Source organism: Eleutherodactylus coqui, chromosome 13 (assembly GCF_035609145.1).
Source record: "Eleutherodactylus coqui strain aEleCoq1 chromosome 13, aEleCoq1.hap1, whole genome shotgun sequence".
Taxonomy (NCBI): domain Eukaryota; kingdom Metazoa; phylum Chordata; class Amphibia; order Anura; family Eleutherodactylidae; genus Eleutherodactylus; species Eleutherodactylus coqui.
Window position 1 is genome coordinate 48,643,121 of NC_089849.1, and position 144,179 is coordinate 48,787,299.

At 43.9% G+C, this 144,179-nt stretch overlaps 2 protein-coding genes across 2 annotated transcripts; both read right to left on the reverse strand.

The window, feature by feature from the left end:
• Positions 1 to 6,870: 6,870 nt before the first annotated feature.
• On the reverse strand, positions 6,871 to 41,627 carry LOC136588297 (protein-glutamine gamma-glutamyltransferase E-like). Its single transcript, XM_066587402.1, has 13 exons — positions 41,380 to 41,627; positions 37,592 to 37,765; positions 37,179 to 37,421; positions 36,141 to 36,259; positions 27,661 to 27,789; positions 25,559 to 25,736; positions 23,876 to 24,005; positions 20,701 to 20,804; positions 19,723 to 19,965; positions 16,736 to 17,101; positions 11,605 to 11,762; positions 7,848 to 7,981; positions 6,871 to 7,642 (listed from the first exon to the last, which is right to left on the reverse strand). The coding sequence occupies exons 1-13, from the start codon at positions 41,384 to 41,386 to the stop codon at positions 7,342 to 7,344; spliced, it is 2,286 nt and encodes a 761-aa protein (XP_066443499.1). The 5' UTR covers positions 41,387 to 41,627; the 3' UTR covers positions 6,871 to 7,341.
• A 3,848-nt stretch (positions 41,628 to 45,475) lies between these two features.
• LOC136588298 (protein-glutamine gamma-glutamyltransferase E-like) lies at positions 45,476 to 70,334 on the reverse strand. The gene is made up of 13 exons (XM_066587404.1): positions 70,219 to 70,334; positions 63,993 to 64,133; positions 63,364 to 63,606; positions 62,151 to 62,269; positions 61,772 to 61,900; positions 58,892 to 59,069; positions 56,230 to 56,365; positions 55,246 to 55,349; positions 54,476 to 54,718; positions 52,512 to 53,048; positions 51,069 to 51,226; positions 50,230 to 50,363; positions 45,476 to 49,005 (listed from the first exon to the last, which is right to left on the reverse strand). Exons 1-13 carry the CDS (start codon positions 70,223 to 70,225, stop codon positions 48,858 to 48,860), a joined length of 2,277 nt encoding a protein of 758 aa, XP_066443501.1. The 5' UTR covers positions 70,226 to 70,334; the 3' UTR covers positions 45,476 to 48,857.
• Between the last annotated feature and the right edge of the window lie 73,845 nt (positions 70,335 to 144,179).

Sequence of the window (144,179 nt, forward strand, 5' to 3'; positions counted from 1 at the left end):
CCTTGTCCGCCCATTGCCTCGGACATCTCGTGAGCAGTGCATGATGGGAGGACAGGAGCAGAAGAATTGCTTTGTGTTGCTCATGTGCAGTTCAGAGTACTGGAAGGTCCTGCCGTCTGCTTCAACTGGCTTTCCCTGACACTCTCAGTGGGAGGGAGGTTGGTGCTGGTAACTTGTAGGACCTGTAAGCTGTGGGCGGAGCTTCAGTGCTGGCTAGTAACGATTTTAAAATTCACTCCAATTTTTGCTGTGACCTGCTGCTCAACTGTCACCTTGTGAAGGGTTCTACCAGGATGACATCTCTGTGTGTTACTACTGGTGTATATGGTGTGACTAGGCCCTTAGGCCAAGTATTGCTCTTCCAGCCAATGGACATTCCACCCAAGGTGTTGGTGTTTAGATTGGACCTTTACCTGACCATAGACCCAGGTGAGTGGACCTTTACTCCATGTAGTTGAGTACCCGTCTCATAGAGTAACACCATTATGTCTTCCTGCAGCAGCGACTAAAGGGAGCTCTCCAAGTGTCCACTTGGAATATTGAAATACCGTCAAATAAGAAAACACGCGAACAGTGATAAAAGTTGGTCCCTGAAAGCTGATCTCAGGGGTAGCAGCTGTTGTATGCACAAATCTATATAGACGTCTGCATCACAAGTAAAACTTATGTAAATGATATTCAGTTTTCCATTGCTTGTAGATCAGACACTGCTTCCATCATCGGATCCATTACATAAGTGAATGTGTCTTTCTTCACACCTTGTTTACAATGATTTCACACATCTTAGTCATCAATAATATGTGACATAATTTCCCATTGATAATGATATAGCTGAACTTCTAATAGCAGGATATTAAAAAATTCCAGGACTGCTACTATTTTGAATAATGAATTTTGCTGTTCCAATTATGACTGATGATAACTAATTACTAGACAAGTATCACATCTCTCTATAGCGAATAGCTAATTCCTAACATACCTAAGATAATCATTATGTTAGCTTACACTGGGGCTCATGCCCTTGTGTGGATGATGTGACATACAATATCTTATATAATGTTTGATACTATTACAGCACACATTCAGGAGACGATATTGGTAAATTGTAGTCGACACATTAGGAGCTTTAAAGACTGTGCATGTAGATAGAAGAGGCCAGACCGCCCTGGCACGGTGCATGGGAGTCCTCCTTGACGGAGATAGGAGGGAGGAGAGTGGAAGGGGCTAAAAGATGTGAGGCTGTGGAATTGAAGTTGGCTCATTCCAGTTTAGCTGGTTTCTCACCATGTGGCCAGCACAGGAGGAACATCCCTGCCTACCCTATCGGTGGTTCTGCTTGTTAGCGCCTGTGCCTTCTTGCCTGCTGTTTGGACTTGGTAGACAAGTTGATACTAGGTTGCATGGGTAGGGGGGTGATTGGGGCTGTTCTGACGTAGGTATTTGGGGTGTTTTGTTCTTGTCATGGCAACTGTGGAGGCAGTCCTTGAAGTTGGTGGTTAAATTCAGTAGGGTGACACATCATAGGCATGCATTCCTCTAAATCAATTGGAGGTGGTTTGTATTCCCTGACTGGATGCTGGGGCTCCTTTGGGTGTTAGTCCTTTGGGGTCTTTCGCTGTGGTAATCTATGGCATGTGCAGGAGGTCTCTTCATTGCCTCTGAGACGGATTACGGCTGGAGGCAAGCTACTTTGCATTAAATATCGCCAGTTTGTAGTCTTCCCCTGTTGTCCAGTTTCTCATTCAGTGTTGTACATATTATCGGTATAGATGGAAGTGTGATTTGTGGTAGTTGGGTTAAGTGGACAGAATGGCGTCAGTTATGGTTATATGTTTTATTTGTGGTAAATTGTTCATTTTTTTCTGTAATACATGGCTGCTGTGGCCATTAAATTCATTTTGGGACTCTTTTAGTCTTTTTACAAAGGGGAGTAAGGGATGAGGGGTGGTGTGATGAGAAAAATCCTAAAGAGTGGTGGTTGGTGTTTGGTGGTTTTACTCCAGTCATGAGCCAACAGGTGGTTGTTGACAGGCTGCAGCTCATCTTTTTATCTCTATTCATGCCTACTTACTTGATGGTGGCCCTTAAGTACCAGTTACCAAATAAGAGAGTACACATACCCCAGCAATGCAGGAAAGGGCAGGCAGTTATGATGTTAGTGCTTTGCAGCTACAACTAATCATTAGAGAGCACTGATTCATGGCGTGTGGTTTCGACACTCTTTTGGCAACCACCACCACTCTTAGTTCCTCCCAGCAGCTGTTGATTTTCCAAGTTACCTATACATATTTACCCCAATTGGCTCCGTTTTATAATAGTTAATTTTCAGCCTGGAATTTTCTTTTAGGCCCAATGCACACTAGCGTATCTTTGCTGCGGAATCCGCGGTGGGCGACTGCCCATCGGTTCCACAGTAATGTCCGTATAGGATGCAATTCAAAAATGATCGTTTCATGCACACAAGCTGACATCAACTGTGATTTCCACTTGCGGAGGAAAAATCGCAGCATGCTCTATTTCTGACTGTTTTCCGCATGGATGGCTTCCGTTGACGTCAATGGAAGCTGTCCGACCTGCAGCCTATCCGGAATGACAATTCCGGAAAAGTTGTGCATTCCATGTCATTGCCTAGCGACGGCGCGAGGAAATCTGTCCTGTGCATGTGTGCCGGCGTGATGGCCGGCACAGCCACAATACAGAAGAAAGAAGACACAGACAGGTATGCAGGATCGCTGGCTGTGGACATGGGTGGATTTTGTGCAGGATTCCCCATGCGGGATCCGTGCGTGCCCGTGTGCATTCGGCCTTACTGATGATGCTTTATGTTGCATAGTGAGTAAGTCTAGCCGAAGTGCTGATACCTGTGCATTCCCTGTATGATTAATACATCAACCTTATATATGTAATGATAAGTATCTAGTCCTTCATTAGTCATAACCAGTATAGTGATAGTACTGGCACCTCAGGCTTGGCACAATCAGTGTCGTAACTGATCTCTTCAGTATAACGAAGGTAATATAATACCTGCAACAATAGATTCCAGCAGATCATATATGCATTACCTTACTTTAATACATTATAATATAATGCAGTAGCTCAGTTATTTTAGTGTTGTCAGTAATAGAGATTGCAGGGGTTGCACTCACTACCTGCCCCTATACCTGGGAACCTCAAGTGCAGAGGCTCAGTGATATAAGAAAATCGTTGCACAATCATATACAATAGTTATGATAAATGAAGCTGAACCTATATGGCTTGGCATCATCATATATAACACTGGGTGACGTAATTAGTGGTGATGAGCCTGTAAGAAGCATTCGATATAAAGTCTGGGAGTTTCAAGCAAAAGTCTCCATTGGATTTCATTACTATACAGTATATATATTCCACATCTCCTTTGTTGTCCCTCCACAGTGACTCATCCCATATGAGTGGCTGTACCTGGTATTGCAATTCAGCCACATTGACCTTAAGAGGTTGTCCTGGGTTAGGAACGCGTGGCTGCTTTCTTCCAAACACAACAGTGTGTGTTATCACATCTCAGCTCCATATAAGTAAATGGGAGCAGAGCTGCAATGCCACAACAACCCACGGACAAAGGTGACACTGTGTTTGGAAAAAAGCAGCCATGTTTTTCAAATACTGGACAACCCCTTTAAATGGAATGAATTACAATGCCAGGAACTAAGTCTAGTACAAATGAGCCGCTGTGCCTATATAGACAACCAGGTGATATACCCGCACGTTGCGCGGCGATTTTATTAATAGCATTCGTAGAATATACAAAGCGGGCCACAAAAATGAGTCCAGCACCACACTCTTATGCAGGCTGTCCAAAAGAAAATCTGTGCTGCCCATAGCAACGAATCATAGCGCAGCTTTCATTTTACCCCAGGTGTGTAAGAAATGAAAGCTGAGCTGTGATTGGTTGATATTGGCAACAAAAATTACAGGGAAAGTCAGTGAGTTTTCAGTTTTTAATTCTGCTAGTATTTGTCGCCTGGTGCTGGAGAACGCTCATGCAAAATTTCACTAATATCGGACCAGAACTGTGGATTTGTGTTTTATATATAAGACTGTACTGAAGCCGATCAGGATGCAGGACGATTTCCAGATGAGGATGTCTGTGTTCTGGAATGAGTGATTGATGGATCCATATTGATTGTTCAAGGCTCTCCAAGACTGAGTGTGGGATGTGTTGTCTAATTTGGACAAACTGCCCACTGTCCTCCTCAGTGCGGTATGACTGACCCCCTATCCACCTCTCACCAGCAGTGAAGAGGAGACTAAATGGAGTGCTGGTCACACAAGCGCACCAGTGCTCCATTCACTTTTAATTAGGCTGTGGAAATACCTGAGTGGCACTGTCTCATGTATTTGGTTTAGCTCCACTGACATGAATGACGCGCTGACTGCGCATGCTTGGCCAGTGCTCCCTTCATGCTGACATCACTTTGGGGCAAGAAGCAACCCCTGCAGTGATAGGCAGAATGGGATATGGGAGTGCTGTTCTGAGACCCCTACCGATCAGCAAGTTGTTCCCTATTCTGTGAATAGGGGCTAACAGTGTGATGCTCTGGGCAATGTTTTGCTGGGTAGCCTTCATGTCTCTGGCATAACTATAGGGGATGCGATTGCACCCGGGCTCAGAAGCCTTAAGGGGGTCAATAAGGCCTCTCTTCTCCATATAGGGAGCCCAGTACTATGAATAAAGCATTATAGTTGGGGCCCTCTTACAGGTTTTGCATTCAAGTTACGCCTCTGCGTTAAGGGGTTTAAGAGTAGTTGGGGGGGCCCCAAAATAAACTTTTGCACCCGGGCTTATGAGCCGTTAGCTATGCCCCTGCTTCATGTGGATGTTACGTTGACACCTACCTCCTACAGAGCCTAAACATGGTACAGACTTAGTACATCTCCTCATAGTAACAGTACTCCCTAAAGCCAGTGGTCTGTCCCCTGAGATGTTACCCTCTGCCACACTACTACCATTCAGGAATGATTTGAGGAACTTCAATGAATGCCATTCGCACAGAATCCAACTAGAAATAGAGCATGCTGCAATTTTTCCCCCGCGAGTGGAAAATCGCGATTGATTTCCACTCGTGGGCAGAAAAAAACGCTTTTCCATAGCATGCTATGGCAGGTATTTGCTACGGAATCCGGAGTCAGATATCTTGGACATCAGGACAGGATATCAGGACACCTTCAGTAGTCTTGTGGAGTCCATGTGCTTTACTTGGCTGCCTTAATCAACTACATAGTGAAGAAAGTTGATGTAGGCAGCAGTTGCGGTGCAAATACAAAACGGTTTTTATTCCCCCCAAAATGTGACGTTTCGACTCAATGAGTCTTTGTCAAAAAAAAAATATGTTAATCAACTACATAGACACTGAATGGAGAATGTATGACCAACACTTCATTCTGATTTTTGCTCTCTGTGGTCATGCTCTGGTAAGGAACTGGGGGCTTGAGACCCCTATTCTAGTGATTGGTGGGGGTCCCAGCTGTGGACCTGTGAATGGTTGTTAAATGTCCATTGTGGGACATCCGCTTAACTACGGAGAAGTAGTGGCTGTTATAAAGTCTAGTACATGAAACATATAAAAGATCTCTCATCAAACCAAGAGACTATAAGGTTAGGGCTACATGGAGACTTTACATTGCACAGCCAAAGATCACAGCTTCATGCTCGCTAAGTTGCAAGTAATAAAAGTGAATGTGGTCGCAGTGACCCTCAAGTTACTACAAACACAACACGACATTGGCAGAAATGTAAGCCTGCATTATTTCTGTACAACCACATTCACTTTTATTGCTTGCAATGTAGCCAACACGATACATCAGCCATCAAAATCCGTGTAGCCCTAGCCTTACTCAAACAGACCTCATCCATATAAATATGTGACTTTTAACATTTAAATATTTAGTAGAGATGAGCGAACGTGCTCGTTTAGAGCAATTACTCAAACGAGTATCGCTTTTTTCGAGTAACTGCTTAATGGGGCGAAAAGATTCGGGGGGCACTGGGGGTGAGCGGGGGGTTGCGAGGGGGAGCAGGGGGAAGAGAGAGAGCTCCCCCTGTTTCCCCCTAATGCCCCCGGTACGGAAGTGTCATTTCCGGGTGCCATGAACGCGAGGATGGTCACACACACCCTTTTGGATCTGGTAAGCCCTATATTTCTTTATTATATATATAGCCTGTATAGTGGACTATAGGCTATGTGTGCTTAAAAGAGGCTATTTCAGTTAGCCGAAACGCGTTGCACTTTTGCCTTTTATACAGTGGGTCACCGCTTTGGGGTCCACATTGTTACTTTCTTTCTTAAAATAAAAAGGGAACATCCTTCATCCATTGGTTGGACGCGGACTCCATAGGATTTGTATACAAGGTCTTCTTGGACATCCAGATGGGAGAGAGCAGTCTCGGTGTTCACTTCCCTCCCTTCTGCCAGGTGAGTTTAACTCCTTCCTTCCACATATCTTTAATGAGCGCTGTAAATCACACCCTCATCAACCCCTGTGTATAGTGGTGCTAACAGCATGCACCCATTAATCTCATTGGCCAGGTAGGTGCACGAACAGCAGACCCCGGCCAATTAACTATTGATGACCTGTCCTAAGGATAGTATTTTGTGCCTGGAAACCCCCTTTAAAAGGTCTGACATTGACTTGCAGGAATGCTGCCTTCAAATAGGTGGCGCTACAGAGGCATTGTTCCATCTTCCTATTTGCATATATTTCCCAGAGCAGCATGCATGACCTTATAAGTCTCCTCACACCTTCTAGGTGCTCTCCCTAAGGAGACCAAATTTCAGTTTGGATCAGACAAAAAAAGGGCACAATCTATATAAAATCTAGCACAAAATGAGCAAAGATTCATACCTTTTTATTTAGCCTGTTAAGAGTAATTTTTCCATAACTTTATGTAAACACTGGAACATCAATATCCATAAGGCATAAAATTAGCGGCGCTCAGTGCGTTACTTAAGGGGTTTTGTCACGCAAAAATGAGGCTTCGTTCATATTAAGTTTGTGAACTACATTTGACGTATGCATAGGGCCCCATTTGCCTGCCATATACCAATAGAGTGCTCTTTTGACATACGCCAGGCTGATATGCATCAGCGGCATACCTTTATATTCACTATATAGAGTAGTGTAGTGAACTATATGATGCAATACAGGGGAAGACGAAATTAATAAATATACTGCGCAATACATGTGTTTTTTTTTACACTCATGATCGGCACAGACTAACAAGCGAAGTGGGTCTCGGCATAAAATATGAATTCAGCCGTACACTGTTAAATCTGTTCAGTGTTACTGATAGCTGGTTTATTCTTATTCCATATAGTCCTCATCTTCATCCTCGTCATATGCATCCCCATCTTCTTCCTCTTCACCCTCCTCATATACATCTCCATCTTCATAAGCTTCATGCACCTCTGATACTTCAACCTCCGCATTGGTTTCACGCTCCTTGTCGATTTTACCACCTTGTTGCACTTTTACTTTGTGAAATCCTTTAATAGTTGTAAAGTGTTTGGAAGTAAAATGCACTGTGAGCTGTTTGCTTCCACTTTGGTAGGGCGTAATCATCACCATCATTCTGCCCGATTGTCTGGGCTTCAACTTTCGTGCTCTGTAATAATCAATAAATGGTTAATATTTGTTTCGGCATGGCACTTGGTTCGAGAGGCAACAAACAAGGGACATTTAGACGTGTCATCCAGTTCTTACAGTCAAATTGAGGAACCTAGATGGTGATTTTTCCTTCTCTGGGATCAAGGCACCTACAATTTCAGGTATTATAAAAAAAAATAACATTATTTCCTTTAATGACTTACTTTCGCCTTATCTTTTTATCGACCAATCCACTACCATCAATGACTAAGACTCCATCATTCAGCTCGGTAGATAAGGGATTTGTATATCTAATCTCCACCTCCAAAGATTTTTTTACATATGCAGTGTCGTGAATCTGTAAAAAAAAAAATGTTCTAGTAAATGTAATTAATTTCAAAACTTCAGCTAAGGGTCTTTATCAGCTTTGTAGTTTGGTTATCGATGAATTATGCTAGTGTTACCTTATTCTAGATGCATTGGCAACACGCTGTTTCAATGGAACCATGTGACAAACAACTCAAAATCAGTGGGTTTGGATGGAACACGCGCCAATCAATAGAAAATATGCTTAGAAAAAATGGCTTTTTCTAAAAATGGTCACAAAGTTTTGCATCGAAAGCTTTGAAGTTACAGGGTGATCGCAGTGATCGTTTGAGTTGACCATGACCCACCAGTGATTTCATGAAGAAATAGTTGCTGAGAGGTTTTTACTGTTTGTTTTTTTTTCATTCAGAGGTTGAATGATCGTTTTGTGTTACAACTACATAGTATATGCAGCTCTTGCTGTAGTTTAAATGTAGTTCTTCTGAGCCAAAGCCATCAAAAGCTGTATCTCAAGTTGCATTGAAAACTGCATGTTTGTTTCCAGTTCAAAGTTATGAAATCACACATGATTTAGTTGTGGATTTTAGTTTGAACTGAGAACACATTGAGGCCTTAGTCACACGGGCGTTTTTTCATGCGATTTGCGCATCGCATGACGGATGCGCATGCGCAAATCGCGTGACCGGCGCCGAAAAATCGGCCCAAAAATCGCCCGAAAATCTGCTCCTAGCTGCGTTTCATTAGAAACGGGCCGGAGCTGTCCAGCGCATTGCATTCAATGGAGACGGCAATACAGCGGCTCCATTGAATGCAAGCGCTGCGGGCGAGTGTGGGGTGAATTGTCGGGAAGGGGTTAAATATATAACCCCTTTCCTGCAATGCATCCTGAAAAGTGAAAAAATAAAAAAATGTATGTACTTACCTGCTCCCGGCAGCTGGAGATCCCGGCGGCCGGCCTGCAGTGGGTGTGAAGGGGGTGTGACTCAGGCTTGCCCCTGATTGGCTCAGCGCTGAGCCAATCAGAAGCAAGTCTCAGTCACACCCATTCATGAATTCATGAATGGGTGTGACTGAGATCAGCCTCTGATTGGCTCAGGCTGAGCCAATCAGGGGCAAGCCTGAGTCACACCCCCTTCACACCCACTGCAGGACCGCTGCGGGGATCTCAGGCTGCCGGGAGCAGGTGAGTACATCCTTTTTTTTTATTTTTTCACTTTTCAGGATGCATTGCAGGAAAGGGGTTATATATTTAACCCCTTCCCGACAATTAACCCCGCGCACGCCGGCAGCCCATTGCTTTCAATGGAGCGGCTGTATTGTAGCTCCATTGAATTCAATGGGCAAACATCGTTCTTCTCTGCCACAGCTGTGGCAGAGAAGAATGATTTATCTCCTATATGTTCTCATTGGGGTCGGCGCTGCTGCCGCCGGCCCCATTGAGCGCATATAGAGAAGAGAACAGGAATCGCAGATCGCAGATAGGTGCGATCTGCGATTTCTGTTCTCTAATTTATCGGACGAGCGCATAAAAAGCGCTCATGTGTCCGATACCATTGCAAAGCAATGGTTTTAAAAAAATCGCCGGACGCATGCGCATGCGCAAATCGCGGCAATAAACGCCCGTGTGACTGAGCCCTAAGGTTTGAAAATCGTAGAAAGACTAGAACCTTCTGTGGATTTCATCTACTGTGAGCCAATGGGGTTTGTTAAAACCTTATTAATTAATATTGCACTGTACTTTGTCCCAAAATTTCCAAGAATTTTACAGCCGAAATCCTGCAACAAATATGCAATGTGTGATCTTACAGTGGCCGGGGGGTCCTCCAGGGTAGCCACACAATCACCAGTCCTGAAGCACCTGGCTATGTGCTTCCGCGGAGACATAGAAGGTGTCATATATGAAAAAGACCCCTTTTTTCCCCTTCCTTCACAGACTTAAGCTATCTGCCTGGCAAACAGCTTGCTGCTGATTGGCTGCTTGTCATTGTATCCCTGACTGGTAGAGAGGGAAGGGTGAGATTCAAGAGTGAAAAAATAAGCAGGGTGAGGCAGGATGTGTGGGGAGGTTTGGAGAGAAAGTGAGGGAGTTAAGACAGGAAGTGAAGGAGGAGTTAGAGGGAGTAGTAAGGGGGTTGTCTGAGGAAGAGGACATGAAAGAAGGTGTACAGTAGTGCTGCAGAGGAGTAACATTCTCCAGAATGAAAGGCAAAGACTTTCACCCTTCTAAAACAAGCGCAGTGTGGAGGAGAAAAGACTTGGAACAATCTACATAGCAGTGAGTTGCACGAGGCCCTGTTAAAGCCAGGGAAAGTAAAAGTGGCCCATCTCTAAATAACTCCATCATCTGTCTAGTAATCCATTGGGAATTGACCCTCGGATAACTAGGACTGTGGGAATTCTATTCTGGGCAACTGGAAAATACAAAGAAAGAGAGAGAGAGCGTTGAAGATAAATCTGTACTGTGCTATCCTGATAATTGCAGCAATGTTATTTTAGTGTGAAGCTAAACCTCTGCATTACTGTGGACTGCACGATTGTGTTCAACCATTACAAATAGCTAAAGTAAACTGTGTACCTTCGGTTTGCCAACAAAGGTACTAGGACTCATGTCAAATTACTTCAAATACTAACAACTGGAGTCCGCTAACAAAAGGTACTGGCGTCACGTTACAAACCACCGTTGATAATTGCTACTCGTAGTAAACTCTTTGCCTCTGCACGCAACCGAGATAGGCCCTTTATCCATTGCAGTGAGAGATCGCAGAGCCACCCGTGACATCCACCTGTGGTCATCCCCACCTTGGCTTGCCTCCGCTCGGCTGCCACAATTTCACTCGTACAGTGCTTTCAAGCGGGCAGAATTATTCTATAGGACGCAGAGTAGTTATAGAATTTGTCAAATAGTGCGGATTTTGGTCGTTTTTAACTGCAGAATGCACCCTGTTGAATGTTTTGTGGACTTTTTTTCATTTTTTTCCGCAGATTTTATTAGTGGAATTACATCTTCTGTAAGGAATCTGCAACAACAATTTCTGAAGATGTCCCTAATTCCACAGCAGAAAGTTTTTTTGCAGCTGGATATACTGTTGCAGTTTTGAAGTAAAGACACAGATTTTACCAGATGCGGAATTCAAACCCCATAGTGATAACATAGCAATGCATAAATGTCCGTATGGACTAATTCCACCTTGTGTGAAAGCAGCTTTAAAGGAGTTTTCCCACAATAGCAAGTTATTCCATATCAGCAGGATAGGGTACTACTTGCTGGTCATGGGATCCAAACACTGGAATCCCACCGATCCTGAGAATAGGGGTCTGAAGCCTTCAGTAATGAATATAGTAGTGGTCGCATTTGTGTGCACTGCTGCTCCACTCATATCAATGGGAGTACTAGAGATATTTCAGCAATTCAATCCGGTGCTCCCACTGAAATAACTGAAGCTGTTCCATGCATTTTTGATTGCCACTGCTGTGTTTATTACTGAACTCCCCAGATCCCTGTTCTCGGGATTGGTTAGGGTCCCAGCAGTCCTGTAGATATGGGATAATTTTGTTTTCTGGGGAAAACCCTTATTTGAATGACAGGACCCTAAATAAGGTTCCCATCATAATAAGTTTTCTATTATGTACACGGTTCTGGATAGGTTTTTTTACCTGTATGTCCAGATGGGGCCTCTCAATAATGATAACTTTACGAACAAGCATTTTCTTTTTGTTTTTCAATTCACAAAGTGCAACAACTTCCATAAGATTATGGCTTGACAATTTATGTTCATAGTCTGAAGCAGGTATACTTAAAGAATGCGTCTTCTCTGGAATAAATAAGAAAGTAATGGTTATATGTGTGCTAGAGCCTGATGAATTTGGACTTCAAAGGTACAAGAGCTAGAAAGGTTTACAGATACATAGATCCTCCCAAAAAATTTTAACATGGCTGCAATACCACTGCTAACCATAAGGTGGTAATGTAACATAGTATGTTAGGCTGAATGAAGACAATGTCCATCTAGTTCAGCCTGTTTCAACAACCCCCTTCCCTCCTCTTGTTGGGGCAGAACAAATGCACGTCAGGGAAGCGCTATAGATGTAGGCTAGGAGTTAAACAGAAATAGATGTGGCACTCTCCTGGGAGTGCTATATTAAAGAAAAAGAAAATATTGAGATTAACTCACCCGGTGTTTGGTGAGTGCCCCTGATTAGAGGCCCCACCAACACCTCCACTTCCTCGTTGGCATATAAATCCCCTGGTCCGTCCGTATGGCTGCTGGGCTTCTGTGTCCTGCTGGATTGCAGGACCCACTAGTAAAATCCGTAAGATGAAAAGAAAAGTTGCCCGCGCTCTCGGGACCCGAACCCCCGGATCAGGCTGCAAACATCACTCGCTTCAATGTTTTATTAATGCAATTTCTGCATACTCAGTGCTGTTTTAGTGCAACGCGTTTCGTCGTAACATACGACTTTATCAAGCACAGACAGCATAAAATTACATATTATCGCTTAAAACAACTCACATTTAAGTAGTGGTCATCCTATACGTCCCGGTGTGTTGAGAAGGATCAGTCTCGGCGTCCCCACTGAGCGGAGCGCAGCGGGAGGGGCGGGCCGTCCGCCCGGCGTCTCCATGCGTGATGACGTCATGACGTCAGACGTCCTCGGGGTGGAGCTATGTCCTCCATTCCCTATTCGTTACATAGCCTGTCGATCATAGCGCATGTATCTTGGTAGCACTGGCTATGCATTAGCGCTAGGCGCCGTACCTGGCTCCTCCTCATGTGACGTTGATATATGAGTCACATGCGGGGCTCCTATGTTTACGCCGTCTCCTAGGTGACTACAAGAGACCTGATGTCACCTAGTTTAACAGAGTATCCTGGTTATATGTGCTCTACTTATTGTACAATTGTTGCGCTATTATGGACATGCTGATCCAAACAGTTATTTCATACGGTGTTTGATAGATTGCTATTATACATATTATGGTCCTTAGTGGGCTGTAACCCTTTGCAAACACATAGCGGGTTGTTTTTAACCCTTTCTCTGCCAATAAGGGATATATAACTATAGACAAAGGTGAAAGTGTATATCTTTCTTTGGGTGTTAGATTTAAATTAGTATGTTAAGATTGGAACCGGAATATGGATGCCACCACTTAGTACAGTATATATGTGTATATAAAATACATATTCATAAAATACATATAGCATGCGTTAAAACTTACACTTTTATATATGGGTATATCTGTAATACTATTTCTTATTGTGTTTTTATACTAACAGTCTATGTTACTCACATCTCGTTTTATATAGTGGAATAATAGTAGAATAATAATTCCGGTTCCAATCTTAACATACTAATTTAAATCTAACACCCAAAGAAAGATATACACTTTCACCTTTGTCTATAATTATATATCCCTTATTGGCAGAGAAAGGGTTAAAAACAACCCGCTATGTGTTTGCAAAGGGTTACAGCCCACTAAGGACCATAATATGTATAATAGCAATCTATCAAACACCGTATGAAATAACTGTTTGGATCAGCATGTCCATAATAGCGCAACAATTGTACAATAAGTAGAGCACATATAACCAGGATACTCTGTTAAACTAGGTGACATCAGGTCTCTTGTAGTCACCTAGGAGACGGCGTAAACATAGGAGCCCCGCATGTGACTCATATATCAACGTCACATGAGGAGGAGCCAGGTACGGCGCCTAGCGCTAATGCATAGCCAGTGCTACCAAGATACATGCGCTATGATCGACAGGCTATGTAACGAATAGGGAATGGAGGACATAGCTCCACCCCGAGGACGTCTGACGTCATGACGTCATCACGCATGGAGACGCCGGGCGGACGGCCCGCCCCTCCCGCTGCGCTCCGCTCAGTGGGGACGCCGAGACTGATCCTTCTCAACACACCGGGACGTATAGGATGACCACTACTTAAATGTGAGTTGTTTTAAGCGATAATATGTAATTTTATGCTGTCTGTGCTTGATAAAGTCGTATGTTACGACGAAACGCGTTGCACTAAAACAGCACTGAGTATGCAGAAATTGCATTAATAAAACATTGAAGCGAGTGATGTTTGCAGCCTGATCCGGGGGTTCGGGTCCCGAGAGCGCGGGCAACTTTTCTTTTCATCTTACTTGTTGGTGCAGAGGGAGGCAAAAAAAAAAATCAAACCAATTTAGCTCATTTGGAGGAAAAAAATCGTTCCTGACTCCTGACTTCCAGTTTGAACTGAACTTTATGAACTTTATGAAGGATGTAGATCCTTCAAGTTCAAACTGAACTTTAGGAACCCTTTAATTAGCATTTTATTGATGTTATTATCCATATATGCAGCATAAATAACACTACTGTCAGACCACATTAGCACAAGCGTAAGCATATTTGCACGTGTTTTTGCAGTGGGCTTTTGTACAATAAATACCCTTTGCATATTTGCAACAAAATATTTGACTGTACTTTTTCTGCACACAAGTCGTGTACAATTGCGCGCACAAGAAAATCAAAACAAGCACCGATGCTCTCAGCCCCTGAAATGGCCATTTAGTTTAATGATTTCAGGATTTGCTCTTTCCCTGCATAAAAATTAGCATGCTATTTTTTTTTTTTTGCATGACAGAATTGCGCATGCCAGATACACGCATGTGAACGATTCCATTGAAATCAATGAGTTCTATTTTATGCAATTTTTTTGCACAAGTGTGCGTGCAAATACGTACGTTTGAATCCGGCCTCAATACTCCATAATGCCACCGTTTCTAATTTTTTAAATTGGTTTAAAAGTATTCAAAAAATTTTTTTTTTAAACCGAGAAAAAGAATGAATCATTTATTTATACACCCTTTAGGCCCAACACTTTGTTTAGCAGGGGAAAAAAATGACATTTAATAACTGCGCCGTCAATGCAAGATGTAAGTGCAGTCTAAGACTGGTAAGTCTTGTTTCAGAAGAGCACATTGAAATAGTTCCTTAATATGAATGCATGGTATGGATCTGTTCCAGGTGACATTACAACCGTATGTCATCATTATTTGCCTCTTTCTTCCTAATTTTTTCTACTACTGATCCGTATTTGCTCAAGAGAAAAGAGTACAAATACAGAAGTCAAAATACGTCATGCTGCGTTTTTAAAAAAACAGCCATGAAATATATAGCCATGAGTATAGGCCTATAGATTTACATTAGCTCCATATTACATTCTCCAAAACAGGGACCAAACAATGGACCTAACATACCCCCGCCTGACATCAGCATAAGAAGTAGAATTGACTGGATCCCACTGGATCTCATTGGCTGCAGTGACAGGTTTACGGGACGCCACAGGCTGACTGCAGCCCACAAATAATACATCACCAGGGAGACTCGGAGCAGCTGACGAGGGATGAGATGGGAGCGTGAGCATAAGTTCTAGGAGCTTTTTTATTAAGTCTTACACATGGGTAACCTGGTTTTATAAAGAAGCTGTATTTCGAACAATCCCTTTAAATCTTTTAAAGTCAAGAATTTAACTATTTTTTTTACTGGTTGCTGAGGACCCAGAACTGGAAGGAAGGGTGGCGCTAGCTTTGTGGAATAGTTGGTGTTTGGAGGACCTGAGTTTGAGATGCTCCCAGCAGTCGTATAGTAGCATCTGAAAGATTGGAATTCTAGAGCAACGAAGAATCAGTGCATTGCCTAAAGGGTCCTCCCGCCAGAATTATTGATCTGGACCAGTATTTACCTCCCATTGCCTCCATTTCCTCAGCGCCTCAGTACTGGAAGCCTGTCTTGAAGTCTGGAGTAAGGTGACAAGTGTTAAGCTATACACTCCATGAAAGCAGGAGATATCTTGCAAAAGACTTTCATTGTTTGTTATTAATAAATCCGGTTTAAGTTGCAAGCATGATCCATGAGAGTCTGATGAGTTTTTTTTTACAGAACCTTATGGTCTAACCCATGTGATAGGGCACAATTCCTAGCGAGAGCCCCTGGCGTTGCCCAATACCAAGGACAAATAGGAAATGGCCCCGACCATAAGAAAAGCAGTGGCTGCAACCGATACAGGTACAGGAAGGGAAAGTGAGACCCAATAGCAACAACCCACTGGTAGTCCCTCCACCTATTCACTATAAAGGATCAGGTCATTAGGGCCAACCTCTGCATTCACTATAGCTCAAGTTAAAAGCCTCAGATAAAAAGTCATTTTATACAGGTATATTAGTACTAAACAACTTAACCACTAGGAGAGTCACTGGAAAACCAGGAAAATAAAAGTACGGCTTAATCATTACAATAGGGTACTGAACCACTAGATTACCAGGACAGAAAGTAGAGCAACTAGGCACTAGCTATGAACAATTAATAGTGGTTCACCAGAGACTCTGTACTAAACTACTGAGTCAGACTTGCATATGGAAGGGAGTGGTGGGGGTAAGGGTTGATGGGAAAAAGTTTGCCACGCTATGGCTAAGTTCAGACGGGGTGGATTTGCTGCAAATTTTCTGTCTGGAAGACCTGCAGCATTTACAGTAGCAGCAAAGTGGATGAAATTTTTACAACTTTGTCCACACGCTGTGAAAAAAAATCCACAAAAAATGCATGTGGAAATTGACCTGCAGTGTGGATTTTGGATGAGCGGATGAATTGTACACCAAAATGGTGCAAATTTTTACATACTTTGCATTGTGGATTTGCAGAAGAATGTCCACTGTGAAATGTCCATAGTAAATTCCTTCCCGTATGAACATATCCCAATATGGCTAAAACCAAGTAGGAATAGGATAATGGATTACCTTTTTTGGGTGGCACAGTAATCGTGGCACTATCAGAATATACTTCAGAGCGCGGTCTGCCCGTGTATTCAATGGTAGAGGAGCTGAGCTTTACTTTAACTATTTCACTTTTCTTAGTGATATTCTGTAAATGCAGTGTCAGATGTATGTCAGTTCCAAACTCCGTGGATGAATTTAGTTCAAAGCTTCCTTTAATGTCAAATTCTTCCTTCTCCTCATTTAGGTCGTCAAATGAGGCTCCTCCGGTTCTCTTCTTGCGACGCTTCTTTCCAATTCCTCGCTTTTCAAGGCTCTCCTTGTTCATGATACCCATTTCTATTAGTTTTTTCCGGGCTTTCAAGTAAATGGATCTTTCTTTTTCAGATTCTGGAAGACAAAGCGTTAAAGTATAATTACAATACAGTGAATGGCCACTTAATAAGAGGCACCGGCCTTTTCATGATTACAACTTCCCTACATGGAAACTCGACATGTGACATCGGAGTAGAGCATAAAATCACGTGACAAGTTTTCTATGGATCAGTTTCTAATGAATCCACATTAGAATCGGAAAATTGAGCAATCTCAGGGACTCTAAACTAGGCATCGTCATTAGAGATGAGCGAGCGTACTCGCTAAGGGCAAATACTCGAGCGAGTATTGCCTTTTGCGAGTACCTGCCCGCTCGTCTCAAAAGATTCGGGTGCCGGCGGGGGTGAGCGGTGAGTTGCAGGAGTGAGCGGGCGGGAGAGAGAGAGATCCCCCCCGTTCCTCCCCGCTCTTCCCCGCCACTCCCCGCCAGCACCCGAATCTTTTGAGATGAGCGGGCAGGTACTCGCAAAAGGCAATACTCGCTCGAGTATTTGCCCTTAGCGAGTACGCTCGCTCATCTCTAATTGTCATCAGTTCTAGAATAACTGGGATTGGTATTTGATACATTGCCAACATTGTGGGGGTTTCTTAAGCAATAATGTGGAGCGTATAAGTATAATAATGTGATTGAGGAAACAACTAATCAATGAAAGTGGTTAGAGGAGGAGGTCAAGAATCGTTCAGATGAACAGGTGATACAGAGTCAAGCTCATGGCAAATGAATGCAACAATCCTGCTCCAAATAACATATCCGAACACACAACACATCATTCCTTAGCCCAGATGGGCTATAACAGCCAATGACCAGTTCTAGCGCCATTGTTGTCTAAGGCCTTGTTCACACGCGCAATATTGGCGCTTGAAAAGATTGCAGCTATACTGCACTAAAAATCGTTATTTTAATTAGCTTTGAAATTGCCCGTTCACATGATTGTAGGTGTGTAGTGTGTGTTATCTAGCTCCCATTCGAGCTGAACGAGGCCTAAGAGAAACAGAAAGACAAGACTCCAGTGGGCAAAAAAGTGCAAACATTAGACCACTGAGCAAAGGAAAAGCATCGCCTGGTCAGATGAATCCAGATTTCTGTTGTACCACGTAATGGGAGGGTCATAATTTAACACAAGCAGCATGAATCGATGAGCCCATTCTGTCACTTAATTGGGACTATACTGCTATTTTCTACAAAGTGTCTGGTTTGGAGCAATATTGGTTAAAAAAAAATAACAATTGGCACCTTTGCCACCAAAAAAAGTCCATGTTAAAAGATGGCATGGTGTAAGGGTGTGGCTAGGGGCTTGACTTGTCACAAAATATGTCTTTCCCTCCATTATTCCAGTGGCTCCAGTAGTAGCAGTGTGTCCTTTCAGTGGTCCCAGTAGTAACACTGCCACTTCGGTGACTCCAATAGTAATAGTGCCTCTTCACAGTGGCCTCAATGGTAATAGTGCCTCTTCTCAGTGGCCCCAATAGTAATAGTGCCTCTTCACAGTGGCCCCAATGGTAATAGTGCCTCTTCTCAGTGGCCCCAATAGTAATAGTGCCTCTTCTCGATGGCCCCAATAGTAATAGTTCCCCCTGTAGTGGTCCAAGAAGTATCAGAGCCCCCTTAATAGTCCCAATACTATTTGTGCCTCGTTTAGTGTCCCAGTGATATTAGTGCTCCCTCTTACCACTCCTGAACCTTCGGCTGGGTAGCAACTCTGTCATCCAGTGCTATAATTCACTCTGAAGTTCCCATTCAGATGTCGCTTCAGTGCTCTGAGAACGTCCTCTCCCCGGGTCTTTGTTCCATAACATATTGTACAGCGCAGATAGGAAAGAGTGAGCATCTTCTCTGAGCATTGCATCTGCATCTCAACCAGATCTTCAGAGTGAGTTACAGTGCTGGATAAGAGGGTTGCTGCCCTGCCGGAGGTGCTCACACCAGATAACAATTTTTTACTGGCCAGTAAAACATAAATACCGTCACCGGCCTCTAGGGTAAAGTACCAGCCTGATGGCAACCCTAGACACATTGGACTATTTCCAGTAATATAGCATAATTTTTGAATTTACTATAGCATTTGTATAATGGGGTATTCCTATATAATAATGCCACTCTTGTCCATGGGTTGTATCTGGTATTGCAGCTCAGCTCCCTTTCATTTCAATGGACTATGCTGCAATACCAGACACGACCCCATGGACAAGGGTGTCGCTGTGTTTGGAAAAATACAGTCATGTGTTTTTAAACCCTGGGCAACCTTTTAAAGGGACCTTTTACACAGGCAGAATATTTCTGCAACACTCAGCCTTTGACTGTGACTGATCTTTTAAGATTCTAGCAGTGCTCCTAACTGCTAGTGTTTCATCAATGAGCTTTGTAAGACACCCAACGATGCAGGGGAAAGTTGTGGAAAGGCCCTAATGTTAAACATTTGCATTCAAGCCCACAAGCCTTTAGCTACACCTCTGGATCTCAGGTAGAAACACTTTAAAAACTATTATGTTTTTTAGGGTCTCTATTGTCTAATATAACATTTTGTTTAAAGATCACAAATAAAAGTAATAACTATGCAATGATAGAGGGCAAATACTTTTTAGTAGTACTGCATATAGCATCAATAATACAAATTATAGTTGTAAATAGGACATACTTTCTGGATACTTATAGGTGTCCGTTATATCTATCCGTTCATCACTCCCCACAGCTTTGGTGCTGATATTTGACCCCACAGATTCGCTGTCGGTGTATACTTTCTCCTTCAGATCCTTGTCATAGTGAACCCATGTAACGCGGTCTGCATTAACTTCTGAGTAAATGAACGGGCCATCGTAATCAAGATCAATGTCTCCTTCTTTAATGGCGTGGACGGAGGCGGGACCACAGCAGTGAATGTCTATGGAAAACAAATCAAAGAATTAGCCCTTAACCTGAAGGGGTTGTCCATCTTAATATATGCTATTAGGGAGTCAGAGTGGAGAACGTTACAAAGAGGGTCTCTCGCTCTGGAGGACCTGTCCTGTCCTGCATTACACAGGCCGTCTAGTAATATGAATGAATACTGTGTAATGCTTAATTTCCCCTGTGGGAGCGCTGCAAAGAAATGGAACACTTACCAGCAGATTACATCTGCTCACTATGGGCTCAGCAATGGAATGCTTAGTGCAAAGCTCTTTTTTGCGAAGGGTCGCTTTGAACAAGTAGGGATTGCCGACAGCAGACAACTACAACTCACTGACCAAAAAATAATGCACCAAGAAGGAGTTGTTGGAATTGAATGAGACTTCCTGCTTCTCTCATTCCAATGATGTGCCCTCCCTCAAAGTCTGTAAACTGAGCAAAATGTCTTCGAGTGTGTGGTAGAGGCATGTCTACTGGTCAATGATTTCTCAACAGGAGGAACATTACACAAAAATAGCCTCTAAGAGCCTTTTTATAGGGCAACGGGAAAAGAACTTTTATGGCCTCTGGTAGCGAGACCCAGTTTCTAATCGGACCACAACTGTACTTTATATATCTGCCTGAGACATAACTACATGCCAAGTTTTGTAGCAATCTGACATTTCTATCTGGGTGCATTATTTTTCTTTCAATGAGTGTTGTTTTAGAAACATGTGATCTCATCCTGTACCTCCACTTAGTTCTTGTGGTGTTGCATCCAGCACTTGCCATCCTCCATAATGTGGACCCAATTCACTTCTGGTGAACCAACTCTCATTCCAAACATGGAAATTCCTGCAGATTACAAGATTTACTAAATACTTATTATTTTGTTAAAATATTCCTAGAAAGAAAACTTAAAAGTTGTAGTAGTAGGGTCATCCATTATTATCATGGGTAGGAAGAATTCATGGTGTAAAAATTAACTTATTACCTAGTATACTATATCTGCTTTGGACTCTGTCTATCCCAATTTCTCGAGCAGTATTAGCGAACTTCCAACAACTTAACTTTAGGTTAATTTGGGCTAATAAACACCTTAGGATTAAGAGTACTATTACGCATTATCATGAAAGAAAGGGGGGGTTCTCTCTGTCCCTAATTTAAAAAAATACTATTCTGCGGCAAGAACGGCTCAAAGGAAAGAGACCCTGAGAGATACTAAGGCCCCGCTATGGGTGGACATAAAGGAGTCCAGAATACCCCCTAATACATTGCCAAACCTGATGTGGTCAGATAGCCCCATGGTCCCTAATTTATATGACACCAGACGGCTTACTTATTACTCAATGCAAATTTGGAAAAACGTCCTCTTCAGATATAATCTATCTCCAAAACCCTCATGGGGGCTTTCTATTATTTCAAACGTAAAATTCTCACCGAGTCGGGATCTGGTCCATTTCCAATGGTGGAAGAATAATGAGGTGGCAGATCTAGCTTATTTTGTAGTGGGATCCCATCTTTTAACATTAGCTCAATTTCAGGCCAAATTGAATCCCCCTGCAGCAGAAAACTATCTGGTCAATCGGGTGTTTCATTTTCTGCACTCGTTGAGATTGCCCCAAGTAATGCCCAACCTGACAATGTTTGAAAGACTTTGCAGATGCGATCTCATGAAAAAAGGAACTGTCTCTGCTCTATGATATGCAAAAGAAGCAAAATGACCTAACGTTAAAAGTTGAATACATTTTATGGTTTTAGTTCAAAAGTCTGATTCAAATTAGCAAAATGTATAATTTTTGATAAACTGTGAGGTAATCTATGACAAAGTTTTAACTCTAAGTAGAAAAAATGTTATCTTTATTTGCTTTTATCTTTCTTTTGCTTTGTATGCACCCTGTGTGAGGAAAATTGCTGCATAAATGGCATTCACTTTCGTTTTTGCTATCTCAATAAAAACTTTTTGAAACTAAAAGCTGTAGTAGTAAGCTCCAAACCCCGGACAAAGAATTAAATGAGAAATTTCTGTCTATCTGCAGCCACCACTAGGGGGTACTTAGGAGATAATTGCATACTGATTTGTTATTGAGTACAGTGTGTAAATTGTATCCAGTAATCTTCTAAACAATTCTAATGGGAGCTGCCAGAAGACAGACTAGGCGATACATTGCTGATCATTGCGGGTCTCACCCCTGAGACCACTGCTGATCTCGAGAACAGGGGTCTTGTATCCCCAACTTCCTCACTACGGGCTTATTGCTTCTCCCGCAGTGAGGAGGAGACTGAATGGAGCACCTGTCAAGCAAGTGCACTGATGCTCCATTTACTTTTGATGGGACTGTTGAGATGCTCAAGTGGCAAGCTCTTTGGTATTTTTTTTAGTCACACTGAAATGAATGGAACACAGAAGACGCGTGCTCAGCTAGCACTCCATTCATTCTGATGCCACTGCACTGGGAGATGCTACCCTGAAGTGACAGGCAGAGGGAGACATAAGAGTCCATTCTCAAGATCAGTGAGGGTGTCAACGATGAGACCTTCCCACCGATAAACAAGTTATCCCCTTTAAGCTATGAACATATTATAAGCAAATTTATGGCCTGACTGTGGGTCTACTGACCTGAACTCAGAGCATCATATGCATCCATGATGCTTTGAGTTTGCTTCAATAGACTGGCTGTCGGGTTAGGACACTCATCAGTTTTAGGGGAGCAAAAATGCCCCTATAATTTGCTTATCTGAAAATGGCCTAAGAGCCATTTAGCAGCATTGGCTTAATCTACTTTTATGTACTAACATACACTAAATAGCTACTTTATTAGATACACCCATCTAGTAACACGTGGAACCTCCTTCGGCCTCCAGGTGTTGAAATTGTTCTGCAGGTATAATGGCCCATGTATACAAGAAGCTTCTTGTAGTTGCCACAAATTATATGAAGGTATTAACATGTTCTGAACAGCTAACAGCAAGAGGTCATCTATTCATGCTGCTTGCACCAAATTCTGACCCTTCCATCACCATGGGACAACATCTGACCAGGCAATGTTTTTCCACTGCTCTGTGGCCCCATTTTTGCACTCTTCTGCCAACTGGAGTTTTGTCTTTCTGCCTCTTGCTGTTAAAGCCCATATGTACTAAAGAACAACATATTCCGTTAGTTGGAGCACCAGCGTTGCATTTGACTGCAATTTGCTTGATTGTGCATAGACTTTTTGGCAGAACGATTCTGGACATCCTCTACTTAGCCTCTTTCGATGGCGAATTGTTTACATTCACAGGATCCCCTATCGCTGGATTTTTTTCCTTGATCGCACCCTTTTTGGTAAACTGTTGGTACCACTGTACGAGAAAACCTCACAAGGTTGGCAGTGTATGAAATCCTGGCCCTGACTAGTCTAGTACCAAAGACCAGGCCTCATTTAAAGTAGCTCAGATCTCTTGATTTTCCTGTTCTAATGTGAATGCACGCTGAAACTGATCCACAGAAAACTTGTCACTTTATGTTATGCTGCACTCCAGGGTCACGTGTCTAATTTCCATACAGGGAAGCTCCAATCATGAAAGGGCAGGTGTGTCTAATTTATTATAATTTACTATATAATAAAATTAGTACAGTCACATGATTTGTTATACTGTTTGAGATAATTAGCAAGTGTTATTGTGGTCACAAATTCTAGTGCCCTGTCCACATGGTATGGCATCAGCTGTCAGCATCACCTTAAGTCCGCTTTAATGTGAACTTATTAGGGGCGTACTCTTGCACCCATATTATGGAGGAATGTTCTGGCACAACTATGGATCTACTAACCTGAACTCACAACATCATAGATCCTGTCCGTAATACAGGTGCAATAATATGCCTGTAGCGGCCTTATACTATGTACACACACAACACCAACAGACATAGAGAATATTTTGCATACCACAATGTGTCTTTACTCATCGATTTTCCTTTTTTACTGTATATGCTTTCGATAATCAGATTCGAATCCTTGTCATGAGCCGAAACATAATTTGTGATTACTCTGGTTGGTATTCCCAAGCAACGGAGAGCTAGAAATGCATAAAAGAGGGCAAATATCAAACTTTTGAAAATGAGCATAGAAAAGTATATATTTTACATTAATAGAGACAGTCACACTTTCCAGCATTCCCCAGCTTGTAATACCATGTCATATTTATTGTAGGCCCAACATTTAATATCTTTGTAGTTGTTTCAAGCACAGTTTTTCTGACGTAAAGATCCAAATCCCCTACATTGTCATAGAGTTAAAGGGAACCTGTCATGTACCATATACTATGATATAATGCTGTTAGGAGACGTGATGTGAGCACATGGCACAAAAATCTGACTCTTTTCAGACTGCCGTGCATGGTCTCCCATATACTTTTATAGGAGTGTTTTATTAGGGGTATAAAGCTAAAAATCAAATTTTTTTAATTGTTTACTTTTAAACATAGTATATTTATGCAAAAAAGTACTTAGGTTCCTCATTTTGTTTTGGACAATTATATGTATATGTATATATGTATAGTCTCAGATTACAGGACGCATACGCTGGCGGTTTTGGTTGGCATTGGTGGTGGATCATTTTTTTTTTTATGTATAAATTTTTATTTTATGCTATAAATATTTTTACCTATTTTTGTAACTTTTTTTTTAATACCATTTATGACCCCCCTGATGTCATATGAGACCTCTGCAGGTCAATGACGTTGTCTTTATTTTTTAATTTCACACTTTTTCCCTTTAGATGGAGCATCCATAGGAGCCCCAATTACAGGGGAAAACATCCCCCTGTAGTGACACTAGTCACGAGCAGAGCTGATCAGGGTCTGCTAGAACCCTGCAACTCTGCTGTGGCACAGTTTAATAGCAGGAGTAATACTTCCACTTTCTCTCTTTAGTACATAGCACTCATTGAGCGCTATGTAGCTTGGAAAGGAGAAAAAAGAAGCAGTTAAAAACCATTTCTACCTCCTCCTTTGGCTCTTTGGCTGTGTCTGACAGCTGAGGACCTGATCTGCTTGATTGTAGGAGTAGAAGCTTTAATCTTGCACCATGCTTCTGCTATTAGCTGGGATTAAAGCCCAGGAACAAGTGCAGTAAATTTATTGTGGTTGGTCCTTAAGGGGTTGAGGGAGTATTTCAGGCTTCCACAAGCTGATTTACAAGTTGATCGGAGGGGATCTGCTGCTCAGGATCCCCACTGATCAGCTGATCTTCTAAACCACTGTCAGTGTGGTGGGCCAGACATAGTTATCAGTGGTCAGGGCAGTAAGTGTAATAGATGGCATCACCCCCATTTAAATCAATGGGAGGGCTGCTCTTGATTATACATTTCTATATACAGTTCTAACTGCAGTGTAATAGGAGGCAGCGCTGCCATTGATTTCCGTTTTCCTCCCCTGACCACTGATGACAAGGTTTAGCCCACTTCTTTTTTTCAGTGAGGACTTGACAGAAGGTGAGAAGGTCAATGACTCTTACTTTTTTATGTAATTCCCTTTTTTAAAGGTTGGAAAACCACTTTAATTGAATAACCTAGATAGCAATTGTACCCTTAATATCTATGACATTCTACAGTGGATATACTGTGATTTACCAGTGCACAGGACTCCAGCGAAGACCCAGCATTGTCCATATTTGACAGGTTTATAACCTGCTTTACGCCACATGTGGAGGATGTCTACACTTCCATTCCAGTCCTGAGGATCAACCCCACCGGTAAATTTGCTTGACCAGTTTCCCTCCACGACGCCTTCATCATCAAAGCTGTTGATCTGTAACAGAATAAGGTGGAGGAATGTCTTACTGATGTCTTTAGTTTGTATTGTTTCATTTATAGTTTTTACGTTGCCCTTCCTGTACATATGTATACAGCATATGACAAGGCTGCTTGTGGACCGGAGCAAAAAAAGACTTAAAGACAATGTAACTTAACATTGACAAGTTTTCCTCCTCCTGACCATTTCAGCACTACTGATGTTTGGGATCTCCACTTGTTCTCTATGTATGCAACAATATGGTGACATTTTAAGATGAAACTTCACATGATCACAGAGGTCAATTGCTCCTCCCATGGGTGACATTGTAAGGAGGTGGAGGAAGCATTCCCAGCCCCCTCCACACTGGAACTGAACGGTTGCCACCAGCTTGAAGCCCTCCTCCTCGCCAGTGATGGGGCTGGGGGCAAGAGAAGACCAGCCATTTGTCAGTACCAAATAAAGGAGGTTCCCCCTCTCTCTGTGAAATATTGGTGATGCAGCTAATGAGTCACGACACAAAAGATGGGCCCCAAAGTATAGGGAATAGGGAAGCTAAGCCCTGCACTATAATCTAGATGCTTAGTTATAGCAAATATGTTACTCTGCTGGAGTTTAAATAATTTTTTTTTAAAAACCTGGTTCATGTCCTAATATGCTCCTTAGCGGTAAGCATATTAGCGCATGCGCCTTTGTATTTTTGCCCTAAGGGTTCCCACACACTTACGTTTCTTTAACGCTGCGTTAACGCTGCATTTTTTTTATGGCAAATGTCAATGGAACTTTCTAATGTTAAAACGCAAGTGTGTGGGAGCCCTAAAAGGGTTAGGTCACACGCAAATCACTTTGACATTGGGTCTTACTGCAAATCGGCATGCTCACATGGTTTTGTGGGCAAAACTGCTTTTATCTGAAAAACTGCACATGATAAAACGGCACGTTGCTGCACTTTTCGGCAATGTTATGGCTGTTACGTGTTATCTAACCTTTTACAAGCTATGCCATGAATGCCATCTCTGGATTCCTCACCTATCAAGAATGGGGGGGGGGGGGGCACCAATTCCCTCCACGCCATGTTCTCCATATTCTTTAGTGGAGATTGAGCCGCACACAAATGCAGCCACCTTTCCATTGATGTGTATGGAGGATGCAATGGCTGGGAGTTTGCAAACCGGGATCAAGTAATATTTACAAGTAGCTATATAGTAGGCCCCCAGAATGAATTTTTCTGGTGGTCCCTAGGAACCACTGTCTGACACTGAAGATAAGTATTCCATTTACTACCAAGGACTTTCAATACTTGCTTCCATGAAGTGTGAGCCGCATGGTTAAACAGAATCAGGTTAGGCTTAGCACAACAAAAGTCATTGAAAAACATTTGCTACATCCTTATACATGGCCGATCATTCATTTGAATTTCCAACATGTGATACTACTTTTCATACAAGGAGACGGTCCTGCTACAATCAATTGCTGTCTTTAGCGAAGGCACTGTCTTCTAATGACAACCCCTTTAACCCTTTCCAATCCACTGTCTGACCTCTTCATACATTCTGATTGAAGCCTGTGCAGCTCCAATGTCGAAAGACGTCCAGCAGGGTATTCTTACTGTATATTACTGGTCACTCTCTTATCAGGGGCCTCTCAGGCATCTAACATACTGGCCAGCTTTAGCCAGCAGATGGCACCATTGTATAATGGCAGAAAGAGAAAGCCCCCTAGGAAACCCTGATTCCAAAATTGGATTGTAAAGGGTTAATGTAGTAAGACAGGCTATGTTTGTCAGTGTACAATAGCAGAGATGAATTGAGCATAATCCCTGCTAATATTACAATTTCTTAAATTGCTAATTCTGTGCCGCTACATTTGTTTATGGGTGAATACTTTCTATAATGGTCATAATTCAGTGTATTCATTACAATTATTGCATTCTTCTACTTACCATTGCACTAAGCACTCTGCCCACGTAGCCAGGATCATATCTCTTTGAGCAGTCCAGTACCTTATCTTCCTGGTAGTTTAAACTTCTATTCAACATCTGGAAACAAATGTCCAGAATGCCTTCTTCAAACTGGAAAAAAGAACAATTTAATAATTTATCATTTTCTTCACTTCAGCACAGGTAAATGACAAATGTAGCAATACGCGGCCTGCGAGCCGCATGCGGCTCAGCAGAGGTTTCCTTGCAGCTTGCAGACTGTGACATAGTAACATAGTTCGTAAGGCTGAATGAAGACAATGTCCATCTGGTCCAGCCTGTCTAGCCTCCTGTTTTGTTGATCCAGAGGAAGGCAAAAAAACCCAAGAGCAGAAGCCAATTAGCCCTTTTTCGGGAAAAAATTCCTTCCTGACTCCCTTATGGCAATCAGACTGATCTGGATCAACCCCTAATAGTTCCTACCTGCCTGTATACCCTGATTAACAAATAACCTAAGATTTATAGCCTATAATATCCTTCCGCTCCAGAAAGACATCAAGTCCCCTTTTAAACTCCTCTAAGGATTTTGCCATCACTACGTCCTCAGGCAGAGAGTTCCACAGTCTAACTGCTCTAACAGTAAAGAACCCCTTTGTATGTTGGTGATGAAACCTGCTTTCCTCTAAACGTAGCGGATGTCCTCTTGTTACCGTTGCAGTCCTGGGTATAAACAGATCCTGGGAGAGATCCTTGTATTGTCCCCTCATGTACTTATACATAGTTATTTGGTCGCCTCTTAACCTTCTTTTTTCTAGAGTAAATAGTCCCAATTTGGATAGCCTCTCTGGGTATTCCAGTCCCGTCATTCCATGTATTAGTTTAGTTGCCCTTCTTTGAACCCCCTCCAATACCGTAACATCTTTCCTGAGCACCGGTGACCAGAACTGTACGCAGTATTCCATGTGAGGCCTGACAAGTGCCTTATATAATGGAAGGATAATGTTCTCGTCCTTCGCCCCTATACCTCTTTTAATGCATCCCAAAACTTTATTTGCCTTTGCAGCAGCTGACTGGCATTGGTTACTCCAGTTTAGTCTACAATCCACTAGTATCCCCAGGTCTTTTTCCATTTCACTTTTCCCTAGCGGTACCCCATTAAGTGAATATTGGTAACATCCATTCTTGCTGCCCATGTGCATAACCTTACATTTATCAACATTGAACTTCATTTGCCATTTTTCTGCCCAAGCCCCCAGCTTATCCAGGTCCGTTTGTAGCCGCACATTGTCCTCCGTTGCATTAATTATATTGTATAATTTTGTGTCATCTGCAAATATTGATATTTTACTATGCAGTCCCTCTATCAGGTCGTTGATAAATATATTGAACAGAATGGGGCCCAATACTGAACCCTGTGGCACCCCACTAGTGACTGTGGCCCAATCAGAGTATGAACCATTTATTACCACCCTCTGCTTTCTATCATTGAGCCCATTTTTAACCCAATTACACACGTTTTCACCCAATCTGAGCTGCCTCATTTTGTATATTAGCCTATTATGTGGCACGGTGTCAAACGCTTTAGAGAAGTCCAGATATACGAGATCAATAGACTCTCCCAGGTCCAGTTTAGAGCTTACTTCATCGTAGAAACCGATCAGATTTGTCTGACATGAACGACCCTTCTTGAATCCATGCTGGTAAGGAGTTATTCCCTTGTTCTCCTTGAGGTGCTAATCGATGGCGTCTCTCAGAATCCCCTCAAAAATTTTTCCCGTTACTGAGGTGAGACTTACCGGCCTGTAGTTACCAGGCTCACTTTTGGTCCCCTTTTTATAAATTGGAACCACGTTGGCAATGCGCCAATTCAATAGTACAACACCGGTCTTGATAGTGTCTAGAAATATTAGGTATAGCAGCCTAGCTATCTCATCACTTAGTTCCCTTAGTATCCTTGGGTGTATTCCATCTGGGCCTGGCGATTTATCGATCTTAATCTTCTTTAACCTGTTCCGCACTTCCTCCTGCATTAGGTATGACATATTTTGCGAGGGGTTTATTTTATTCCCCTGTATCTCGTGTGGCATTTCCTTTTCATTTGTGAATACGCTTGAAAATAAACTATTTAATAGATTTGCCTTCCCTCCATCATCTTCAACGATTCCTCCTGCATTATTTGTTAAAGGGCCAGTGCTCTCCCTGCAAATCCTTTTGCTGTTAATATAGTTGAAAAATAGTTTTGGGTTGTTTTTGCTCTCTTTGGCGATCAGTCTTTCCGCCTCCTCCTTAGCAATTTTGATAGTATCTTTGCATATTTTGTTTTTTTCCCTGTACGATTTTAGCGCTTCTTCACTGCCTTCTTGCTTTAGTAGTTTGAACGCTTTCTTTTTTTCGTTTATTGCCCCTCTTACCGTCTTGTTGAGCCACATTGGTTTCCTTTTAGTTGAGATTCTTTTATTTTTAAAGGGAATAAACTGCTCACATGAGGTCATTAGGATCCTTTTGAACTTTTCCCATTTGTCCTCCGTACTGGCATTTTTGAGGATGTTGTCCCATTTAATTTTACCGATAGTAGATCTAAGCTGATCAAATTTTGCTTTACTAAAGTTGTTTGTTTGTCGCTCCTTGATAAGGCTTCTTATTGAATGACAGCTGAAAGTTGATTATATTGTGGTCACTGTTCCCCAAGTGCCCCTCAACCTGTACCCCCTTTATTCGGTCCGGTTTGTTAGTTAGTACTAAGTCCAGAATGGCCCTCCCTCTCGTTGGTTCCTGCACCAGTTGGTTCAGATAATTATCTTTAATTACTCTCAAGAACTTATCACCCTTGTGAGATTTGCAGGTCTCATTTTCCCATGTTATATCTGGATAATTAAAGTCTCCCATTATAATTACTTTGTTGCGCTTTGACACCTCTTCTATCTGCCTTAATAGTAAGTTTTCAGTTTCTTCTGTTGCTTTTGGTGCTCTATAGATCCCTATCAGGATTTTGTTATTTTTTCTTCCCTGTATTTCTACCCACAGAGATTCCACCTGTTCTTCTCCTACCCCTATGTCCTCCCGTAGTCTCGGATTTAAGTTCGATTTGACGTACAGACATACCCCTCCCACTTTCTGGTTCCTTCGATCTCTTCTGAAGAGATTGTACCCCTGTAAATTTGCCGCCCAATCACACTTATCATCAAGCCATGTTTCCGTTATTCCAACTATATCATAACTCTCATCAGTCATTCTTGCTTCAAGCTCACCCACTTTACCAATCAGACTTCGTGCATTTGTGGTCATACAATTGATATAGTTATTTTTGTTTTTTAAATTTGTTTTGTTGCTATTCGTACTATTGGCTGACCTCACATTTCTAACTGTACTACCCCCCCCCCCCCCCCTGCTCGACCCCCATTCCCATTTCTTTGACCCAGGTCGCTAGCTACACTGGCTACCCCACTATTTATCATTTTGCCCTCCCCCCCCAGTCCCTAGTTTAAACACTCCTCCAGCCTTCTAGCCATCTTCTCCCCCAGCACAGCTGCACCCTCCCCATTAAGATGCAGCCCGTCCCTACGGTAGAGCCTGTAGCCGACAGCAAAGTCAGCCCAGTTCTCCAGGAACGCAAATCCGTCCTTCTTACACCAACTCCGGAGCCACTTGTTTACCTCCCTAAGATCCTGCTGCCTTTCTAGTGTGGCTTTAGGTGCAGGTAGTATTTCCGAGAAAACTACCCTGGTGGTCCGCGCCCTAAGCTTGGACCCTAGGTCCCTGAAATCATTTTTGAGGGCCCTCCATTGACCTTTAATTTGTTCATTGGTGCCAACGTGCACTATGACCGCTGGATCCTCACCAGCCCCTCCCAGTAATCTGTCAATCCGATCCGCAATGTGTCGAACTCGAACGCCAGGAAGACAACACACCGTTCGACGATCCCGGTCTTTATGGCAGATTGCCCTATCTGTCCCCCTAATAATTGAGTCCCCTGTCTAGCCTGCCCTACGCTCCCCGTCTCACTGGAGCAGTCATCCCCCTGGCGTTCAGAGGGCGTGTCGTGCTGCAGCGGTGTAATGGCATCCCCCTCATCTGCCAATCTTGCAAACTTGTTGGGTTGTGCCAGTTCAGGACTAGCCTCCCTGGTTCTCTTCCCTCTATCCCTCCTTCTTTCTGTCACCCAGCTTCTTGCCTGCTCCCCCTGCTCTTCCGTACTACCATTCGCCCCCACCTCTACCCCAGTGAGTGCCTGCTCAGTGAACACCAAACTCCTTTCCATGATGTCAATGGCTCTCAGTGTTGCTAGTTGCCCATTTAGATCCAGGATTTGGGCTTTTAAATGTGCGACGTGCATGCATCTTGCGCAACAGTATGCACCCTTGATCGGCTGATCAAGGACCGTATACATTGCACAAGTAGCACACTGGATGACATTGCCAGGCATGGAGCTCATCCTAATGGGGATCTACAATTTACTTGTGGAAGTAGTGAAGATCGACTTGTTCACACTCCGCTCACACGCTGTCGCCTCTGTGCAACCGCTCACACACTGATGCTCACGCCCAACTGCTCACATGCTGCCCCCTCTGCGCAACCGCTCACACACTGACGCTCATGCGCAACCGCTCACACGCTGCCCCCTCTGCGCAACTGTTTACACGCTGCCCCCTCTGCGCAACCGCTCACACGCTGCCCCCTCTGCGCAACCGCTCACACGCGGCCCCCTCTGCGCAACCGCTCACACGCTGCCCCCTCTACAACCGCTCACTCGCTGCCCCCTCTGCGCAACCGCTCACTCGCTGCCCCCTCTGCGCAACCGCTCACTCCCTGCCCCCTCTGCACAACCGCTCACACACTGCCCCCTCTGCGCAACCGCTCACCCGCTGATGCCTGCACGCAACCGCTCACCCGCTGATGCCTGCACGCAACTGCTCACACGCTGACGCTTGCCCTCAGCTCAATCGCTCACACACTGACTCTTGCAAGCAATGGCTCACACACTGACTCTTGCAAGCAACCGTTCACACACTGACTTTTGCAAGCAATCGCTCACACACTGACTCTTGCAAGCAACCGCTCACACACTGACTCTTGCAAGCAACCGCTCACACACTGACTCTTGCAAGCAACTGCTCACACACTGACTCTTGCAAGCAACTGCTCACACACTGACTCTTGCAAGCAACTGCTCACACACTGACTCTTGCAAGCAACCGCTCACACAACAAAAAAATTTTTTTCCCCCTCCTCACAAACACTTAGACCCACAGACACACACACTTACAGTAGGTACACAGAAAATACAACTAGGACACACTAGATACACAGAACGCACACACCAGATTCACACACACACACACAGAAGATACTTATCAGCTCCTGTTGCAACTCCTCCACAGTGACGTCACCTGTTCCCCCGGCGGCCGCTCACTCTGGCCTACTGCTGCTGCTCCGGGACCTGTTCTGCTTCTGTACTCCTCCTGCCGGCTCTTCCTCTGACTCCTGTCACCTCCGGGCGCCGGTATCGGCTCCTCCGCTGGTCCGATGTCCCCTTCTGCCCCTCAGACCCCCGTTCGTGCCTCTGCCTCGGTGCGCTGCTCCTGGCGTCTGACCTGCTCCCGAGTGCTGATCTCTTTGGCTGTCTTTGCTGCTTTTTGACCCCTTCCAGTAGCTGAAGACGGATAATAGTCATGTTGTGGTCCACAGCACAGTCATGTGACGATAGTGGCTCCACTACCTATGCCCTAAACTTTACCAGCTACTAGCATGACAAAACTGTGCAATCAGTCCTTTCCTAAAGGACATTCAGTGAATGACAATCATGTCATCCACAGCTGGTCATCATAAAAGGGGTTGTCCCGCGAAACAAAGTGGGGGTAAGCACTTCTGTATGGCCATATTAATGCACTTTGTAATATACATTGTGCATTAATTATGAGCCATACAGAAGTTATCAGAAGTTATTCACTTACCTGTTCCGTTGCTAGCGTCCTCGTCTCCATGGTGCCGTCTAATTTTCAGCGTCTAATCGCCGGATTAGACGCGTTTGCGCATTCCGGTCTTCTTCTTTTCTGAATGGGGCCGCTCGTGCCGGAGAGCGGCTCCTGGTAGCTCCGCCCCGTCACGTGCCGATTCCAGCCAATCAGGAGGCTGGAATCGGCAATGGACCGCACAGAAGCCCTGCGGTCCACCGAGGGAGAAGATCCCGGCGGCCATCTTCACCAGGTAAGTAAGAAGTCACCGGAGCGCGGGGATTCAGGTAAGCACTGTCCGGTTTTCTTTTTTAACCCCTGCATCGGGTTTGTCTCGCGCCGAACGGGGGGGCTGTTGAAAAAAAAACAAAACCCGTTTCGGCGTGGGACAACCCCTTTAAGTTTAGAGAAGGCCCCAGGAGAAGCGCTGTGCAGAATCATATAGTAAGTTGATCTTTATAGTATAGATACTAACTACACTATATTATAAAGCTACTTATGCTTACTATATAGAAACTATAGTAACTATACTAAAAGTTTATAGTATATTTACAATAGTATATGTATAGTAAGTATACGTAGTTTACTACAGCTACTTACTTCAATACCACATTGAGAGAAGCCATGGCAGCAGCAGTACACAGAATCTTCATATATAAGTATAAAGATTCTGGGCACCGTCGCTCCTGTGGCACATTACACACTGAGGAATTTCTGAAACATGGCCACTCAGAGATTTTCTGCAGTGACAGGAAGAAGGCAGCAAATTGTCTGTCATTTATAAGTTCATGTGCATTTTTCACACAGAGAAGTGCAGGCTATGCGTGCCATTGTTTATTACATTTACTCCAGGACATAAGTAGGAAAAAGAGATTAAATAAAACCTGAAATACATTTGGAGCAAGAAAACTACTATTACTGAGGGCTGTATGACAGTGTCAGGGAATGTGGGGAAATGTTGATCATCACACCAATCCCCATGCTCTAGCATGCTGCATCTTGTAGTACAACTGTTTTGTTATGCTCTGTTTTGCTCTCCATCCATATCACCTGCTCCCACCCACCTGCCCATAGTACAATTAGGCTCCGTTTTTAGTCCAACTCATTTCCCACGACCTTGTGATTTGATTTACAAATAGCATTGCATTGTAATCAACTACACTGTGCTTATCTGTTCGACCCCACCAATTTATTCCCTACTAGTAAATGAGAAAGAGATAGCATTGTGTAATATTGAGTGGTTGTGGCTACACAACATCTGAAGGAGGAGATTGAAAGCGGAACTGAGCTTGTGCTTGTTCATAAAAGTTAATTAGTGCTGCAAACACCCCTCAGCCAGAAACTTGGATATAGAAGAGCCTGCATATCACATATGATATGATCCTTTTTAAATGCATGAAAAGGAAAATTCAATGCAAGAACACATAAGTGTTTCCTTTCTTTCTGCAGGGAGCTAATAGATTTGTGTATTCATTTTCCATGCTTAAATGTTTCCACATCCTTTAAATGCATGCATTTTGGTTGACAATCATTTTTTCACTAGGGTTTGTGGAAAACTTTTGCACCGTTTGTCTTCTGCTGCTTCTAAATATCACTATATATGAACAATGCAGTCTGAGGGTAGACACCCACTAGCGATATTTTTCCCTGCAATGCAAGAGCAATGATTATGAAACCAATGATTTTCAATGGTTTCATACTCCTTTGCAATTTTTCAGTAGAGCTTCGCATCGCAGAGAAAAAATCCTCGCCTCCTAAAAGAGCTGTGCTGAATGGCTGAGCGCTTAGCCAATTACAGGCAGCGCTTAGCCATTCATTGATAAAAAGCCTGCCTGTAAGCGGCTTTTTTGCGCTGCAAGGCGAGTATTTTCACTTGCTCTCGCAGCGCAAGGAAAAAAAAATACTAGTGGGTGTGCACCCTAAGTCTCAGCAGGAGATCTGTCAATGAAGCTCCACTAAGTAGCTTATTTTTCAACCAGTATCTCCTCTCTTTTGCACTTTTTATCAGCTAATTTATGCCAACAGCAAAGATGAATTTTGTTGTGGTCATGAATTGGCTGATAAGAGCATTGAAGAGAAGACAGATAAGGGCTGAAATCCAGTAAAGTTATTGTTCATTTTTTGCATCTATGCTCCAACTCTTAGGTGCATCCAAATGTTTGCATAGGAGTTCACCAACAATAAGCGGATTACTTTGTGTCCCCTACTAGGACCTCCAATGATCAGCTGAAACCTGTGAGCAAATGTGATAGCAAATATTTAAATTCCATGCCGTACCACCACATTGGAAATGAAGCACTTCACAACCTCCATTAAAATCAATGGGCTGTCTTTGTAAGACTCATATGTATTTGAAATCAAATTTTCTAGACCCTGTTAATCTACAATCTATATGATGTGGTACATACAAATAGCGATCAATAGAGAACATTTTATGAGTTGACACAATGGCAGCCATTCTACAGTGGGAAAGTTGTTCTCATCATGATATAAAACAATTAGAAACATAAACTAATTTTTATAACCATTAAAAAAAGGTTAAATTCCACTTACTTGCCCATAATTCCATGCTGATGGTCTAATGAAATCTGTGAGACCATAAAAAATGATTCCGTTGTCATTTAAAACATATTCAAACCTTTCCTTTTCCTGTTCCAAATACACAACGTCATCTGAAAAGAAAGATTGTACATGAATATATTTTACTTGATCGATACCCTTAAGCCTCCTATTGCCTGGGGGACTCTGAATTAAAGCCGTTGTCTCATCAGCGACAACCCTATTTACAATTTGGTTCCAGGGTGGTAAGTTGCTGCCCCTGGTACCCCTGGCAAATAGCTGATTTGCTGCAGAAAGCCAGCGGCATGAAATATAGAGTTACATGGCACTGTTTGGTATTATATGATGAAAATCCGTTCTTGTAATACAAGGACAGCTGAAGTCCATCAAAACAGCAGCCGCTCATACACAACTCTATGGTGTTCATATACCCTAACATGACATATGGATAGGGATTGTATTTATGAGACAATGTTACTTAAAGAGGTTGTCTTGCTTCTAGGTGATTTGCCATACATTGCACAGTGGCTTTGATTGGTGTGGCAGGTTGAGTATTATTCACTTTATAAGAACTCAGCCTGTAGTACCAAGCCTGGCCACTATGTAATGTACAGAGCTGTCTGTTTCCTGCAGCAAAACACCTAGAAGCGGAACAACTACTTTAAAGAGGTTGCCAGCTTTGGACCTTCTCTCTTTATTACAGGTGTTCCTTTACAATAATCTGATGACAGGGAGGCTTACAATGATCAGCTTAATCTGAAGAAGTGTTTCTATCCCCTTAATGACACAGCCCAACAGACATTTTGTAATGGGATCAGCATCTGATCCCACTCCACACAAACCACATACCTGTAAAACACACATGTTCCCTACTGAGCGATTTCTGGCTCAGTGCCCTGTCAGGGGCCATGTGTACACGGTCTGACAGTACCTCGTTTCAACTATTATTCTAGCAATTATTGGTCCATGTAAAGGTCATTTTAGATTGTAATATATAATAAGAAATCAGATTAAAATACATTGCAAACTTACCTTTTGCCCAAGGATTAAACAATAGTATGATTTCATTTAATTTGAAGTAATTCTTCTTATTCTTAGAGAAGACGTATAGACTCATTTTGTAATGACCGATTGGTGCACTTGAAGGAGTCTTTATAGTGATCTTCACTTCAGTGGATGAACTGGAGTCTTTCACAGCAGTCCAGACATTGCCATTTTTAGATCCAGAGAGTTGGAAGACAGCAAGTGTGTTGTCCGATTCCGCGGGGGCCGGGCCTATCAAAAAGTAGACAGAACTACTAATTTGGAAATAAGAGCAACATATTCAGGTTTTAGGAAATACTTGAAATATCAGTCATCTGGGGTATTACGTAAGACTGATAAAGAAAAAATGGCTGAACATGGAGGCAACATCTCAAAAGATAAAACATAACATGCATTGTAACCTGTGCTGGCAATGAATTCCATCTTCTCTCCATTCTGGATGGGTCTATTGAAGTGAAGCTTGATTTTAAATTCTTGCCCTCTTCTGAGGATGAGCTTGTTGCTGTTGAAGTAGTTGGTTCTGTGCGCCTTCATGTTTGACGCCTTTTCCATACTGAAATTCTTCAGCTTTAGGGCTAGAAAGAAAAAGCGCATGGGAATCCAGCATTAAGTACATGTAATCATAATACATCATAATTCATGGGCAACAGACTTGTTTATTCAGGTAGTTCATCTGGAAAACCGGATGTATAATGTATATTTTTTGTTAAAATGGGACCTGTCAAGGGGTGGGCTATATTACGAAGGATTTATACAGTCAGTTCTTGAAGTTTATATGTTGGAAGCAAATGGTATTAAACTTTTTTCTTTGGAAGCAAGAAACATGGTGTCGCAATACAATGATCTGGTGTAACATCTGCTTCCTTACTGTTGTGTTATCATTATTATTTACATGTGACTAACGACATCTCCTTTTCGATCTAGGGACAGTTCACGTTGCCCCCCATTTCCGTATGTTAGCATTGGGTGCTTTTAGGCAGGGTTTTCTCTTATTAGTTGGTCAGGGTGGGATTTTCCTTTCCCATTGTTTAGTTTCATTATTGTGAGCTTTGTTCTTTGAGCTTTTACAAAGTATATATATCTGGAGAACTATTATGTCTGGTCTGGACGAGCTGTTTGGTGTCCAGCTCAGACGTAACACACAGTCGAGCATAATTTTCTGCGCAAATTTGATAGGGGTCAAATTGTGATGGCTATATGACTGGGTTAGAGCATCCTCAAGAGCACAGGTCTTCTGGGGAGTTCAGTCATTAATAAAGACTAAGAGGCTATTTATTAATCAACCCATAAGTTGATAACTCCAGTCCTCAAGTACCCTCAGCTGGTCATGATATGAGGATATCCTATAGAGAGTACACCTTTGGCACTTTCTGTGGCACTAATTGGATCACCTATGTAAGGAAAACCTGACCTGTTGGGGGGACTTGAGAACTAGAGTTGAGAAACACTAAAATAGATCCTACAGGCAAGATATTGGCTCAAAGGTCAACTCTACATGGGGTTGTCTTCTGTAGGACCTTTGGTGCTCATTACTGTGTCTTAACCAGGGACCACTGGAGAACCCCTGGTACATTATGTGTTCATTAGGTGTTATTTTCTTGAAATACTTCTGTTCACGCTTTATATTTTCCACATACACATATGATTGTAGCCAAGAATTTGACTGAACCCAAGGGACTTGATTCTGAATGTCTGTGCTGATATATATGTGTTGTGCAGCATACTTAAAATATTTTCCTTTCTGAACAGGCTACATGTAAAGATTTTTTTCTGATGACTTGCATATGTAGATGATGTGTTCTTAAGCAACCCCGCACAGTGGACCAGTATTCCACTTCTTTTGTGACAGCCAGAGGTTCCTGCATTTCATTGATAATGATGATGATGATGATGATGATGATGAAGACCTCCACCTCCACCTTCATCTTCTGAATGACTATTGTTCTTGTGTGAAAGTACAGGAGCGATAGTCTGTGGGATGGCTGCAGAAGCTTTGGCAACCTATAATCATCCAACTTAACCCTTTCCAATCCAATTTGTATCCTGGTTTTCCTAGGGGGCTTACTCTTTTTCTGCCATTATAAAATGGCGCTATCTGCTGGCTAAAGCCAGTACTGCATGAGGTTACACGTTGGATAGGCTCCAACAGCAGAGAGGCTGGCAATATACAGTAAGAGAGCCCCGACGGACGTCTTCCAACATCGGAGCTGTACAGCCTTAAATCATAATGTCTTTAGACATCAGACAGTGGATTGGAAAGAGTTAAAAGTAACGTAAGACAACGATTGCATTCTTGCCTGAACTTATCCTGCTTATTTGCTTTAGTGAATTATTTGTTTGTGGATTATTCAATGTTTCAGACTTTCCTTTACTTAGATGTTACAATAAATCTTGCAGAACAAAGAAGGATTGCATGATGAACTTTATTTAACTCTTTCATGATTGGGGCTGTTTTGGGACCTGGCACGTCAATGGAATCAGTCGGGATTTTGGGGGGATTGTTCACAAACATATGTCAGGGCTTCTTGGCTTTTCTATTTCTTGGGCTTCTCATTTTTCCCTTTTGTGCTGCACTCATAGAGCTTTTTTATTGTTCCACATTTGATCTGATATCTTTTCATTTTGTACGTCGTATTTAGAGAAAAATATTCATATTCTGTTCCAAGGTAGTTGGTTTATTTAATTATATTACCAACTATAATGAATCCTCTATACTTTGTATAACAATGCCAAATATATAAACATAGTGTTATGTAGGATGTTGTTATAGCACTGAGCCCAAAATACCCCGTTTTTTAGTTTTAGATGTATATATCTACCTTAAATATATCACAGAAATGGAAATATAAAAAACCTCAATATTAGGAGGTTGTGTGAGTGGCTGCCTTATCGGTGTCCTCCGCAGGTGTAATTGGCTCCCTCATATGGCAGTTTGGCTGCCTGCATGCTGAGGTGGTGCAGATATCTGCCCTCCTATACCTGTAAGTATATGGCCATTTTCAATGATTGTCTGTTTTTATATTTCCCTTTCTGTGATACATTTATATTAGTGTAGGGACTCACAAAAAGCAAGGACCCTTGAAGATTGGCTTGTGAGCTCAAGTATTTTGGGCAAAATCCATCTAATAACTCACATTTATTATGTATTATTCACATGCAGTGCGGCTTCTGGACACCAGGGAGCCTGGGGGGGCCAGTACCAATGTGATTCACTTTTTGAGGTGCAGGGCAGCCCACCAAACTAATATGACATCGCTAATAGCTTGCTAGCCTGCATGTTGCTACATGTATCAGAAGGTCTGGCACCCTGTATCTACTACTCTGTGTGGGAGTATACACTAAGCAGCCACCTCGCTCTATATTAGGAGGTTGTGTGAGTGGCTGTCTCATCGGTGTACTCCACAGGTGTAATTGGCTCCCTCATTTGGCAATTTGGCTTTTGGCATGCTAAGGTGGCTTAGATACCTTCTGTATCAGTAAGTATATGGCCGCATATTTTCAGGGATTATTTATTTATCTACCTTATTGACATGCATCATTTATACATGGGTGATAATCATCTAGGTTAGGAAAATTAGCCGGGATAGAATGGGTACATATTAGTGGGCAGAGATCATTTTTACATGTTTAGAGTAAAGGCCCTTTTACACAGCCTGATTATCTGGCACAGACATTCCTCTGATCGTTTGTTCGCCTACCCAACAATTGGGCTATCTAAAATTGTGAACAATCAGCTGATGAACGAATTTGTTGGCTGTGACAAAGAATGTGACAAAGAATGTCTCATTACACAAGATAACTCGGTGCAGTGAGTTATCAAAGTCAGGTTAAATGTTGTTAACCCCTGTAAAGGGCGTGTATCAAGAAACACAAGCTATCCCCTAACTACAGGATAGTTGTAGTTCCCACACAGCTAGAGAAGCAGAGATAGACACCATCAGCCTAGACTATAAAGCTGGCACACAGTAGCACATTATAAAGGTTGTAGTTCATGAGCTAGTTTTTTAACACTATGATCAGAAATTGTATACACCCTTTCATCAAGACAGGAGTAATGCCCATTGACACAATGCTTGTCCTTATAACATATAATCATAATTTCATGCCCAGATTTTGTAAGTATAGATTAAATATAAAGTAATTAACATGCAACCTAAGCACAGGCATAGAAAATGCTCCATTTACTCACCTGCCATGATGATGTGTTCTCAGGAGAAGACTATTGATGGTATACAAGTGTCTTCGATCTTCGTATCATCAGAATGCAGATATACCACTATTGATACACAGCTGAAGAGTAAGTCAATGACGAATTCTGGGAGGAGATCCTAACCTGTACTGACTTCCTGAAAACTCGGTCCGCGTAAATGATTTGTATGGAAATGTGTTTTTCTGCACTGATGATTTTGTGGATTACGAATTACCTGTTCAGCAGGTCTGCGGGTTTGAGAGGTACAGTCATAAAGGGAAGAACCTTAAAGTGACATCTGAATCATACGGAGGAATCTAAAAGGGAGGATCTTTAATGCAGAGGAATACATTAACAACATTGTGTGTTTTCTTCTTATGTTTGTTTTGCAGTTTATGGAGATGTAATTTAGTATTTGTCATATGACAACCCAGTCTAGCAATACAAAACTTTGTGATCTTTGTGTGCTACAGTCCAGACCTTCTAAAACTTTTTCTACTAGGGCCTCACCAGATAGACCAAGGTGATGTCTGTGTCTTACCATCCGTAGGGCACAAACACATTCCAGCAGCACTCAATATATTTGCCAATGTTGCAGGGGTGAAGATATTCAAGCTCATGCAAAGCCACTTCCCCTGGATGTCCACCAAATTGTAAGGATACGTAGCAGCATCAAAGGTGTAAAATAAATGTACTTCTTTATTGCTCCATGTTAAAGGCAGAACAGGCAATGTTTCGACATCTAGTCTTTGTCAAGTCTGGCTTCACAAAGACTAGATGTCGAAATGTTGCCTGTTCTGTTTTTAACATGGAGCAATAAAGAACATTTATTTTACACCTTTGATGCTGCTACGTATCTTTACCATCCGTAGTGCAAGACCATGCTAAAATTAAAAACATGTCTCAATTTACTTTTTACCAGTTTATAGTCATTTCTGTCAAACCTGCCTCCGTGGCTGCATCTCTCCAATGACTACCGGGCACCTCACACTTTGAGAGACATGGCTTATAGTCCCTATTGGGACATGTAGCTAAGGCAGAGATGCTTCTAGGATGACACATGACAATGGAAGACGGAGCATAAAAGATTTTCAGTAGATAGAGCAAAGAGGTCCCAATAGTACTTACCAAATTTGGGCCATCCTTTATGGTGCTTGTTTTTCCTCCCCCATGCTTTTTCCATAACTGTTCTGCCAATCCTCCTTCTTTGCTTGCTAGAATTGAATTGCCCATAGCGACTTGTAGGTTATCACCACCCAATAGCAAGAAGGGTGAAACCAACCTCAGTTGGGCCTTCTATCTTTCTATAGAAACTATATGGACTCTTCTGGTATATACACTCTTACACTTATACCAGAATTATAGCTAAGACAGTCCTCAACAAAGGATTACAACAATCAGTATATAAAAAGTATATACAATTCTAAACATATATCACATGTAGCATGAAAATGGGAAGATTGAACAATACCTCTGCAGCACCATCTATTGGAAGGCAGCATTTCTTCAAGTCAGTGTCAGACTTTTTAAGCAAGTCTTTTAACAATTACTGGGAATTGTAAGCCAAAGGCAGAATATCATACGCAGGCAGCGGTTTCAGGGTGATTGACCCTCATCAGTGTGCAGCAGGTTTCTGGCTTGGCTAGTTAGAGGCCTATAGATGTAGGACTGGAAGGGTATAATTTTTCTTTAACGAGAGAACACCTAGAAGGTGTGTGAGGAGACTTATAAGACAGACCATCCATGCTCCTGAATGCAAATGGTAAGATGGAACAATACCTCTGTAGTGCCACCTATAGCATCCAGCATGGAATGCAATCAAACTTCATAACCAAGGAGATGATTTAACATAGCAACTCAATTAACACTAGAAGGCAAAAGTTATGCAGCCAGTAGGTCAGTGCACTGATGGTATAACGGGACTTTGTCTTATTCCAGCTTGTAATTTGTGTAGAAATGTACTAATTTCAGAAATGCTTGGAGGTTCATGGTGGCGCTTTTAGTATCTTCTGTGAAGACTCTTGAGCTCACCAAGCAGAAGGCTAGGCATTAGTATTCATTCTTGTCAGATATCATTGTCCCAAAAACAATCTTTGCAAAATTACTGGGTTGTAATTCAAGTAAAACCCCTGTAATACACTGCATCCTGGGGGGCAGAGATTTTGCCTATGTGTGAATGGCAACATCAAGTCACTTTGTGATGTCAGTCTGATAGCAAAAATGGTGCACATTTACTCACTGCGCTTCATAAATTCCGCCATAACCTTCTAATACTGAACCATTGGTACCATTTTGGAATATGTACAGCTTTTTGATCGCTTTTTATTGCACTTTTTCTTGGAGACAGGAAGACCAAAAAAGTGCATTTCTGGCATTCTTTATCTGTTTTTCGGATGACGTTCACCGTCCGGGGTAAATAATGCGTTACTTTGATAGATCGGACTTTCACAGATGCAGCAATACCAAATATGTATTGTTTTTTTACTTAGATTCTTTTATTATAAATATGGCAAAAGTTTTTTTTTTTGCTTTTATTACTTTTTTTTCTAATAATTGGTAAAACTTTATTGTTCTTACATTTACTTTTTTTTTTGTTTAATCCCCAGAGGGGACAGCAACCTACAGGAATGGCTTGATAGGCATTCTGGTACGACATCCCTGGGGCCTTCCAGAATCTCATGGCGGGGGGCTGTACGGGACCCACGAACATTGTTTGGGGGATTTAAATGCTGCTGTCAGAATTGTCAGCGGCATTAAAAGGGTTAGCAGTTCTGATCAGCCGCGCAGCTGATCTAAGCTGTTGCTGCCGAGGGTTGGCTCTAAGAAACAACTGGCAGCTGTGATGTATGGAGGGAGATCACTGTGCGAACTCTCTTCATAAAGAGACCACTAATACAGACCATCAAAAGGTGTATCAGCAGTCGTTAAGGGGTTAATGGGTATTTCAAGCACAGACTAATATTTTAAAATCTAATGTACATCATCACAATTTTCTAATAGGTTCCCTGTACCTGGTCTAGCTATGTTCTTAGTTTTCTATCTATATCACGTGACCCTCCGCCTGAGAAATTTCTCCACTTCCTCTGATATCTTGTCTACTTTTGCTACATCCTCGTCCGCCCATTGCCTCGGACATCTTGTGAGCAGTGCATGATGGGAGGACAGGAGCAGAAGAATTGCTTTGTATTGCTCATGTGCAGTTCAGAGTACTGGAAGGTCCTGTCCGTCTGCTTCAGCTGGCTTTCCCTGACACTCTCAGTGGGAGGGAGGTTGGTGCTGGTAACTTGTAGGACCTGTAAGCTGTGGGCGGAGTTTCAGTGCTGGCTAGTAAACCAGCTCTATGCATTCTGGAAGCTGTAGGTAACAGTCTGTTGTTGTGCTACTGTAGAAGTGATGCAAGTAAACACAGCAACAGATAAGCAGCTTCATGGGGCAAAGAAGAGATAAATGGTACAGATTGCTGCTGCTTAGCTGTACCTTCTAGGTTTCAGCATTTCATTTTGTGTCCAGAAAGCACCTTCAATTTACACTCATTTCTGGGATAAATTGTAGTAAATCTGTTGGGCTGTGGTATACCCTACCCCCTTCTGCTAAGTTCCACCTACTTTTTAAAAACTGGTAAGGGCTTCAATAAACTTTTTCCAGCAGAAAACAGGCACAAAGCCATTGGTATTTTTTTGTGTTGAGTGAACCAAACCAGTAGAACCCTGTTTCGGGTGGAACTTTGCTAAAAGTTTGGTTCAGCATGAAACTGGGTTCTACTGGTTCGATTCACTCAATGGCAGTCCTCAACACAGGTGTACAACAGAGTGTTATACAAGGCTTCTATGGCTCTTAAACAATCTTATACACTGGCTTTAGGTGTTTGGTGAACTTCTGCTTTATTTCGAGCTATTTTAGACCAAGTGAAACTTTTTGGGAAAATTCAGCCTACTAACCGAACCGACATTTTCAAAAGTTTGCTGACAGTAAAAAATTTCCCCTGATGTTCTCAGTAATTTTTCCCCAATGCTGGATTTTCACTTTAATTAACCAATTATTTTATATGTCCATTACTATAGGTTTGGTTCTGACATTAGAGGATAAAGAAAAACAATCAACCATATTCCTTCTTTATTTCCAGTTTCATTTAGGAAACACATTTATTTATAGTCAAGCAGAACAAGCAATAGGCAGTTACATTCATGATAATAAATATATAAATAATATTGTTTTCACAGACTATGTATCATTGTGTCTTTATAGTTATTTACCAAAATATAGAATGTTAATGTGGCCATTGCCTTGCTTATAAATAGGGTAAAATGATTTTTTTATGTGTTATGCAAAAAGTATTATATTAAAACCAAATCCACATTTAGTAATAATACTTTTAGAAGAATGGCATACACAATTCCCCTTTCTTCACTGCTGACATATAATTGCAAGCCTACAGAGGCTTGAAATAATCTTCTATGCATGAATGCAACAGGCAAAATTATTATCATTAGTTTATCACAATTTCAAGAAAATTTACATTAAAGGGGTTGCCTCACATCATATAGGGAAAGTCACTCATCAGATCCTCTATGAGACAGACTGGAGATTCAGTAACAAACAAAAGCTCTCTGCCATGCAATACTACATGTAAACATTATTGGTAACACACCGCAGTCTAAGAAAGTCAGAAAAATATGGTATATACTATGAAAATAGAGCCCATGAGTGTTATCTATAGTATCGTTCAAGCTTGGTACAGAATGCAAGTGTCTGCATCCCATCTGGTTTGATATGAAAGCGAAGAAAATTTTTTTCTGGAACATGGGCACGGATCTATGAGACTAAGTTGAAACGGCATAAGCAACCTTAATTTTCACAAAAGAAATCTGCTGACATCGAAAAAATGGTATTTGATGAGATGGTGTCAGTATTTGGGTGGTATTCAGTAGGATAGCATCATTTGTGGCTGCTAACACCTTTCAGTTGGCGGAAGACGTATGAACAATGCTATAAATTACACTCATGACCTCTATTTTTATATTATTATCCCATTTTCTCTGACGGTGTTAGACAAATGTACCAGAGTGTTACCAATATTTTTTACATGGCCCTTGTGCATTTCGCTACAGAAGAGACACATAGTCAACAGAAATTTCCGCTAGCAAGATCAGCTGTGTGCCGTGGATGCCTGGATGGGGGCTCTGGGATGATAAGCTGTTCACTTCTGGCGCTTGAGATGAGCAAACTTTTCTAAAGTTCAGTTCAGTTCTGCCAGTTTGCCAAATTTAGGCAAAATCAGGTTTGGTCCGAATTAGTTCGAACTGAACTGGAACCTCCCTAAAACTGGTGTATAACACTGCCTAAGAGCTTTAAAGCCCAATTTAACACTCTTAAGTCACCTATCATTGTATCTAAGTTCTTTTGAGCTCTTTAAGGCAAAGTTAATGAAGGAAGAGACGAAAAAAGAAGAAATCAAGAAGGATAAAAAGAAGAAGGAAACAGAAGAAGAAAGAAAAATAATTATTATTTTAGCTGGTTTGGTAGACATGAACCACCAGAGGTTCAGGTTTATGCCAAACCAAACTTTCAGGAATGTTCAACCTGAAACAGGGTTCTACTGTTTCAGTTAGCTCAACACTACCCCCAGCACTGCATACTGTAAAGGCTTGTCCCCAGAATTTTCCTCTTCAGGTACCTGTAATACTTTTTTGTCACTCATCCAATATGCTTATTTTTCCAATAGGAAATGGGTAAAAATCTACTTTCTTAAACTTCTGGAAGAGTCTCTCACTATTTTGGATTTTAAGATGCCTAATCTCTCATGCTGTCAAGGAACTATTGGGTCACTTTCATACATATTAGATCACTGACTGACATTATTGTAATGTGTATGGACAGTTTTACTGGTAGTTGAATCCAGTTGCAAACCCTGCAACCAGTATCTACTCAGATACCGGAATGTCTTTGCTGTCAGGTTGCCAATCTAATAGAGCGAAAACACACATACAGATCTAGCAGACTTTAACATGACTGTTGCTAACTCTGTTTATAGCATTGTATTTAGTGCACTGTAGCTAAAGCGGTTGTGCTGGGTGACTAGCCATTTGCCCTGAGTCCCATTTCCAGCACTCCTGGCATACAGTTCATTTTGCTGGAGGACGCCACAGCCATTGCAGGGGAAATGTATAATAGTATTACAGGACTGCCATTCACATGAATAGCCACCCTGTAATTACAAGAACAACACACAGTCTGCCTAGGAAGAAGCAGTTCTTGCGGCCTAAAAGAAGGCTTCCAAGTTGGGGACCATGTTCTTTGACACTTATATGCCATAATAAGGCATGTGAACTGGAATGCCATTTGGTCACAACCCCTTTAAATTATCACAATGTGTTAAATGTCAACTTAACATTTGCTATACTATATCTGTACAACAAAACAGAAAATACATTGCAGTAAAAGAAAAAGATACAAATAATAGAAACAGTTCTGTCATTTAGTAATTTCCCAAAAGTACTTCCAATAGCAATGAATATCAAAAATTGATCTGATAATGCCCAATTCCTACCCACAGAGTCTATACTTCAGATTGGCGCAGCATGTGAGCATCACATGATCATTTGACTGCACACTCTGGGGTGAGCTCAGTCGTCCATCATTGCTACCACTCTGTATACCCAGGCATGAAATTAGGGATAGTCACATGATAAGTAATAAGTATGTGATACTTGATTGCTACTATATGAAACAATCACTCAATGCTACATATTTTGCTTATTTTAATACTTTGTATTACGAGTTATTCAGACATACAAGAAGGTAAATTTGTAGCTAATCCGTTGTTTTAGTGATTAGTTACTTTATTACCTTTATGCACTGTAACTGTCACTTTAAGTGTCTTTTTAGAATAAGTTGCTGTGTGTATACAAAAGGAATAACACTATTTCTGGCCATTATATGACTTGTATCCTGCATTTTTTACCAGTTTTCCCCTCTGTGGACTGTATAATTCTCAGTTTTCCCTGAACTGATCGGTGGAGACTAGCTGCTATGATGTCTACCATACACAGGACACATAGGGAAAAGGAGATCCGGCTCCCCTATCCCTCTATAGCACATTCTCAGGCATAGCAGCAGCATGGGGGACATTATACAGCAGTGTAGATATGAATCCAACACTGGACTGAGATGAAACACCTAATAGCACCTGCAGCAGCATCTTTGTATCTTTCTCTGTTCCCCTTCCCCTCTCCATAGACTCCTATGTAATAACATATATTACAAAGTTTCTTACTACAGCGTGTTCTATGGATTTACGATAAAAGAATGAAACAAAGTTACTGTTTAATTATAATGGGCATTAACTTACCAGTACTGGGTAACTACAAAGGTATTTTATTATAAAATGTTTCTTTTCCTTTAATAGAGAGCTCTAAAATTGTACATGTTTAAATACACAAATACTATGGGTAATATAATTGTCAGGTATTGACTGCAGGTTACCAGGATTCCACATTCAGCAGATGGTATTCCTTAACTGAAAAATATTGGCACTTAAAATTCACTATAAGTTGCCTTGTGCCCGTCCGGTAGGGTGTTAGCTCTACCTTGAACCTTATCTTCTCCATTGGTTTCAAGAAGGGCACTCTGTGAATGACAAATAAAAGCTTATCATTGAGTACCATGGCCCTATTGACAATAAATGACATCTCTAATGGCGCACATACAGTACAGGGTGCCCTAGAGCAAATGTAAAAATAAGGGGCTTTTCAGGTGCTGCTTGTCACCACCACATTCATAACTATCATCAAGAGATCCTACAATTTCCATTGTGTTTGCTAACATTGTAGCACTTGTAGAGAACACATCCCAGTGCTGGTACTGACCACCCATTAAAATGGAGACAAGACCAACCTTGGAATAAACCTCCACTTTTAAGGGGTCAGTCCAGCAACCCTAATCCCTTGGCAAACAACTTATATTAAAATGTGCTGCTAGCGAAATATAGCATTCTCTGATGCCTGTTCAAATGAATTATGTAATATGCAGCCAGGCTGAGTCTGCCGGAGCTAGTAGATGGATTCCAAGCTTGGGACGCTCTTTTATGAAGTTCACATGCCCTATGAAGTTATCTTCATGATACAACCCCCTTAATATGGTACATTTTTATTCTATGAGAATTTAAACCCTAAATAGCTGCACTAAGAAGAAGAATTTTCATGTAAGCCCTTGTAATGGTTCTTTGTGTTACAGTATGCTGAATTTACCATATTAAATAAGGAGGGGAATTAGGTCTTACACACTGAGTGTTACCACAGGGGCGTTACTATAGGGGATGCAGGGGATGCGGTTGCACCTGGGCCCAAGAGCCTTAGGTGGCCCATAAATCCTCTCCTCTCCATATAGGGAGCCCAGTACTATGAATAAAGCATTATAGTTGGGAGCCCTGTTACAGAGTTTGCATTGGAGGCAAGAAGCTTAAAGGTACACCTCTGGTCACCAATGAGGATTCCTTGACTTCAATTTCTATTACAATGTTTTAATGTTCAAATGTGGTAATTGATGCACTTATAAGAAATAATATGATCTCTATACATGAGTGTAGTACTGCGCCTTTGCCTTGGGTGTCAAACAACCTGTTCTACCAGTATGGTAAATATTTCACAAGCCACCCTCGTAAAAGGATGACTGGACAGAATTCCGAGTAATGCACAATGGATAATTATGATTCTGTATTATTAATAATATTGTATGATTATCAGTTCTCCTCCATTGCAGCTAGAACGGGATTTGTCTGCAGTACAAGGGTGCTAGTAACCCCCAGTCATTGAAGTCATGTTCACATGTGGGTAACTGAATAGTTATACTTACACTGATGTGAGCTGCCTGTCAATAAGACCACTGCCTTCCACCACCAGGACACAGTCATTGATGGTCATGTTAAGTGGGTTTCTAAATCTAATCTCCATACTCATTGTCTTGTGCAGCAGAGCTCTACCAAGAGGCTGAAAAAAGAATCACAAGGAAAAGCATTAAACACCTAAAGTAATCTCCATCTAAACAAATACATGATTCTGATGCCTGTAGCTGGCTTTTTGCCAGACTTTAGCTGTTAGTAATTGTAATTCAAAGCAGAGGCGGCAAACACTACTATATAATTAACACAAGTGTATTTAGCCTATGAGACTATGCTTAAAAGAAAGGTGTCAATAGAAAATGACCTAGTGCTTAAATTAAGTTTCTGTGTTACAGATTTTTTTTTGGTGATTTTTCTTTTCATTTCCCATGTTACTATGTGTGTATATATTTTTAAATCCTGAAATCTTGCAGTTTTCACACTGCCCACTAGGCTTGATAATAGACTGACACTTCCTGTTCTGTAGAGAAAACTTTCAGCAGTCATCACTCATCACAGGAAGGTTAACAATGAAAAATATAACACAGGATCCACCATTCACATTAGGTGATAATCATAGCTCCCCTTCCCCCATTCTCTGCATAGTGACCTTAGCACAGATCAGAGAGCATGCCCATAACACTCTCCTATAGAAGTCAATGAACATTCCAGTTTACATGTTTTACTATCTGCTTTTGCATAGTAAAACAGATAGGTGATACATTTCCGGGTCCAAACAACTTCATATCCTATTAAAGGGCCTGTTTACTGGCTTAAAGTCCTATATGGGAGTCTTAATAGTCTTTCATGTTACCTTGATAATAATAGGTGGATTCTCCAAAACAATATCCTTTGTAACCACAACTTTGTCACCAAAAGGTAATTCACAAAGAGCCACGACCTGTATCATATTCCCTTCCTTGATGAACTTATGGTAGTGTGAGAAGGGAATCTGCAGGGAGATGTGTGCCTCTGGAAAATAAAATACATGTCATTACAATCACGCGTGAAAAAGAGGAAGCTGAATATATATATATATATATATATATATATATATATTTACCTACAATTTATTATCCTCAGATCTTGCTCCTTGGAGCTTTTTGCTCAGTTCCATTAGGGAAGAGCTGTGATCTGTGACTAAAATTTATCTACATGCACCAAAGTTGCAACTTTTGGACGTCAGAATCTGGTGACCAGGGCATGGTAAATAAGTCCCAAGCCACGCATGTACTGCACCATTAGCACTTGTGGCTTTTAATACACCTGTGGAAAGTGAGCCTACCATGAAAGACTGGTGCTGGCCTCCGGGTTATTTTATAGCAGTCTGTGGCTTGAAAATAAGACTTTATAAACTATGTATAGTAACCTATAGTTGTTGGGCTGGACATCTAGGAGGAAGAAGGTAAGACTGCTCATACTGTCACCAGGTTAAAGTAGAATTTTGGTAGTGACACTGAATCTTCACTTTCAGGCTCACTCAGACGAGTGTATTTAACCTGCGTATTTACTGCAGATTTTTTGCACCAGACTATGATAATGGTGCACCAAAATAGGATATGCTGCGTTTTTATTCCCAAATGACTCCATGTGATTCAATGGGCTTTAGATCTCATATTTCTACAATAAAACTGTATAATTGGGGTGGAGGTGACAGATGTACCCAAAAAGACAATTGTCAATATCTAGGTTATGGTACCTCTAATGGCCCATTTAAACACAACGATTATCGCTCAAAGTTCGCTCAAAAAAACATCTTTTGAGCAATAATCGTTGTGTCTAAACGCATGGCCATCGTGCACTTTTCATGCACTATTCGTTCATTGCTAACTTTAGCAAGCTAAAAGTCAGTGATGACTCTTATCAGCGTCACGCGCTGAGTTTTCAGCGGGATACCTGCTAATACTATTCTTTCAGCTGATATCCCGCTCGGAGCTCTCATCGATAGCTCTAAGAAGAAAGCAGCTGTCAGTGCTCCTGCTGTTCTCAGAGCTATCAGCTCAGTGGGATAGCAGCTGATAGCTGCAAGAACAAAGCAGCTGTATACAGATGACAGCGCTCCCACTGTCTTCTGCATACAGCAGCCATCTTCATTTACATGCCAATGAACTCTTAAGTACCTATTTAGCTACTTAAGAGCTTAGGCAAAGTTATTGCTCAAAACTGTCACTCAATCTGACATTTAAGCGATTTTTGAGCGATCATCTATTCGTGTAAATGGGCTCTAATACATGACCAATACTATATTTTTACATACCTTGGCTTGGACTGATAATGAGAGACTTCTGATCTGTGAAGATGTCATTTATCCTTCTTCCAGTATACAAGACAGAGGAAGCACTGAGATTCACTTTAACTGGTCTGTGATAAACAGTCCGATTTTGGAGTGTTAAAACGAGGTCGATGTCTTCTCCAACTGTAACAGAATTGAGGAGTTGAAACTTCCCAACGATGTCTGGCCCATTGTATGATGGTGCTGCATTACGTGCAGGAGCTGGTGAACTTGGCGATGGGCGGAAAGAATTTTCTGTTGGTGGTGCACGGCGTGAACGGGCAAGGTTTCCTGTGGAAGTTGCTGGTGATAGTGAATTTACAGGTTCATTTATCACCGCTGGTCTCCCGTTTACAGAGGTTAGTAAATTTGGTGTGGATGATGACAACCGTCCAAGTGGAGCATTATTCCTTCGTCTGTTGTCCGTGTTGTTGCGATTGGCGGTGACATTTTCTGGTGTACGTCTATAAAATGTTATATTTCTGGAGGCCTTCTCAAATACGTCTCTTTCTTCAGGAGATCCTGTTTTTATGAAATTGCAAAATACATTTGGAGTTATGATGTTTACAAATTATAGGGTTTGTCTCACCAAGATAGATTTTTTATGTGGTTTATTAATTGCCTATGGGTCCAGTTTTAGAAATCCCCAGTAATATAAACTGTAGTCAGCCAAAGAATTACACGCCAACTATTCAAATTAATGGCTATCCCTATAATATATGAATGATTTGGTTGTGCCAGAGCAAAAAATGGTCTTTTGTCATTGGCTCTCTACTCTGGCGAATAGGAGTCCTTTTAATAATGGAACAATTAAATAACATCTGTCCCCAAATTAAAAAAAGAAATAATAACTTGTAATATATATATTTTCAAATAATTGGCAATAATGACCACCATGCAATGCCTATAAGGTATATTACCACTGAAAATGGCATATGAATCTGCATGATTGTCAAATGTAATTAGACATAATAGTATAGATTTACATTATATTTAAAACAACCTTCCAGTCTCGGACAAATCAATATGGCCACACTACTTGTCTGACTACCTGATGCACACCGGTAATGCATCGGTAGTCTAAGACTTTAGACACTGCTTTGATTGGTCAGCAATACTCACCTGCTGGCCAATCACAGCCACATCCAATGTCTTAAACTACCAATGCACTCCAATGCACTCCCAATGCACAATGTGCATCAGTTAGTCAGAAGCAGTACGGCCATCTTGTTTCTCCAGAGTCAGAGGGTCACTTTAAGGACTGTAGAAAGATTGTTGCTCATTATTAAGGCCGCTCTATGAAAAAGTTTGTGGTTGTTGTCATAATTTTCACTGGTAACTAAAGTAAAAACTTTACACTATACCAACATGATGCAACCATTTGGTATCACTATGTATAGAGAAATATTATTTATTTTGAGATGAACATTGATTAAAGGGGTTATCCAAAAATCTAAATTTATCCTCTATCCACAGGATTACCGCTGAGACCTATACTGATCCTCAGAATTAGAGTCCCATCTTTCTGTTACTGCAGGGTCCCCTCTTCCTGTTCTCCTCTTCCTATTACTGCAACGTCACTTCACCCCCTCCTCTGAATGGAGCTCTGACCGAGCATGTGCAGCCACTGCTCCATTCATTTCCATGGGTTCCAAGCGCTTGTACTTGGCTATCTCCGACACTCCCATAGAAAATGAATAGAGCAGCACCGTGCATGCGCAATCATCAATCCATTCAATCTCCTCCTCACAGTAAACATACAATGAGGAGAAAGGGGACCTGGAACCCCTGTTCTTGGGATCAGTGGGAGTCTCAGCGGTGAGATCCCCATCAATCATAAAGCCATCCCCATAGCCTGTGAATAAGGGATAACTTTAGATTTTGGGATAACCACTGTAAACTAACCTCCTAAAAGTACTACAATTTTAAACATATATTTTGTTACTTACCTTCCGCATATTTGTAGTTGTGTGTTACATCCACACGGTCATCGTTGCCCACAGCCTTGGTGCTAATGTTTTGGCCAACATACTTGCTATCACTGTGGGCTTTCTCCTTGCTGCCATCTTTATGTACAATCCAGGTAACACGATCTGCATTCACTTCAGCAAACACAAAGGGAGTGTCATATCCAATGTGCAAGTCTCCTTCTTTGACTGCGATCACCGAGGTGGGTCCACAGCGGTAAACACCTGAAAGAAATTTGTTCAGTCATTTAATATTGACACATTTCTTGAATGGTTGTACATTTTTGTCAACATTGATATACTTTCTCATGATAAAAAATGGGAACATTCATCTTTAAAGTCTCAAGTAAGACTCGTCTGACATTAGCGTCAAAGTTCCTGATAATAACGGAGCCACCACAGCAATGCCAGAAATGGATCCCAAAGAATCCTATTGATCCATTGACTTATTATGCGGTCATTAAGGTTTCCATCTAGATTCAAGTACTTTTGATGGCAAGTATAGCACTGTAGGTGGCACTATTTTTGCTGTCCAAAATCCTGAAACTGGAGAAGCTGTTGGGATGAATGTAACAGAAGCAATGCCAAAAAGCCTAAGAATATGATTACATTGCTAGAGAGCTATAATGTTGCAGATAGAGACTGTATTGGAGCCCGATTGTCTCATAATGTTATTTTTAGAGAATAGGATAGATACTCTAATTTACAAAAAATTAACAATTCTTTATGATGTGTAGTATATGGATTCTTACCTTGACTTTGTTCTTGAGGAGTTGAATCAAGTACCTGCCACCCACTATAGAAAAGACCAAGGTCCCTCCTAATAAACCAGGATTCATTCCAGACGTGGAAATTCCTGCATTATGAATATAATATATTAAATAATGGATATTGCACTCAGATGAATTGTTATAGATAGAACTCTACTACAAAGACAAGACTATAGAGGCGTTTTAGAGTTAAAAGCTGAAACATGACACAGTTGTCAAATACTTTGCCTACAGTGACGACTAGTAGTGACAAGTAGGTACTGCACTGTATTATGTTAGGAACACTGCACTGTATTATGTTAGGTACTGTAATGTTAAATACTCTTGTATAAAAAAGACAAAAGTTTTATAGAGGTTAGACCTTTGTTGGCTAACCAGAAAATGTATATATGCTTTCAATGCTACTTAATGCCCCATCATCAGATTCATTTACAACTGAGGAAACATACACACAGGAATACAATGCCAGCAGAAATACCATATACTGCAATACTGAATTATTCCAGCATATAGTATAAGTGATCAAATGATCATAAGTTCAAGTCTCCTGAAGGAACCAAAAAATGGTAAAAATAAGCAAAAAATACATTTTTCTTCAATATGGCACCCAATGAAATATAGCATTATTTTTCTTTCTACCATATTCTGCATGATTTTTAGAAAAATATGCTTCATGTTCCTCTATATTGAAATGGAGACCTATCGATATACTACTTGGTCACATAAAGAAGATTCCATGTGTGTGATATAACATATCGTAATATGTTATGTAATAAATAATGGAGTTGTAATATGCTCTTGTGCATGAGGACTAACAGTAGGGATAAAAACAACTTAAAGTCAATACAAAGTATAGAGACTTTAGAGAATGCAATACTAATAGTGAGGTGACAATGATATAACACAATTTTGGTATGGAGATGATATGCAATCAAGTTACTCATTAAACTACAGTTGGAAACATACCAGATACTATCATTGGAAACCTCTAGAAATTTTCCTTCTGGGTCATAGTGCATATCAATAACCATGTTTCCATCCGTATTATGGGCAGAGTTAAAATTTGTGATGATTCTGGTTGGAATGCCAAGGCACCTGAGAACTAGAAGTAAAACAAGACATTATATAACATATAATATATAACATATTACCAAAAGCTTTATGCCAGAATACTACCATACAAAAGCCACACATTTTGCAGCTTTTCTTCTATCTGTGGCAGTTCTGGCACTTTTTAAAAAAAGTGGGTAGAGCTTGTTGGGAAAGGGTGTGGATGCTCCTCCCACATATTTATGTGTAATTTACACCAGAAACTGGCATAAATTATCCCAGAAATGAAGGCCTGGTCGGGACCTGATGTACATTTCTGTGAAAGCATACAGAGCTGCTGGGATGCGGTGAATACAAGAAGGGCCCTGTAACTCAGTTGGCATAAGTCTGTCTGGTGATTGATTTATTTTCGGGAGATTTGTAACATCATTTTTATTACATTGTGCATCATCTTTGCCACTATTTCCTGTCTGCATCTGGGAAATGTCAGGGTCGCTCCAGGATGTGGGGTTGCCCTGATCAGAGTGTTTACTCCACTTACAGGTAGGGTTTTCTGTATTTGAGAGGTTAGGGTCAGTTTCCCTTTGTTCCCCATATGTATGTTTCCTTATTTGCCATTCTTTGTCATCCCCATTTGCACTACTAAAATTGTATGCATTTTGTCTGTCTGAGTTTGTCATATTTGTATTCGCCTGCATACTAGAACCGATTATTATGTCCGGCTAGGTCGCTGTGGTTACGTCTTGCACGAACGTAACAATCCATTGAAAAGTGCATTGAGAATACATAATGTTTTATTGAAGGTCATCCTACACATTAGATGTACATCAGTTGAACCCACTGTCATATATAGGGACTTCTCAACCCTCCTCAACCGCAGATTCGATGGAAAGAAGGATTGGTCGGATTAATTTCACTTGCCCGATCCTTTTGTTCCCCACTGATAGAGGTGTCTGGCTGCAGCTTTCTTCTCTCTCTGCATTCTGTCCAGCAAAGTATGAATATGTATAGGGGTGTTGAGTGACACAGCTGTCAGCCAAGAAAGCTTTTGGCAGACAACTATCTAATGTGTATGTGCAGCCTAAGAATGATTAAACCAGATTTCGGCCCTTAGGCTTTTAATAAAATTACTTTTATCTTATCATCAAAATAAAATAAGTAATTAATGCTAATCAGAGCAGGCCATCTATAGGGAGTGGAGCACTCTTGTAGACATGGAAAGCCTCATCTCTCTCGACTGGATTGGTATGTACATTATGAACTAAATAAACTAAAATGACTCAGAGGCCTAACATAAATCGTGTCTTAATATAGTAAGAATAAGCCTATTGTTTGCCAGGTTATGACTGCTACACTGCACCATTTATAGCTATGGCCCTGCTTGTATTTCACAGCCCTGATTTATAATGCTATTTCTTTTACCTTGCTGTTGCATAATGAAAAATAACTTTTAAAGTAAATCCCTACACTGTAAATACTAGTTGTGGTTAATCTCTTACCCTTCCCATCTGCCTACCCAGAAAAATCTTACTAGAGTCTGTAAAAAGTACTGCTGAGTAGTTTGCACAACTAAGGGGCTTAGGCTGGGCTTTCGTTGCTGATACCTGGGATCATCTGATTTGTATGGTGGCCTCCCGGCACTCCACCAACTACAGATATTGGAGGAGATAAGAATCAGGGAGTTGGATATCAGCTGCCCAATCCTTTTCTTCTTGGGAAGATAAGCTACACTGGCAGTAGCTTTCACCCTTCAAGAACTCAGAACACATGCACACTCTGCCGAACGTGCATATGTATTGAGGTGTGGGGCAAGATAGCTGTTGATCGAACAAATGTTCTGCCGGCAATTATCTAATCTGTATGTATAATTCAAAATGTGGGTGCCTTGAATACTATAGAATGAAAAATAAATATTAGCAAGGTATATACAAGGGTATTATTTAAGGGGTTCTCCAGGACTTTTACTACTGATGACCTATCCTCGGATACAGTCATTAATAGTTGATTGGTAGGGATCCACCTCTTGGGATCCCTGCCGATCAGCTGATCTCTAGGCCCACTGTCAATGTGGACAGAGCGGGAAGCAGATAGCACTGTCCACATTGCAGTGGCCCAGTTAAGTACTACAGACACAGCTCCTATTGAATTCACTGGGGGCTGTACCCGTAGTACCAAATTGGGCTGCTGTAATATGGACAGCACTATCTGCTTCTAGTGCTGTCTGTACTGTCAGCAGTGCCGAGAATCAGCTAATAGGTGGGAATCCTGAGTGGCGGACCTCCAGCAGTCAACTATTGATCATCAGTAGCAAAGATCCTGGAATACCCCTTTAAATTTTAAGATAACTTTAGATAATAAGACTTTTTGTAAGCTAGTCCTACTAATTGTTTCTGGCATGACAGTAGTTGAAAAGTGGCACACATGATGAAAGAGAAAAGAGGGGATTCAATAACTGGTTACCAACAGTTTTTCTGTTGCATATCTCAATAGCCTGGCTGATGCCAAAGATTGGAGGACTATTGTTTAGAAACCTTAGATTTTCCATGTTTCATCAAATCTATTATATAAAATAACTCACCTGTGCACATGACAGCTGCAAAAACCCAGCACTGACCATACTTCACTGGCTTGAAGTTCTCATTGAACCATTTCCAAAGAATCTCAACACTTCCGTTCCAACTGTTTGGATCAACGCCATCTGAAAAATCTTTTTCCCACTTTCCTTCAAGTACACCGAAGTCATCATTACTGTTTATCTGGTAGAACAGAACTATTTAGTGCAGTAATATTTTAATTCAATTGCTGCAAAATTAAATAAATGCATAGACGAATTTCGGCACATGCTATATTCTACTACACGGCCTTTAAATATATTGGATATCATCAGCTGAGGAACTGGCATGTTGAATTAGGTTAAATTAGAAATATTTAGCCACAAAATCTGCACTGCCAACGTATGGATTTTGGTATAGAATTAAAAATAGCAAAATCCTGCTGGCAATTCCACATCAAAATCCACAGTTTGCGGTGTGGATTTTAGTGCAGAATTCAGGGTCGGCATTAGAGATGAGCGAACGTGCTCGGCCACGCCCCTTTTCCGCCCGAATACCGCAATTTTCGAGTACTTCCGTACTCAGGCGAAAAAATTCGGGGGGCGCCGTGGCGGCGAGGGGGGTAGCAGCGGGGAGTGGGGGGGAGAGGGAGAGAGAGAGGGCTCCCCCCTGTTCCCTGCTGCTACCCCCGCGCCGCCACGCCTTTCCCCGCCCCCCCGGCACCCCCCGAATCTTTTCACCCGAGTACTGAAGTACTCGAAAATGGCGGTGCTCGATTGAGTAATTACTCGAAACGAGTACGTTCGCTCATCTCTAGTCGGCATACTCCGCTAGGTTGTTGTGGAATATTCCGTCCCGTGTGAACTGTCCCTTATACTTCAGGTGGTGCTCAGCATATAAAAGTCCACAATTAATCCATATAAAGAAATAAAGCATGGTACTCACCTAAATCATATTCTCTGTGCTTTATTTGCAGGAGGCAGACATAGATGGATTAGGACATAATAACTGGCTTTTTATGCCTGCCTTCTGCAAATAAAGTGCAATGCCTTTGAGTTGGGTGAGTGCCATTATTCTTTTTTCATGTGGATTTAGGTATCTGGATTAAGGCTAATGTAATAGATGGTGTCCCATATGTATTGTTATATGGTCTATAGAAATTTGGAAACAAATGAAGCTCTGAATGGCACGCTGTTATTGCAGAATAAGAGGGGAACTAGCCAATTGATATTAATTGAACAGTTGAGGTAGCTGTGTAGATTTCTCATTTAAACATACAGATATTTTGCTACATTTGGAAAACAATTCCAATAATACCCATAATAGTAAAGTATCAAAAGTAATTGAAGCCCATAGCAAAAATCAAAAGCAAAATGTATTTACATATGTTAATACTTAGTGGTGCCTCTTTTGGCCCTGATGATATCAGATACTCTCCGTTGAATACTTTCTACTAATGTCTGTTATACTTCAGCTGGTATTTCCCTACATTCACCCTGCAACCATTTGGCGAGTTCTCTAAAAGAAGATGGAAGCTGTTCATATTTCCTGGCCAGACATTTCAGTTTGTTCCAAAGATGTTGAGAAGGGTTCAGGTCGGGACTCTGTGCAGCCGGTCCAATCATTGAACATCCATATCCTCAACCTATGTAAAACAGCATTGGATTTGTGACAAGGAGCATTGTCTTGCCAAGTATTGCTGACTGTTCCCAGAGTATTACCACATTGTTGACAGCACATTATTGCCTAGAACATCATGGCACACCTTTGTGTTCATGGTACTTGTTACCACAACCAACGGAGTGAGACCATGCCACGTAAAACATCCCCAGACCATCATGGAACCTCCATTGTATTTAACTGTTGGCACAACACACTCAGGCAAAAGGCGCTCCCCAGGCTCCTCCACACCCAGGTAAGTCAATCTAATTTGAAGATGGAGTAGCATAATTCATCACTCCATAGAATGTTCTTCCATTGCTCAACTGTCCAATTACAATGTTCCTTGCATCACTGTAGACAGACTGATGCATCTTCTTTGAGAGAACTCACCAGACATTTGCAGGACGAATGGAGGGAAGTACCAGCTGAAGTGTATCAGATGTTAATAAAAAGTATGCCAATATCATTATGACCAAAAGAGGCACAACTAAATATTATTATATGTAAATAAATGCTACTTTTGATTCTTGCTCAGGTGTTCAATAACTTTTGATACAATAGTGTAAATCATTATCTACATGCCTACAGCTCTGTGTTGCATCTTAAGAAGATTTCTTATTCATACTTATTGACATAAATATGCAGAATTCTTCATTATGGTTCTGCAGCTGCTCTATGGGCCCTTAAAGGGGTTGTCCCGCGGCAGCAAGTGGGTCTATACACTTCTGTATGGCCATATTAATGCACTTTGTAATGTACATTGTGCATTAATTATGAGCCATACAGAAGTTATAAGAAGTTTTTCACTTACCTGCTCCGTTGCTAGCGTCCTCGTTTCCATGGAGCCCGCCTAATTTTCGGCGTCTAATGGCCAAATTAGACGCGCTTGCGCAGTCCGGGTCTTCTTCTTTTCTCAATGGGGCCGCTCGTGCAGGATGCTGGCTCCGTGTAGCTCCGCCCCATCACGTGCCGATTCCAGCCAATCAGGAGGCTGGAATCGGCAATGGACCGCACAGAAGCCCTGCGGTCCACCAAGGGAGAAGATCCCGGCGGCCATCTTCAGCAGGTAAGTAAGAAGTCACCGGAGCACGGGGATTCAGGTAAGCGCTGTCCGGTGTTCTTTTTTAACCCCTGCATCGGGGTTGTCTCGCGCCGAACGGGGGGGGGGGGGGGGACCCGTTTCGGCGTGGGACAACCCCTTTAAGTCAATCATTACTCAAGTACACGTTCTGATCTTCACTTACCATTGCACTGATAACTCTTCCCACATAGATAGGACTGTGTCTCTGGGAGCAGTCTGCTGCTGGATCTTTTTGATAATTAAGACTTCTGTCCAGGATGGTCAAGCAAATGTTAAGAATGTTGTTTTCAAACTGGAAAATGGAAGATGCAAAAATATTACAAATCATGTGAATCACGGTACACACGTTCATTTAGGGCTATTGCCCCCAAAAGCCAATATCTACAAGTAATTGATATTCCTTGCATCTAAAGAGAACACTAGTGCTAGAAAATAGTGATATTCTTTACTTTTAGCCTGTATTGATGTATTTGTAGCTTTATTGGTACATTTTGTACCAGTATCTAGGACCTATACGTATGTATCAAATTAGTTTTGGTTACCTGACCATAGTTCCAACCGATGCCAGAAATTTGCTTGTCATTTCCCATGAATATGATACCATGATCATTTAGAATATATTCTTTTCTTTCTTCTTCATTGGCCAAGTACACTTCATCATCTGCCAAGAAAATGAACAGATTTAAAAATCCTGTATGTACTATGGCCTAAAACTGAGACCACCATAACTTTTCATCATAGATAAGTAGTATAGTCTTATGAAACCCAGGTTGCATGAGTCAAGTATGTAAAGTGGTTTACAACGATCTGCAATCATTGTCTGTAGTTTACAATGATCAAAAGTCTCCTTAACATTTTTGCTATGTGGGTCTGGTATTCATGGTAACACCCCTGTCCTCTACTACATTTCAGGATTCAGGATACTTAAGCAGAAAATTCCTGCTAAGAATGCCTCATAACAATTTTTTGCACACCGGCATGAATGGTCAAGAGTAGAGATGAGCGAGTATTCTCGCTAAGGCTAACTACTCGAGTGAGTAGTGCCTTAGCCGAGTATCCTCACGCTCGTCTTCAAAGATTCGGGGGGCGGGGAGCGTCGGGGGAGAGCAGGGAGGAACGGAGGGGAGATCTCTCTCTCCGTCTCTCCCCCCGCTCCCCCCTGCTCACCGACGCAACTCACCTGTTACCCGCGCCGGCCCCCGAACCTTTACAGACGAGCTGGAGGATACTCGGCTAAGGCACTACTCGCTCGAGTAGTTAGCCTTAGCGAGTATACTCGCTCATCTGTAGTCAAGAGTCAACAGTACTAGAATGTAGCAACAAGAAGGTGTGGTATTTACGGTGCCATGTCGTAATACTGCAAATATAAGACCTGTTATTGAATATAACTATGTTGACAGAAACATGTGCACCCAAAGGGTAAAAGTCTTATGATCCAGGTAGAAGTGAGAGTGATGGCTCCATGAATTGGGTAAGTCAATGGGAGAGTGCACACACAGGTCATTTTTCTCCGCCATGGGATCTTCAGAGAGGAACATCGCTGGAACCAGGGAGCAGGTGAGTATAAGACATACATCACCCAGCTCTGTCACCTCCCCTAACAGCACCGTAATGTAGTTTATGGTGCTATGGGGACTTGACAGGCTTCCTTTAACATAATTCAACAGAGAAACAGCATAGAACATTATGGCATTTGCTCACTGAGTTACCATATACTGTATACAGACTATTGCAGTGTATTGGTATGAACAGTACCTAGACACCATGGGTTAAAGAGCAGAATAAATCTTCCAAGTGAGTATGTGGAGGTTTGTCCCCTCACGGATATCTGGACGCTGAGGTCGTATCTCCCAATGATGGCATTTGCTGGGCTAGACATGATTATACGCAAAGAATTCCCAGGACTGGACTCCAGGACTGCACTCCACATCCCACTGGTCCATGAGCTGGACAGCGCAAATTCTACACTTGTGTTCTGATATTCCGAGTTCTTAGGACCTTCATGAAACCAAAACAGACAGAAAAATGATTAGTAGTTTAGAAGCATAATGCAGAATCTAGAAGCATAGAGCACAATGAGGAAATACAACACAAGTGAATGGAGGTGGAATGGCGGGAATCATTTTGGCCGCCCACCTCCTTTCATAGTGAACAGGATTTGCTCAAACATTGATCGGCTCCTGTTTACCCAGTCCAATAGTTTTTTGGTTTTTAGTTCTGCTAAAAACCAAGCGACTCTGACAAGAGAACAATTTCTAGTTCGGTGCCCTGTTGGTGGCTGCAAGTAAATTAGACAATTGTTCAAATTCGCTGTTTCCAGCTAGAATTCTGGTGATAATTCTCTCATATAAAGTCATTATGATGAGATAGTAGGCGGTGATTACCTGTTTGCACAGTAAACACTATGCTTTGCCAGTCTGCAAGCGGTTTATTAAACTCCAGTGTTATTCTGCAAGATTGGCCCCTTCGCAGTATCAGCTCGGAGCTGTTATACATATCAGTATGATGCGCTCTTTTATTGGACTCTGCATGAAATAAAAAAAAAATACGTCATTACAAGTGAATCAATTCATCATAAGGATAATCAACAATACCTTTAGGCAGCTCCATTACACCTTGTGGAAAAAATCTTTGTGTAAATGTATCACCTACATTTTTGACATTTTTAGACACAAAAGAATCTCTTTATATATGAGCGAGCGTCTAAAACAGCTCGTATTTCTCTACCTGAATTTACGGAACAAAGTGACTGTATTTTAAAAGTATCAGTGAATGTCGCAAGTGACTCTTCTATAATACTATGAGCCTGGGGGAAAAGTGGGGCAGGTGGGGCATGTGCCCCGGGATGCAGTCAAGACTAAGAAGGAGGAAAGGTATCAGCCTAGCCCTACAGTTTACCTGGGACAGAGCTGGTTCTGCAGGAAAAGGACATTACAGTTTTAGACAAACTGTTTCTAATTCAAGTGACTGTAGCTCCAGTTCTATCAGTGCCATGATTTTGGTATCTTTTTAAAGTCAAGGTTCAAAATTGGCTTTGAAATGACATGAAAGTATGTTTATAGCACTTATAGAATCGGAGCTGCAGCTGTTTGAAGTTGGGTCAGGAATATTTAATTTACAACTTTCATATCTGGTGCAGAGCGGTGGGGAACTCTCTGTACCTGGAAGTGAGCACTAAAGTTTCTGAGGGGGGGGGGGGGGGAGGGATAAATTTGCAAGATTGATTCTTCATCTCGGTTGACAGAAAGCCCAGCTATACCTCTGATGTATATGTTCCCTATCTCTTTATACCATATTATTTTATTTTCCACCCAAACAAAAGCCACCTAATTTCAGGTAATGCTATAGCAGACATCTTGTTCTTCTGAAGCCTTTCATTTGTGCAGGAGGATGACAGGTAGCTTTGAACTCTCTTGTGATGTGAGGAATGCCGCTGTGCTGTCAGTGCATCTTCTTAACTTGCTTACTAAACGTTAATGCATATAATGACATGAATGAACCCTTCCTGACGATCACCCTGTGCTTATAGTGCTGTATCATTATTTAGGCTTTAAATCGCTTTGTAATGCATGTGCGTGCCCGGTACATGTCTCCGCATAACTTATTACCATGACAGATCCCACTGACGTCACCGCAATGACATCCAGTCAACCAAAGTGGCTGAGCGAGTCAGAGAGAAAAGGCATGCAGTATGACAACACTCAAAGCAAAGGAAAGCGTTGTCACTGAGTGTACACTGTATTCACTAGTGAGATTCACAAACATCGTATTCTGACCACATATACTTTTCCCAATATGTTAATTTATGAATTATACCAGATGTCAGAGTTCATATACAGATGGGTTTTTTGCCATGGTAGTTTCCTTTTTTTTAAAGAGGAAGTTCTACTTTGTTAACCCCTTTTTTTAAGAAAGGTGATCCAAAAACACGTGCCGATAGGCTTAATTCTGTAAAGGAACTCGGAAGCAAGTGTTCCATTCCATTGTAGTGCCACCAGAGGGCAAATGAAGTATTGCATGTTACCCACTGGAGCTGTCTCTAAAATGCACTTGTATGTAAGGTGTACCTGGAGCCCGCCTTTAGGATACACTCAAATGTACCTGATTTGCTGGTGCAGATCTACAGCAGATTTCACCCCTTTCAATTTGGAATCAATTGAAAGGCTGAAATAAGCTGCAGTTCAGCACCAAGAGCCACAATAAAATCTGCATTAAATCAGCAACGTGGGTATTTGTGCAGCAAAATCAGTGTGCGCTAAACACAGAGAATAGAACCCATTGATTTCATTGGGTTCGCTCTCATGAGCACCTGCTGAAAAAAGTAGGACCTGCTCTATCTTTCTGCATTTTGCGCAGCAAAAGCCCCCATAAAAGTCTATGGTGCGCGAGTACACAAGGCATGCATGAAAAACTACGCAAAACTGCAAAAAAAATCCCCATCTGGTGAAAAAGAACATCATTAGGCTAAATAGGCTTTTAATCTCATGGTAGGGGTGTAAACTGGACCGACATGCGCAAAAAGTACAGTACTATGTGCAGACACGTGTGCAAATCTACCTCATCAAACCTCATCCATGCTGCAAATATGTTGCACTGAGACCAGCATATTTGCACTTCTGGTCATGTGAAGCCGTCCTAAATTATATGCCCAAATGCTGCTGTAGTTCCACTGTGTGTGAACTTACTCTTAAGAGAACCCTATATTGATGATTATTTGCATTGTACTGCCATAGTTTCATTTTTGGTCTCTCCCCCTGTAGTAAGATGGTATTGCATGTGTGAATGTTACTGTCTTGCATGTGTGTGTTGGACCTTTGGTCACATGAATGCAGCCATGCAGATCCTCAAGCCAGTGAAATTTGCTCCTCATGGTAGGAGGGGCTTACGTCAGAAAAGGGGTCTGTTTCTGGTAGAAAAGGGGGTTCCGGCATATGCTCGTGTGCTGCAACCCTCCCTTCCCTGATTAACGTGCATGTGTTTTATTTTAATTTTTTATAGCCCTTTATTCGAGGCAGAGATGGGGGAGTCTGGGCCGTCAACTCATTGTTATGAAATTTAGAAGACCAGTAAGTGAAAATTAGAAACAAGGGAATTTTCAATGGCATACAGTAGAATTTGATGAGAATTCACATAGCCATTTCATAGAATTTGTATATGGTTTATGTTGTTCCTGTGGGAACAAAAGTTACTATGGACCTGAACCTCCCAAAAATTGTCAGAAGATTGATGGGTGTCATTCATATAGTCATCTGTTTCTATACACATGTCCTCTTCTGTAGTAGATGATGAATGTGATGGATGGAGGAGGCCTACAGTAATGCCATTGGGGTCAGCAGTCAATGGATTTAGTGTACTTTGCATTTAACTCATTTTTTAATAAACTTGTTTTATAGAGGAAATTCCAGAAAACTAGATCAAACCATATACGACATATGTCAGGGATGAATGTGGCGTTTTATGTAATGTAGTTGTCCCCTTTCTTCACCTAATAAAATGACCGCCACATACTGTAGATTCTTTTTGCATAATTGCAGGATCTCCGTGTTGCCACCCAACATTTTTTAATCTCGTAGCCTATAATTATTCGTTTATATATTCCAACCAGATGATTTTAAGAGTCTTTTTTATGATTGTAATAATCCACAATTAGAGCATATGTGGTGACATATCTATTCGACACTATAGTGACACCCTTAGTTTTAATTTGTTCCCGAATTCTGAAGTCTTCATATTATGACTGCTCTTATATATATGAATACTATGCCGTAAACAGGCATATAAAAATCTTGGAAGGCATTTGCCCGAAATATTACAAATAATTTCCAGTAAATACGATTTCTTGTCAACATATCTATCAAGGAGTTATCCAGGCGGCCAAAATACTAGCTGGCATCACCACTTCCGGTCAAGTCCCAACACCAGGTCTTCCTCCACTTTCCAATTGTCATTGTCATCCTTGTCTGGGGCTGGTGGTGTAGATCATTTCAATAACTAAAAGTACCTTTAGCACAGATCAATGACTGCCTATTTAGGTGAGCTAAAAACCAAGACTTAGATAAGTGAGGGATTTCTCAATCAGTGCCTTGTCAGTCGCCATGTGTACATGGGATGACTATCAGCCAAATTTGGTATTTCCAACTATTATTTGGACAATAGTAACACAGTGTAAAAATACCTTAAACTAGCCACCTTTGCTGTCTAGAGAAGGGGGCTAGCTTAGTACCTGTAGTTTATTTGAGTTCCATATGTTTCACTACTCCCATAAACAACAATGGAGATAACCACATGCATGCATGGTCATCTCTCTACATAATCTAGGCCTTGAATGCCACAGAGGAGTCAGGTATTCTGCCAATATATGGGTATCCCAGAGATGGCCAAACAATAAACTACATACCCATCCCTGTTCCCCCACTATAAGTCATTTCTGTTCTCTCTGACATAGAATATGCATGTGAGCAGCCACCAGACACAAACAAGCACGTGTTTTACAGTATGCAAGTGGCACCCGGGCCAAAAATTGTGCACTCTTGCTCTAGACCATTGTACATTATATCAATATGACCTTCAAATATGTAGTCGTTTGGAGGATCAATGATAAAAATGAAATTTACAGATTTCCAAGAACTTCTTGATCAAATCCAGGGAGAATGCTACTAATGACCTATCCTCAGGATAGGTCATCAATAGTTGATTGGCTGGGGTCGGTCACTCACGATACCAACCGATCAGCTGAGTGGACACATGCTATCAGCCTGGCAAATACACAGAGGTTGGAGCAGAAGCAGCAGGCACAGCTCTCATTGAAATCAACAAGCGCCGACCAATACACAGAGGTTGGCGCAGAGACTTCTGCTGCTTCTGCTCCAACCTCTGTGTATTTGAAGCGCTGACAGCATGTGCCTGCTCAGCTGATCGATTGGGGTCCCCAGCCGATCAACTGTTGATAACCTATCCTGAGGACACGTCATCAATAGCATTCTCCCCTTTAACTTAACTAACTTAACATCACTAAACTAGTAACTACCAACAAAAAACTAACACAGGAACAGAATATTGCAACTTTCTCATCATCTGCACTAATTTTAGGAAGTGTTGCATTCAGCACCTTGATAATCCATCTGACTCTGTTAACTCTCTAATTGACTAATTTTATGGTTGTCTATATAACCTTTGTGTAGTACACTTAAAGACTGGGGCAACTCCTTTTCTTGAAATATAAGGCAGCTCCTTCTCATAGTTCCTTCATCTCTTCATCTTCTAGTGACTATCCTGTAGATGTCAACATTCTAAATGGGTTTTTTTTGTTACGGAGACCATTAAGAAGCCAATAACCTATTCATGTACTTAGCGGAAAAAAAGATACCTAGAAGAAACCTCCTAAACATGGAGGTCGAATATACTGTATAGAAACTCCAAGCAGATATTGCTCTTGTGGGAAATCCATAACCCAAGTGCCTACAGCTAATCCTCAGTGTGTTTCATTTATCATAAAAAAAGATTGTTAGAATATGTATAATGTGCAGAGAAAAGGAAATTAAAAGATGAATACCACTATAACTGTTAGTGGAAACTTATGTTTGGCTGACTACTATAATAGTGTCTCTCTAATGCTGGACTAAGTTAGTTGACCCCATAATCTGGACAAAACTATTTTTTTTTCAATTTGGCACTAAATGGCCTCCTACTTCTTAAAATAAATTCCATTCAAATTCAACCCCATTCCCACTACATAGAATAGTGGTTGTACTCCCCATTTGCACTAATTGTCACATGCATGTCCATATAGAAGCATGAATGCATTTTGTTCATGCTGTGCTATGAACATGAATATGTAACTAGACATGTTCCTCCCATTTGTAGTCATTGCTCCCATGACACTAGTTTTTGAGAACTAAATCTTAACCACTTCAGGACCACCCGCTGTAAATATACATCCAGCCATTTTGCAAAACTTCCATTGACTTCCATTCTTCTACTGTCGACTGTTCCCCCAACAAGCAGTTATCCCAACACCCAGACTCCAATCTTACTAACAACCTCCTATGTGAAATTTTGCTCTGCTCATTGAGACCCAAACCATTCCTGGTCATGAAAGGGTTCAAATAAAATATATTTTGGAATCAGATGACTTGCAGTGTTCAGATAAACCAAAGGCAAGTGTAAAGATTGGGCCTTAGCTTACCATATAATTACTTAAACCCATATATACATTTTTTTGAAGGATCCCAATGATTAAGAAGTAGACACACAAAATCCAAATCAGAACATTAATAACTATTGCACATCATATCTATCATCATAGGGAACAGCACAAAATAAAAATGAAAAACAATCAAGTAAACTAGTTGCATCTCCTCGGGATTTCTTATAAAATACCAAGTATTGTGTTTCATTGAAGTTGAGTTTATCAGTCCAGACATCTTATCGTAGTAGACTATTTCCTTTTAGATAGGTAGGAGGAAGCACATGGATGAAGCCCATACAACTTTGCGCTAGAACATTGCCATTGAACCTTTTATGTATCTCAATAGGATGTTGTATATTATATCAGTTTTGTATTTGAAGTTCAAAATGCACAGAAATGCTTATAAAAATCCATTAACCTACCATCCATGGTGACTTGATGTTGTGCCTGTGCGTTGTGAAGTCCAGGCTGCGCTCCAACAAACTAGCAGATAGATGTGAATCAACCATTATTTGTATCTTCCTCTCTAGCCTCTCTATTAAAATTCCTCTGACTGAGTGTTTTATGAGACTGTTAATGGGACATGCCTTAATGCTTAGACGGAAGGCTCTCTTCCTGGTTTGACGATCACATGATAACTTGAAGTGCCCAGAGGAGATTACTCTGCCATCTTCCTGGCATGTCTCCTACTATTTGCTAATGAAAATACTCTGGCACGTTCCTCAACAAATACTTAACCAGTGACACAAAACCCGTGTTTCAGTCTGAACTGTTCCTTAGCATAAATCATATTTTTACAAGGTTTTGGACAGGGTTCAGAGTAATCCTCCAAACATGTCTGTCCTAGTTTTTGCCCGTGTCCCAACTGATTTTTACAGCTCGTGACATGTTGTTCTAGCTATGTATCTTTACATTACATGAACATTATACTGGGTGGTGACCAAAAAAAGCATTAAAATCTTATTGCTTAAGTTTATCTAGTAGCACGGAAGATTTGCTGTCATACATCACAGCAATTTGTAGAATTTATTGCTAGATTTCTAATTAATTCTGCTTAATATTTTATTTAGATTCCACCCACAGAATATTCTAGAGCATAATTAATTACTTAATTAGCCAGTAATTAATAAAATTAAATAAATAAATAACATTTATACAATTCATTTTAAAAGGTCTCCTCTGGTGATTTTTTTTCATTCATCTCCCCAGTATATATAAGTCGGCTAGTTTCACTTTATTTGTTTCTATCTGAAACTCCTAGCCTTTTTCTCCTCAGATGGTCATGTGATGTCAGTTTTGACCAGCACAGATCTACTTGGGTTTATGTGTTCAGTTTCTAGTCAGTTTCTTAGTCCGTGTGATTCTATTACATGAAGTGTACCACATAAACTGTCTAGAGGGGGGCACATACTCCTATCACAGTTACTGATGATGATCACACAGCTCCTGTCATACAGTTATAATGAAGGCGATCATAGCTCGTCTTCCTGACATTATACCTATGGTTGGTAGCTTATTTAGGTGAATGTAGGATGTATTGGCAGTGTTTTCCTTGCAACATAGATGGTACTGTCTCTAACTGCCCATATAATGCTTTTCTGATGCATCATGGGATTGATGTAAAACTGAAAGCAAAAATCTCACCATCAAGATGGTGCCTTATAGGTATCTGACTGGAGGCTGCACTGCATGGAAGTAACTGCAATTTATAGAGGATAACGCCAGATTGCGACATGCAATCAGGTGAGATGGGCAGGGATGGAAAAATGCGTTTTTGCCAGAGCGACCCTTTAAATATTGAAAGTCAGCTAGTTTTACTGCCACATCCCACTTGACCTGATCAAGCAACTGACCAACAGAAACAGAGAAAGAGTACAGGGCAGGCTGGGTCATGTGTGGAACACAAGAGGTTATAGAGAGGCTAGACATTGCCAACCCACCAAACTAAGCAATATGGGGGAAAAGGGCCTTGGTAAGAGAACCAAGAACCCAATGGTCACTCTGGCTGAGCTCCAAAGATCCTGTGTGCAGATGGGATAAACTTACAGAAGCCTCCACCAATTTGGGCATTTTCAAAGCCCACCTGGAGTTTGCAAAAAAGAATCAAAGGGACTCTCAGACTGTGAGAAACAAAATTCTCTGGTCGGATGAAACCCAAATTACATTTTTTGGCCTCAGTTCTAAGCGTTATGTCTAGAGGAAACCAGGCACTGCTTGCTCATCACCTGCCCGATACCATCCCTACAGTGAAGCATGGTGGTGCAGCATCATACTGTTGGGGGGGGGGGGGGGGGGTCAGCAGCTGGGACAGGGAGACTGGTCAGGATTGATGGAAAGTAGAATTGAGCAAGGTACATAGATATTCTTAATGAAAATGTGATCCAATAACTATGATTAAAATGTAGTTTTTTCCTGAAACACGTGGTCCCTGTTCGCACATGTGAGCATTTTTACCTTTCTATAGATATTATTCTAATACAGATTAATTTTTTTATGAGAAGAGCTGGAACTATATACATCGTTTTTTATACATATTATGATCAACTTTGGATATTTTATTCAATATTTTGATTTGATATATATAAGTCACATACCACAAGGGCCCAGCAGTAGACTAGGTTAAAGGTCTTCTGCAGCAAGATATAGGTAATATAGTAATCAGCATTGTACGTTGGAGGGTTTCAAGTTTTTATTTTTATTTGATTTAATTATTCCTTAAAGCCTTGTTACAAGGGGCATGTTTATTTACAATGCATTTAAAAAGTTTTCAGACCCTTTTCTTTGTTTTTTTTTGCATTTTATTATGTTGTGGCCTTGTGCAAATAAAATAATCAAGTTTTTCCTCATCATTTTGCACTAAGGCCATAGTCACACGGGCGTTTTTTCGCGCGATTTGCGGATCGCATGACGGATGCGCATCCGCAAATCGCGTGGCCGGGGCCCAAAAATCGCCCGAAAATCTGCTCCTAGCCGCGTTTCATTAGAAACGGGCCGGAGCTGTCCAGCACATTGCATTCAATGGAGCCGGCAATACAGCCGGCTCCATTGAAAGCAATGCGCTGCGGGCGAGCCCGGAATGAATTGTCGGGAAGGGCTTAAATATATAAGCCCTTCCCTGCAATTCATCCAGAAATGTGTAAAAAAAATATATATATATATACTCACCTTGTCCCGGCAGACGGAGTTCAGCGCGGCCGGCCTGCAGTGGGTGTGAAGGGGGTGTGAGTCAGACCTGCCCCATTCATGAATGGGTGTGAGTGAGACCTGCCTCTGATTGGCTTAGCGCTGAGCCAATCAGGGGCTGTTCTCTAATTTATCGGACGAGTGCATAAAAAGCGCTCATGTGTCTGATACCATTGCAAAGCAATGGTTTTAAAAAAATCACCGGACACATGCGCAAATCGCGCAAAAAAACGCCCGTCTGACTGAGGCCTAAAAGTGAAAACGGAATGCTAGAAAGCCTTGTAAATTTGTTAAAATTGAAAATCTAACATTTTACATTGCCATAAGTATTCAGACCCTTTGGTATGACACCTGAAATTTAGCTCTGGGGGCCTCCCCCTTCTCGTGATCATCTTAAAATGGCCTAAAGACCTTCCGAATGCATTGTAGATATTTGAGATATGTCATCTATGAGTGCTCAATAAATTATACACCTCGTGCTCACTCTCTACCCCAGGGTAATTTTGGTGTCAGAAGTGCAGTATTTACTTACCTTACTGTCATAGAATTCTGAGGTTATAAGAATTTGCTGACACTCAACTTCCGTATTAGAGATGAGCAAACATACTCGCTAAGGGCAAGTACTCGAGCGAGCACTGTCCTTAGCGAGTATCTCCCTGCTCGGAAGAAAAGATTCGGATGCCGGCGGGGGAGAGCGGTGAGTTGCGGGAGTGAGCGGGGGGGGGAGAGAGGGAGAGAGAGATCTCCCCTCTGTCTGCCCCCCCCCTCCCCCCCACAGGCACCCGAATCTTTTCTTCCGAACGGGCAGGTACTTGCTAAGGGCAATACTCGCTCAAGCAATTGCCCTTAGCGAGTAAGTATGCTCGCTCATCTCTATTCCCTATCATTGTAAGAAAATAGGCGAGCTACCCGTTTTTACTGTTCTTTCATTACAGGGCACTGTACAGAGCCTGGTATAAAGATGACACCTCCTATAACACAAATTGCCAGAGAAAGCTCTGAGCAGACACTGAACAAGCAGGGAATAATGGGTGATTTCAGCTTTAAAGCCTGCAGGATTGTATGTCCCTGTATGAAACCACTGCCCGGTGATCAGTTGTGTATGTTTGGAGTAGTATACAAGGAGCAATGTATGGTATGCTGGGACACTACTTAGTACTAACCCTCACTCACCCTATTTCTTGGTAGTTGTATGCCTGTCTGAATGTGTCATATAGTATACACTTAGTATTTTTATATTGGTCATTGTTAAAAATAATGTGTCAGTCACTGAGGTGTAAAACAAGATAGCTATTTTCAGTGTGAATATGGTAGTCATTAGCTAATATGATACTTCGTGTCTGCTGCTTGCTTGCTACAACTGAGGTCAATGCAAAATGATAATTAAATTCCCAGAACTTATTATACCATTTTCTTGTGGGCCAGTAAAAATGCCTATTTCAGAGGACATTAGAAAATGAGTTTAACCCTTTTTCTTTCCTTTAACTGTTTCTTTAACCATTAACTTTCGCATTAAATAAAGTTTAGCAATTAACTTATATATGTGTTTTTCAAGTGGAAAGTTCCACCATTTTTTTCTCTTTTTAGTTCTCCAAACACTTTAAATTATGTTTAAAATGTATTCTATCAGTTATAGAAAACAATTTTGTTAAACTTGACTTAGTTTTCTTTTTCCCACCGGGGGGCATTTAACTTTTACATTGTTTTCTTTCATCATAATGGATTGGAATTCCAATGTATTACTACTAGAGATGAGTGAGTGTACTCGCTAAGGCAAACTACTCGAGCGAGTATCGTCCTTTTCGAGTACCTATCTGCTTGCCCGCAAAGATTCGGGTGCCAGCGGGGGTGAGCTCTGTGTTGCAGGAGTGAGCCGGAGGGAGCAGGGGGGGGGGTGTGAGAGAGAGATCTCCCCCCCCCCATTCCCCGCCTCCCCCCGCCCCCTGCCGGCACTGAATCTTTGCGGGCAAGCAGGCAGGTACTCGAAAAGGACGATACTCGCTCGAGTATCTGTCTTTAACGAGTACGCTCGCTCATCTCTGATTACTACCTGTTTGTTAGGTCCAGGGTTGTCTCTTAAAACTGTCACTAGGGCTATTTACTAGGGTTATTGACAATGTCATCTCAAGTTCTCTCCAATTCTGCTTGTTGCCACAGGGTTGCGGCTGTCAATCACACCTGCCGCAGTGTGGGTATGACCATTGCTTTTCCACAATTACCTAACCAAAATTGTGGTTAAAAAATATTCAAGTAAAACAGTTTTAGTACATGTTAACCTGGCAATTTAAAAATGTGATTTTGGGGGGACCTCAACCACCCTTGAGCAATTGAGATCCTGAGTCATTATCCTAATGGAGAGTTGACCACACATATGCAGTTATTTGCCATTAAAATAAGTGAGTGGAGGGGGACTACTACTAAACCTTAGTCACTTTCAATAATCATTATGTAAGCCCATACTTACTGTATATATTAATGAATTGCATATAAGGCTAGGAGCTAAAGGTGTTTATATACCTCCAATAACTGTCGGACAACGTTCATTTGGCTGACAGCTATTTCCCTTATGGGGTCAGTGGAGTGGACAACTAGACAGCTCTCGCAGTGGCTTATCTCCATGGGTGACAAAAGGATTGGGCATTGAAATTTACTGCAGGAGAGTACATGAAGAAAACTCTGAACTATGATAAAATTTAGAATAGGAATGCTTTGATGTGTTAATTCATACCACCACATGTCCGATTTGGTGTCAAGAGTTCTCAAAGTTTGTTCACCGACTACCAGCCAAGCATGCATGTTTTTAGTGGGGAGTGATTCGCTGCTGGCAGAGGAAGTCTCCTCCTCTGGGTGGTCTTCTGCCTCAGACTGTTGCTCCGCAGTGGGGGCATTCCCCCCTACTTTTCCTCCAGCCACGGAGTTGGTAGGAACGGGTGAAGCCAGTAAGAACACAGGGGAATTTATTGTAGTCTTAAAGGAAACATGGTAAGGAAATGGATTAAGCTGCTAACAAATCCAAAACACACACATACAAAAAGTGGGCCCACCCACATGACAATTATAATATTTTCTTAGGATATATAGATATAGGTGCAATTTAAATAACTATTAAAAACAATATATAACATCCAGAAAATTATTATAAATAGTCCAAGTGTAAAGGCAAACACTGGTGTGCTGAATGTCCTTTACCGCTTAACTTATGATATAAGGGCAAGCGGTTTGGTCCATAGCCAGAAAACAGAGTGCCTGAAGGGACATGAATACTGTGTACAACTGATAAGAACAGGAAAACAACAGTGTGTTGAAATACATGGCACTATACATGACTAACTCGTAAGTAAATGAATTCAGTAATTAATCAAACTAGTATAGTTTATTCAGAATACGTACAGACAAGACCAAGATAGATAATGACATTTAAAAATCTAACACATGCGATGCAGTAACCTGCAGGGCTCCACTAAAGAAAGAAAAAGTGGACCCATAAGATGCCCTCCATATATATACTGAATCAACAAACTAAACCCATACAACACGCTTACGCCCGCATTTTTGCCCGCTCTGGCGTGTTTTTAAGTGCACAAATACACTGCACACTTGCGCATGCAAAAAAGAACGTACACAGGTTTATTGAAATGGTGTGCAAATACTCACTGCGTATTGGGGTCCGCCCATTCACTTCAATGGCTTATTGCAGTGTGTAATACGCCCCAACAAGGTCATTATTTTTTCACGTGATTGTACATTGTGCGAAAAAATACGCTCATGTGAAGAAATCTATTGAAATCAATGGGTTCTATTCACTGCGTATTATGCATGCAAGACACCTGAGTCATTGAAGACTGTTACAAAGGGAAGTACAATCCGAATATGATGGGCGACTTTTCTGGTTCTTAGAGGGAAAGTAATGTTTCTTACAGGAGGAAGTCAAGATGCAAGCGTCATTTTCCACCAAAAACAGCCGAATAGTAATATTATGGCACGTCCAAACTGTTACCATCGTAAACAAGGGAAATGGTTTGTAACTTGAAAGTGAGACGTGCCGCTAGTATTCAATGTTACCAGTGGAATCAGCAGGTTTTAATTTTACAAAAACATATCAATTACTTTCTGTCGGGAAAATTTTTTAAAAATTTATTGCAGTGTTACCGTTCAGAATTGTTCAAATTCCTGCACTCCCATAGGAACTTGAACGATAGTCATCCTGTGAAAATGCATGCAGTGATTGAACAAAAGCTTTTCAGTCGTTCAGTTTCTACATGCAGAACACTGAACAAGAGGCCGCTCATTTTTAACAACAGTCGTTCACTTTTGAGCGACTGTTTAAAGTGAATGGTGGGGGGGGAGAACGCTCCCCGACCTGCTGGGCCTCTATGCCAACAGCGCTTTCAGCATGCTAGTGATACTCGCTCCTGTGTAACAACACAGGAGCGGGAATCACTGGGATGCACTGTCAGGCATCATTTGCCCAACAGCTCGTCCCGTCTAAATGGGGCATAAGTCTTGCGAGGCTTCAGCAAACCTAAGTATCTGTAAGCTATATGTTGTCAGTTTGACTACTGCAAGTGAAATAACTTTTGTTTGCTGCAAACATATAAGCATGTCTTTCTTATTTTGCGGTTGGCCCATCTAAAGTAAGCCGTACCATGACTGATGAATCCCAGCTACACTTACCAAACCCAATCTTGGTTCTCACAAACCAGTTTGGATGATGCTTCTAAATTCACCTTGTGTGGGGTAGAGTGTTAAGGCAGCAGTATGCAGCCCTAAGCTCTCGACCTGAAGATTGCAAGTGCAATCCCCGCTGGTTCACGTTGTCGGGTTGTTGCATCCTTCCGAGGTTGGTAAAATGAATACCCAGCTTGCTGAGGGGGTAATAAATAAATAAATTACCTGAAAACACTGCAGAATAAGTTGGCGCTATACAAATAACAAGCACCCCCCCCCCCCTTTTCAACAGTCTCTTAAGTGCTGGACAATTTTTTGTTTCATCTTGGTAGGCTCCGTGCTCTGGAGCTGTTTCTTCTAGGGGCAGAAGCTGGACACGATCACCTTTCTCCAGTGGTCTGTAACCACCCACCCGATATCATCAAGGAATGCTTCAGGTAGAAGTTTCTTCTCAGGCTGAACAGTTCTAAGCAAGGCCACGGTCAATTCAGTCAAGAGTCCAAGGTCATTAGTTACCACTAGAGATGAGCGAACGCGTTCGTCCGAGCTTGATATTCGTGCGAATATTAGGGTGTTCGGGATGTTCGTTATTCGTAACGAACACCATGCGGTGTTCTGGTAAATTAAACTTTCTTCCCTGAGACGTTAGCGCTTTTTTTTGGCCAATATAAAGACAGGGAAGGCATTACAACTTCCCCCTGCAACGTTTAAGCCCTATACCACCCCCCTGCTGTGAGTGGCTGGGGAGATAAGGTGTCACCCGAGTATTGAAATCTGCCCCTCCCGCTGCTCGCTATGGATGCATTCTATATGCGCTCAATGGGGCCAGCGGCAGCAGCGCTGACCCCATTGAGAACATATAGAAGACAAATCCTTCTTCTCTGGCACAGCTGTAACAGCTGTAGCAGAGAAGAACGATGTTTGCCCATTGAATTCAATGGAGCGGCAATACAGCTGGCTCCATTGAAAGCAATGGGCTGCCGGCGATCGCAGGATGAATGGTCGGAAAGGGGTTAAATATATAACCCCTTTCCTGCAATTCATCCAGAAATGTGTTACACTAAAAATATATACCGGCGTATAAGGCGACCGGGCGTATAAGACGACCCCCCAACTGTCACCTTATACGCCGGTAATACAGTGGAGCAAAGAATAAAAAGCATTACTTACGTTTTTAGATGATCTGCGGCGCTCCTGCAGGCTGTCACTCCCTCCTGGTCCACGGCAGACAAGCTTTCTCCACGAAAGACTTTAAATCCCTGCCTCCAGAAGCACATGTGCCTTCAGCCAATCACAGCCAATGACAATGATGTCATTGAATGGCTGTGATTGGCTGTGTTTCTGGAGGCGTGGATTTCAAGGCTTGAAATCCCCGCCTCCAGAAACACAGCCTATCACAGCCATTCAATGACATCATTGTCATTGGCTGTGATTGGCTGAAGGCACGTGTCTTCCTGGAGGCAGGGATTTAAAGCCTTTCATAGAGAAAGCTTGTCTGCCGTGGATTAGGAGGGAGTGACAGCCTGCAGGAGCGCCGCAGATCATCTAAAAACGTAAGTAATGCTTTTTATTCTTTGTTCCACTGTATTGCCGGCGTATAAGGTGACAGTTGGGGGGTCGTCTTATACGCCCGGTCGCCTTATACGCCGGTATATATTTTTAGTGTAACACATTTCTGGATGAATTGCAGGAAAGGGGTTATATATTTAACCCCTTTCCGACCATTCATCCTGCGATCGCCGGCAGCCCATTGCATTCAGTGGAACATGCTGTATTGCCGCTCCATTGAATTCAATGGGCAAACATCGTTCTTCTCTGCTACAGCTGTTACAGCTGTGGCAGAGGAGAACGATCTTTATGCTGACAGTGGGGGGGGGGGGGCACTCTTGCCGCTATTGTGGCTTAATAGTGGGACCTGTGAACTTGAGATGCAGCCCACCATGTAGCCCCTCGCCTGCCCTATCCGTCACTGTGTCATTCCCATCACTTTCCTGAATTGCCCAGATTTTCACACATGAAAACCTTAGCGAGCATCGGCGAAATACAAAAATGTTCCGGTCGCCCATTGACTTCAATGGGGTTCGTTGTTCGAAACGAACCCTCGAGCATCACGGGAAGTTCGTTCCGAATAACGAACACCCGAACATTTTGGTGTTCGCTCATCTCTAGTTACCACCCCTGGTATCTCAGGATCTACAACTTTAGCAAGATTCACTTATCAAACCCAATCTTGTTTTTCACAAACCAGATTGGATGATGCTTAGAGTTTCCACTCAGTTTCTTCGAGCCATTATAGCTACAACTAGCAGTTGCTGAACCATTATCAACAACTACATCACAGCTCACCATGAGGCGCACGATGCAACCCCATTAGTAGTCTCTGACTCCACCTTTAACGCCCCTATGTTACTGTGATTACAGCACACAAATAAAACATTTCTCTGCATCGACAGACCCAGTTACTACACTAGAACAATTACAGTCTATTAGGTAATAAGAGGACTGAGTTCAGACATGTTTCTACTGGGGGGTTGCAGTACATGACTGTAGGCAGCTTTTCTCAGTCACCCACTTACACTTATCAAATTGTCAGAAAATTATTCATATTTTCACTGCTTGCATATGGTTTCTATATACTTTCATTATGGCAAATTATCAACTGCTTTGGTAGAAGGTGGGTAGAACCAAGCAAAAGATAAGGCTGAAGAAACAGCTTTCTTGGTTCTAGAATTTGGTGCACCGGCCTAGCTTTCAAGTGAGAATTCACGTCCCAAACACGCTTCATCCGGCGGTGCTCTAGGTGCGCCGAGCGGCTGTGGAGAAAGTCAAAGCTGCCAGCAGACTTCCTCCACTTCAAATTCATGCTTAAAATGTATAACCTAGCCCTTCACCATGCCAAACAAGTTTATTTCACCTGCCTTGTCTCATCACTTTCCCACAACCCCAAACAACTCTTTCAGACCTTTCACTCCCTCCTCAGCCCCAAGGAACAGGCCCCTGCGACAGACCTGACTGCTGGAGAACTAGCTGCCTATTTCAAAGAAAAAATCGACCACATTCGAAAAGAAATCTCTGAAAGCTGCATGGTTAGCCCCGATCCCAGCTTCATCAGCATTGCACCCAGCACCTACTCACTATCTACGCTAGAACCAACGACAGAGGAAGAAGTCTCCAGGCTCCTTTCCACTGCCCGCCCTACCACCTGCGCCAGCGACCCTCTCACCTCCTCCGCTCCCTTTCCCCAGCTCTCATTACTCACCTTACCACAATCTGCAACCTCTCCCTAACCTCTGGCACTTTTCCCTCCTCATTCAAACACTCCATTATATCCCCTCTGCTTAAAAAACCAACCCTGGACCCAACTAATGCTGCTAACTACCGACCCGTCTCAAACCTCCCCTTTATCTCCAAATTACTGGAACGCCTGGTCTACTCCCGGCTTACTCGCTTTCTCTCTGACAACTCACTCCTCGACCCCCTCCAGTCTGGTTTCCGCTCTCTACACTCGACCGAAACTGCCCTTACAAAAGTAACAAATGACCTGATGACTGCAAAGTCGAGAGGTGATTACTCTCTACTAATCCTCCTTGACCTGTCTGCTGCATTTGACACTGTCGACCATAATCTCCTTCTCACTATGCTCCACTCTATTGGTCTAAAGGACACTGCTCTCTCCTGGTTCTCCTCCTACCTCTCTGACCGCTCTTTCAGTGTTTCCTTTGCTGGTTCTATCTCTGCTCCACTTCCTCTCGCTGTCGGGGTACCCCAGGGCTCGGTCCTTGGTCCCCTTCTTTTCTCTATCTATACTGCCCCAATTGGACAAACAATCCACAGATTCGGCCTCCAATACCATCTCTATGCTGACGACACCCAACTATACACCTCCTCTCGTGAGATCTCTGGACCATTCCTCCAAAATATCACCGACTGTCTGTCCGCTGTCTCTAACACTATGTCCTCCCTTTTTCTCAAACTAAACCTCTCTAAAACTGACCTCCTTGTCTTTCCACCTTCTAACCGACCTCCCCTCAACATCTCCATTCCAGTGTCTGGCACCATCATAACCCCCCGACGGCATGCCCGATGCCTTGGGGTCACACTGGACTCTGACCTCTCCTTTGCCCCCCATATCCAATCACTGGCCCAAACATTCCACATGCACCTCAGAAATATTGCTAAAATACGTCCCTTCCTAACCACGGACACGCTAAAGACGCTCGTGGTTGCGCTCATCCACTCCCGGCTTGACTACTGCAACTCGCTACTCATTGGCCTCCCCCGCACTAGACTCGCTCCGCTCCAATCCATACTAAATGCAGCAGCTAGACTCATTTTTCTATCCAGTCGTTATTCAGACGCCTCTGCACTATGCCAGTCGCTGCATTGGCTGCCCATCCACTGCAGAACTAAATTTAAACTCCTCTACCTCACTCACAAAGCTCTGCATGGCGCTGCGCCACCATACATCGCCTCCCTACTGTCAGTACACCACCCAGCCCGCTCACTCCGATCGGCTAACACCCTCAGACTAAACGCCCCTGTAATACGAACCTCTCATGCTCGCCTACAGGACTTCACCAGAGCAGCACCCATCCTCTGGAACGCTCTACTCCAAGGCATCCGGACAATTCCCGATGCACGAAATTTCAGACGTGCCTTAAAAACGCACCTCTTCAGGGAAGCATACCAAATCTCCTGACCTAGTCCCTCGCCCCTCCCTATGGTGCTCCACCCTGTTTGCCTTCTGATAAATGATCTGTACATAAAATTTCCTATTGCCTGTGTTCCCCACCCCCTGCACCTCCTGTACCACCCTCAACCCATTTGTGTCTAACCCAATGTACCTTATATTGTAATTCTTGTATTGTTTTGCATTTATCCATGCCTGAAAGCACTGCGGAATAAGTTGGCACTATACAAATAAAGATTATTATTATTATTATAATTCATATCTATAGTATATTTCGCAAATGTTTGCACTTCTGGGAACCTCATCTATCATGACAATGAGGGTCGTAAGGTGGTTGGCAGATTCTACATCCAGCTGTAGACTGAATCAAAAGATCGTCAGCTTTCTCTATTCAAGTCAACGTGAGTTATGGTACAGATAGTACATACTACCTATGACTTACATAAGAGTACGTAAGACTGATTTAGCCATACCCTATGTCCTTGCTTGTCTACAAACATCAATGTGGTATTAGTCTTACAGCTTGTATATATTTATATCAGAATATTATCTTTGGCTGGAATATGATAGGTTGTGTAATGCAGACTGACTTTCACTACATGGATTGCAGTATAAGGTCTCAGGTATGTGAAGAATTTGTTTTGCTATATTGTAGCTTCTGTACCATTAATTGGGCACGTAATGTGTTGTCTAAAGGACTGATTGTTTCAATGCTCAAATATGAAAGGAATTGATTGCGGCATCTAGCGTAATCTCTGGCTTATACCAACATAAGTGTGCCATAAGGCTTGCAGTATTTAATGTACTGGCACAAGGTGAGGCATATTATTGTTTGCTTCTGTAGTGTTATTCATCAAGTAATTAGAAATGTTTTTGTGGTAAGTAGTGATGAGCAAACATTTGAAAGGTTCAAGTCAGCCAATTCGCTGAACGTTTGCAGAATATTGGGTTCAGTCAAAATTAGCTCGAAACAAACTGGAAATTGGCCAAAACCCCTAACAATGGTGTATAACACTAGACATAAAAAACTCTTTTTTAAAATAAAAACTCCACTCCCATTTTTTATGCATTTTCTTTTAGTTAAAGCCTGAAGTGGATTCAGAAGGAATAGGAAATATAAAGGAAGGAGGTATACTGTATTTCTTCCTGCTGGATCCACTTCTGGCTTTGGCTCAAACACTTTATGGAAACTTGCCAGAAAAACTCCTGTGTAGGAAACCACCCTTACTGCAAGATTAGGATACTTTTGTAGACTGGCATTTCAATATGAGAACTAATGGAACACCACCCTACTTTGTTTTGCTTATGGTGAAGGACTTGCAACCTCTCGTACTATGCAAATAAATGTGGTTTATCAATTTCCTACGCTAAAGGCCCATTTAGACACAATAATTATTGTGCAAAATGTGTTCAAAAGCCAGCTTTTGAGCGATAATTGTTGCAACTAAACGTGGGGCCATCATGCACTGTTCTAGCAAGCTAGAAATCACTGATGACTCTTATCTGCACCGCGCTGATTTTCTTAGCAGGCGGCACTGATAGTATTCTTTCAACTGGTATCCCGCTGGCAGTTCTCAGCAAGACACCAGCTGAAACCTCCGAGAACAATGCAGCTGTTGCATTTACAAAACAGCTGATTTGTTCTCTGAGCTATTGCAGCAGTATCCCGCTCTGCCTGCATTAACTGTTAAGTAGCTAATTAGCTACTTAGAGTTATGCAAAGATGATCAATCAAAACTGTCGTTTGAGTGAATTTTGAGCGCTCATCATTCCGTGTAAATAGGCCTTGACATTTAGGAATATTTTGCATATTGTGAAGATTGGAAAATTGGTCTTCATTAGAGATGAGCGAACGTACTCGTAATGAGTACTTACGCACCCGAGTACCGCCATTTTCGAGTACTTCAGTACTCGCGCGTAAAGATTCGGGGGGCGCCGGGGGGCGGGGAGAGGCGCGGCGGTGTGGGGGGTAGCAGCGGGGAACAGGGGGGAGCCCTCTCTCTCTCCCTCCCCCCCCCCCCCACTCCCCGCTGCAACCCCCCGCGCCGCCACGGCGCCCCCCGAATTTTTTCGCCCGAGTACGGAAGTACTCGAAAATCGCGGTATTCGGGCGAAAAAGGGGTGGGGCCGAGCACGTTCGCTCATCTCTAGTCTTCATGTTTTTCCTAGGGTCAAGATGACTGCCTCCAAAGCAATTTCAAATGGGTTGCATTACTGCGTCAGAACTTGGGTCCACCAGAGGATCCTTCGGTGCTCCAGCTCTATTCTTTACCTTACAAGATATTCTAATTATGTTTGCTCATTAAATTCAGAGTGCTTATTAGTGGGATTGACCAAGATTAGAAAAATATGGCTGCGTTCTTATTAAAATAGGGCCATGCCCAATGGGTTCTGCATTGTATCGCCGCGCAGTCCTATCACCTCAATGAAGCTGAGCTGAATTACCAGGCAGTAATCACGGACATGTGATGCTGCTTTTAGAAGAAAGCAGACACATTTTTTTAAATCTTGGTCAACCTCCTTGAACTGCTTTTTTCTGCCCTTAGATATCCAGTCATTTCCAATAAAAGTTTGGCTAGACGAATAATTTTTCTATTGCGTTATCAGCATGTGTCACCTGGCAGGATTAACAAGGAGGTGCCCTTTACAGATTAACAATGGATTTATAGCATTATAATTAACTAATTCATTGCTCCTTAATCATTTTAATGGCTACTGACAACAGAAGGCATCTGATAGATATCATTTCATCCAATATAAATATAAGTGAATATTTAGAATTCATAGTAAACATAATAACTATGTACTTAGTGTAAACGATTCTACTATAACTTCAGGAAGTTTTATTAAACTGTATCTTCACACAAGAATTAAAAACTGCAGTAAAGTTTTCATTTTTTTGCTGAAGTTTTGTAGCCTAGACACACCATGCCTTGAAATAGGAAGCAGTCATCAAATAGCGAACATTGTCGACCCTATTACTTCTTGTTGGGCTGATTTTTCTGTCATTTGAGGTTTGAGAGATTTTCCCTTTCCTCTTTCAACCCTCTCTGAAGAGAAGCCTCCTCTCACTGTGCGGACATATACTTCATACATTGTACTACATAGATGTAAAGTAAACATCGTAAGGGGCAATTTATCAATTGATGTGTGCAGTTTTCTGGTCTAGAAATGTTGCAAATCATAAAACATGCCATATTAAAATGTTTTTTCACACCAATCGGTATGTTTCCAATATATTTATTACATTTAATGCCGGAAAATGGTGCAAATTGTAGCGTGAATCTATGGCTGCTCATAGTAGGCATGAGGTTCATTTTCTGACCATGGAGTTTGTATGGAGTTGGCTTGGTATCCGAGCCCGCTCCATACACAGCTGGTGTTGACTGCTTTTGACAGCTGACACCTAGCCACAACAGAAATGACTTAAGAGAACTCTGTTCTCAGACATTAGTCTTTTAGATGCCACTGTCAATTCTACCAGTGGCATTTAAATGTCCTTATAGAGGGATGGAGCCTTCTCTATCTCCACAATGGCTGCCCAAAAATGAAATTTCAGGGTGTTGTTTGAGTGTCATGGAAGCCTGGGGACTTGTAAAGGCTCTTAGGGCTGAAATGTATTTCTTTCTATTAAGCTTTAATTGTGCCAGGGCCTAACAGAATGCCTGCAGAAATACAATATACTGTAAGACTGAAGTATTGCACTACATTGTTATAAGTCACTATGAAAACTAAAAAAGAGAAAATTTAAATTAAGATTTTTAATTCTTATAAAAATACTAAAAGTTGAAATAAAACCTTTTCCCCATTTTTAAAATGAAAATAATAGAAAAAACATATATTGTATCATCACAATAGTAAAAGTCCGATCTAATAAAATAACGCATAATTAATCCTGTACAGTGAATGCCGTCATTAAAAAAACACAACATTAGAATTGCACTTTTTGGTCACCCAGTCTCCAAGACAAAATGTTATAATAAGTGATCAAAAAATTAAGTGTACCTGAAAAATGGCAAAAGGAGCTACGAGTTGTCCTGCAAAAAAAGAAGCCTTTCTGCAACCCTATCAATGGGAAAAAATATATGGTGGTCAGAAGATAGTGACAAAGTCATTTTTTCAAGTAAATTTTATTTTCAAAAAGTAGTACAACCAAAAATATATCTAAATTTATTATCACCATAATTGTACTGACCCACAGAATAATGTTAACATATTATTTATTCTGCACTGTTGTAACACTATACGCCCAAAATGGAACAGTTGCATTTTTTTCCATTCTACGCTGATTAAAAATGTTTATAGGTTTTTCAGTACATTATATTGTACATTAAAAGGTATCACTGAAAAATATAACCTCTGCCACCTGTGCCCTCATACAGCTATGGCAACAGAAAAATGAAAGAAGTTATGGTTTTTTGAAAGTATGAAGATGAAAATAAAAATGAAAAAAACAAAAAAATGGTTGTGTCGCAGAGGAGTTAAAACGGACAAACATTTATTAGGAGGTGTGCACCTAAATTTGGTGCAAAATAAAGCTTGTTTTTTAATGTTTTTGGAGTCCAGTACTGGTCCCATTCATTTTTCTTTCCCTTGTGCAGAAAACTACATGGGGATGGAAACCAGGACAGAACCATAGGGTTTAATAAACGAGATGGAAAGCTCTTTGGTTTATATCTCACAGTTTAAGTCCTTAGCTCCGCCCTGTCTTGCGCCATCCCGCCCCCCTACCATTGCAAACAGCCAGAGGGGAAGAGAGAGGAGGAGTGAAGGGGGAAGGAGTTTAGCAGTCATGCTGCTAAACTCCCTCACACCTCCCTTCTCCGGCCGCTGTCATTGGCTCCCATAGAAGCCCATGCAGCGGCCGATGTATTCTGGCTAGAAAGATAGTACTAGAACTATCTTTTAGGCTCGCTGTAAAAGCACCCAGCACTATATTGGCTTGGCCGGGCGCTTTTGTGCCACGTGAATATGGCTATGTGAATCCAATGCATTAGATTGTAGCGAATATCGGCAAGCTGTGAAAATGGCGGCCGATATACGCTCATGTGAAAGAGCCCTAATGCAGTGCCCAGTGTAAAGTGCACATTTCTGTGATTTGGAGTAGTATTGCGTTTTATAACCTCGTCTTGCCCAATGATCAAATGACATAGTGTTCTAAAATGTAGATGGTGCATGCGCAGGGTATTGTAGTGTATTATCCCTATATGACTTAGTGTTAATGAGTCACGCATGTGCGGACCCCATACATGGGCATAGTGCACTAAAATTGATAATCGCACATAGAGAAATTGGCTTTATATTCCAATGCTACTTTTCCAAAAAAATAGAGCTAGGCATATGTTGTCAATCTATTATTTTGTAAGTGCATAATCATATAGTCTAAAAGTCACCCATTAAACGAGTCAAGGTTTTTAACAAGTTATAATATCTAACTGAGTTGTTCTTGCTAATAAAGTATTTATTATGACTGTATCATGGGATTTATAGTGCAATATCTCACCCCAAATATTATTAAACAGATCGATATATAAACGCGGTCAGTATATATTGCATAATGCCAATGTAGCTCAGAGTATTCAAACCAATTTCACATAATTGTAGGGGTTATATAACCAGTAATATTAAATCGAAATCACCCACATGTACAATATAGTACATCATAGAAATCCAAATAAATACCCAAACCACTAAAACTTAGATATTTCCTATCCCTAACACATTATCTGGATGTATGAATATCAAATTAGTCTATATCAAGAACCACCAAAAATGACAAGAAAATGAATCCCATATATAAGTCTAGAATGACAAATTTATTTTCAAACTTCATTTCGTTAACAACGAATGCATAATAAATAGGCGGTTATTCGCAGTCATGATTCAGGACAACAGAGCTAGGGGAAGATGGAATCACTTCCGATCGATACATAGAAAAAATCTAGAGAAAGAAAAAAAGACAATAAAGTACAAAACAAAAGGGGGAAATGTTAAAAACAAGTATAAAACAACAATAATCCTTTACGGAATGCAAATATACCAGCAGTTAAAGATTTGGAATGTAATGGTATTCCAAATTCGAACCTGTAGGTGCCATAGTGTCTAATTCAAAAAGGCATCCTAATTCTTTACGTTTCAATAATTTTAGTCGACTACCTTCCCTCGGGAGCACCGGGACATGGTCTATAATTTTGAACTTGAGCTGGCTTATTGAGTGATTATATTTAGAGATGAGCGAACACCAAAATGCTCGGGTGCTCGTTACTCGGCACGAAATTTTCGCAATGCTCGAGGGTTCGTTTCGAGTAACGAACCCCATTGAAGTCAATGGGCGACCGGAGCATTTTTGTATTTCGCCGATGCTCGCTAAGGTTTTCATGTGTGAAAATCTGGGCAATTCAAGAAAGTGATGGGAATGACACAGTGACGGATAGGGCAGGCGAGGGGCTACATGTTGGGCTGCATCTCAAGTTCCCAGGTCCCACTATTAAGCCACAATAGCGGCAAGAGTGCCCCCCCCCCCCCACTGTCAGCATAAAGATTATTCTTCTCTGGCACAGCTGTAACAGCTGTAGCAGAGAAGAACGATGTTAGCCCATTGAATTCAATGGAGCCAGCAATACAGCAGGTTCCACTGAATGCAATGGGCTGCCGGCGATCGCAGGATGAATGGTCGGGAAGGGGTTAAATATATAACCCCCTTCCCTGCAATTCATCCAGAAATGTGATACACTAAAAATATATACCGGCGTATAAGGCGACGGGGCGTATAAGACAACCCCCCAACTGTCACCTTATACGCCGGCAATACAGTGGAGCAAAGAATAAAAAGCATTACTTACTTCTTCAGACGATCTGCGCCGCTCCTGCAGACTGTCACTCCTTCCTGGTCCACGGACTAAAGCTTTCTCTATGAAAGGCTTGAAATCCCCGCCTCCAGAAACACAGCCAATCACAGCAATTCAATGACATCACTGTCATTGGCTGTGATTGGCTGAAGGCACGTGTGTTTCTGGAGGCGTGGATTTAAAGCCTTTCGTAGAGAAAGCAATGCTCTGCCGGGAACCAGGAGGGAGCGACAGCCTGCAGGAGCACCGCAGAACACCAGGAAGGAGTGACAGTCTACAGGAGCGGCGCAGATCGTCTGAAGAAGTGAGTAATGCTTTTTATTCTTTGCTCCACTGTATTGCCGGCGTATAAGGTGACAGTTGGGGGGTCGTCTTATACGCCCCGTCGCCTTATACGCCGGTATATATTTTTAGTGTATCACATTTCTGGATGAATTGCAGGGAAGGGGTTATATATTTAACCCCTTCCCGACCATTCATCCTGCGATCGCCGGCAGCCCATTGCATTCAGTGGAACCTGCTGTATTGCTGGTTCCATTGAATTCAATGGGCAAACATCGTTCTTCTCTGCTACAGCTGTTACAGCTGTGGCAGAAAAGAAGGATTTGTCTTCTATATGTTCTCAATGGGGTCGGCGCTGCTGCCGCCGGCCCCACTGAGCGCATATAGAGACGATTTATGGCCTTTAGAAGGACCGTTGGGGTTCTTGAAGCCTACAATACACCTAACACTCTCCCTATAGTAGCTCCAACACGATACCACTTTCCCTGAACTAATGTCAGAATACATCCGTAGCGAGCCGCGGGAAGGGCAGATTTCAATACTCGGGTGACACCTTATCTCCCCAGCCACTCACAGCAGGGGGGTGGTATAGGGCTTAAACGTTGCAGGGGGAAGTTGTAATGCCTTCCCTGTCTTTCTATTGGCCAGAAAAGCGCGCTAACGTCTCAGAGAGGAAAGTGAAAGTAACCCGAACACCGCGTGGTGCTCGTTAAGAGTAACAAGCATCCCGAACACCCTAATATTCGCACGAATATCAAGCTCGGACGAGTACGTTCGCTCATCTCTAATTATATTCCAAAAAATCTTTTGGTGTTGGTACGTTTTGGGTCTTGATAGTGCCTTTATGTTTTATAATGTGTGTTCGCTCTTCCATGGTGGTTTCGCCAACATATTAGAAGCCACACGGGCATGTGATTAAGTAGACGATATATAAGGAGGCACAGTTGTACCTTCCTTTAATAAAGTATTTTTTTCCGGTTAACGGATGTCTAAAAGTATCCCCTTTTTGTACAGTATATTACCACAGCAACTACACCCCAAACATGGTAAATTACCACTCTTAGCTGGCATTAATATCCGTTGCATAGAACCCATTCCCAGGTTCACCAAGAGACACACCAACTTGTCCCTGAGATTGTGGTTCCTTTTAAATATCATAAGGGGGACATCACAGAATTCAGCAATATACCCACAGTATTTTGTCAACAATGACCAATATTTTTTCTAATAATATTCGTCACTTTGTGACTCATAGGACCAAATGTATAAATAAAAGGGATTCGTCGATCATTTTGTGTACGTATCCTAGCAGTCAGTAAATCATCCTGCATTAGCCCCCTCACCTAACATGCAGTATCTTTCAGTAATTTTGTAGGGTAACCTCTAGCCGCAAATATTTGGCACATCTCATCTAGTTTTCTGTCAATTGTATGATCATTGGTTATCCGTCTAATACGGAGCAATTGGCTCCATGGGAGGGATTCAATCATCCTCCTTGGAAGATGACTGTCATATAAGTAAACTATTTCTGTTGGTTGGTTTCGTATAAAGGTCTGTTTTTTTTAAGACATCATTGGTGGCAGTTATTTTAACATCAAAAAATTGTATCTCAGTACTGGAGCAGGACAAGGTAAATTTCAATTCTGTGTAAATCGAGTTCAAATATGTCTGAAATTCAAAAAGTTCCAACTCTGTTGCCAGCCATATAATGAAAATGTCATCAATATAGCAGTACCAACACATAACCTTGTTCCAAAATATCTAGGCATAGACGTGGTCTTCCTCAAATATGTGCATGTTTATATTTGCATATTTGGTCGCCACATTGGATCCCATAGCTGTGCCCTGCCACTGTCGGAAGTACATACCCCCAAAAACAAAATAGTTATTTGTGAGAATGTACTCCAACAGTGACAGGGCAAAGCATTGACAGTTCAAGGGCAGATCCGAATTATCAAGACAGCGTCTAATAGCCATCAACCCCTTCTCATGCGTAATCAAGGTGTATAATGCAACTACATTGAAAGATGCTAAGATGACTGATCCTGATAACTTTTAATTTTTGATCTTATAAAGGAAGTCTCCAGTATCTTTAATATATGACTTCGCACCTTCTGAAAATTTTCTGAGTACTCTAACCAAGAATCGTGCACAGTTACTAAGGGGGGAATCGCAGCCAGAGACAATCGGTATCCAGAGGGATGTATGTGCTTGTATATCCTTGTGTGTCTTGGGTAGGGTGTAAAATGCCAGTACTACAGGGTGTTCAATATCTAGATACTTGTAAAGGCCATTATCAATAGTCCCCTCAATTAGGGCATCATTGAGTAAAATTCTCAACCGAGTCTGATACTTAGCCGTAGGATTACTATTCAGCTTCTCATAAACCTCCTCCTTACTAGGTTGTTGAGAGATCTCGTTACAATAATGACAACTGCTCCACCCTTATCTATCGGGCTTCATCACAACTGATTTATCTTCAGACAAATTTTTGATAGCCCTGTTCTCAGCCATAGTCAGATTATAGCTACAACTTGTTCCCTTGGTCTAAACTTAGCATTTTTTTTATGGAGGAATAAAGTTTTTTTAGATTTCCTTTGGACCGTTTATTTGCTGCCACAGACTTCCTTTTTTCTAACGTGCGATACAGGTTCCATCCCTGTCAGTCTTTTACAGTGGATGGAAAAGGGCTGAAAACAACACTTTTCTAGCCATTGTAAAAGACTGTCAGGGACAGAAACTGTGAGATGTAGACCGAAGAGGTTTCTGTCCCACATATTCACACCTACCATCCAAGTTCAACCCTTATTTCCATTCTTATGAGGTTTTGTACAGAAAAGATGAAAAGCAGGACTTATGGACCCATGTATGAAATGTCATTCTTAATTCTAATAATACAATCATTGTCGGAAAAAAATCCCTCCACTAGAAAGAGTTGCTGGAATCAAATGAAACTTTCTCTGTGTGATAGTAGTGTTGATATAAGTAAGTGATTACAATATCAGAGCAAAAGGAAATATTTTTTGGTGGAAAACTGGGAGGCTCCAGTACCCTGTTGCACCGTCTCTAGCTTGGACGCAAGATGTGATATGGGCGGGCATGGAGGCTCTAGTACCCTGTTGGACTGCCTCTAGCATGGATACAAGATGTGATACGGCTGGGCATGGAGGCTCTAGTACCCTGTTGTACTGCCTCTAGCTTGGATACAAGAAGTGATACAGGCGGGCATGGAGGCTCTAGTACCCTGTTGTACCGTCTCTAGCTTGGATACAAGAAGTGATACAGGTGGGCATGGAGGCTCTAGTACCCTGTTGTACCGTCTCTAGCTTGGATACAAGATGTAATATGGGTGGGCATGGAGGCTCTAGCATCTTGTTTTACCACCTCTAGCTTGGATACAAGATGTGATACAGGCGGGCATGGAGCTCTAATACCCTCTTGGGCCGCCTCTAGCGTGGACACAATATATGATACGGCTGGGCTTGGAGGCTCCAGTACCCTGTTGTACCACCTCTAGCTTGGATATAAGATGTGATATGGGGGCATGGAGGCTCTAGTACCCTGTTGTATGGTCTCTAGCTTGGATACAAGATTTGATACTGGCAGGCATGGAGGATCTAGTACCGTTTTGGGTCACCTCTAGCTTGGATACAAGATGTGACACGGGAGAACATGGAGTCATACAAGTTCTGTATGGTATCCTGCAGCATATTGGTTCTACATTTGCTGTAAATAAGCCTCTAGATCATGCAAATAATGTTTTTTTTCCAATTCTCTGGAACCCCCATTTCCCCTCCCCATTGCAATAAGATCCTCTTTCTTCTAGAGGGAAATTCAGCTTCTGTATCAGAAACTGATAATACTACATTTGTAACAATAAAGTTTGTACATTAATGCATTTTTAAGTAAGGGACATGAGCTTAAAATGCAGTTGAATGAGGCTTGTCATCATCTCCTCTATACAACTCATTAAATGATGATGAGACTCATGAGTCATGAGTGTATGTTGGGTCAATGTGCAAGGCAGGATGCGGCATAAGAATTTAGTTTGATAAATAAAAAGTCCTAAAACAATTCTTGGTAGACTTGCCCAGACAATGAAATTAAATTTAATCTCAGTGCTATGAATATGCCGACTCATTTTTTAGATTAATCATAAATTGTATATATTTTTGTTTTAGGCTATATAATGGTGAGCCCATATTTATGCTCTCTATTAGAGATGAGCGAGCACCAAAATGCTCGGGTGCTCGTTACTCGAGTCGAACTTTCAGTGATGCTCGAGAGTTCGTTTCGAGAAACGAACCCCATTGAAGTCAATGGGTGACTCGAGCATTTTTGTATATCGCCGATGCTCGCTAAGGTTTTCATTTGTGAAAATCTGCAAAACACAAGAAAGTGATGGAAACGACATAGAAACGAATAGGGCAGACGAGGAGCTACATTTTGGGCTGTATCTCAAGTTCCCAGGTCCCACTATTAAGCCACAATAGCGACAAGAGTGAGACCCCCCCCCCCCCACTGTCAGCATAAAGATCGTTCTCCTCTGCCACAGCTGTAACAGCTGTGGCAGAGAAGAACGATGTTAGCCAATTGAATTCAATGGAGCCGGCAATACAGCCGGCTCTATTGAAAGCAATGGGCTGCCGGCGTACGCGGGATGAATTGTCGGGAAGGGCTTAAATATATAAGCCCTTTCCTACAATTCATCCAGAAATGTGTAAAAATAAAAAATATATATATACTTACCTGAATTCATGAATGGGTGAGTGAGGGATGCCTCTGATTGGTCAGGCTGTGACCAATCAGAGGCATCTCATTCAGCAGGCGGGGATTTTAAATCCCCGGCTGCTGAATACTACTCACAGCTGTTCAGAGCAGTTCAGGAGAACTGCAGCCTGCCGCGCTGAACTCCGTCTGCCGGGACCCGGTAAGTATATATATATTTTTTATTTTTACACATTTCTGGATGAATTGCAGGGAAGGGCTTATATATTTAACCCCTTCCCGACAATTCATCCCGCGATCGCCGGCAGCCCATTGCTTTCAATGGAGTCGGCTGTATTGCCGGCTCCATTGAATTCAATGGGCTAACATTGTTCTGCCGGGACCAGGTGAGTATATATATATTTTTTATTTTTACACATTTCTAGATGAATTGCAGGGAAGGGCTTATATATTTAAGCTCTTCCCGACAATTCATCCCGCGTACGCCGGCAGCCCATTGCTTTCAATGGAGCCGGCTGTATTGCCGGCTCCATTGAATTCAATGGTCAGTGCTCATTTAATCGAGACGAGTACCGCGTGGTGCTCGTCTCGAGTAACGAGCATCTCGAGCACACTAATACTCGAACGAGCATCAAGCTCAGACGAGTATGCTCGCTCATCTCTACTCTCTATATATTTATATTTTATAATTCATTATTTTAATGAACATTTTATTTTTTTTATTACACCCCTTATACAGTTAATCTTCGTATGTGTTGTATATACCAGACTTGATGATTCTTTTCACCATCAACATTTTTATACTTATATATTTTTATTTTATCCTCCCTTTATGACTTTAGTTTCAACGCATACATATACAGTATGCTATCTAGTGTAACTGATGAAGAGGCTCTTTTTCCTTGACACGTGTTTTAGTGCTGGCTTTATTTAAATAAGCACTCAAATTCACCTAACCTGTCATAAGAGCATTTATTTGGAAGTTTGCGCCATGCATTTCTACATCGAAGTACGGTATGTGGAAGCTGGAAGGAACCGGAGCAGTGTGCCATGGAACATAGAATAATAAGATGGTAGAGTTGGAAGGGACCTCCAGGGTCATCGGGTCTAACCCCCTGCTCAATGCAGGATTCACTAAATCATCCCAGACAGACGCTTGTCCAGCCTTTGTTTGAACACTTCCATTGAAGGAGACCTCACCACCTCCCGTGGTAATCTGTTCCACTTATTGATCACCCTCACTGTCAGAAAGTTTTTTCTAATATCTTATATGTGTCTCTTCCCTTTCAGTTTCATCCCATTGCTTCTAGTCTTTTCTTGTGCAAATGAGAATAAGGCTGATCCCTCTGCAGTGTGACAGCCCTTCAGATATTTGTAGACAGCTATTAAGTCTCTGCTCAGCCTTTTTTTTTGCAAGCTAAACATTCCGAGATCCTTTAACCTTTCCTCATAGGACATGATTTGCAGACCACTCACCATTGGTAACTCTTCTCTGAACTTGCTCCAGTTTGTCTATGTCTTTTTGAAAGTGGGGTGCCCAGTACTGGACACAGTATTCCAGATGATGTCTGACTATGGAAGAGTAGAGGGGGACAATTACCTCACGTGATCTAGACTCTATGCTTCTCTTAATACATCCCAGAATTGTGTTTGCCTTTTTGGCATCACATTGTTGATTCATGTTCAGTTTAGGATTTATTAATATACCCAAGTCTTTTACACATGTGCTGTTTCTTAGCCCAATTCCTCCCATTCTGTATGTTTTTTTTTAATTCTTCTTGCCCAGATGTAGGACTTAGCACTTCTCCTTGTTAAATAGCATTCTGTTAGCTGCCGACCCACTGTTCAAGCTTTTCTAGATCTTTTTGAATACTCTCTCTTCTCTTGTGTTTGCTATCACTAGGAGGCTAGCTTTGTGTCGTCGTTTCCCATCAATTCCCTCCTGCAGATCATTTATAAAAATGTGTGGGTACCTTGCGGTACCCTACTTGATACATTGTTCTACTTGGATGTGCAGCCATCTATGACTACTCTTTAAGTATGATCACTCAGCCAATTTTGAATCCACCTAACAGTTGGATTGTCAATTCCATATTTGCTCATTTTTTCAATAAGTATGGTATGAGATACTTTTTCAAATGTGTTACTAAAGTCAAGATATACTATAGCTACCGATTTCCCTGATCAACCCAGTCTGTGATTCTGTCATAGAAGGAAATTAGATTTGTCTGGCATGACTTGTTTGTTACAAACCCATGCTGGCTCTGGTTAATTACTCCATCCTTCTCCAAGTATACATACTGTTTAATAATTTGTTCAAAGATCTTTCCAAGTATAGAAGTCAGGCTCACAGGCCTGTAGTTTCCCACAGGTGAGTATAGCTACTTTTGTTATTTTATAACTGTGCCAGCTCGTAGGAACAAAACAAGTAGTACTGGACAAAACCTTTAACACCTTAGATGTAGCAGTCAATCATGACCACAATATCTAAGGCGGTAAATAGAGGAAAGGTTTGTCACCCCAACCTACAACCAAAGGATTCCACATCTGCTTTCCTTTGTATAATTGCACATTAGACCCTCCATATACTAATAATGTAGGTTGCCCCAGAGCAGAAGTAAAAAAGAGAGAAATAAAGCAATGAAATAAAGAAAAAACACTTTAAAGAAAGAAAAAAAAAATCTTTTTCCAATTAAAAATTCACATATAACATAATAACAGTGAAAGTAAAAGCTACACATATTTGGTATCACTGAATTTATAAAGCCCGGTAAAATAAAGTTGAAATGTCATTTAGGTTGCCTAATGAACAGCATAAAAAATCCCAAACAAAAATGACAAAATTATCTTTTTTCCCACTAAAGGATTTGTACCAGAATTGGAAGTTATCCCATGGATAGGGGAAAACTTGCTGTTTGGTGGTCTCACCAAAAAGACCACTGCCAATTGTGGATCCCATGTCCTCCGTCCTCCTCACTGTGGAGTTACTGCACCCCCCACTGTGAAAAGAAGACTGAATGGAGTGCTGGTCATACATACACACTAGTGCTCCATTCACTTTCAACGGGATTGCAAAGATAGCCAAGCGGGTGCTACTTCCGTCAGCCCCATTAAAATGAATGGAGAGCTAACTGCACATTCTCAGCCAGCTCTTTCTTGAGAGTAATGTAACTATGGGTGGAGAAGTAATCCCCACAGTGACAAAAGAGGGGGATATGGAAGTAATGTTCTCCAGATCGGCAGGGGTCTCAGTGATGAGACCCCAATGACTATTGCCTATCCTGTGGATAGGGGATAATTTGCTATTCTGGTACAACCCCTTTTAAAGAGAACTTGTCACCAGGTTCATACTGGCCAGTCATGGGCAGCATGAACATCAGAGAGATATGCCCATTTGGCCCATGTATCTTTTATTCTGAAACACTATGCTACTTAGAAGTTGGACTCAGAACTCCGCTGGAACAGAGCTCCGAGTCAAAGAGGAGGGCCGCGTTGGGTGCAGCATCAAGAGTGCCAGTGTTTGCGTATTCAGTCCATGTAAAACACAGTGTTTGTTTTCTCCAGTTTTCATTCATGTGTTTTTTAACACACATGTTGAATGTGTATGTTATCGGACCACACCGGTACCGATCTGATGACCTCGTTGCCAGGTGCCAAATTGGTAGATATGGAAGCCCATGATAAAAAGATTTGCTAGCAATTATCTATCAATAGCATGAAATCACTCCATGTTATGTCAAGACACTTCTCCATGAGAACTCAATGAATTCTACTTTATTATCAACATTACCAACTCTTATACAGAAAGAAGAAGGCGGATTCAAGAGTTAGTTGGTACAAAGATTAGTGTTACATAGGTGACAAAGCTGATTGATCATAAGGCTTATTGACATCTACCAAATAGTCTCAAAGCTCTTAAGGCCCGTCTCAGACATAGAAATGACTTAAGTCAGGATATTGCTGTTGCATTATACACTATTTCTGCTATAGTTGTGTGTCTTCTCTGTTAACATAGCTTAGCCTTATTTAATTTGTCTGTTGACTTCTTATCTTATCTTATTACAAAGCATAGGTTTTAGTCTTCTATTTAGGGGTCAATAGTCCAATACAAGGTAAGAAACATACACTTATTGCATTCTGAACATTAACACTTTATATTCCATGACATGTATTCACTGTGTTTTTCACATGCGCTAAAAGCGCTCAGTCTCCTAGCAACCTGTGTGAAAAACGCAGTGAATACGCATGGACATGTATATTCACTGTGGGTTTTTTTAATAATCCCATTGACTTATATGGGTGGTTTTGGTCTGCGATACTGACCAAAATAGGACCGAAACTAACTTTTTTCATGTGTGTAAAATATGTGTATGAAAAAAGCAGGTCAAAAAATGCCAAACAATAGTGTTTTCTGCTGTCTCTATTACATGTGCAAAAAATGTGCTTATAATACGAACTGAAAATAAGTTCCTGTTAATGAGCTTTTAATCAGCGCAGTCCTAGATAATTAATACACCTTATTTAAGCCTGGTTGGACACTCTTAGTGATGAGCACTTGCCGACTTAAAAGATTTGTGATTGTTTACAATTCCCCATTATAGGATCAGTGCAAGCAGTAGCTGGAGACACAAGACATACAACTTTCTAAAAATACTTTATGCCAAGCTTTTATAACACCTTCAACATGGTTATAGTATGTGTGGTTATGCTGCAATGCTTGACATTTAAAGTGACCGCATTTATAGCAATGCATCAGGGAGCTGTATTGGTAACAACTCTTGAAGACGGTCTTATATTTCATATGTAACTTAGAACACAGTTTACCTTGGCCAAACCTCATCCCAATTGTTTTTAGGGCAAATTTCAGAAGATTTGAATTTGCCTTTTAGACTAACGAATTACCAGGAGGCAATACATAACACAGTGGTGAAGGAAGAGAGAAGACCTTCACAAGGACATAAGATCAGTGCCTAGAACAGCAATTGAAGAAGTAGACCTCTTGTATGAAGAAAGCTTCATGAGTAAGCAATGAGTTCTAGGCTAGTACTACAAAGGAATATGATTAGGCAAGAAGGTGGTCACCAACAAAGTTCATGCTGCTCAACCAAAGTCAAACAGTTCCCAGACTATGAGAAAGGCCTTTTAAACCCTTAGGCCTCATGTCCACGGGGAAAATCAGGCCCACTACGGATTCTCCTTGGAGAATCCGTAGCGGGTCCTTCCTGCCCCGCGGACATGAGGCATAAAAATAAGAATTAACTCACCTCTCGCCCGCTCCGAATCTTGCCTTCACCGCCGCTTCACCTTCTCTCCGTCACGGCCGGATCTTCCTTCTTCGGCCCGGCGGATGTGCAGGGCACGTCGGTTGCGTGCCCCGCGCATGCGCCGGCCCGAAGAAAAAAGATCCGGCCGCGACGGAGAGAAGATGAAGCCGCGGCGAAGGGAAGATTCGGAGCCGGTGAGTAAATTCCGATTTTGGTCTCCCGCGGATCCGGACGGCTTCCATAGGCTTCAATAGAAGCCTGCGGGAGCCGTCCCCGCGGGAGACACGCACGAAAATGGAGCATGGTTCAGATTTTTTCATGCTCCATTTTTAAAAAAATCACTTTTATTGACCATCCGCGGGTATTTATCTACCCGCGGGTGGTCAATGCATCCCTATGGGATGCGGATCCGCGTGCGGGAGAAGAGTTAAAATCCGCTGCGGATTTTAATTCTTCTTTTGCCCGTGGATATGTGGCCTTAAGAACATGGCCTATTTTGGCGTTGAGGACCAAACGATTTGTGGTATTTTTTCATCTCCATTTTTCAAAACCTATAACTTTTTTATTTTTCTGTCGACGCGACTGTATATGGGCTTGTTTTCTGTGTGGCAAACTGTAGTTTTTATTGGTACCATTTTTGGCTTCATAGACTACATTGTAAAACTTTTAGTATTTTTTTTATGATCGTAGGGAGAGAAAACGCATCAATTTTGCCATAGATTTTTTTGTTTTTTTTTAAAGCGTTAATCATGCAGCATAAATGACACACTACATTTTTCTGGTTACAACGATACCAAACTTTTAATATTTTTTTTTACTTTTTTCCACAATAAAACCCCTTTTTTTGGAAATGATTATTTTTAAAAAAATCACTGCAAGTCCTATAACTTTTTTATTTTTTCAGGGGCGGAGCTCTCTGAGAGCTTATTTTTTGCGAGACGAACTGTAGTTTTTGTTGGTACCATTTTGGGGTACCTTCCTTTTTTCACTTTTATTGCGTTTTTGGGAGGCAAAATGCTAAAAATTAGCATTTTGCCTCAGTTTTTTAGCGTTTTTTAACGCTTTTTGCCGTACAGGATAAAAAGTGCATTCAATGTATTGTACATGTCATTACGGACGCGTCAATACCAAATATGTGGGATTTTTTTTGTTTTCATTTTTTTATGCTAATATGAGAAAAAGCATACAAAAGGGATTTTTAACATTTTTTTTTACATTTTTATTTTTTGTACTTTATTTTGCTCTTACTTTTACACCATCTGTGTCCCTCTGAGGGACTTACACTGAAGCTGTAATGATTGCTACGATAAGGCATGGCAGGGCTTCTCTCCTGCCATGCCTTATCGATTATTATAGCAATCTTAGACAATGGCAATACAGGACACCGGTATCTGGCATCCTGTTGCCATAGCAACCAGCCGGGCTCTCGCGAGGTTATCGCGAGAGGCGGCTGAAGTCACAAAGGGAGTGCGGCAGGGTAGGGGTTAACAGCGGGGGGGGGGGGGGTGCATCTCCGATGCCGACGACTGTCGCAGCGGGAGGCCGGCTACTAGTGACAGCCGGTTCCTGCTGCGGGATAGCGTGAGATCTGCTATGATCTTGCGCTGTTCCTATGACGTAAGGGTATGTAATTTTGTGGGATGTACCCCTCTCCCATGACGTACCCTTACGTCATGGGGAGGGAAGGGGTTAAAACTGAGCAAACGGGATGCGCGAGTACATAATTTAACCACTTCTATGGAAAGAGGTAGCCAACAAAGGAACGAGGATCCTGGATGGTGTTTCAGATGCAATTTAATGTGAGAGAGGATATTCAAGGCCCAGTTATTAAGTTTAGTGTATTTTTCTAAACTTTCCACCATTTTATTAAGGGACTAGTTAGACCCATAGTGACTATATTCATAGTTATTTATTACCACTATAAAGTTCTTAAAGCTGCAGCAAGTCACATTTTTGTAAGCTTTGGAGTGTGAGTGATTTGTTAGGACTGAACCTTGGAATTTAAATGATCTCGTAGAGTTTATTAAAGCTCATTTACATTGTTTTGTACTTTCTTTTCAGCTATCCTCCACTCCATTCCCCTATCTGAAGCTTGTCTAAATTTCTATGTGGATTTACAAAATTCTAAACTCTGGGACTGTGTTACAGTATTTTCTCAAATGGTTAAGAACATGCCTGCTCATCCTACAACAATTTAACTGTAATTTGCACTTAGTATTAATTGTTATAGGTAAAGTCTCATTTTCCATATTCCATGAGTCACATTGTCTTCTGCCACATGACAGCCTACCAAACAGGGCGAGATAAATCATTAGGCAATCTGTCAGCCCTGTAATTACTCAACAGTAATGCAAGAGATAAGTATCAGGGTTGTACCTAAAGTAAAGGTAGGGAAATCCTTCTGTTTAACCAGTAAGGATATATGGAGCTGATAAGAAAGAAGTCTTCTGATAATGAAACCCCTTTATTGGCTAAAGCAAATGGCAGCATTGAGTATAGTGTTTAGGACTTCCACTGATCCTGACCATTACTGCAAAAGCTCAGCTGTCAGTCAACACAAAGATCATGCGGGCACAGGACCCATAACATCCATGTATCCCGTAAAAGCTAAAGACAAGTCAGTCTATTATGTTAATTTACAACCCCAATACCAAAAAGTTGGTATGCTGTGTAAAATTTGAAAATCTCGTATAATCATGTGCTATTCATAGTAGAGCACAGAACTCATATCAGAAGATGGAAGGGAGACATATTTCCATTCCATTATAAAAAAAGATTATTTAGAAATTGATCTCACAAAAGTTGAGCCAGGGCCATGCCCAGCATTGTGTAGCATCACCTCTTCTATTTACAATAGTCTGTAGACATCTGGGAAGGGAGGAGACCAATTACTGGAGTTTTAGGAGAGGGATGTTGTCCCGTTCTTGTCTACTGTAGGATTCTAGCTGCTGCACAGTCTGGGGTCTTTGCCGGATTTTTCATTTCCTAATGTGCCAAATGCTTTCTATTGGTGAAAGGCCTGGACTGCAGGCTGCCAGTTCTTGGCGCAGACTCTTCTTCTGCAAAGTCATGCTGTTGTGATGGATGCAGTATGTGGTTTAGCATTGTCTTTCTGAAATATGCAAGGTCTTCCCTGAAAGAGACGTTGTCTAGATGGGAGCAAATGTTGTTCTAAAACCTCTATATACTGCTCAGCATTGATGGTGCCTTTCAAGATGTGTAAGCTGCCCATGCCACAGGCACTAGTGCAATCCCATACTATCAGTGATGTAGGCTCTTGAGTTGTGTGCTGATAAGAAAATGGAACGCCCTTTTCCTCACATCCATGGTTTCCAAAAAGAATTTTTTAATTCATCTGACCACAGAATAGTTTTCCATTTTGCCTCCGTCCATTTTAAATGAGCTTTGGCCCAGAGAAGATGCTGGCATTTCTGGATTGTACTGATATATGGCAGTTTCTTTGCAAGATCATGTCCTCAGACAATGATTTCTGAAAGTATACCTGAGCCCATGCAGTGATTTGCATAAAAATATCTATTTTTATTGCAGGTCCGGCTGAGGACCTGTAGATGTGGAGCATCCAATATTGACCATCAGCCTTGTTCCTTGTGCACAGGAATTTCTCCAGATTCTCTGAACATTTTGATATTATGTACCATATATCGTGGGATATTCACAGTCTTCACAATTTTACATTAAGCAGCATTTTTTCTGAAATTAATACCCAATTTTTAAACAGTTTTTCACAGATTGGTGAACTTCTGGCCATTTTTGCTTCTGAGAGACTCTGCCTCGCTAAAATGCTCTTTATACACAGTCATGTGACTTAGTAGAAAATTGACCCTCCAGCTGTTTTTCACTAGTACCACTGCCTTTTCCAGCCCTTTGATAACCCTGACTCAACTTTTTTAGAAGTGTTGCTGCCATCAATTTCTAAATTAGTTAATTTTTTTGAATTGTTTTTAGAGTATCCCCTCCTGATATGTGTTCTGTGTTCTATATTATGAATAAAATATGCTTATATGAGATTTCCAGATTATTGCATTCTTTTTTACTTTATGTTTATTTACATCTTATATGGCCCTCAACTTTTTTGGAATTGGTGTTGTACATCATGGAGGCTTAATGGGTTAGAAGTAGGTGGTAGCTTAAAGTATAACTCCAGTTCCAACATATTCTGTGATTCATAGTAAATTTGCTGCAGTGAGCTATGCCATATAGGCATCTCCTCTCCTACCACCTTTGTGGCTGCTTAATGGTGATTTGCTGATTGCAACTAACTTGTATTCACCCCACTCGCTGCTGGTGTGGGCTTACCTACAACATGGGGCCTCTGACTTCCAGCACCTGTTGAAATGTGCAGTCATAACATCCTAGCACTTGTTCTTTTATAACAGCAGTAGCGGCAGGTTGCAGAACGTTTATGTAAATATGTACTACTTAAGGGCTAATGCCCACGGACCGATTTCCGCCGCGTTTTACGCGACAGAAATCCGCGGCGTTGTCCCTAATAGCTCAATGTTCATGCTGCGGAATTCTGCAGCGTGAAAGAAACCGCAGCATTCTCTAATTGCCGCGGGAATACGCGCGGACGGCTTCTATTGTAGTCAATGGAAGCCGGACATCACGCTATACTTCCACTGTCAGCACAGCAGTCGTATCACATGAATACGCGTCCCTGCCCACCGCCGGCCGCGTCATCTGTGCTGCGCATGCGCGTCGGCCCGGCAGGCAGGACTCGTGCAGCGGACTCGGAGTAGTGAGTATGTGGGTTTTAGGGGGCGCCATGGCGGACTCCACTGCGATAATCCGCTGGCGGAGTCTGTCACAGCCGTGGGCATGAGGCCTAAAAGGGATTTTTGTGAACCCAATAATACTCCTTGACTGTGCCCATACTAGGAGAACAAATATGTTCTGATCTTATATGTTGCCTTGAAAATGCCGTCCATCATTACTGTAACCTGTACATTAAAAATGAAGTAAATGAGATCTGTATACAAAACATGAGACTGTGAGGTTTGAAGATCATTCTGATAGGATTTTCCTCTTCATTATATACAGTAGAGACTGCCCCCTAGTGGACATGTGCTAATTCTGTCTCCTTTAAAGGGGTTGTCCGGCCATAAACATTAGATCTCATTACTTCTGTTTGCCCAATACAATGCACTTTGTAATATACATTGTGCATGGTAAATGAGGCAAACAGAAGTTATTGACTTACCTGTAGGGGTGCCCCCCCCCTGTGTTGCTCCTCGGTCGTCCCTGGTTACGACAAGAAATCTTCTTTTCTTGTCGGGCCGGCTCCAGGTCTTGACGGGACGTCGGGGACGCGCTTCTCACTTCTGCTCTCTACTGCGCATGTGCAGTAGAACTTCAGCTGCTGGGAACCTCTCCCAGGGGGCGCGCGGCTGCTGGCATCTGTAAGGTAAGTGGACGGCCGGGCTCTCGCAGGGGGGGGGGGGAGGAGGCAGAGGGGTGTGTGTGTGTGTGCTGCTGGTGGTGGTGACCGGGCAGTCAGGAGTCCCGGGGGGGGGGGGGGGGGGGGGGTGTGTAAGTGGACGGCCGGGCTCTCGCAGGGGGGAGAGGGGTGTGTGTGTTGCTGGTGGTGACCGGGCTGTCAGGAGTCCCGGGGGGGTAAGTGGACGGCCGGGCTCTCGCAGAAGGGGGGGGGAGGGTGTGTGTGCTGCTGGTGTCGGCCGGGCTGTCAGAAGTCCGGGGGGGAAGGGGGGGGGCATGTGTATGTGTGTGTAGGGCATGCTTGGTGCTACTTTCACTTTCAATAGCCGACGATCGTCAGCTATTGAAAGTGCTGCTAGAGATCAGGATCTGCTCCTACAGCTCTGACAGGTGTAGCAGTAGATTATTTCATCTTCCCCAGCATGTTCCCTCATCACTGGAGGCTGTGACACTGCAGTGTCCAGTGATGAGGGGACATGCCGGGGAGATGAAGGAAACTCCTGCTAACAGCTGTCAGAGCTGTAGGAGCAGATCGCACTGCTCTCCCTGCTCTCTCATTACTTTGAATGGGGCCAGCCGGCTGCTGGCTCCATTCAAAGCAATGAAGCGTGCATGATGCCGGTCCTCCAGTCATGTGGCCGGTGTCATCGGGAGCGCGTACTGAGGAGAGAGAGGCAGCAGTGCATCATGGGAACTACCCAGCGGCGCCATCTTTGAAAAATCCTTCAGGCAAACTTTATAAGGTAAGAAAAGGAATAAAAAGGTGAGCAAAATATCGTTTTTCATGGTTAAAGCTGTAATGTGTGATGCTTCTCCACTACAGGGCATTCATTGGGGGAAAAAAAATCAGTTTCGCCGGCGGACAACTCCTTTAAGCATATCATACTTCTATATGGTGTAAGTTAATAAGCCACTAAATAACTATTAATTACATATCCTAATACCTCATTATATGCATAAAGATTTTACTTAGCTCAATATATAATTAATGGATCATTCCATTATTAATCTAAAATTTATACAACATGATCTGAACCCTTATGCTGATTGGATGGATCAATGACAGTACTGCATTGCCAAGCTATTATGCTATCAATCTCTGCTGAAGCCCTAACTGTAGAGATGAGCGAGCACCCAGATGCTCAGGTCCGCGTTATTTGAGTCAAGCTTTTCGTAAAATTCGAGAGCTCTACTCGAGTAACGAACCCATTGGCAACAATGGGAGACTCAAGCATTTTTGTATGTGGGACGCCGGGAGCCGAGCTTTTTATGTTCTTGGTTCGTCTCTCTCTGGGGCGGGTCGAACACAGCTTGATGCTCGTTCAGGTAACGAGCACCATCGAGTACGCTAATACTCAAACGAGCATCAAGCTCGGCAGTGTACATTCGCTCAACTCTACCTAACTGCTCAGTTATATCCATGTGATTACATTACAAGAGAAGCTAGAAGACAAAATATAACAATCATATTGTTGACATTTCCATAAAATCTATCTTAAATGATGTAACAATAACATAAAAACCTTAAAAGATACTTCAAGAGCAAAATAACTTCACTTAAGGCCTCTTTCACATGACCGTATGCGTTATTCCACTCTCTTCATCGCGGCCAAAAATCACGTGAAAGTAAAAAAGCCATGATCAAGTCCCGATCTTAATTACCGTTTTCTCATCCATTCACACGGGCGGCTGTGGCGTGTTATACGCTGCAGCGAAGAAATTCCTCCGTTGTCAAAAATGCTCGGAATGACTTGTAATGTTTAAATAGAGGCAGCTGTAATCATTTACCAGCGATGGATGCTGGAAAACTCCCCCCACCTCCCTTTTTTTCCCCAGCTCCCATAGAAGCTTATGGGAGCCTTCAGCGTATCTCGCCAAAAAACAGGGCAAGACCTATCTTTTCACACACTGTATAAAATCGGTCCTATCACAACTTTTTTTACACATCTAAAAATCGCTCATCTGAATGAATACATTGGAAACCAATGCTTCAGATCGTTGCAATTTTTGAACGCAGCTAAAAAAGCTACGTGTATACGGTCATGTGAATAAGGCTTAACTCCTAAATCCTCACATATAGGACCTTTTGTGAATCCTTCCCTTTCAAAGCTTAGCCATTCATGCTGCATATTTTTCCTTTCTAATTCAGTAACAAGAAATCATCATTGTTTGCTACTGTATGTTTCCGTTACAGTGGAACTGCATCTCGGTCACTAGTCACTCTTTCTACCAAGCTTGGTAGCTAGCATGACTGGTCCAGATCGTCCCTTTATTAGTACACTCCTACACACTGCTAAAAGTCCAGTTTTACCCACCTATGGGCCGGCTTACATGTGGCTGTTACTGCCTGAGTTGGAGGAAGGAAGTGCAGCATCCAAGGAGCAGGCCCACAGCCGAGGAGACAGCAGGGTACAGAAAGACATTGTCATGGAGCTCTACCATCTCCTCCCCCGAGGGTAGTTCAGGACACAACCCCCGTCACCACAGGGGGAGATCACAGGGATAGTAACCAGGGGTTACCTGTTGTCCAATCGGCACTCGTAACGCCACCATTCCTTCTTCAGGGATGGATCAGACAGATGGATAAAATAGTCCACCACCAGAAGAGTATTTTGGAACAAAACCGTGAATGGTCGATCTTGTCGATTTACTTAAACGTTTCAATAGAGTCAATAGCTGTTGCAGAACAGTTGCAGAAATCACAGCATACAAGAATTACATCTCAGTGGAGTTCACAGGGTATTTTTTTACAATCCACAGTCCAAGTTATCTGCAGGTTCCTTCACTCCTGGTACTTACTTTCTCCACTGGCATAACACTCACACTTTCCTCCTCCACTCGCTACAAAGAATTTTCTTTCTCTCAGCACTCGGCAGTGGTATCAAGAATTCCTCACTTGAATGGGCCCAGGCAGAGCATCAGGCAATCGCTTGGCCTCCTTCATTTCTCCACACACAGACTGACCTTACAACCTCCCTGAAGTGTCTGTGTGGCTCACTCACTGACTGACAGACTTGTAGACTGACTTACATTGCATTCTGCAAACACATATACATAACACCATCACGTGACCACAAATGATACATTTTCCAGACAGGACAGAACATACTAGACAATAACTCTTTCAGTCCTGCAAACATCCAATACACATAAATCTAATGTACTCCACAAGTAAAACATTGACAAGACAGCGACACAAGACAGACATAGAACATTCTGGAGGGGACCCCGTTAGATCTGGGCCACAACAGAAGGGAGCATAGAGTCTTTGTGGGGGAGTTTTTTTCAAGTCTGCTTTCTTGCCGCAGTCACTGTGATTCCTTTGTCCTGAAAGATAGAAGCTCACTGCCTGTTGAGCTGAAGCTTTTAACACAAGCTCATGTGATGATTATAGACCTACAGCTTAGCTGACACATCCTTCTACTTCCTGTTCCTACACATGAACATAGAACATATAAAACATTACCAACCGTCTGTATAAAGCATCATAATCATTCCCTATTACATTTGTATACATTGCAGTGGCTTAGGATGGTATTGCAGGCACGATTTCCACAGTTCCTGAAGATAGGTCATCAATTCATCCCTGGAAAAAACCTTTAGAATGTATTGTACCCAGACTGCTGTAATCACAGGACTTTACTAACTATCAAATTCCCTCTACAGAAACACAGACAGCTTGCAGATTTAAGTGGATGGATGTGGACCTGCCTTGTTACATGCTAATTTGGCTTAGGGATAGATCTGCAGGCAGCATTTGAGAAACCCTGGTTTTCAACCTTAAAGGGGTTGTCCCGTGGCAGCAAGTGGGTCTATACACTTCTGTATGGCCATATTAATGCACTTTGTAATGTACATTGTGCATTAATTATGAGCCATACAGAAGTTATAAAAAGTTTTTTACTTACCTGCTCCGTTGCTAGCGTCCTCGTTCCCATGGAGCCAACTAATTTTCGCCCTCCGATGGCCAAATTAGCCGCGCTTGCGCAGTCCGGGTCTTCTGCTCTCTTCAATGGAGCCGCTCGTGCAGAATGCCAGCTCCGTGTAGCTCCGCCCCGTCACGTGCCGATTCCAGCCAATCAGGAGGCTGGAATCGGCAATGGACCGCACAGAAGAGCTGCGGTCCACGGAGGAAGAGGATCCCGGCGGCCATCTTCACCGGTAAGTATAGAAGTCACCGGAGCACGGGGATTCAGGTAAGCGCTCCGGTAAGCTTTCTTTAGGTCCCTGCATCGGGGTTGTCTCGCGCCGAACGGGGGGGGGGGGTTGAAAAAAAACCGGCGCGGGACAACCCCTTTAATCCCTCCAAGTGCTATGGGGTCCTCAAATCATTACTCAGAGAAATAGTCTCAGTAATGTTGATGCTGCACAAGACTGAGGGTGTGAATATAGAAGTAACCAGAAGACAAGCCAGGGTTGAGACTGACATTACAGGTGCAGTATGGTAATATGGTCCAGGGCAGGGTAGGGCAGGCTAGCAAACAAATAGCATGGTCCAATAACATAGCTGAGGTCAAGAGTACAGAAGTCAGGTTAGTCAGAATCAGGTCAGAGGTCAGGAAACAAGAAAATACACCAAGGACTTGCAGCGGTTTACACAACAAGGTAGACCAAATTGCTTAGGCATCCTCCATAGAGTAGGATACGTAATATGGCCAGGGGCATTATAGGGGGACATGTTATAGCCGCACACACTGGCCCCTTAAATCAGGGATCGGGAACATGCACAAGCCCTACAGGCTGAAGGCAGAGGCCATGCAGGAGTGAGGGAGCCAGTGCAACATTGGAACTAGAAAGGAGACTGACTGCAGCCCAAGCAGCACAGCAGAGATGGATGCTGCAGCGTGCCATAAGAGTAGATGTAAATTAGCAAATTCAGTAATGCTACTTTCTGTTCAGCCTTTGGTGAGATAATTAGCAAGCTATGTTATGTTAATATTAATTATCTTCTCTTTCATCAATGCATAGCATACTTCACTGCTCTACACAGGAACTAAGTGGATATGTTACCCTCTAGGATCACCTCTCTTCTCCAGGCATACAAAGGGCCTCAAAACCACAACTTCAGGGTCAAACCAGAATATTACCTGATCCCTGTACACAAATTTCTGACACTGCATTCTCCATAAACTGCAATAGAAAGCTGGCTTCATTTGCATGTGGCCCTGTTAACACTGAAGTATTTGGAGAATGTAATAGGCAGGAACTAGTATCCTCCCATTCATCCAATATTTACAGATCCTGTGCATCACACATACATGGGGTGTGGGGACTCAGGGCCCACCATGGAATTCACCGTTTTCCCTGTGGGTCAGTCCAAGGAGATGGAGATGATCTCAGAAGGTTACATAGCAACTTAGTTTCTACGTGGATCAGTGAAATCTATATATATAAAGGTGAACCCGCTACTGACTGACTGACTTGCCACTAATTCTCTAACTTCCCAGTGTCGTACAAATTTTAAATTTGACACAAGCATTCCTTAAGTCCTAAATAGGAAAAGTAAAGGGGTCACAACTCGATTATTCAATACTTAGTGCAAAAGTAAACACCTGTACCAAATTAATTCGGGCAAAGCCGGGTATATAAGCTAGTATATATATATTGCCAGTCTGGAAACTTTGGACTCCTGATTTTTGCTCCACCTGCTCCATTGTGGTTTTCATGCTCAATTTCTAATTCTATTGGTGATGCTTTTATTGATTCCCTTAAATGACCCTTACTACGTGCTTGCAAATGACACAGTAGTGCATATTAATGTTCTGTTATATTGTACTATTTTAGTAGAAAATGTGCTATGTCTTTTGTCAAGCCATTAATGCCATTGTTAAAACACAAACTAGATGTGTCCAGTCATATTCCTGCTTGTTTCTGTCTTCTTCCGAGTTATGCCATTAATGTCTGATAGGTGTGGGTCTTCTGAGCTAATTATCCAAAGCAGCCACAAATAGACAGTGAAGGTAATGCGAGCAGGTGAGTCCACTACCTTTGTAAGTCACATAGATGAGTTTACCTGCCCTCCCTGCCATTTGTAAAGTTGGAGTCACAGGACCCCATATGACCTATAGGTTAGGGTATTTGTTTGGACCTCCTTTAGAAACTCAGCTTTTTAACACTAGAAGAAACGCATAGCCGCTTCATTCTTGGAGGGAATGGGTGTCATTATAGTGTTTTGCTGTAACTTTTCTGAGCTGTTTATAGCTTCATATAAAAACAAGGTAAACTTTTTTCGAAGAAAGGAAAATTGAAACTCTTTTAATTGCATCACAATAAGTGTATTGGGGTAGACTGCAAGGTTTATGGGAGGCTCACATCCAAACTTTGTTCTACACTACCTACATGACCAATTAGTACACCTACTTAATACAATGCAATAAAGAGCCTAAGGCCTCCTGTCCACAGGCATAGTGATATCCCACGACAGATCTCCACCACAAGAGCTGCCACCGGAGAGCAGGGGAGAGCTGACGCGGAGAATCACGGCAATTCGCAGCATGCTGCGATTTAAATCCCACAAGCGGAGAATCGTTATGATTCTGCGCTCGTGGACAGTGGGTCTGCGCTTGCCATAGTAAGTCTATGGAAGGTGTTCACTGCATTCCCTATGGCAGGATTATCGCACAGGGGAACGCAGTGGAAATTCGCCCGTGGACAGGAGGCCTAACTCAGTAAGTTAATGTGGTATTCTTGGGAGCTGCATCTGCAATACCAACCCTGGCCACTGCACTATGATGAGCGCTTTCTGTTTTCTCCACTGACCATAGCGACAGCAGCACTGGGAATCAGCTGATCGGCGGGGATCCATGCGGTTGGTCCCCACTGATCATCTATTGATGTCCTGTCATTAATAGCAAAAGTTAAAATTGTCCCAGAATACCCCTTTAAGTAATTGACTTTTATTTATTCGCTGTAATCTAAGTTATTGATGAGTAGTTCTATGTGCATGGATAGTACTACAGCTCAGTCGCATTAATGTACAATGAATTGGCCTGATTAATGCGTACGAAATGTTATATGAGTGGAATGCCATCGTAAAGGGAAGGGAGACATCTTGTGGTAAAGTCTTGTAGCGAGGTCTGAGAGGGTTTACTTTTTGCTTTTACATTTTTCTGCGCAGCTATGATAACACTGGCCAACACATATTTTGGTGCAGAGCATTTGATAGCTGATATAAGGTATATTTCGTGTGCAAATTTCAAATATGCCATGCATTTTTCCCTATCAGCTCTAGCTTCTGTGATATAGGCACCGACTGAATTTTATTACCCTATTCCATATTACACATACGATCAATATAATTAAACAAATACCATACAAATTAGTGTTATTTTCTACAATATCGTGATGCAAGGAACAAAACAAAGTGGACTATGTAACAATTTCCTATTCCAAATAATGAAAATGAAACCATAAATGAAACGGACATTAGTTTAGGTTTCTTTTATGGGACATTCGTGAATGAGCTTTGGTAAGAGAGTCTCTTTGCAAATTCCAGCAGTAATCAGCCATCATATGTTTATCCCATCATCCATTGCATGGTAGACCTGTTTCACGAAGTCTGATATAGGTTTTCTATTGTCTTGTAGGGTATATTCCCCACAGATGTAGCAAAATACATTTAGGTGATTTAAACAACTTCTCCGACTGGTAGAGGCCATCATGTGTATAAACTTTCAAACAACACAACCACAGGCGTATCGCTAGGGGGAGCAAGGGTGGCGATTCCCACCCGCCCCTTGCGATCAGTGGCCCTGCGACCCCAGCGATATAGAGATTGCATGCTGAGTGCTTGGCTGGCTGGTCACCAGCAGGAAGGGATGCCAGCAGAAGATCACCCCAGGCATCCTGGAGAGGAGAGGACAGCCGCTGCTATCACTCACCTCACAGCCGTCTCACACAGACCCCCACTGGGAGAGCCAACAACAGCATCCAGGACCTGTGATGATGTCACCAGTGTTGGAGGAGTCAGTGATCACATAGTACCCTTGTGTGTGTATACTCTAGTGTGTGTGTGAGAGTGGCCTAAGGGGCTGCAAACAAATTTTCATGTAGCGTAGGAAATGCATCATATTTGGAAAGATTACACTAAGGGGCTAGATGATGTATGGAAATTTGTTTTGCAGCTGTATGCAGCATGATTTAGGAAGGAGGGGGGGGGGGGGGGCAAGCTGAACTTTTGCACCCGGGCCCCTGAGCCTTTGGGTACGCCCCTGAACACAACGATTGTATAGTTACAACACTCCACAACACCTTGGACGATAAATGTACACAACTGTTCCTCACTACCGGTCGGGACAAAGTAAATGTACGAATAAGATTGGTGATGTGACGTGGCGTGGCTGGCCATGCGCATGTGCTGAAACTATAGCTGATGGAGAGAAACTATTTGCATATTCATAAATAATAGGTCAAATATACACTAAATCAGTTGTAACATTCCCGGCACCAAAAAATGTTTTCAATTTTGTTGGCCAGTGTAATACAGGATATTGTAAATCGAAAATATAGTTATGCATATCTTAATATATACTGATTGAATAATAACTCATATCCACATGGCTGTCTCTATGCTGTGAATTGGATAATATGGTATACTAGCTTTGCAGACATTCAAGGGGGTCTTACACATTATATTATTTTTTTATTGACATTATATTATTTTTATTTTTAACACTTCCTTAGTGAGTGTAGGGACCATTGCCCAGCTGTCGCCCTGGGGCTTAGCCCAGGGGGGCAAGTAGGTAGGGACAGGGGTTGCGGGTATTTTCAGGGACTTCCAGTTTCCCGGACCCTGAGTCCTGACAGTAACACTGGCCAAAAGGAAATCGGATCTCTACATCCGACCAGCAACCTTGAACCCCGCTATGGAGGCTGTGGCGGCCTTAGCCAACCAGGTCCAGGTTCTGACAGACCTGGTCCAGGACCTGACTGCTCGTCTGCAGCATCAGGAGCAGCGAGGGGCTTCTAATATGGTGCAGCTCCCCCCCACTCCTGGTACGGTTTCTGAACCCCGAGCAACACCTCCTGACTTGTTTTCCGGGGAGAGAAGTCAGTTTTTTGTGTTCAGAGAAGGCTGCAAGCTTTATTTTTACCTCCGACCCCACACCTCTGGCACAGAATACCAGAAGGTGGGTTTCGTGATAACTCGCCTGAGGGGAGAACCCCAAAACTGGGCCTTCTCCTTACCAGCTAACTTCCCCACCCGACAGTCACTAGACGCCTTTTTTGCTGCTTTGGGCCAGCTGTATGACGAACCTGATCATGCTGCCTTCGCAGTCTCTAAACTCCTGGCCTTGTGACAGGGGCGGAAGGTGGCTGAGGACTATTGTTCACAATTTCGCCAACACTGCACGGAGTCTGGGTGGAATGACGCTGCCTTAAAGGATCTGTTTTTGGCCGGTCTGTTGGAGGGCCTCAAGGACCTCTTGGTGGCTTACTCGGAGCCTAGGACTTTGGAGCAAGCCATGTCCCTGGCCATCCGGGCTGACCGACGCTTGAGGACCAGACGCTCGACTCGGACCAGCCCTGTCCGTATGTCTACATCTTTGGTGGTTCCGACCTTAATCCCTCCCTCCGCAGAACCCATGGAGCTGGGAACCATGACCCCAAAGCAACGTCGGGAATATCGTCTCAGGATGAACCTCTGTCTCTACTGTGGGGAGCCGGGTCATCGCATCGTGACCTGCGAGAAAAAGACTCTGCAGGAAAACTTCCGCTCCTAGGCAGTTGTCGGGAGGACTGTCTAGGAGCTAAGGTACTCCCTGTAAGGTCTAAAATGTTGTTGCCCTGCACCGTAGAATTCCAGTCTTTCTACCGTGCCGGGCAAGTGTTTCTGGATTCTGGAGCTGCTGCTAATTTTGTTAATTTCGATTTTGTTGCTAAACTGTCTGAGTATTTTTTCCGTTTAGATCCCCCTATTCTGGTCTCTGGTGTCGACTCTACTCCCTTGCAGGTTGGTCTTGTAAATCTGGTTACCCCGGAATTACAGTTCACTATTGGGGCCCTACATACAGAGTCCTGTACAATTTTGATTATGAAGAACCTGTCTGTGGATGTTGTGCTAGGGCTACCCTGGCTAAGGGAACACAACCCTGTAATTAACTGGGACACGTTGGAACTGGTCAAGTGGGGCTCTCGCTGTGACAGCCATGTGCGCCCAGTGGGGTTGGATGTCTCCACCTGCGAGGGAGTTGAACTACCTGACTACCTCTCCAAGTTTTCGGACGTCTTTTCTAAACAGCTATCAGAAGCCTTGCCTCCCCATAGAGAATGGGATTTTAAGATAGAATTGATTCCGGGGGCCAAACTTCCTAAAGGTCGCATCTATAATGTTATGGTTCCGGAGAGGGAGTCTATGAAGGATTATATCCAGGATAGTTTGGCCACGGGGCACATCCGGCCCTCCGAGTCTCCAGTAGGGCTGGTTTCCTCTTTGTGGAGAAAAAGGACGGGGGTCTCAGACCCTGTATTGATTACAGGGAGCTAAACAAAATCACTGTCAGGAACCAGTACGCCCTTCCGCTCATCCCTGACCTTCTCAACCAGGTAACCGGTGCCCAGTGGTTCTCTAAACTCGACCTAAGGGGAGCTTACAACCTCATTTGTATTCAGGAGGGGGATGAGTGGAAGACGGCGTTCAATACGCCCCTCGGTCACTTTGAGTACCTGGTCATGCCTTTTGGGTTGTGTAACGCCCCTGCTATTTTTCAAGGTTTCATGAACTCAGTTTTTCAGGACATCATGGGGGTGTTCGTCGTAGTGTATCTAGATGATATTCTGATCTTTTCCTCCGACTTGGAGACACACCAGGTACATGTTCAAACGGCCCTCACTTGACTCAGGGCTAACCAGCTGTTTGCTAAGCTTGAAAAATGTGTTTTTGGGGTGCAGAAGATAACCTTTTTAGGGTATATCATTACTCCATGGGATATCCAGATCGATCCGGGGAAGGTGAAAGCCATCACATAGTGGGCCCAACCAGTCACTCTAAAGGCCCTCCAGCGCTTTTTGGGCTTTGCTAATTATTATCGGAAGTTCATTAAGAACTTCTCTGTGGTGGCTAAACCCTTAACGGATCTCACCAGGAAAGGGGTGGATGTGAGTACCTGGTCTCCAGATGCGCTGGCGGCCTTCGCTACCCTGAAGGCTGCCTTTTCCTCCGCACCCGTTCTTGTCCAACCAGACCTGTCTTGCCCGTTTGTGGTGGAGGTGGATGCCTCTGAGTTTGGAGTAGGGGCGGTACTTTCTCAGGGGCCGTCTACCCTCACAAATCTTAGACCGTGCGCTTACTTTTCTAGAAAATTTTCCCCTACTAAACAAAATTATGATATAGGCAATCGTGAGTTACTTGCTATAAAATGGGCGTTCGAGGAGTGGAGGCATTTTTTGGAGGGAGCACGCCATCAGATCATGGTACTCACAGACCATAAGAACCTTATATATTTAGATTCTGCTAACAGTTTGAATGCTCGACAAGCTCGTTGGGCTCTTTTCTTTTCTTGTTTTAATTTTCAGGTTACTTACTGGCCCGGTTCAAAGAATGTTAAGGCAGATGCCCTATGTAGGAGTTTTAGTATTCCGGAACCTCCTGAGTCGGAGCCTGAGACTATCCTTTTCCCTGGGGTGGTTCTCGCAGCTGTCTCCTCTGACCTCTCTCTGCTAATTCAGGCTGCGCAGCAATCAGCCCCTGAAGCACTTCCAGAAGGCAAACTGTTTGTTCCTTTACCATTAAGGTTGAAGGTGTTGGAAGAGACGCATGCCTCGGTCCTTGCTGGTCACCCTGGTATCCGGGGAACTTAGGAATTACTTTCCAGAACTTATTGGTGGCCTCATATGAGTAGGCACACACTGCAGAGGGTTGGCACGGCTAGGCAGCAACCCTCTTTAAAAGGGGCGGGGCGATAGCCCACAATGCTGTACAGAAGCAATGAGAAATAGAATCCTGTGCCACCGCCATCAGGAGCTGCACACGTGGGCATAGCAATGGGGAACCTATGTGCCACACACTATTCATTCTGTCAAGGTGTCTCTGCATGCCCCAGTCAGACCGGGCTTTTTAATTCATAGACACAGGCAGGTACAACTCCCTATTGTGAAGTCCCTGTCGACCGACAGCATGGGTGGCTCCCTGGAACCCACCGGCGATACACAAAAATATCCCATTGCATTGCCCAACACAGCTGAGGTAGTAATGTCGTGCTTAATGCAGGTGGGCTTTGGCCCACACTGCATGCCCCAGTCAGACTGGGGTTCTTTACAAGTGGAAACAGATGCATTTATAATTCCCTGTGGACCCACAGCATGGGTGGGTGCCAGGAAGCCACCGGCGGTACATAGAAATATCCCATTGCATTGCCCAACACAGCTGAGGTAGTAATGTCGTGCTTAATGCAGGTGGGCTTCAGGCCACACTGCATGCCCCAGTCAGACTGGTAATATGTACCTTAACAGTAACCGCATTGGTGGTAATGTGTTGGTGACTGCGGACCTAGTAGCGCGGTTTTATTTTGTTGGTTTTCGGAATGTGGCCAGGATTAAGTGGGCCGTGGCGGGGGATGTTTTTGAGGCACTACGTGTCCTCTCCACGTGTCCGTGGTTATATGCACCTTAACAGTAACAGCGTTGGTGGGAAATGGCCTCGCCGCCATCATGTCTTTGGGAAGCCTCTGTTTCCACACCCCAGAGACATACCATTAGCAGCGGTATAGGCAGAGTCCATAATTAGTAACATTTCAGCCGTAGCATTAGGACAGGCCCCACTAACATATCACTACCAGCATTATAGGGGGAGCACAGTATGCGTTCCATTTCAGTAATAGTAGCACTCAAGACAGGCCCCAGTAACAATTCCGAAGCAGCAGTATAGTGGGAGCACAGTCTTCGTTCCATTTCAGTAGCTGCAGTATAGACAAGGCACAAGTTACATTTATGTAGCTAAAGTGTAGGCCAACCCCACACACCTTTCTGTACCATGAGTGCAGGCGAAGAACATAGAAATTGCTATGATTACACTGTAGGCGAGGGGCCACAAAAATTGCTGTATCAACAGTACTAATGTACATCCAAAAAATTGGCCATGGCCAACCAAGAGGGCAGGTGAAACCTATTAATCACTTTGGTTAATGTGGCTTAAGTGGTAACTAGGCCTGGAGGCAGCCCAGTTTAAAGGGGTGGTCTCGCGAAACCAAGTGGGATTATACACTTCCGTATGGCCATATTAATGCACTTTGTAATGTACATTGTGCATTAAATATGAGCCATACAGAAGTTATTCCACTTACCTGCTCCGTTGCTAGCGTCCTCGTCTCCATGGTTCCGTCTAAATTCGCTGGCAGCTTGCTTTTTTAGACGCGCTTGCGCAGTCCGGTCTTCTCCATTCAGCACGAGCCGCTTCAGTGTGCTCCCCGCTACAGCTCTTCTGCGCATGCGCAGACGAGCTGTCACTGCTCAGGAGCGCGCTGAAGCGGCCATTCTGCACCATCCTCTGTTAGAGGAAGGTGCAGAAACTGGAGCTGCCCAGCGGAGAAGACCAGCCCAGCCCAGCAGCCCCGAGAAGCCTCCCAGGTAAGTGATGGGTCGGGGGGGGCTGCCGCTGCGCCGGGGGAGCTAGCGCTAGGCCGGGGGGGCTGTCGCTGCGATGGGGGGGCTGTCGCTAGGCCGGGGGGGCTGTCGCTGCGCCGGGGGAGCTAGCGCTAGGCCGGGGGGGCTGTCGCTGCGCCGGGGGAGCTAGCGCTAGGCCGGGGGGGCTGTCGCTGCGATGGGGGGGGCTGTCGCTAGGCCGGGGGGGCTGTCGCTGCGCCGGGGGAGCTAGCGCTAGGCCGGGGGGGCTGTCGCTGCGATGGGGGGGGCTGTCGCTGCGCCGGGGGAGCTAGCGCTGGGGAGCCGGGGGCTAGCGCCGGTTACCTGCTGTCTGGTCGGCGGCTGCGGGGCGTCCGGTTGCCATGGAGACACAGCTGGCGGCGTCTCGGGAGCGCGCACGTCGGGCTGCAGCGAGCGACTGGGAAAGAGCCGGCGGCCATCTTGAGGAAACTTTTATAACTTGCTGAAACGCTGGAACGGTAAGTACGAACCAGCTAGAAATGTCATTTACAGGGGGGCTTAGTAATGTGTGTTTAATGGGGGGGACTGGGCAAAAAAAAAAATTAACTGCTTCCTCGAGACATCTCCTTTAACGAAAAATTGGTTCAAGTTAAAGTTTCAACGCTTTTAAGAGCATTGAAACGTATAAAAATTGTTTAGAAAAATTATATGAGTGAGCCTTGTGGCCCTAAGAAAAATTCCCTGTTCGGCGTGATTACGTGAGGTTTCAGGAGGAGGAGAAGGAGGAGGAGGAGGAATATTAGACACAGATTGATGAAGCAGAAATGTCCCCGTTTTGGATGGTGAGAGAGAACGATGCTTCCATCCGCGGGTGCATAATACGTATTGCTTAGGTATCGCTGCTGTCCGCTGGTGCAGAAGAGAAGTCTGGGGAAATCCAGGCTTTGTTCATCTTGATGAGTGTAAGCCTGTCGGCACTGTCGGTTGACAGGTGGGTACGCTTATCTGTGATGATTCCCCCAGCCACACTAAACACACTCTCTGACAAGACGCTAGCCGCAGGACAAGCAAGCACCTCCAGGGCATACAGCGCGAGTTCAGGCCACGTGTCCAGTTTCAACACCCAGTAGTTGTAGGGGGCAGAGGCGTCACGGAGGACGGTCGTGCGATCCGCTACGTACTCCCTCACCATCCTTTTACAGTGCTCCCGCCGACTCAGCCGTGACTGGGGAGCGGTGACACAGTCTTGCTTGGGGAGCCATAAAGCTGGCAAAGGCCTTGGAGAATGTTCCCCTGCCTGCGCTGTACATGCTGCATGATCTCTGCGCCTCCCCTGCTACCTGGCCCTCGGAACTGCGCCTTCTGCCACTAGCGCTGTCGGATGGGAAGTTTACCATCAGTTTGTCCACCAGCGCCCTGTGGTATTGCATCATTCTCGAACCCCTTTCCTCTTCGGGAATGAGAGTGCAAAGGCTCTCCTTATACCGGGGGTCGAGCAGTGTGTACACCCAGTAATCCGTAGTGGCCAGAATGCGTGTAACGCGAGGGTCACGAGAAAGGCATCCTAACATGAAGTCAGCCATGTGTGCCAGGGTACCTGTACGCAACACATGGCTGTCTTCACTAGGAAGATCACTTTCAGGATCCTCCTCCTCCTCCTCTTCCTCCTCCTCAGGCCATACACGCTGAAAGGATGACAGGCCAGCAGCATGGGTACCGTCAGCAGTGGGCCAAGCTGTCTCTTCCTCATCCTCCTCATGCTCCTCCTCCTCCTCCTGAACGCACTGAGATATAGACAGGAGGGTGCTCTGACTATCCAGCGACATACTGTCTTCCCCCGTCTCTGTTTCCGAGCGCAAAGCGTCTGCCTTTATGCTTTGCAGGGAACTTCTCAAGATGCATAGCAGAGGAATGGTGACGCTAATGATTGCAGCATCGCCGCTCACCACCTGGGTAGACTCCTCAAATTTTTCAAGGACCTGGCAGATGGCTGCCAACCAGGGCCACTCTTCTGTAAATAATTGAGGAGGCTGACTCACACTGCGCCGCGCAAGTTGGAGTTGGTATTCCACTATAGCTCTACGCTGCTCATAGAGTCTGGCCAACATGTGGAGCGTAGAGTTCCACTGTGTGGGCACGTCGCACAGCAGTCGGTGCACTGGCAGATTAAACTGATGTTGCAGTGTCCGCAGGGTGGCAGCGTGCGTGTGGGATTTGCGGAAATGTGCGCAGAGCTGGCGCACCTTTCCGAGCAGGTATGACAAGTGGGGGTAGCTTTTCAGAAAGCGCTGAACCACCAAATTAAACACATGGGCCAGGCATGGCACGTGCGTGAGGCTGCCGAGCTGCAGAGCCGCCACCAGCTTACGGCCGTTGTCACACACGACCATGCCCGGTTGGAGGCTCAGCGGCGCAAGCCAGCGGTCGGTCTGCTCTGTCAGACCCTGCAGCAGTTCGTGGGCCGTGTGCCTCTTCTCTCCTAAGCTGAGTAGTTTCAGCACGGCCTGCTGACGCTTGCCCACCACTGTGCTGCCACGCCGCGTTACACCGACTGCTGGCGACGTGCTGCTGACACATCTTGATTGCGAGACAGAGGTTGCGTTGGAGGAGAAGGAGGAGGAAGGTGCTTTAGTGGAGGAAGCATACACTGCCGCAGATGCCACCACCGAGCTGTGGCCCGCAATTCTGGGGGTGGGTAGGACGTGAGCGGTCCCAGGCTCTGACTCTGTCCCAGCCTCCACTAAATTCACCCAATGTGCCGTCAGGGAGATATAGTGGCCCTGCCCGCCTGTGCTTGTCCACGTGTCTGTTGTTAAGTGGACCTTGGCAGTAACCGCGTTGGTGAGGGCGCGTACAATGTTGCGGGAGACGTGGTCGTGCAGGCCTGGGATGGCACATCGGGAAAAGTAGTGGCGACTGGGAACTGAGTAGCGCGGGGCCGCCGCCGCCATCATGCTTTTGAAAGCCTCCGTTTCCACAAGCCTATACGGCAGCATCTCTAGGCTGATCAATTTTGCAATGTGCACGTTTAACGCTTGAGCGTGCGGGTGCGTGGCGTCGTACTTGCGCTTGCGCTCAAACTGTGGCGCTAGCGACGTCTGGACGCTACGCTGAGAGACATTGCTGGATGGGGCCGAGGACAGCGGAGGTGAGGGTGTGGGTGCAGGCCAGGAGATGGGGGGTTGGATCTCAGTGGCAGGTTGGGGCACAGGGGGAGAGGCAGTGGTGCAAACCGGAGGCGGTGAACGGGCATCGTCCCACCTTGTGGGGTGCTTGGCCATCATATGCCTGCGCATGCTGTTGGTGGTGCCTCCCCAGCTGATCTTGGCGCGACAAAGGTTGCACACCACTGTTCGTCGGTCGTCAGGCGTCTCTGTGAAAAACTGCCACACCGTAGAGCACCTTGACCTGTGCAGGGTGGCATGGCGCGAGGGGGCACTTTGGGAAACAGTTGGTGGATTATTCGGTCTGGCCCTGCCTCTACCCCTGGCCACCACACTGGCTCGGCCTGTGCCCACACCCTGACTTGGGCCTCCGCGTCCTCGCCCGCGTCCACGTCCTATAGGCCTACCCCTACCCCTCAGCATGGTGTATTACCAGTGATTTGATTTCCCAGGCAGGAAAGAAAGTGGCGCAAGCCTGCAGCCAAAATAGAATTTTTTCCCTTGTTTTTCAAAGGACAAGCCACACTGCGTGTATTCAATGAATACTACTAAGTTTAATAACTGTGTTGTGGCCCTGCAAATGTGTCAGAGAACTGCAGTGATGCAAAGTTATTGGCTCCAGCAGATCAGGGATTTCCCATGCAGGAAAAAAATTGGCGCAAGCCTGCAGTAAAACGTAGCTGGCTGCGTCTGATTTTTTTTAACGTTCTGCACGCAGCACACATGTACCCAGAGCCCTGAGGACTGTCAGAGGCAGGCGAAATAGAATTTTTTCCCTTGTTTTTCAAAGGACAAGCCACACTGCGTCTATTCAATGAATAATGTATGTCTTCTGGCCCTGCCTACACAATTCTATCCCTGTAGTATTAATGCCGGGTGCAATGGTCTGCACAGCCGGTTTTGAGGAAAAAAAATAAAAATGCAACACTGCTAACAGCAGCCTGGACAGTACTGCACACGGATAGATGTGGCCCTAGAAAGGACCGTTGGGGTTCTTGAAGCCTACACTCACTGCTAACACTCTCCCTGCCTAACCACCACTTCTGTCCCTATTGCAGGGCGCAATGCTCTGCAGATCCAATTTTGAAAAAAAAATAAAAAATACAGTGCTAACACAGTACTGCACACTATTAGATGTGGCCCTGAGAAGGACCGTTGGGGTTCTTGAAGCCTACACTAACTCCTAACGCTCTCCCTACAGCAGCTCCAGCACGATACCACTGTCCCTCAGCTAACTCACAAGGCATCTGAGCCGAGCCGCGGGAGGGGCCGATTTTTATACTCGGGTGACATCAGATCTCCCCAGCCACTTACAGCAGGGGGGTGGTATAGGGCTTGAACGTTACAGGGGGAAGTTGTAATGCCTTCCCTGTCTTTCAATTGGCCAGAAAAGCGCGCTAACGTCTCAGAGAGGAAACTGAAAGTAACCGGAACACCGCGTGGTACTCGTTATGAGTAACGAGCATCTCGAACACCCTAATATTCGCACGAATATCAAGCTTGGACGAGTACGTTCGCTCATCTCTACTTTCTACCTCTCGCCGAGTTTGCCATTAACAACCATGTAAATTCGTCTTCTCATGTGTCACTGTTCTTTTGTAATTATGGTTTCCATCCTCGATTTTCTTTTTCTGCACCCTCAGTTTCTGACACGGCGTCTGTGGACTCTGCCATTAATGAACTGTGCACAGTTTGGGCCCAGGTTCATAAGAACCTTCAGGGTTCCCAGGATAAACTTCTTGGTCAAGCTAATAAAAGATGCACGATCTCTGCACCATTCGTTGTTGGGGAGCAGGTATTACTGGCCTCAAAAAATTTGAGACTCAAGGTCCCATCCCTAAAGCTGCCTCCTCGCTTTGTTAGTCCGTTCACCATCTCCCAGGTGGTCAATCCTGTTGCGTACAGACTATCTCTTCCGCAGTCGTGGAAGATTCATGACGTCTTCCACAAGGGGCTGCTGAAGAAATATGTAACCCCAGTTCTGCCCGCCCAGAGCCCGCCCTCTCCTACTCTTGTACAGGGGGAACTGGAGTATGAGGTAGAGCTTTTGATTGATGCTCGGCGTGTGAGAGGTATTTTACAATATCTGGTACATTGGAAGGGTTTTGGCCCTGAGGACTGTACATGGATTCCTGCCCAGGACGTACATGCACCACTGTTGGTTCGACGGTTCCACAGGGCCTTTCCCCTCAAGCCTGCTCCGGGCCATGGGGGTCCAGTGTCCCCCCGTAGAAGGGGGGGTACTGTAAGGACTGGCAGTTCGCGGGTCCATCGTGCCCGCACCGCCGTTCCTGTCACACATGCTGCTGCTGTGCGGCGCTGGGGGGACCCCGGTCCTCGTCACCTCCCCTGGCTGCCGAGCTCCTCCTCGCCGCCGGGTTGCTAGGGACGTGGTGGGTGTTGCCCCGCATCGCGTCCTCGGTATCATAGCAACCAGGCATGTGTCTCTTTTCCTGCCTCCTGCAGGGCTGGGGGCGGGTTCCTCAGTGCTGCTGGGTGCACTCAGCTGCTGTCAGGCTTCCCGGCTGGGGCGGGAGCTCTGACAGCATTTAAACCTGCTTGTGTCTGCAGACCAGTGCCAGTGTTAGTTTGGTTCTCCTGCTACACCAGCGTACTTTGTGGTTTTGACTCCTGATATTGACTCTCTGCTTTTGACCTAACGTTGCCTTTGCCTGACCCTCTTGTACTGCGTACCCTCTCGTTGCTGACCCACATTGTCTGACTCTCCTTGCTGTTGTTTGTTCCAGTGTCTGTCCATTTGTTAGTCCCAATGTCCCCCTTCCTTAGTGAGTGTAGGGACCGTCACCCAGTTGTCGCCCTGGGGCTTAGCCCAGGGGAGCAAGTAGGCAGGGACAGGGGTTGCGGGTATTTTCAGGGACTTCCAGTTTCCCGGACCCCGAGTCCTGACAGATTGAATCTGTAATTTCACATTACTTAATTCATTTATTTGATTCACAGATCTCTAGTTGTTACAATGAGATCTGTGTAATCATGCGCCTCAGCTTGGAGCGCAGCGCTTGTCCAAGTATGCCTATGATGTCACCTGGGGACGTAACCTTTAGAGGATGCCCTTAGGATGTCTACCGTCCTTTGGAACGCATGTGCACTTACAGTGGAACACAAAGCCATCCCTCTGGTACCGCGTGACATCATCCTGGTGCGTCCGCCCTGAGACATGTCATTTGGAAGCGACTTTTCATGTAATAAGCTGCAATCAGCCTACTATATAAGTATATAGGTTATACTATAATAGTATTTAAATTTATCTTATAGATTATGCTTGAGAAACAGGTCTCCTGTACCCCGAAACGTCTTGTAAATACTTTGATGCACTTTGTTGATCTTCCTCTACTCTGTGTGTTATTGGATTAATAAGGGCATTGGAAACTTATGGAAACTATTGATTAGCTACCTACTTCATAAATAGGGGGGTCTCAAAGACAGGAGACTTCCTTCCTGAGTAAGTTAACCTTTACTTACTTTTCACCCATTATATCCTTTTGAGCGCTGGATGATTTTTTTTTACACTTATCTGTTCAATTCCCTGATTTTCTTCTGTGTCATTTGGTGTCATCCTGGACACTTTCTCGCCTTGTGGATGTATTGCTATACATAAGCATCAAGTGTACTGATTATTTCTAGGGACCATTAGAATGTTGTAGCCCGCCTAAAATTGGTTCTGGCTGCTAATACCAGGTAAGTACTTTTCTGTTATACTCATATTTTACGATTACACATTTCCCAAAACACTGTCCCTAATTTCTCTTCTTTGTAGAAGTTATATTTTGTAGATTGTTATATTTCTTTCCACCACAAGGTGGCGTCAGTGCCTATGTATAGTATTTCAAAGAGATAAAAACAATTCTGATAAAAAGGGGAATACATAGTGAACTGTTGCGGGAGTCTTTAGTTTACCCTGGTAGATGAACAGTATTAGGGAAAAAGCAAGTTCCAATCCAATAAAGGGGTATGTAGTTATGCTGGTCAAGTTGACCCTCGAGGATGTTTAGAACATGGGTGGCACTTACCCTCCTAGAGCAACCTCTGTATAAACTGCAGCCTCTCTTCTTCAGTAGAGTTGATGGGGTTTTTACAGGTAGAGGTACTGTGATTGTAGAGCATCTTCCACAGATGGTTCTGCAGTTTGGTAGGTGGTCCCCCTGCTCCCTTCAAGATGGAGGCCGTTTGTGCAGCTGGATAAGCTATTAAAGCTCTGATTGCATCTTAAGACACCTGTCCATCCAGGCCACTGGGTGCTGGAGAGGACCGGAAGACACCAGGTAAGCATCCGCTGGCAGAGGGTATGTTGCTCAGCTATTGAAAGTGTGACTCACTGAACTGCTGTGTCGGCTTCAGCCCAGGGACGAATGCTGGGAAACGTACGAGCAAAGGAATCAGCGGGCCATCGATGGTAGCCAAGAGCACTGGTGTAATGGCCCAGAACACCATCCTTGTCATAAATGTCATACATGTTTGTCCTATGTAGATGCACTGTGCAAAGGTTCCCCTGTCATATCCAGTATGTGGGTTGCACAGCTGCAGCGCTTGAGAGGTGAACTGTAATAAAATCATTGCCTGCATGTAAATGTATCAGTCTGTCATGTCATGAGGTGTGAGTGAAGGTATTAATAGGAGTGCTTGAGAGCGGGAAAGGAGTCGAGTCCAGTCAATCTTCAGGAGCAGAGAGTGCTAACACACAGCCACATGGAAGCACCTTCAGCTTCTATGTAGGTGAAGATAGAGGAAGATGAGAGATATCCCGTAGCGAGTGAAGTCTGGATGTGAATGGAATGAGTCCCAAGATCTTAGAGCAAGAGCAAATTCCAGTAGTTCTGTATAGAGGAACCCACCGTACAGGTACCTGTTCATACTGCAGGTTTTTCCTGTGCGGCCGTCCAAAGTCAGGATCCCTGCGCCTGCTGAATGGGGTGTTATTGTCAAGCCTTCTTACTTTAAATAATTGTTTGCCGGAGTGTCTGTGGAGCAATCTCTACCCCCCTTCCTCCTCTGGAGTGCTCCCAGTCCAAGACCGGTGCCATACAGATAATTTGGACTGTAGGAGCGGATTTATCCCGTGTATTCTCCTTGACCTCTGAACTTTAGCCTGATTGCACTTAAAGAGAATTGTACCTACATTACTTTGAATACCTGTTGTAAACGTTTATTCTTTGCGTAAAGTTATACCGGGCCCTAACTGTTCCTGGAGACCTGAGGTACTATACACAAGTCTCTGTGTTAATTTCTCCGCCACGTAGCATACCAACATGTGAGAACGGTGGCGTCACGAGTGATAACAACTACTACACCCATCAACCTGTTTATTAGCATTCCTTATCCTAGGGGTGTCGAAGGCAACCTGCGATTCTGCTCTGGCCTTGGCTGCGTGCTATTCCTCTGGGACCAGAGCCTGGTAAGTGCCGCCATGACAAGCCAACACTTAACCCTCCCAGCTCTGCACAGTAGTCAAGTGCCCAGGGTCATCCATCTGGAGTGTTGCACCGGCAGAGTAAGTAAGGGGCATCGGCAGAGTAACCAAGGTGACTGTCCAGAGGGAGTATCTGCACTGATCCCTCGTGTTCGAACAGATCACTACAGGCCAGGGATGAGGAGGCCACAGTGGGCCCCACAATGGACTTGTGATTAAGCAGTGTGCCAATTAAACACAAATGTCCCCAAAAGTAGGGGAAGGTAGCGTGAGGGTAAAGGAGGTTTCTGGGAGCCAGGGAGGGCTAGGATGGTAAGGATTGCAGTCACGGATCCTGGAGCTCAGAGCTTCCACACCTGCTCTCATGGATGGTTAGGTCACGTATCCCAATCTTTTAACAGCGGCTAAAGGCAACTTTGAAAGACATATGTGCCTTTTCTTGAGGCTCTCAATATTATAGTCTTTGAGGGCCTATCACTCTGCGCCAGACAGGTTGTACATACATAACGATTATCGCACAAAATTGATTCAAACGAATGGATTTGAGCAAAAATCATTTGGTGCAAATGCTCAAAAAACACTATTATTTTGTGGCTTGTTAAGCTGACTTTTCAATTAGCTTAAAAATATCATTGTTTTCGTCCTGTGTAAACGCTCCCTGCTCAGCGCCACACATAGGAAGGGAAGTGCTGAGTGAGAAGCGGATGAGAAGCCCATGATTCACCAGCAAGTCCTTCTGTGTGAATGCTCTTCATGAACGCTGACGACCTTGGCAGTGATGTCAGCGCTCGTGCAGACATTTAAAAGACTGTCAGCCCGTGTAAAAGAGCCATAAGTTGATTTAGAATGTAGGACAAGATCAATAGCAGAATCACATCCCCTATGGGCAGATAATTTATTAGCCCCTTCTTCAGCAAAGACATATAAATAATCGCTAACAAACTCAGGTAATTCTTCCATCTACACAGAAGAAACACTAATCAACATACAGTTTTGCCAACATGTCGAATTCTACTTGATAATGTCCCTATTAGAGATGAGCGAACGTACTCGTCCGAGCTTGATACTCGTTCGAGTATTAGCGTGTTCGAGATGCTCGTTACTCGTGACGAGCACCACGCGATGTTCGGGTTACTTTCAGTTTCCTCTCTGAGACGTTAGCGCGCTTTTCTGGCCAATTGAAAGACAGGGAAGGCATTACAACTTCCCCCTGCAACGTTCAAGCCCTATACCACCCCCCTGCAGTGAGTGGCTGGGGAGATCAGGTGTCACCCGAATATAAAAATCGGCCCCTCCCGCGGCTCGCCTCAGATGCGTTGTGAGATAGCTGAGGGACAGTGGTATCGTGTTGGAGCTGCTGTAGGGAGAGTGTTAGGAGTTAGTGTAGGCTTCAAGAACCCCAACGGTCCTTCTTAGGGCCACATCTATCCGTGTGCAGTACTGTGGAGGCTGCTTTTAGCAGTGTTGCACATTTTTTTTTTTTTGGTATATCGGCCGTGCAGAGCATTGCGCCCTGCAGTAATAGTCCAGGGACAGAAGTGTGGAGGCAGGGAGAGTGTTAGGAGTTATTGTAGGCTTCAAGAACCCCAACGGTCCTTCTTAGGGCCACATCTAACCGTGTGCAGTAGTGTGGAGGCTGCTTTTAGCAGTGTTGCACATTTATTATTTTTTTGGTATATCGGCCGTGCAGAGCATTGCGCCCTGCAGTAATACTCCAGGGATAGAATTGTGTAGGCAGGGCCAGAAGACATATATTATAGATTGAATATACGCAGTGGTCCTTTAGAAAAAAATATTTGGAAAAAATCTATTTGGCCTGCCTGTCACTCTGCTCAGTGTTCTGGGTCCGTGTCTGCTGGGGGTAGTATTTCTCCAAATAAATACGCAGCCAGCTAAGTGTTACAGCAGGCTTGCGCCAAATTATTTCCTGGCGTTCCGTAAGCGAACTCAGCCAATAAGCGGCACATTTAATTACAGTGTTGTGTTTCTGCATCCCTGGTAATACAGCATGCTGAGGAGTAGGGGTAGGCCTAGAGGACGTGGGCGCGGCCGAGGACGCGGAGGCCCTAGTCCGGGTGTGGGCACAGGCCGAGCTCCTGATCCAGGTGTATCGCAGCCGACTGCTGCGGGATTAGGAGAGAGGCACGTTTCTGGCGTCCCCACATTCATAGCACATGTAATGGGTCCATGCGGTAGACCTTTATTAGAAAATGAGCAGTGTGAGCAGGTCCTGTCGTGGATGGCAGAAAGTGCTTCCAGCAACCTATCGTCCACCCAGAGTTCTGCGCCGTCCACTGCTGCAACTCAGAATCCTCTGGCTGCTGCTCCTCCTTCCTCCCAGCCTCCTCACTCCATTACAATGACACATTCTGAGGAGCGAGCAGACTCCCAAGAACTGTACTCGGGCCCCTGCTCAGATTGGGCAGCAGTGGTTCCTCTACCACCAGAGGAGTTTATCGTGACTGATGCCCAACCATTCGAAAGTTCCCGGGGTCTGGGGGATGAGGCTGGGGACTTCCGGCAACTGTCTCAAGACCTTTCAGTGGGTGAGGAAGCCGATGACGATGAGACACAGTTGTCTATCAGTGAGGTAGTAGTAAGGGCATTAAGTCCGAGGGAGGAGCGCACCGAGGATTCTGAGGAAGAGCAGCAGGACAATGAGGTGACTGACCCCACCTGGTTTGCTACGCCTACTGAGGACAGGTCTTCAGAGGGGGAGGCAAGGGCAGCAGCAGGGCAGGTTGCAAGAGGCAGTGCGGTGTCCAGGGGTAGAGGCAGGGCCAGACCGAATAATCCACCAACTGTTTCCCAAAGCGCCCCCTCGCGCCATGCCACCCTGCAGAGGCCGAGGTGCTCAAAGGTCTGGCAGTTTTTCACTGAGAGTGCAGACGACCGACGAACAGTGGTGTGCAACCTTTGTCGCGCCAAGATCAGCCGGGGAGCCACCACCAGCAGCCTCACCACCACCAGCATGCACATACATATGATGGCCAAGCACCCCACAAGGTGGGACGATGCCCGTTCACCGCCTCCGGTTTGCACCACTGCCTCTCCCCCTGTGCCCCAACCTGCCACTGAGATCCAACCCCGCTCTGAGGACACAGGCACTACCGTCTCCTGGCCTGCACCCACACCCTCACCTCCGCTGTCCTCGGCCCCATCCACCAAATGTCTGTCAGCGCAGCGTCCAGCCGTCGCTAGCGCAAGTGTTTGAGCGCAAGCGCAAGTACGCCGCCATGCACCCGCACGCTCAAGCGTTAAACGTGCACGTAGCCAAATTTATCAGCCTGGAGATGCTGCCGTATAGGGTTGTGGAAACGGAGTCCTTCAAAAGTATGATGGCGGCGGCGGCCCCGCGCTACTCAGTTCCCAGTCGCCACTACTTTTCCCGATGTGCCGTCCCAGCCCTGCACGACCACGTCTCCCGCAACATTGTACGCTCCCTCACCAACGCGGTTACTGGCAAGGTCCACTTAACAACGGACATGTGGACAAGCACAGGCGGGCAGGGCCACTGTATCTCCCTGACGGCACATTGGGTGAATTTAGTGGAGGCTGGGACAGAGTCAGAGCCTGGGACCGCTCACGTCCTACCCACCCCCAGAATTGCGGGCCCCAGCTCGGTGGTGGTATCTGCGGCGGTGTATGCTTCCTCCACTAAAGCACCCTCCTCCTCCTCCAACGCAACCTCTGACTCGCAATCAAGATGTGTCAGCAGCAGCACGTCGCCAGCAGTCGGTGTCGCGTGGCGTGGTAGCACAGCGGTGGGCAAGCGTCAGCAGGCCGTGCTGAAACTACTCAGCTTAGGAGATAAGAGGCACACGGCCCACGAACTGCTGCAGGGTCTGACAGAGCAGACCGACCGCTGGCTTGCGCCGCTGAGCCTCCAACCGGGCATGATCGTGTGTGACAACGGCCGTAACCTGGTGGCGGCTCTGCAGCTCGGCAACCTCACGCACGTGCCATGCCTGGCCCATGTCTTTAATTTGGTGGTTCAGCGCTTTCTGAAAAGCTACCCACACTTGTCATACCTGCTCGGAAAGGTGCGCCGGGTCAGCGCACATTTCCGCAACTCCAAGACGGACGCTGCCACCCTGCGCACCCTGCAACATCGGTTTCATCTGCCAGTGCACCGATTGCTGTGCGACGTGCCGACACAGTGGAACTCTACGCTCCACATGTTGGCCAGGCTCTATGAGCAGCGTAGAGCTATAGTGGAATACCAACTCCAACATGGGCGGCGCAGTGGGAGTCAGCCTCCTCAATTCTTTTCAGAAGAGTGGGCATGGTTGGCAGACATCTGCCAGGTCCTTGGAAAGTTTGAGGAGTCTACCCAGGTGGTGAGCGGCGATGCTGCAATCATTAGCGTCACCATTCCTCTGCTATGCCTCTTGAGAAGTTCCCTGCAAAGCATAAAGGCAGACGCTTTGCGCTCGGAAACAGAGCCGGGGGGAGACAGTATGTCGCTGGATAGTCAGAGCACCCTCCTGTCTATATCTCAGCGCGGTGAGGAGGAGGAGGAGGAGGGGGATGAGTAGGAGGGGGAAGAGACAGCTTGGCCCACTGCTGAGGGTACACATGCTGCTTGCCTGTCATCCTTTCAGCGTGTATTGCCTGAGGAGGAGGAGGAGGAGGAGGATCCTGAAAGTGATCTTCCTAGTGAGGACAACCATGTGTTGCGTACAGGTACCCTGGCATACATGGCTGACTTCATGTTAGGATGCCTTTCTCGTGACCCTCGCGTTACACGCATTCTGGCCACTACGTATTACTGGGTGTACACACTGCTTGACCCACGGTATAAGGAGAACCTTTCCACTCTCATACCCGAAGAGGAAAGGGGTTCCAGAGTGATGCTATACCACAGGAACCTGGCGGACAAACTGATGGTAAAATTCCCATCCGACAGCGCTAGTGGCCAAAGGCGCAGTTCCGAGGGCCAGGTAGCAGGGGAGGCGCGGAGATCAGGCAGCATGTACAGCACAGGCAGGGGAACACACTCTAAGGCCCTTGACAGCTTTATGGCTCCCCAGCAAGACTGTGTCACCGCTCCCCAGTCAAGGCTGAGTCGGCGGGAGCACTGTAAAAGGATGGTGAGGGAGTACGTAGCCGATCGCACGACCGTCCTCCGTTACGCCTCTGCCCCCTACAACTACTGGGTGTCGAAGCTGGACATGTGGCCTGAACTCACGCTGTATGCCCTGGAGGTGCTTGCTTGTCCTGCGGCTAGCGTCTTGTCAGAGAGTGTGTTTAGTGCGGCTGGGGGAATCATCACAGATAAGCGTACCCGCCTGTCAACCGACAGTGCCGACAGGCTAACACTCATCAAGATGAACAAAGCCTGGATTTCCCCAGACTTCTCTTCTTCACCAGCGGACAGCAGCGATACCTAAGCAATACGTAGGCTGCACCCACGGATGGAAGCATCATTCTCTATCCCCATCAAAAACGGGGACCTTTTTGCTTCATCAATCTGTGTATAATATTCCTCCTCCTCCTGCTCCTCCTCCTGAAACCTCACATAATCACGCCGAATGGGCAATTTTTCTTAGGCCCACAAGGCTCAGTCATATAATTTTTGTAAACAATTTTTATACGTTTCAATGCTCATTAAAGCATTGAAACTTTCACCTCAACCAATTTTTATTTTAACTGGGCTGCCTCCTTGCCTAGTTACCAATTAAGCCACATTAACCAAAGCGATTAATGGGTTTCACCTGCCCTCTTGGTTGGGCATGGGCAATTTTTCTGACGTACATTAGTACTGTTGGTACACCAATTTTTGTGGGCCCTCGCCTACGGTGTAATCCAATTAATTTTTAGCCCACCTGCATTACAGCTGACGTTACATCAGCTGTGTTGGGCACCGCAATGGGATATATTTATGTACCGCCGGTGGGTTCCAGGGAGCCACCCATGCTGTGGGTCCACAGGGAGTTGTAACTGCATGTGTCCACTTCTAAAGAACCCCAGTCTGACTGGGGCATGCAGTGTGGGCCGAAGCCCACCTGCATTAAACATGGCATTACCTCAGCTGTAATGGGCAATGCAATGGGATATATTTATGTACCGCCGGTGGCTTCCTGGCACCCACCCATGCTGTCGGTCCACAGGGACTTCACAATAGGGAGTTGTACCTGCCTGTTTCTATGAATTAAAAAGCCCGGTCAGGTTGGGGCATGCAGTGTGGGCCGAAGCCCACCTGCATTTAAGCTGACGTTAGCTCTGCTGTCCAGGGCACTGCAATGGGATACATTTATGTACAGCCGGTGGGTTCCAGGGAGCCACCCATGCTGTGGGTGCACACGGAATTCCCATTGCAGACACCTTGACAGAATGAATAGTGTGTGGCACATAGGTTCCCCATTGCTATGCCCACGTGTGCAGCTCCAGATGGAGGTGGCACAGGATTGGATTTCTCATTGCTTCTGTACAGCATTGTGGACTATCGCCCCGCCCCTTTTAAAGAGGGTCGCTGCCTAGCCGTGCCAACCCTCTGCAGTGTGTGCCTGCTTTTCCTCTGGCAGACGCATTTATAAATAGACATGAGGGTGGCGTGGCATGAGGGCAGCTGAAGGCTGGGCAGGGACAGTTTGGTGTGCGCTGTGGACACTGGGTCGTGGGGGGGGGGGGGGGTTGGGCAGCATTGTTTTCAGTGGGGTGAGCGGCAGCATCACACCACATGCTAGGTGCACTCGATGCGTGGTCTCCCATTACAAACAATAGGAGAAACGCTGTGATCCCCCGCTGCAGTTGTAAGCTGAGGCAGAGGATTACTTCTTGCCCAGAGTCTCGCCTTCACAGGGAATTCACATGGTGGCGAGTGTGATATCTATCATGCCGTGAATCACAGCCCGATATTGTGCTCGCCTGGGTGAAGTTAGCCCGAGTCAGAGAATTTTCCCATGTAAATAGACTCATTGCAAACAATAGCATCTATTATTGTATGAGTTTTGTGCCTCTCCGAATGCGCAAGAATATCAGCCGTGTAAATACGGTCTAAGGTTGTATAAAGCTAGTATATAGAGAGCCAATTGTGTGGACGCATCTACAGCAGTTTCACATCAAAGGGGAAAAATGACAATGAGAAGGAGCTCATAACAGGCCATGGGGAGCCACGTAATGCATGGCGGAGGCAAACCTGTTAGGAAAAGCAAAGCCCAAGGTTATCTCACAGGGATCCCACTGGACGAAAAGGAAAAAATGTGGATGCTTGACCACCCGATCAAGAACTACTAGAGGTCAGCTCCAGTGGCAATTGCAGGTAAACATAGTAATGGGATGGGTCCTGAGGGTGGTAAAAAATTGTCAATGGTGCATTTTTGACTAATGAAGATTTTTGCTCTTTGATTTCATCAATAGAAAACACTGAGCCACTAATGTAATATGAGAATACCCCTTAAATATTCAGGAGTTCTAATAATGTTGACCACAACTGTGCATACATTCTGGTTCTATAGTCAAAGGGGCCCCTGGGTGGAGGTCGGGCCCTCTGGCAGGTTTCGACCTGGAGGGTTGGCCTTGGCTGGCAACTTATCCCTGGTCTTAACAGGTGCAGCCAGAATCATAGACTGGGAGAGTTGGAAGGAACCTCCAGGGTCATTGGGTCCAACCCCCTGCTCAGTGCAGGATCACTAAATCATCCCAGACAGATATTTGTCCAGCCTTTGTTTGAACACTTCCAGTGAAGGAGAACTCGCCACCTCCCATGGTAACCTGTTCCACCCATTGATCACACTCACTGTCAGAAAGTTTTGTCTAATATCTAATTTGTGTCTCCTCCCTTTCAGTTTCATCCCAGGGGCAAGGAGAGACTCCTCTCCCAAGGTTCAGAGCAGAGCTCCATCACCCAAACAAGTAGGCCATGTTGCAGGCCTGATTTGAGTGGATAAGGGTTTGTGATTAGCAGAAAACATGAGGTTGGGCATGCTGCTTTCAAACTTTAATGAACGTATAAAATAAGTAAAAGGAACAACAGTCTCTGTTTATACAATAAATCAAGTCTGAATCTTCAGAGCATGGATACCTGAATAGTCCAGTTTCCAATACGACAACAGGCTGCCAATATTCGAAGGGCGGACTCAAAGGCAGTTGTCTTTTATTTAAAAAAATGAATAGTCTGTCTGATTCAAAACTCATGGTTCTCCACCAAAGTCTTTACTTTACAGTCCTCCGATTTCCAAAGGATGGCAGTGTTGTCATTGCCGAGTAGTGGTGGAATGCAAGGACCAGGGACCGTGACTGTAACAAGGGAACATCCTCTACGTCTAGAGCAGGGGTGTCAAACTCATTTTCACCGGGGGCCACATCAGGTTTTTGGTGAACTTCAAAGGGCCGATTATAAGACAGTACAGTAAGGGCTCGTTCACACCAGCGTATTTGCGTACATAATATGCAGAGAACAGAAGCCATTGATGTCAATGATTTCATTCACATGATGTATATTCTCACACAGCATGACCTATATTGTTTCAAACTACGCACCCCGATAGGCCATTGAAGTGAATGGGCCGCGCAAATACGTGGTGATTGCACAGGAAACCTATGTATTCAATGCATATTTGCGCTCCATCTCAGTGGGCCCATCTGCGTTCTTTTCTGCGTGCCCAAATACGCAGGCATAAGCGATTTTCGATTGCGCAAATACGTAGCGTATTTGTGCGACCGAAATGCAATTACGCCCGTGTGAACGAGCCTTAATAGTGACCCCCATAGTGGTCGCAGTAGTAATAGTGACTCTGATAGTGGCCCCAGTAAAAATAGTGACCCCCACAGTAGACCAGTTAGTAATAGCGACCCCCACAGTGGCCCCAGTAGTAATAGCGACCCCTACAGTAATATTACTCCCTCCCAGCAGCAATATTACCCACTCCCAGCAACAATATTAACTCCCCCACACAGCAACATTGACCCCCACCAGCAATATTAACCCCTCCCCCCTGCACCAATATTAACCCCCTCCCAGCAACAGTATTAACCCCCACCCACCCAGCAGCAATATTAACACCCCCCCCCCTCCTCCCCTTCCCAACCCGGCAGCAATATTAACCCCCTGCCAGCAGCAATATTAACCCCCTGCCAGCAACAATATTAACCCCCTCCCAGCAGCAATATTAACCCCCACCAGCAATATTACCACCCCACCCGACCCCCGCAGCAATATTAACCCCCTGCCAGCAACAATTTAACCCCCACCCCCACCCCCCAACACACCAGCAATATTAACTCCCTCAGCCCCGGCAGCAATCAGCATTATTAACCTTCTCCCAGCAACAACAATATTAACCCTCACCCCCCAGCAGCAATATTAACTTCCCCCTTCCCCAGCCATGTGCTTACCTCCACGATCCGAGGAGGAACGGTGCTGAGCCCGGGTGGCATATGAACTTTTCCCACAAGACTTCTGCACTATTGAGCAATTCCAGCAACCTGATTGGTTGTTTGGGGAATCAGCCAACCCAGACAACCAATCAGGTTGCTGGAATTGCTGACTAGTGCAGAAGTCTTGTGGAAAAAGTTCATATGCGTCCGGGTGTGCACTGACATCAGTGAGCAGCACGGCACGCTTCCTCCCTGAGTCCTCTCCTGCGGAACTGAAGAGCAGGGGACTCAGGGGAGAAGGGACCAGCGCTGTCAGTGTGATTACCAGCGGGGAGCTGCGGCACCCCAGCTGGTAATCACTACTCGGCACGCCGCGGGCCACATAACACAAGGCAGCGGGCCGGATTCGGCCCGCGGGCCTTGTGTTTGACACATGTGGTCTAGAGGAAACAATGTTTTTGCACTAATAGAGAAGGAGGTTCTTTACTGTAAGAGATCTCTCTGCCTGAGGATGTGGTGATGACAAACTCACTAAAAAAAGTACAAGAGGGATCTGGACGCCTTTCTTGAGTGTTACAATATTACGTTATAAGTATTATTAACTTCAGAAGGGTCAGATTAGAGTCGGGAAGGGTTTTTTCCCCCTGAAATGAAGAAAATTGGCTTTCACCTCATTGGGCTTCTTTGCCTTCCTCTGGATCAACATTTGGGGTGGTGGCAGGGGTTAGTAGGCTGAGCTGGATGGACATATGTCTTCTTTCAAACTAAAATACTAAACTACTATGTTACAAGTTTCCGACAGATTGCATCCTGTTATCACAGTTGCTTGTGAATGGCTGGGGATTCCCTGAAGTTCCTCTCTTGGGACTTCTCTAGCTGGTTACTGGCTTCCAATATAAGGCCATGCCAGAAAGTCTGATGTAGCACATAACTGGCATCTGTACATTCCTGCTCCATACAGCTGCTAGCAAAGACTACACCCTGAGACAGCCTGGCGTCTATACACCCCATGGTGACCCGCCACCGCCTATTTGAAAATAACATAGTTTCACTATTACAGAGATAATAATACAACAATGCCAATAATGACCACTAGAGGTCAGTACACTTATGCATAACATTGTTACACCTTATTTTAAAAAAAAGGTGCTGCCGACCTGGTACCTCACCACAGGAGTGGGCGGGGAAGTAGTTGGAAACGCTGAATAAATACTGGTGATTCAGCGCAGCTCTCCATAAGCAATCAAATAACTAGAATGACTGAAATACAACTTCTCCTTTATTAGTGATTTAGACAACCAGCATTAAAAACTCGTTTCAGAGTGAGACCTTCATCAGTTCAGCTGGGGAATATACAATGAAACAGGCAATGATAGGTGAAAAAAGAAGAAAAAGATTGGAGAGAAAAAACAAAATAAGATTAAAACACACGTGAGGCACTAGAGCAAGAAAAAAGTGCATATTAGAAATGATAAGAACAATTAGAATAAAGAAAATTACAATAGATAATAATAATATAAATTAATTGGAATCCATAAAATAGAACAAAAGTGGTCAAAATGTCCGTAAATGAGATACTACATTAAACAAGTGAGGGGGGGTATCTGAAATTTTTGTCATAATGCCGAGCCAATCATTGCGGCGGAGTGCACATCAGTGGAAGGAAGAAAGAAAAAGATAACTAAATGCAGAAAATGCATAAAGATTATAGATGAGCAAGCGCCAAAATGCTCGGGTGCTCGTTGCTCGATTCGAGCTTTCCGCGATGCTCAAGAGTTTGTTTCAAGTAACGAACCCCATTGAAGTCAATGGGCGACTCGAGCATTTTTGTATATCACCCATGCTCCGCTAAAGTTTTCATTTGTGCAAATCTGCAAAACCTGGGAAAGTGATGGAAGCGACACAGAAACGGATAGGGCAGGCGAGGGGCTACATGTTGGGCTGCATCTCAGGTTCCCAGGTCCCACTATTAAGCCACAATAGCGGCAAGAGTGCTCTCCCCCCCCCCTAACAATTTTTACTTCGGACAAACCCTCATTAGCAAGGCACACCTTAGCTAAGCACCACACTACCTCCAACCAAACACAAGCACTGCCTGCGGGATACACCGCTGCCTCTTCTCCTGGGTTACATGCTGCCCAACCCCCCCACACGACCCTGCGTCCACAGCGCACACGACAGTGCCCCTGCGCAGCCTTTAGCTGCCCTCATGCCACACGCTCGCTTCATAGCTACACCACCCTCATGTCTATTTATAAGTGCGTCTGCCATGAGGAGGAACCGGAGGCACACACTGCAGAGGGTTGGCAGGGCCAGGCAGCGACCCTCTTTGAAAGTGGGGGCTATAGCCCACAATGCTGTTGAGAATTGATAATAGATTGACGTTCCATCTTCATTCCAATCCTGTGCCACCTCCGTCAGGAGCTGCAAACGTGGGCATAAAGGGGACTCCGCTGCCAGCCCAGCACTTCTACACATCTCCACAATGCAGTAATACTCGGTGTGGGCAGTATGTGAGCGGGCCCAGGGTCAGCCTCTGTCCCAGCAAACACCTTGTGTGGCCCAAGGTGCTGCAAGTGACATAGCAATGGGGACTCCATGTGTCCACACACTGCTCATTCTGTTTGGGTGTCGGATACCTCATGGACAACGCAAGGGGTAAACCATCTGCACTCTGCACCCTACCCAAGTCTGTCAGTGTTTTGGGGACAGACAGGTAAAACACCTCAATGGGAAGTCTGTGTGCACCCACAGCATGGGTGGCTAGCAGGAACACACAGACGGTACATAAAGAAATCCCATTGCAGTGCCCCGGATAGCTGAGGTTACGTGAGAGGAAATACATGTTGGCCTCGGCCCACAATCCATGCCCTAGTCAGTCAGGGTTTTTTTGGGCGCCAGATAGGTAGAACACCACGATGGGAAGACTTAGTGCACCCATAGTATACACAGACCCCTGTAATATTCCTCTAGCAAAGGTATAAGCTGACCCCAGTAACAGTTATGTTGCAGAAGTCTAGGGAGACCCCATTAACATTTCTGTAGTAACAATATAGACAGACCCCAGTAACATTTCATGAGCAGAAGTATAGGCAGACCCCAGTAACATTTATGTAGTAGCAGTATTGGTAGACCCCTGTAACATTTGTGTAGCAGCAGTAATGCAGACCCCTGTAACATTTCAGTAGCAGCAGTACAGGCAGAGCCCAGTATTTGTAACATTTCAGTAGTAACAGTATAGACAGACCCCAGTAACATTTCTGTTGTAAGAGTATAGACAGAGCCGAATAACATTTCTGTAGTCACAGTATAGGCAGCCCCCAGTAACATTTATGTAGCAGCAGTATAGGCAGACCCCTGTAACATTTCTGTAGCAGCAGTATAAGCAGACCCCTGTAACATTTTTGTTGCAGAAGCATAGGCAGACCCCTGTAACATGTCTGTAGTAGAAGTATAGGCAGACCCCCGTAAAATTTCTGTAGCAGCAGTATAAGCAGACCCCCTGTAACATTTATGTGGCAGAAGTATAGGCAGACCCCAGTACCATTTTTGTAGCAGAAGTATACACAGACCCCCTGTAACATTTACGTGGCAGAAGTATAGGTAGACCCCAGTAACATTCTTGTAGCAGAAGTATAGGCAGACCCCTTTAACATTTATGTGGCAGAAGTATAGGCAGACCCCAGTAACAGTTATGTAGCAGCAGTATCAGCAGACCCCAGTAAAATTTCTGTAGTAATAGTATAGGCCAACCTCTGAAACATTGGGATACCATGAGCGTAGGCGAAGGCCGGAAAAATTAGTTGGATAAGAGTGTAGGTGTGGGCCCCAAAAAGTAGTGTATCAAGAGTACAAGTGTACCTCTGAAAAGTTTATCAACCGAGAGGGCAGGTGTAATGGAAATTATTTGATTGTAAGGTATTATAATTGTTATATGAATTGAAACTGCGCAATGAGAGACGCCATTGAAATATACCAGGAGAAGTTACTTCACAAACTAGGGACATATGTCTAGATGAGATAAGAATATCAAGAAGCTTCCACATGTTAGCTGAAGGGGCCCTAGGAATAACAAGATACTAAGGGAGGGGTTGACGCCTCACACTAAGACTAGAGAATAATGTTCATAAACTAGAAATATGTGGATGTATATATATATGGATATACATGTATATATATGTATATATGTGCATATGTATGTGTATGTATATATGAAGGTGCACATGTATGTATGTGTGCCTATATGTATGTAAATGTGGGTATATAAGTAATATTTAATATTACGCCACAGTCATATGAAAAGGACTACACAAAATGGCCGACCACATGCTTAGCTAAAGTACAAGGAACACATGTGGTGAGATAAGATAAGGACTTCGAGCTACTTGGGCCCCTCAGCACTCCATCAAGAGGTTATTCACTGCTGACTTGGAAGATTCTGGAATGTATGCAAATGAAGGGTTAAGTTGACCTATGAAATGTTGGATTGGAAACTAACCAGTAAACGGGCTTAGTTAATTGTCCAATGATGTTGCGACACCCCAATGTAAGGGGGCTATAAATAAAGAAGCCCGACATCGATTTGTTGGGAATACTTTGATGAATCCATTACTGTGTGGGCTCTGACATTTAATTCCTCCGTCATATGACGTACTGAACTCTAGGTGTGAGCAGCCCTACTGCACGGGTCACCTAGACTTCAGTCACAGGGTACACTCTGCTGTCCCTCATCAGGCTACCGCCGTAGCATGGGTCATATGACGTCATTCACGAGGTACACTCCGCTTTCCCTAGACGGCCATATATTTTTGCCGCGACAGCAGGTGAAACCTATAAACATTTTTTTAAAGATTCAGCTCACTGTTGCTTAATTTTTAACAGAGCCTGGAGGCAGACCTGTGAAAAAAATACGTTTATGTTACAGTCTCAATACATTTGACACTTAGAAAAATTGTAAAAACATTGGTAGATGTAGATGAGCCTTTTGGGCCGCAGAAAAATTGGACGTTCAGCGCGTATGACATGTTTTTTCTGAAGGAGGAGTAGCAGGAGGAGGACTAATGTCAGAGACAGATTGACAAAGATAAATGTCCCACTTTCTCGGTGATAGAGAAGAGTGCTTTTATCTGCGGTTGCAGCGAAAAGAATCTTTAGGTTCCACTGCCCTCCGCCGGTGGAGAAGAGAAGTCTGGGGCTTTGTTCATCTTTATGAGTGTAAGCATGTTGGCACTGGCAGTTGACAGGCGGGTACGCTTGTCCGTGATGATTCCCTCTCTGACAAGATGCTAGCGGCAGGGCAATCCAGCACCTCCAGGGCATACAGTGCAAGTTTGTGCCACGTGTCCAGCTTTGACACCCAATAGTTGTATGGAGCAGAGGCATCACGGAGGACGCTGGTGCGATCGGCTACATACTCCTTCACCATCTTTTTACAGTGCTCCTTCCGAATCAGCCTTGATTGGGGAGTGGTGACACAGTCTAGCTGGGGAGCCATAAAGCTGGCAAAGGCCTTGGAGAGTGTTCCCCTGCATGCGCTGAACATGCTGCCTGATCTCCGCGCCTACCCTGCTACTTGCCCCTCGGAACTGCGCCTTCTGCCGCAAGCGCTGTCAGATGGGAAGTTTACCATCAGTTTGTCCACCAGGGCCCTGTGGTATTGCATCACTCTCAAACCCCTTTCCTCTTCGGGAATGAGAGTGGAAAGGTTCTCCTTATACCGGGGGTCGAGAAGGGTGTACACCAAGTAATCCGTAGTGGCCAGAATGCGTCTAACGCGAGGGTCACGAGAAAGGCAGCCTATCATGAAGTCAGCCATGTGTGCCAGGGTACCAGTACGCAAGACATGGCTGTCCTCACTAGGAAGATCACTTTCCGGATTCTCCTCCTCGCCCACAGGCCATACACACTGAACAGATGGGAGGCAATCAGCATGGGTACCCTCTGCAGTGGGCCCAGCTGTCTCCTCCCACTCCTCCTGCTCCCCCTCCTCCTCCTCCTCCTTCTCCTCCTCCTCCTCCAAAATGCGCTGAGATATAGACATGAGGGTGCTCTGACTATCAAGCGATATACTGTCTTCCCCCGTCTTCTGTTTCGAATTAAAGGCGTCAGCCTTTATGCTTTGCAGCGAACTTCTCAGCAGGCATAGCAGAGGAATGGTGACGCTAATGATTGCAGCTTCGCCGCTCACTATCTGGGTAGACTCCTCAAAGTTTCCGAGGACCTGGCAGATGTCTGCTATCCAGGCCCACTCCTCGGTAAAGAATTGGGGAGGCTGACTCCCACTGCGCCGCCCATGTTGATGTTGGTATTCCACTATTGCTCTACTCTGCTCATACAGCCTGGCCAACATGTGGAGCGTAAAATTCAACTTTTTGGGCACGTCGCACAGCAGCCGCTGCTCTGGCAGATTAAACCGATGTTGCAGGGTCCACAGGGTGGCAGCGTCCGTGGTGGACTTGCGGAATTGTGCGCAGACGCGGCGCACCTTGCTGAGCAGGTCTGACAAGTGCGGGTAGTTTTTCAGAAACCGCTGAACCACCAGATTGAAGACATGGGCTAGGCATGGCACGTGTGTGAGGCTGCCGAGCTGCAGAGCTGCCACCAGGTTATGGCCGTTGTCACACACGACCATGCCCGGTTGCAGGCTCAGCGGCGAAAGCCAGAGGTCGGTCTGCTCAGTCAGACCCTGCAACAGCTCGGGGGCCATGTGCCTCTTGTCACCTAGAGTAGTTTCAGCATGGCCTGCTGACGCTTGCCCACCGCTGTGCTGCCGTGCCGCCCCACACCGACTGCTGGCAATGTGCTGCTCACATTTCTTAATTGAGAGGTAGAGGTTGCATAGGAGGAGGAGGGGGAAGGTTTACAGGAGGTGGCATAGACCGCCGCAGATACCAGAACCGAGGAAGGACCCGCAATTCTGGGTGTGGGTAGGACGTGTGCGGTCCCAGGCTCTGACTCGGTCCCAGCCTCCACCAAATTCACCCAATGTGCCCTCAGGGAGATATAGTGGCCCTGCCCGCCAGTACTTGTCCACGTGTCTGTAGTTAAGTGGACCTTCCCAGTAACCGTGTTGGCGAGGGCACGATTGATGTTGCAGGAGACGTGCTGGTGTAGGGCTGGGATGACACACCAGGAAAAATAGTGGCGACTGGGGACCGAGTAGCATGGGACCGCCGCCGCCATCATGTTTTTGAAAGCCTCCCTTTCCACAAGCAGCATCTCCAGGCTGATCAATTTGGCAATGTGCACATTTAAAGATTGAGCGGGCGGATTCGTGGCGGCATATTTGTGCTTGCACTCCAACGCTTGCGCTAGCGACAGCTGGATGCTGCGCTGAGAGACATTGCTGGATGGGGCCGAGGACAGCGGAGGTAAGGGTGTGGGTGCAGGCCGGGAGGCGCTCGTGCCTGTGTCCTGAGAGGGGGATTGGATCTGAGTGGCAGGTTGGGGCACAGGGGGAGAGGCAGTGGTGCGACCCGGAGGCGGGGAACGGCCTTCGTTCCACTTTGTAGGATGCTTAGCCATCATATGCCTGTGCATGCTGGTGGTGGTGAGGCTGGTACTGATGGCTCCCCAGCTGATCTTGGCACGACACAGGTTGCACACCACTGTTCGTTGGTCATCCGCGCTCTCACTGAAAAACATCCACACCTTTGAAGACCTAGGCCTCTGCAGGGTGGCTTGGCGCGAGGGGGTGCTTTAGGAAACAGCTGGGGGAGTCTTCGCTCTGGCGCTGCCTCTACCCCTGGCCACCCCACTGCCTTTTTCAACCTGTCCTGCTGCTGCACTTGCCTCCCCCTCTGAAGACCTGTCCT

Coding starts and splice junctions, on each gene's coding strand:
- LOC136588297 (XM_066587402.1), bottom strand. Junction 7,982..11,604: donor GGCCCCATCTGGACATACAG/GTAAAAAAACCT, acceptor TTTTTTTTACAG/ATTCACGACACTGCATATGT. Junction 7,643..7,847: donor GATAAAAAGATAAGGCGAAA/GTAAGTCATTAA, acceptor TGATTATTACAG/AGCACGAAAGTTGAAGCCCA.
- LOC136588298 (XM_066587404.1), bottom strand. Junction 53,049..54,475: donor CAACTACAAATATGCGGAAG/GTAAGTAACAAA, acceptor TCATAAAAACAG/GATCTCCTGAAGAAAGAGAC. Junction 50,364..51,068: donor ATCCACCTATTATTATCAAG/GTAACATGAAAG, acceptor TTCTTTTTTCAG/CCTCTTGGTAGAGCTCTGCT.